At 36.4% G+C, this 144,179-nt stretch overlaps 1 protein-coding gene across 1 annotated transcript; it reads left to right on the top strand.

Annotated features, from left to right (window-relative positions):
- The first annotated feature begins 42,115 nt into the window (after positions 1 to 42,115).
- Positions 42,116 to 124,313, top strand: LOC150084946 (putative methylmalonate-semialdehyde/malonate-semialdehyde dehydrogenase [acylating], mitochondrial). The gene is made up of 15 exons (XM_090375662.1): positions 42,116 to 42,188; positions 57,163 to 57,210; positions 62,479 to 62,553; positions 74,999 to 75,160; positions 80,853 to 80,931; positions 84,265 to 84,419; positions 89,402 to 89,549; positions 95,394 to 95,458; positions 100,940 to 100,996; positions 103,236 to 103,295; positions 104,791 to 104,920; positions 107,377 to 107,558; positions 110,250 to 110,429; positions 115,084 to 115,182; positions 123,935 to 124,313. Exons 1-15 carry the CDS (start codon positions 42,150 to 42,152, stop codon positions 124,034 to 124,036), a joined length of 1,581 nt encoding a protein of 526 aa, XP_090231788.1. The 5' UTR covers positions 42,116 to 42,149; the 3' UTR covers positions 124,037 to 124,313.
- The last annotated feature ends 19,866 nt before the right edge of the window (positions 124,314 to 144,179 follow it).

The following is a 144,179-nucleotide window of genomic DNA, read 5'->3' as shown; positions in this document are numbered from 1 at the left end:
ACCCATCTATTAAATTCAAATGTTTGTCTAGTCCTGCTTGGAATTTATTTAAGCTGTCGACTTCCACAACGATAGATGGAAGTTTGTTCCAGCAATCAACCACCCGCTGGCTAAAGGCAAATTACCGCACATCTGTTCTACAACTGTCTTTCCTCAGTTTGAAGCTATAACTATGTCCCATCAGCAGTGGCGGATTAAGGATATTGGGGCCTCTAGGCAAATTATATTTGGGCCCCCCCCAAAAAAATAATAATATTAAAAATAAATAAATAAATAAATAAAAGTTAGGTGACAAATAAATGAAATTTTGTACTTTTGAATTTTTTGCTTAAATTTTCGCTTAAATTAATCAAGATTTTTATGTTTACTGAAAACAATCTATTTTAGAACGCTACATGCTTAGGGCCCCAAAGCCTGGGGCCCTAAGCATGTGCCTCATTGCCTTAATGGGTAATCCGCCACTGCCCCTCAGGTTTGTAATCTGAGCAAGAGGAAGAATCCCATCAGCATTGAGCCTGCTCAATCCATTCAAGACCTTATACAGCTCAATCAGATCACCTCGCTGGTGCCTAGTCTCCAGACGCTGCAATTTGCAGAACTTAAGCCTTTCTTCATAAGAACACCCCTTTGTTCCATTCACCAGTCTTGTTGCCCTTCTCTGTATTCGTCCCAACAGCTCTACATCCTTCCTAAAATGAGGCTTCGAGATCTGTACGCAGTACTCAAGGTGTGGCCTGACCATTGCCTTATATAAGGGTATAATTACCTCCTTATCCTTGCTAGAAAAATTCCTGTTGTCTTTGACACGACACCATGAGTTACTCTTGCAGACCATCTGCACTGCTCAGAAAACTATCTGACTGCACAAATACCCCCAGGTCCTTTTCATTATCTACCACCCTGAGTGTAGTACCACACAGTTAAAATGTTACTGTGGGGTTACTGCTGCTTATATGCAGTACTTTACATTTATCAATGTTAAACTTCAATTGCCACATCTCAGCCCATCTACTTAAATTTTCGCGTTATTCGGACACAGTTTTCAGAAAACAACAAGACTGGAACAACAGAGAGACAAACCTGTCAAAAGTTGATTGTTACATTTCTGAAATTACAATTTTCCGGTAAGAATGATGCCCGGAAGTCATACTGTTGGCCAAATATTGTTGTGGACATATAAATACCATTGTCTTTGCTCCATTTTTTAACGGAGGTGTTGACCACTTAACGTGTTCATACCTACCCATGGCGGGGTGGGTGGGAAGGTCAAATCTCCTGGTTTGTATATTAGACTAATCTCTGTTTGCTCACTGATCTTTTCTCATAGAGCGTTTAATGGTACCTTTACATGTATATTATCACTCTCCAAAGTATTCGGACCCTTAATGACACAGGTCCATCTCATCCAAGCAGCAGCTGCAAGGAAGTGTCAAGGAAGCATCGCAGATGTGAGTTGTGTAGGGGTTTTAAAAAGATTTGTTTATCGGATGCCATATCATTCTTTTTATCTACTAATAATCGTAAAACTTATAGCACGAATCCAACAGTTAGCAAGTCAATTATATATTCATTACTGCATACATAAAGGTGTACGATGATAGCAAATCCAAAAGGCTCCTAGATGCAAGGGTCTCCTCGTGGCTTTGTGTAGATAACCACTTCGCGATGAAGACTTAAAATATTTACGATAATTAACTTGAGTGGATAACCCAAGATGACTCAACGGGGGTTCGGAAAATCCAGATAATGTGGAACGATCATGTCCTGCGTTAAGATTGAGTTTTGTCTGGAAGAGAAGGATGTTACCAAATTTTCTGCCCAGGACATAGTTCTCTTCTTAATCATGGGAACTCAGTTCTCCTTTATTTATGGGATGATAGTGGGACTATAGAGGAAGAACGAACTCTTCCCCCTCGAAGGGATTAAAGCCAAATATGCGCCCGCCACTTCCGTAATTTTTGGAAAGTAATCTCAGTTCTACTTTATTAAATTGCAACCGTCATCGAAGCTAAGAAAGAAGCTATTTCTGCCTTTAATTTCCTGAATACGACGTCCGTTCTTTTGACAAATGGTGTCCGAATACTTTTGAAAGTGTAGTGTACATTGAGAAATATGTATAAATAGGTCACCTTGGTTTAAAATAATACGATTTTTTAACCTAGAAAAATGTAAAAATATTCACATTAGATAATTTATATTTTTAAATTTTAATTTTATCCTTTTTAAAATAATTTTTAGTTTTAGTCTATTAAATTTAGCCACTTTTAAGTGAGATTAAGTTATCCAACTAAATTTAATTTTCTGCAAAATCTCGTAAGTTTTTCTGAGTGTAACATGCAAGAGTACGCTTAACGCAGTTAATTCAGTGTTTTACTATTGATTTATTAATTAATAATTATTAAATGTTTAAATGTTTTAAATTATTAAATGTGTTACTAATAATTTACTAACTTAATTCAGTGTTTTACTAATGAAGTAGAATACTGCTTCCATTGATGTAAATAAATTTTTATTTCTTGAAACTTATTAACATGTAAAAATATATTTTGGACTGATTACGCTTAATCAGTTCAAAAAGTCCTTTAAAAATTCCTACAGTGACCGTAGGAATTTTTAAAGGACTTTTCAAGCGGTGATCAAGTTTGTCGGTCTTGAACGGAACTGCAGGGTTTTTCCTCCCGGAAACTCGGGTTTTTCATCCCGCAAACAGAAAACCGACCTCAGAACACACGTAATCTCTACGCACAGTATGACTTTATTTCTTTTTGTTTTGTTTATTCACTCATTTAGCAATCAATTGCGACAGGTGAGGTTTTCCTCCGGGATTGCTCCGGTTTTTCCTCACTTACAGGACACCATCTGAAACTTTACACCTGAAACATACGTTTTGGATAGATAAGGATTGTTTGGCTTCTCTTTTTCGACACAGGAACGGAATCTGCTTGTTTTCTACTGATTGCACATCTACAGAATATCTGCAAGTCAATTTGCTAGAGAGAAGTGGCCATCAGAGCTTGTGGGTACGAGAATGAACAAATCGCCACGTATTATAAGTCAATTAAAGAAGTCATATTTTCAATCATTTGATTCCTATGTATATAATAAACATGATTATGGTTTGGATTTTTGTTTGTTTGTGTTACATAGATGTAGTTGACAACACCGATTACAGATTTTGGAATACGTATGTCATCCCTCCGAATCCCCTTTCTGCCGAAAATAATCGGTAGATCTGACCCTTTTATCTATCCCAAGAGCGACTATTTTTTACATTATATTTTATACAACTTCAATTTGAGAGTAACGATGACAGCAATAGCATTCGAGGAACAAGACCATACTTATTAGTACTGTGCCTAAAACTCAAATAAAAAATTAAAATTTATAATTTATTTGGTTAAATTTTTGTCCATGCGATAATATGGGCAGGACTGTTCCGAAAAATTCATTTGCTGTTGGATGGGTTGAAGCCGCCATCCACCTGTTCGTATTATCTCCAAATTCGTTGATGATTGCCTCAACAACACGCGATGACCAACACCAAAATTGTCCTTTTGATATTGGTTTTCTATAATGTCCCTAATGATCATTATTACAAACGTTGTTGTTATTTGGTTTTTAGGAGCATTAGCAACTAAGGTCATATTGCTCCGGGATATGTGGTGGTCATTCCCTGACCTTTCCGCATCCTCCGTATTTGGTGGTGACGGGCTCGAACCCCGGTCTAATCAAGAAGCGTGTGCTAAGCACTGCTGCGCCTTCCCACCTGGCTACGGAGGCACCTTCATTATTACAGGTTAGCAGTCAGTTATCAGGTGTAGTCCTTCATACATGATCAGGTGTAGTCCCCTAATGAAATACCCGATCATGTATCAATATTTACTGTTAGCTAACATCAAGTTTTATTTTTATATTTGCTCTACCCCTTTTTTGGACTTATAATCAAAATTGCCCACCCATATCTGATGCTGGCTATTACTCCTTATTCTAATTTAATCATTTTTTGCTTTACAGTTTCCTTCTGTCTAATTTGCTTTGATAAAAGTGTAAACTAAGAGGTCAAAAATGTTTTGTTTTTTTCACCCCCCCCCCTTTACGGCCAAACCAGGCCACGGCTGGTTTGGCCGTAAAGGGGGGGGGCTCATTTTCAGTAATGAGAGTAGCGTTAACGCGGCACTGGTGGATCATTGGATGTTATCTGTCCCAAGAGTTGGCCAGTTGTGGAACTTACTGATCGACTGTTGTACTTTTTCCCGAATTTCCTATTCTGCCATCTCTCATATTTCTTTGGTTTTCTTCCGCTCTAGGTCTATCCAGGGCGGGGAGCATGGCCGTTATGGCTAACTTCGCTAATCCATAAGTTGTCCCAGAACTCTTCGACTGCCTTCTAGTTGAAGGTCTGTTGCCTTCCTTCTGGTTGGACGTCCGTTGCCTTCCTTCTCCTCGTGTTCGATTTTCATATAGAAGGCTCTCCTGGTTTTCATAAAATATCGTGTTGTCTATTTGCCTCATTCTCCCCCTTGTTTAATGCCAAGGGTTTCTGCTGCAGGGTGTCAAGATATTCTTCAGTCCTCTGATTATAGGTCTCGTGTTTGCTGTTGATGTTGTCTTTCTTGAGGATGGTTTCACTTTTCTGATCAGTTTCTTACCTGGTTCACTTTTCTGATTAGCTTCTTATCAGCTTCTTCAGCTTCTTACCTGGTCCAATTGATCTTGTTCAGGTCAACTGAACTAAGCCAACGGACCCAGTGCCAATGGACTCGTAGGCACTGGGTTCGTTGGCCTGTCTTCACTCATCTCTTCTTCTATCTTCTGTTGTATCTTTCTTTCCCGGGATGGTTGTTCCTTGTCTTTGCGCTTTGTGTTGTGATGGTCTCTGATTTCTCTTCCATTCATTCTAGTTGCTTCTACAGCACAGTAAATGACTGTGTGGATGGTTTTTAGTGTTACTTCTTGGTTGTCGGATAATCCGATATTATTCGCTGATTGAAGTAGTCTGTGACTTTCCAGAGGATTCTTTTGGGTTTGTGATTCGGTATGGTGCGTGTCTTTGTGGGGTACATTCCCTCAAATTCTGCTAGGGCTTTCTTCCTCTCCTCTTCTATTCTGGATAATGCGGCCTCGGCCTTTCCACTGTAGCAGGTCCTGGTTGTAGTTCTTGTGCTACTTGCTGTTCCACCTCCAGTTCTGGTTCGGTTGGGTCCGTATTCGTTGTCCTTGGTAGTTGGTCCTCCACATCATGCTTGATTTTTCCAAGTTTGCAGGAGATATCAGGTTCTTTGTGACGATGTTCCGTCTCTGGTCTGCTATTTGCTTTTCAGTGATCCGAACAATCGGGAATCATTCCAACCACTTGGTGTGTAGTTTCGGCCTATACAGTACCACATCTGTCTGTAGTTTCGTTAGTTCGTAGTATGCTCGCATGATGAACGTATTCATTTCGATGCTCCGCTTCATGCGTCAGCTTCTTCTATCCTGGGCTGTCACTAGTGGAGTTCTTCAGGAAGCAATTCCAGTTGTTTGGGCTGAATGGTCTTGCCCTTCAGTTATGGTAGCTATATGGGAGACAGCACCACTGTTGTCCGCGAGAAATTGTCTCCGACTTTTCTAGCTGATCTCTCTGCCAATGCGAGTGACTGACTTTATCCTGCACCACACTCGATGCAGCATGCTCAATATTTCTTCTTCTCATCTTCACCCTGTTATGGAGGTGGATCAGTTTAGCTTCGGCTTTTGAATCCAGCGGTGGGCGATAGTTATTAAGAGCGACACAATATCGCGCCACTAGCTTCCTCATCCAACAAATCTATCTTGGGAAGGTAGGTCAGATGAAGCGACTTTCGCAATTTTACCAGCGATTTATTATTATTAGGAAAGCATTTTATCCTTTTATGGGAATTAAAGGTTATTCTTATTATTTGTTTATTAATCATTAAGAGACACTTCAGGATGATATTAGAAGCCATTGCTCACATACAGGATCAACCTATGAAATGAGCCAATTGTTTTACATCAGCTTCATCTTCATTTGTGTGTCTGTTCTTTGGTGGGCAGGTACTCTGGTGTTGCAATGATGACAACCCATTTGCGAAGTATAAGTCCACAACATGAGTGTTGCCTGATGGTGTGGAGTAATTTAAATTACGGTATAGTTTAGGGCTAAAGCCTCAAGTTATGTAATGCCCACCCACTGACTAGGAGCCAATAAGCTCCGAAATGGTACCATATGGGTGATGGTATTCGCTGACAATAAGTAACAATAGTCCTCTCCTATGGTGAAGCTTTACTTATTCTAGGTAGTGCAATATTATGGCAACTCTTTGTGAAGTAATCATTAAGTATATCTCATAATATGAGATATACTTAATGATGCCAATTTATAACTACTTAAGTAGTTGGCTATGTACTGAAATGATGCAATTGCACATTAGATAAACTCTTTGCATAACCTGAGCTTTAGCCCTAAACCATATTTGGGTAAAACTATTTCTTATTTTTGTCATTATAATTAAACCGCATTTTGAGAATGCATTATCTGGTAACGTCTCTTGTTGAACTTTGCTCCCAACGATATTGCCACACCTCTACTAATCTACTTCTAAATAACAAAACGTTATATAAACGCTGTATATATATATATATATATATAGCATTTAAATCTAAAAAAAATACTCTTCCAATTACTTGTAAAGCATTTATTGGAACGGTCTTGAAGCCAACGTCATTACCCTCTGTATGGATAATAACTTTTGTCTAAACTTAACAATATTTGTATGCTTAAAACATACAGAGACTGCATATACCACGAATGGGAAAAATACCGCCTTATAATATAAACCTAAAACCCTTTTCCCAAGGTCCCAATCAGCTTTTGTTACTCTAATAATTGTTGATGTAAATTTTTTTTATCGTATTACTTATATAATCAAGATGTGGGAAAAATGACAATTTGTCATCTAGTAAAATTCCTAAGTATTTAATTTGAGATCTCAAAGGTATTTGCTCTCCATTAATTATTAATTTCGGTGGCCTTCCATAATCTAACTTGCCTTTCAGCAACATCATTACTGTCTTGCTATCTGAGATCTTAAGTTTATTTACACCTGCCCACATACTCAGATCTTTTACTACAACTCCTCTCCTCTGCTCTAATACCTAGATTTACTCTCCGAATATGCTACTAAATCACCTGCACATGCAACCAACTTACAATGCACAATCTCTTTCTCCAGCCACTGATTGAACACCAATTCCAAAACATCGGATCGAGCACCAATTCTTGCGGACAGATTCCTCTATTAATAGCTCTACCAAATTTTAAATGTTGTGAATATACTTGAACTCTCTTAGAACTTCAATAACTTCTTAATGTGTGATACAATAATTGAGTACAATTTATGTTTCTTAATGAGCATAAAATGATCTCGTAAAATGCACACCTTGTCAAACGCACCTTCAAAATCTACAAATAGTGCCAAAACATATTTCCTTTTTAATTGTTAACTACACTGGTGTGCAAAACGTAAGGACTAACACTATTTCTAAAGGTTACAACCACAAAATCAAACGAAACAGCCTGTGGCGATTTGCATAATTGTGTGGCCGTTCAGTAAAAGGTTGATGCACATGCAAAAATTTGAATCGTGATGAGAGGGGTCACATAAGCAGATAAAAGCAGCAGTTCAGCAGTTATGCAAATTGCTGAATGGTGAGCACGATGGTTACAGACGTTCGATTGGTTTCAGACAGTGCTACAGACAACGAAATGGCCAGTAGACAACACCTGGATGACTTTACCCGGGGTCGAATAATTTGGAAGCTCGAGGAAGGTCGAACTGCGAGGAGTATGGCTGCAGAGTTCGGTATTGCCCATAGCATCGTCTCACGCGCGTGGTCGGCATTCAGAGCGACAGGTACAGCTGTTCGAAGGACCAGTGGTGGTGGTACACGAAAAACAACGCCCAATGATGACCGCTATATACTCCTACAGGCCAAGAGGGACCGACACCAGACAGCGGGATCCATTACAAACCAACTGCACAGGACGCAGGATATGGCAGTTTACTGTGACCAGGTGACTCCACAAAAGTGGACTGTTTACCCGACGGCCAGTACGCTGTGTCCCTTTAACACCTGCCCATCGGAGACACCGTTTACAGTGGTGCATCCAAGAATCACAAGGACTGGACAGAAACGCAATGGGGTAAGGTACTCTCTACTGATGAGAGTAGATTCAGACCGACCTGGCTAGCTGGGTGGGTAAAGTGCCTGCCTGGCAACCCAAAGGTCGCGGATTCGAATCCCGCCTCGGGCTTGGATCAATGTACTGCAAAAACCTTGGGAGGTGCATTATGGCCACAGAAGCCGTTGCGCCAACAACTACCAAAAAAAAAAAAAAAAAAAAAAAATAGATTCAGTCTGAGCAGCGATTCTGGACGTCAGCTGATCTGACGAGAGGTTGGCACCCGGTATCACCCCGCAAACATGACAGAAAGGGATCGATATGGCGGTCGAGGTGTTCTTGTCTGGGGAGGCATTATCTTGGATGGATGTACACAACTCCAGATACTGGAAGGCGGTACTGTAACCGGTGCAAGCTACTGTAGTGAGGTAATCCTTCCCCATGTGCATCTGTTCCCAGGTGCCATTGGCCCCGAGTTCGTGTTTATGGATGATAGCGCCACACCCCATCGCACTGCAGCTGTTGGTATCCTTTTGTAAAGTGAGGATATCGTTCGTATGGATTGGCGTGCAAGTTCCTGCGATTTAAATCCCATCAAACACATATGGGACGCTCTGAGGAGACGCCTAGTGGCACGTCGACATCACCAAAAAATGTTCACTGGCTGAAGATGGCGCTGACAGAGGAATGGATGATGTTACCGCAAGAATTTATCAACAACATTGTTGATATGTTCGTATGTTGATATGTATGGATTGGCGGTGCAAAGCCTGCATCGACATTAGGGGTGGCCATATCTCCTACTGAGGACCACCTCTTCCATTTGTTCCATCTTTGGCAGTGATGCATCTGTATCATGGCAGCCAGTGCTATGTTGTCATTTTTGAATAAAATCCCTCTGTACCGTTTCGTTTCCGTTGTTGTGTCCGTGTTGTTTCCTTCATCTTTTTTGTACCTCACGAGGTTCCTTTGGTATGCTTTTCCCATATCCACACCACTCCTGTGAGAAGCTACAGGTGAAAACCTGACCGGTCCTGAAGTTTTGCACAGCAGTGTATAACACACTAATGTATTTATAGCATTTTCGGTTGAAAGACCTTTTCTAAATCCAGACTGACCTAAACACTCCACTTTAGACTTGATAAATACATGTTCTAATCTTAAAAGTAACAACTTCTCAAACTTTTTTCCCAAATTATCCATTAGCGAAACAGGTCTATTTCACTAACAAATTTAACAGGTTTATGTATAAGCTTTAGAAGGGCAATTTTCCAGAACCCTGGAAAACTACCCTCCAACATACACTTATTATACAAAACTATTAATATCTCAGGATAACATCCATTCATTTTAGCCATGCCTGAAGTTTTATTTTCATTTAATATTAGAACATATTAATAAATATTGAGTAGTGAACAATTGTATATCGTTACTTCTCACATAACTTCAATGATCAACCCTAATTTTCCTTTATTCCTCAGTATCATCATCCAAATATCACACAAAAACAACTCGTCTGTGATAGTTTTAATGGTTGAATGCCAGTCACAAGTTTCTATATTATTTTAATTAATCGTATTAATAACATTTTAATGTGCAATTTGTCTCTTGACAATTTAAACAAAAGTCCCCAGGGATATGTATTCCCTGTTGTTAGTACACAAAATCCCTCAATGCAGTTAACTTATGTTCACATATTTCTTCCTGATATTGCCTCCCTTCAATTTTGTACAATTCTTTTGAATTTTTTTGCAAAGGTCTTATTTAGTCGGCTTGCATTACACAGTAAATCTATTTACAAAATGACTGCCCTCGAGGGTAGCACAGTTGGTAGCATTACCAATCCCCACACGCCCAGGCCTGCTTTTCTCTGTATTCTCCGGAGGCTCTAGGATGCCATGTGCGACCCCCGCTACGATGAGAGTGTCGAAGAGTTGTTTGTCCGTCCTTTCCCGTTCTTCATCTGCCATGTTTGTTCAAATTCGGATTATCGACATGATGCTGATAATCAAGATTTAGAAGTTACCCTTCAGTTCGTTATCAGAATTGCAGTGGAATGATGTGTTACATTCCTGGTTATGTCAAGTTGTTGCCAAGCAGCAAATGGGGCGATATTCTGAGCTTTCCCACAGTTCAGATGTTGCCCAAAGGACAAAATTGCTCTAGGTGCACAGTTCAACATTTATTCTGGGTATTAGGACAAAATTTACATCAGTTGGGACATGCCTTTCCAATATGGGTTGCCAGGTACATCGTGGTAAAAGAATCCGCAAAACTTGTCTTTCTTGGGACCTTTTCATGGTCCCTCTTCATAGTATCAAATTCTTTAGGTATGTTTCTTGAGAAAAATATACAAAGTGTATTCAGCATGTTCAGTGACGGGGTGCAGTGGTAGGCTTGAACCAGCAGAGAGCGATGCATAAAGTCGGGAGCGACAAATTATAATTTATATTTTTGGCGCATCTCACTTCTCTGTGAAGAAATTGGTTTTGATTATTCTCGGCTTCCAGAGTATGACGTTGAGGTCCATTGTATATAGTATAACCTTAAAATAAAGTTCTAGTGGGTAGCACCGTCTTCTCCAAATCGACTATAAAACTCCCGGGTTCGAGTCCCGCTAATGACGCAAGGAACTTTCATGGGCTTTTTTTCATGTGTGGCTGAGTTAGTAGATCTCAGATGAGGATAACAAGGTTTATTCTTCCCGAAACGAAGGTTTTTCGTTCCTGCAAAACAGGGATACGTTACATGAAAAGGCCTTTGTTGCGATCATTTTTCCTTCAGGGAGGAAACAATTTTATTTCAAACGCGACCAGACTAAAATACTTTTCAAGGTACCTCTCCGATAAACTATTTATTTCATTTCTCCTCATATTTAAATTGTGCAGATGGCTTAAAATAAAAGCGCCCAGAAATGTTTCACCTTTGTTGTAGGATAATATCCATAAAAACAGCAGAATAGTCATTTATTTGGTATAAATGGACTGCGAAGAATTTAAAAAAGATTTTTCTTGGTCTCTTAGTCTTTCTTGGTCTTTCCACAAATTATCTTGCTGTTGCACTACGATTGAAAGCCACTTCCCTTTTGAAGAGTGTTATTGCCCTTTATTCGAAATAATGTGTTATCATTTCACCAATGCATATTTTATCATAGTTACGCCCCTGCAACATTGACCTTCATCTTTAATCTTGTAACTTGATCTATAAAAGGCATTGAAAAGCAGCTGTCTCTAAAGAAGTTAAGTTCCACTTTATGCACAGTCACTACTAATTTGCTTTCATGGTCCTTTCTTCCCCCATCTCCGTCACATGTTACAAGTAAGAGTAATACCCAAATTTAAATCCAATAAATTTAGATCAATATTCATGCATTTATGTGCTTTGGGCCCCATACTACCCAAATCCAGCATTGCTGATCTCTAGAACGTTAAGTTACAAACATAAAATCTGAGATTCTAAAAAAAATATGTAATTTAAAGAACTCTGTGTCAACTCTTTTGTAGAAGAATATTATAAAACTCGGTTATACTCAGTTCTACGAGATACACTTCAATTTTTGTCAGCCATAATCAAAAGATTTTGAGTGCCTGAACCAGAGGCCAGTCCTGCACACCCCAGGGGCTAACATCTGGTGAGTATCTGCTTGGCACACGAAGGGTCCTGAGCTGGATATCATCATTCTTCTTTTTCTTGGTGATTCTCTCTCTCTCTCTCACGTGGTAATTCGGAAATATTTTTTTTTTTTGGCTGGTGCAGCATTAGCCTCAGGCTTCCTTGCACGATATGGCTAATAATAATAATAATATTAAGTTCGGGCTTTTAGTAGTGGTCTCCTGAGATATTTAAACAAGCGTTCGTGGGTAGCACAGATGGTATTATCATCGTCCTCTCCACACACAGTTGAAAAGACCTGAGGTTGAGTCCAGTGAATGACGCGACGAATTTTATGGCTTATTTTCACAGCGTGGCGAGTTAGTCGGTCTCAGGCGCGGGTAGCATGGTTAAAATCGGGTTTTACATCCGGCAAACAGCAAGTAGACTAAAGGACGCACGCAATTTACAGACATATATACGGCATAATATGGGCCCCCGTAGGTAGCACAGTTGGTTGAATCGCCGTCTTTCCCACACCTGGTGGAAAAGACCTAATTTCGAGTCCCGTCGATGACGGGAAGAATTTTTATGGGCCTTTTTCACAGTGTGACTGAGTTAGTTGATCTCAGGCGAGAGTAGCATGGTTTTTTCTCCCAGAAATCGGGTTTTTCGTCCAGAAAGCAGAAAATCGACCTCGGAACACACTCAATTTACTGACAATATACATGGAGCAACATGGCCTTAGTCGCGGATGCTCTTAAAACCCTACTACAACTACAGTGCAATATGGCCCATTCTGAAGAAATTCTTCCTATTTTTCTTAGCATCCTTTTCTAAAGATTAGGGTGGTAAAAAATTAAAACGATCTCGGGGTAATTGTGCAGTCAGATATGAACTTTCGGAGCAGTGCAGACAGGCTGCCAGAGCAGGTCATGCGGTATTGTCAATGATATACTGGAATTTTGCTAGTAGTTGAAAGGAGGTGATTATTTCTTCGTATAAGGCAATGGTCAGGCCACGCCTTGAGTACTGCGTACAGTTCTGGAGGCCTCATTTTAGGAAGGATGTAGAGTTGCTTAAGCAAGTACAGAGAAGGGGAACGAGGGGGTGCTCTTACGAAGAAAGGCTTAAGGCCTGCAAATTGCAGAGTCTGGAAAATAGGTACCTGTGAGGTGATCTGATTGAGGTGTATAAGGCCTTGAATGGGTTGAGCTGACTCAATTCTGATTGGATTCTTCCTCTTGCTCAGTTTACGAACCTGAAGGGGCATAAATTCAAGTTGAGGAGAGACAGTTATAGAATAGATGTGCAGGAATTGCCTTTAGCCAGCGGGTAGTTGATTGCTGGAACAAACTTCCATCTGTTGTTGTGGAAGTTTATAGCTTAAATAAATTCAAGAAGTAAATGAAGAAACATTTGGAGGGGCAGGATGTGTGAAATGTTTTTTTTTTTTTTTTTTTTAGGCTGATGCTCCATAAACCTGATTCTTGTATCACATGCCTCTTCTACTACTACTACTACTACTTTTACACTAGTGTGCAAAAATTAAGGACCTAGAGATGAGAAGCCACAGGTTTTCACCTGTAGCTTCTCGAATGAGTGGCCTGGATATGGGAAAAGCATACCAAAGGAACCTCGTGAGGTAAAGAAATGATGAAGGAAACAACATCGGAAACGAAACGGTACAGAGGGACTTTATTCAAAAATGGCAACATAGCACTGGCTGCCATGATACAGATGCATCGCTGCCAAAGATGGAACAAAAGGGAAGAGATTGTCCTCAGTAGGAGATATGGCCACTCCTAATGTCGATGCAGGCTTTGCAGTGCCTTCCACACTCAGAACAATGTTGTTAAGTTCTTGAGGTAACATCGTCCATTCCTCTGTCAGCGCCATGTTCAGTTAGTGAACATTTTCTGGTGGTTGTGGACGTGCCGCTAAGCGTCTCCCCGAAGCGTACCATATGTGTTCAATGGGATTTAGATCGCAGGAACGGGCACGTCAATCCATACGAACAGTGTCCTCACTTTACAAAAGCATATCAACAGCTGCAGAGCGATGAGGTGAGGCGTTATCATCCATAAACAAAAACTCGGGGCCAATGCCACCTCGGAGCAGACGCACGTGGGGAAGGATTACCTCAGTACAGTAGCGTGCACCAGTTACAGTACCGCCTTCCCATATCTGGAATTGTGTTCGTCCATCCAAGATAACGCCTCCTAGACGAGAACACCTCGACCGCCATATTTATGCCTTTCAGTGATGTTTGCGGGGTGATAACGTGTACCAACCTCTTGCCAGATCAGCTGACGTCCAGAATCGCTGGTGAGACTGAATCTGCTCTCATCAGTAAAGAGTACCTTACCCCATTGCGCTGCTGTCCAGTCCTTGTGATTCTTGGATGCACCACTGTAAACGGTGTCTCCGATGGGCAGGTGTTAAAGGGACACAGCGTACTGGCCGTCGGGCAAACAGTCCATCTTTGTAGAGTCACGTGGTCACAGTAAACCGCGATATCCTGCGTCCTGTGCGGCTGGTTTGCAATGGATCCCGCTGTCTGGTGTCGGTCCCTCTTGGCTTGTAGGAGTATAGAGCGGTCATCACTGGACGTTGTTCTTCGTGGACGACCACCACTGGTCCTTCGAACAGCTGTAGCTGTCGCTCTGAAGGCCGACCACGCACGTGAGACGATGCTATGGGCAATACCGAACTCTGCAGCCACACTCCTAGTTCGACCTTCCTCGAGCTTCCAGATTATTCGACCCCGGGTAAAGTAATCCAGATGTTGTCTACTGGCCATTTCGCTGTCTGTAGCACTGTATGAAACCAATCGAACGTCTGTAACAATCGTGCACACCATTCGGCAATTTGCATAACTGCTTAACTGCTGCTTTTATCTGCTTATGTGAGCCCTCTCATCACGATTAAAATTTTTGCATGTGCATCAACCTTTTACTGAACGGCCACAATTATGCAAATCGCCACAGGCTGTTTCGTTTGATTTTGTGGTTGTAACCTTTAGAAATAGTGTTAGTCCTTAAGTTTTGCACACCAGTGTAGTTAACAATTAAAAAGGAAATATGTTTTGGCACTATTTGTAGATTTTGAAGGTGCGTTTGACAAGGTGTGCATTTTACGAGATCATTTTATGCTCATTAAGAAACATAAATTGTACTCAATTATTGTATCACACATTAAGAAGTTATTGAAGTTCTAAGAGAGTTCAAGTATATTCACAACATTTAAAATTTGGTAGAGCTATTAATAGAGGAATCTGTCCGCACGAATTGGTGCTCGATCCGGTGTTTTGGAATTGGTGTTAAATGAGTGGCTGGAGAAAGAGATTCTGCATTGTAAGTTGGTTGCATGTGCAGGTGATTTAGTAGTATATACTGAGAGTAAATCTAGGTATTAGAGCAGAGGAGGGGAGTTTTAGTAAAAGATCTGAGTATGTGGGCAGGTGTAAATAAACTTAAGATCTCAGATAGTAAGACAGTAATGATGTTGCTGAAAGGCAAGTTAGATTATGGAAGGCCACCGAAATTAATAATTAATGGACAGCAAATACCTTTGAGATCTCAAATTAAATACTTACGAATTTTACTAGATGACAAATTGTCATTTTTCCCACATCTTGATTATATAAGTAATACGATAAAAAAAATTTACATCAGCAATTATTACAGAAACAAAAGCTGATTGGGGCCTTGGGAAAAGGGTTTTAGGTTTATATTATAAGGCGGTATTTCTCCCATTCGTGGTATATGCGGTCTCTGTATGTTTTAAGCATACAAATATTGTTACGTTTAGACAAAAGTTATTATCCATACAGAGGGTAATGACGTTGGCTTCAAGACCGTTCCAATAAATGCTTTACAGGTAATTGGAAGAGTATTGCCTTTAGATTTAAATGCTATATATATACAGCGTTTATATAACGTTTTGTTATTTAGAAGTAGATTAGTAGAGGTGTGGCAATATCGTTGGGAGCAAAGTTCAACAAGAGACGTTACCAGATAATGCATTCTCAAAATGCGGTTTAATTATAATGACAAAAATAAGAAATAGTTTTACCCAAATATGGTTTAGGTCTAAAGCTCAGGTTATGCAAAGAGTTTATCTAATGTGCAATTGCATCATTTCAGTACATAGCCAACTACTTAAGTAGTTATAAATTGGCATCATTAAGTATATCTCATATTATGAGATATACTTAATGATTACTTCACAAAGAGTTGCCATAATATTGCACTACCTAGAATAAGTAAAGCTTCACCATAGGAGAAGACTATTGTTACTTATTCTCAGCGAATACCATCACCCATATGGTACCATTTCGGAGCTTATTGGCTCCTAGTCAGTGGGTGGGCATTACATAACTTGAGGCTTTAGCCCTAAAGTATACCGTAATTTAAATTACTCCACACCATCAGGCAACACTCATGTTGTGGACTTATACTTCGCAAATGGGTTGTCATCATTGCAACACCAGGGTACCTGCCCACCAAAGAACAGACACACAAATGAAGATGAAGCTGATGTAAAACAATTCGCTCATTTCATAGGTTGATCCCATATGTGAGCAATGGCTTCTTATATCATCCTGAAATGTCTCTTAATGATTAATAAACAAATAATAAGAATAACCTTTAATTCCCATAAAAGGATAAAATGCTTTCCTAATAATAATAAATCGCGGGTAAAATTGCGAAAGTCGCTTCATCTGACCTACCTTCCCAAGATAGATTTGTTGGATGAGGAAGCTAGTGGCGCGATATTGTGTCGCTCTTAATAACTATCGCCCACCGCTGGATTCAAAAGCCGAAGCTAAACAGATCCACCTCCATAACTGGGTGAAGATGAGAAGAAGAAATATTGAGCATGCTGCATCGAGTGTGGCGCAGGATAAAGTCAGTCACTCGCATTGGCAGAGATATCAGCTAGAAACGTCGGAGACAGTTTCCGGCAGACAACAGTGATGCTGTCTCCCATATAGCTACCATAACCGAAGGGGCAAGACCATTTAGCCCAAACAACTGGAATTGCTTCCTGAAGAACTCCACTAGTGACAGCCCAGGGTGGAAGAAGCTGACGCTTGAAGCGGAGCATCGAAATGAATACGTTCATCATGCGAGCATACTACGTTAACTAACGAAACTACAGACAGACGTGATAATGTATAGGCCGGAACTACACACCAAGTGGTTGGAATGATTCCCGACTGTTCGGATCACTGAAGAGCGAATAGCAAACCAGAGACGGAACATCGTCACAAAGAACCTGATATCTCCTTCAAACTTGGAAAAATCAAGCAGGATGTGAAGGACCAACTACAAAGGACAACGAATACGGACACAACCGAACCAGAACTGGAGGTGGAACAGCAAGTAGCACAAGAACTACAACCAGGACCTGCTACAGTGGAAAGGCCGAGGTCGCATTATCCAGAATAGAAGAGGCGTGGAAGAAAGCCCTAGCAGAATTTGAGGGAATGTACCCCACAAAGACCTACACCATACCGAATCAGAAAACCAAAAGAATCCTCTGGAAAGTCACAAACCACTTCAATCAGCGAATAATATCGCATTATCCGAACACCAACAAGTAACACTAAAAACCATACACACAGTCATTTACTGTGCTGCTCTAGAAGCAACCAGGATGAACGGAAGAAAAACCAGAGACCATCACAACAGAAAGCGCAAAAACAAGGAACAACCATCCCGGGAAAGAAAGATACTACAGAAGATAGAAGAAGAGATGAGTGAAGACAGGCCAACGAACCCAGTGCCTACGAGTCCATTGGCACTGGGTCCGTTGGTCTAATTCAGTTGACCTGAACCAGATCAATTGGACCAGGTAAGAAGCTGATCAGAAAAGTGAAGCAAGTAAGAAACTGATCAGAAAAGAGAAGACCATCCTCAAGAAAGACAACATCAACAGCAAACACGAGACCTATAATCAGAAGATCGAAGAATATCTTGACACATTCCAGCAGAAACCCTTGGCATTAAGCAAGAGGGAGAATGAGACAAACAGACAAGAGGATATTTGATGAAAACAAGAGAGAACTTCAATAGGAAAATCGGACACGAGAAGGAAGGCAACAGATTTTCAACTAGGAAGCAGTCGAAGAGTTCTGGGATAACTTGTGGAGTAGCGAAGTTAGCTATAACGTCCATGCTCCCTGCCCTGGACAGATAGCATCCAATGATCCACCAGTGCCGCGTTAACGCTGCGGCAAAACTGGCCGTGGCTGAAGGCTTCAAAAGGGGGGGGGGCTCATTTTCAATGTACTTTATTTTTCAAGTCAAAAAAACAAAACATTTTTGACCTCTTAGTTTACACTTTTATCAAAGCAAATTAGACAGAAGGAAACTGTAAAGCAAAAAATGATTAAATTAGAATAAGGAGTAATAGCCAGCATTAGATATGGGTGGGCAATTTTGATTATAAGTCCAAAAAAGGGGTAGAGCAAATATAAAAATAAAACTTGATGTTAGCTAACAGTAAATATTGATACATGATCGGGTATTTCATTAGGGGACTACACCTGATCATGTATGAAGGACTACACCTGATAACTGGACTGCTAACCTGTAATAATGAAGGTGCCTCCGTAGCCAGGTGGGAAGGAGCAGCAGTGCTTAGCACACGCTTCTTGATTAAACCGGGGTTCGAGCCCGTCACCACCAAATACGGAGGATGCGGAAAGGTCAGGGAATGACCACCACATATCCCGGAGCAATATGACCTTAGTTGCTAATGCTCCTAAAAACCAAATAACAACAACGTTTGTAATAATGATCATTAGGGACATTATAGAAAACCAATATCAAAAGGACAATTTTGGTGTTGGTCATCAGCGTGTTGTTGAGGCAATCATCAACGAATTTGGAGATAATACGAACAGGTGGATGGCGGCTTCAACCCATCCAACAGCAAATGAATTTTTCGGAACAGTCCTGCCCATATTATCGCATGGACAAAAATTTAACCAAATAAATTATAAATTTTAATTTTTTATTTGAGTTTTAGGCACAGTACTAATAAGTATGGTCTTGTTCCTCGAATGCTATTGCTGTCATCGTTACTCTCAAATTTAAGTTGTATAAAATATAATGTAAAAAATAGTCGCTCTTGGGATAGATAAAAGGGTCAGATCTACCGAATATTTTCGGCAGAAAGGGGATTCGGAGGGATGACATACGTATTCCAAAATCTGTAATCGGTGTTGTCAGCTACATCTATGTTACACAAACAAACAAAAATCCAAACCATAATCATGTTTATTATATACATAGGAATCAAATGATTGAAAATATGACTTCTTTAATTGACTTATAATACGTGGCGATTTGTTCATTCTCGTACACCCAAGCTCTGATGGCCACTTCTCTCTAGCAAATTGACTTGCAGATATTCTGTAGATGTGCAATCAGTAGAAAACAAGCAGATTCGGTTCCTGTGTCGAAAAAGAGAAGCCAAACAATCCTTATCTATCCAAAACGTATGTTTCAGGTGTAAAGTTTCAGATGGTGTCCTGTAAGTGAGGAAAAACCGGAGCAATCCCGGAGGAAAACCTCACCTGTCGCAATTGATTGCTAAATGAGTGAATAAACAAAACAAAAAGAAATAAAGTCATACTGTGCGTAGAGATTACGTGTGTTCTGAGGTCGGTTTTCTGTTTGCGGGATGAAAAACCCGAGTTTCCGGGAGGAAAAACCCTGCAGTTCCGTTCAAGACCGACAAACTTGATCACCGCTTGAAAAGTCCTTTAAAAATTCCTACGGTCACTGTAGGAATTTTTAAAGGACTTTTTGAACTGACTAAGCGTAATCAGTCCAAAATATATTTTTACATGTTAATAAGTTTCAAGAAATAAAAATTTATTTACATCAATGGAAGCAGTATTCTACTTCATTAGTAAAACACTGAATTAAGTTAGTAAATTATTAGTAACACATTTAATAATTTAAAACATTTAAACGTTTAATAATTATTAATTAATAAATCAATAGTAAAACACTGAATTAACTAAGTTAAGCGTACTCTTGCAGGTTACACTCAGAAAAACTTACGAGATTTTGCAGAAAATTAAATTTAGTTCAATAATTTAATCTCACTTAAAAGTGGCTAAATTTAATAGACTAAAACTAAAAATTATTTTAAAAAGGATAAAATTAAAATTTAAAAATATAAATTATCTAATGTGAATAAATTTACATTTTTCTAGGTTAAAAAATCGTATTATTTTAAACCAAGGTGACCTATTTATACATATTTCTCAATGTACACTACACTTTCAAAAGTATTCGGACATTTGTCAAAAGAACGGATGTAGTATTCAGGAAATTAAAGGCAGAAATAGCTTCTTTCTTAGCTTCGATGACGGTTGCAATTTAATAAAGTAGAACTGAGATTACTTTCCAAAAATTACGGAAGTGGCGGGCGCATATTTGGCTTTAATCCCTTCGAGGGGGAGGAGTTCGTTCTTCCTCTATAGTCCCACTATCATCCCATAAATAAAGGAGAACTGAGTTCCCATGATTAAGAAGAGAACTATGTCCTGGGCAGAAAATTTGGTAACATCCTTCTCTTCCAGACAAAACTCAATCTTAACGCAGGACATGATCGTTCCACATTATCTGGATTTTCCGAACCCCCGTTGAGTCATCTTGGGTTATCCACTCAAGTTAATTATCGTAAATATTTTAAGTCTTCATCGCGAAGTGGTTATCTACACAAAGCCACGAGGAGACCCTTGCATCTAGGAGCCTTTTGGACTTGCTATCATCGTACACCTTTATGTATGCAGTAATGAATATATAATTGACTTGCTAACTGTTGGATTCGTGCTATAAAATACTGGTGTTAAGAGTTATTCATAAAGTATATAAAACAAGAAAAATAATTTTATTTTTTTGTGCGAATAAAAAAATTCCAGTTCATTTTTAAAAATAAATTCAGCAATTGCCGAATGGCTGTGGTTTGAAGTGATGACTGAGGAAGATGCCTTATATCGGGGGGTTCTGTTCTCGACCAATTTTGTTAACTTCCCACTGAAAAAAAAAAAAAAAAAAAAAGGAAAGCACTGCCATAAAAATAAATCATAAATAATGTCAATGCGTGGTATTTTTCCTATAAGTTTTACGATTATTAGTAGATAAAAAGAATGATATGGCATCCGATAAACAAATCTTTTTAAAACCCCTACACAACTCACATCTGCGATGCTTCCTTGACACTTTTGCAGCTGCTGCTTGGATGAGATGGACCTGTGTCATTAAGGGTCCGAATACTTTGGAGAGTAACAATAATCATCTAAAGGTACCATTAAACGCTCTATGAGAAAAGATCAGTGAGCAAACAGAGATTAGCCTAATATACAAACCAGGAGATTTGACCTTCCCACCCACCCCGCCATGGGTAGGTATGAACACGTTAAGTGGTCAACACCTCCGTTAAAAAAATGGAGCAAAGACAGTGGTATTTATATGTCCACAACAATATTTGGCCAACAGTATGACTTCCGGGCATCATTCTTACCGGAAAATTGTAATTTCAGAAATGTAACAATCAACTTTTGACAGGTTTGTCTCTCTGTTGTTCCATTCTTGTTGTTTTGTGAAAACTGTTTCCAATAACGCGAAAATTAGAGTAGATGGGCTGAGATGTGGCAATTGAAGTTTAACATTGATAAATGTAAAGTACTGCATATAAGCAGCAGTAACCCCAGAGTAACATATTAACTGTGTGGTACTACACTCAGGGTTGTAGATAATGAAAGGGACTGGGGGGTATTTGTGAAGTCAGATAGTTTTCTGAGTAGTGCAGACAGTCTGCAAAATAACTCATGGTTTCGTGTCAATGATAACAGGAATTTTTCTAGCAAGGATAAGGAGGTGATAATCCCCTTATATAAGGCAATGGTCAGGCCACACCTGAGTACTGCGTACAGATTTGGAAGCCTCATTTTAGGAAGGATGTAGAGCTGTTGGGACAAATACAGAGAAGGGCAACAAGACTGGCGAAGGGAACAAAGGGGGTGCTCTTATGAAGAAAGGCTTAAGTTATGCGAATTGCAGCTTCTGGAGCCAAGGCACCTGCGAGGCGATCTGATTGAGCAGGCTCAGTGCTGATGGGATTCTTCCTCTTGCTCAGATTACAAACCTAAGTGGACATAGTTGTATAGATTCAAACTGAGGAAAGACAGTTGTAGAATAGATGTGCGGTTATTATTATTTCGTATGGCAAAAAATGAGGTTACATTTGTAACAATGTCAAAAAATAAATAAATAAATTACAATAAGCCTAAAAACAATATTTACAGAAAAAAAATTATAAGTAACATTTGATGAATTAAAATGTAATGTCCAGTTTATTCGGCCACTTAATAGCATCATCAGTAACACTGTGTAGATCTTGGATGGAGCCTTCAAATCTCCTCTTTGGGCACTCCGAGATGACATGCTGGATGGTCTGGGGCACGTTGTCACAGTCGCAGAATGGGTTTTCAGTTTTTCCCCACTTATGCAGCCAAAACTTGCATCTTCCGTGATTTGTTCGGATTCTGTTCAGGGATGTCCATTCCTTTCTTGGTAAGTTGAAACCTGGAACAGCTCTGCATGGATCACTGACTAAGCCCAGGTGGTCGGGATTTGAAGTAGTCCAGTCTTCGCGCCAGGTCTGGTCAGCATTAAAATGTGACTTGATAAGTTTCTCGCCTAGCTTCCATGAGGGGTTCCTAGACTTCAATCTCTCCGGCTTCTGGGGGTTGCAATCCTGATGTATGGGCAAGTGAGGATTTCTTTGACATTTCTGCCATTCTTTCAGCAAGGCTATTTCTCTTCTTATATGAGGGGGATAGATGTTAGATAACACTGGTAGCCATTTTAAAGGTGTCGATTTAATGGTGCCTGATATTGTCCTCATTGTGTCATTCAGTTGGATATCAACTTTTACAGAGTGTGCACTATTAAGCCATACGGGGCAGCAATATTCTGCAACTGAGTAGACTAGGGCAAGGGCTGATGTTCGTAGCACCGTTGCGTTTGCTCCCCAGCCTGTTCCACTGAGTTTATGCAAGATGTTATTCCTAGTTTTTATCTTTGCTGCAATATTACAAAGGTGTTGTTTATACGTCAGTGTTCGTTCCATTATAATTCCCAGATATTTTGGGAAAGGGTTGTGTTTCAGTCGTTGACCTTTATATTCCACTTGTGGCATATAGTTAGCCCTATGATTATCCAGATGAAAACAGCTAACTTCGGTTTTATTTAAATTAGGTTTAAGTCGCCGTGTGTGAAAATATTTATTCAGGTTATGAAGATCCTTTGTAAGTACAATTTCGGCTGCATTGAAGTCAGTAGACTGGGCAGTCAGGGCTATGTCATCTGCGTACATGAATTTCCTAGAAGCAGTTGTTGGAAGATCTGCAGTATAGATATTAAATAATAATGGGGCTAGAACTGATCCTTGTGGTAAACCATCATTTAATATATAGGGCTTGCTCACTCTGCCGTTTAAGTGTACTTCAAACACTCTGTTGCATAACATATTGTTAAGTAGGATCGAGAGGGGCTTACAAGGAATAATCTTCAAAAATTTCAGAATCATTCCTTGTCGCCATACTGTGTCATAAGCTGATGTCAAGTCCACAAAGACTGCAATGGTCTTCTTCTTATCTTGGAATCCGTTCTCGATATGGCTGGTAAGTGCCAGTACCTGATCGCAGCAGCTTCGGCCTGGTCGGAATCCGGCATGTTCAATTGGTATGTGTTGGAAGGTTGTGGATGAAATTCTATTGTAAACCATTCTTTCAATTAATTTATAACATATATTTAAAAGTGCAATTGGGCGATAATCTTCAGGGCAAGATCCACTTTTCCCAGGCTTTAGGATGGCAACTATTTTAGTTCTCTTAAACAAAGACGGGAACCTACCATTCTGCAAGATGTCATTAAAAAATTTAACTAGCCAATTCAGAGCTCTTGGACCACAATGTTTCAGGAACTCTGGATATATTCCGTCCACTCCGGCTCCTTTGCCTGGTTTTATTTCCTTCAGAGCTGTTGAAATCTCTGCAATTGTGAATTCTCCTGAGAATTGGGAGGTTGGTTCAGCCAAGGATAGTCTAGTTCTTAATTCCTTCTTAAGTTTTTTGACTTCAACTTTGTTAGCATCGGTTGGTCTCTTGGAAATGTTGACAATTCTCTTGGCTACTTTTCCTAGGGATACTTCTGAGCTCTTATTAATATATTTGGGAGTACTACTTCCGAGTTTCCTCAGAAGTGTCCATGCTTTTCTGCTTGAGTGTTGGAAATTCATACCTGCTGTCATTATGTTTTATTTTTCTTTCCTAGCAGAGTCTAAGCATTGCAATAGTTCATCAGCAATTTCTGTTCTATTGCTAAGTTGGTATTCTTCATATAGCTCATCACATCTTCTGTTCCAGCCAGGAATGTATTCTTTCCTATATCCTCTGGGAATATGTTTCTTTGCTATGGAGCATATTAAACCAACAAATCGCTTATAATTGTCGGTTTTTGATGGGATCCATTGAATATTGTGATCCACTTCATTAGTGAAGGCTTCCCAGTGAGCTTTTCCAAAGTTCCAGCGAGGTACAGGCTTTGATCTTACTATTGGAACTTCGGTGCAAATTTTTACAAGAATTGGTCTATGCTGACTACGAGGAAAATTATTCAAAACTTTCCTGCTACACTGCAAAGGTCTTCCGCACTCATCTCTTGAGACAAAACAGAGGCCTGGGTTGGTATCTTTGTTCCATCTGCCTGAGTGAAAGGAACCTTTCTTTTTTGCATCATACATTAAGAAAACATCCTCGACTTCAGACCAGGCCATCACACCAAGGCCATCTGCATTAGTGTCAGCATAGCCCTAAAGAGTACTCCTACTGTTGAAATCTCCCATAATAATTGATGGATGATGCACATTCTGGATAGCTTCTTTACACCAAGGTCGAGATGGTGGTTTATAGATATTTATTATTTCCAGGCCCATCACCCCAACCCTGGTAGTGAAAATGTCATTAGTGCTTATGTCCAAAATTTCTATTTGGTCAATTTTATTTCGGATATGCGTAGTGGTACCATAGCTTTTATGGAAAGTAGCCGCGACAAGGCTGTATCCTGGTAATTTACATCTAGAGTAAAGTTGGTTTTGATCTTCACAGTGTGTTTCTTGTAGCAACACAACATCTACATGGTAGTCGTTAAGCACTTTTAAGAGGTAGTCACTTTTTGATCGGCTTATACCCTCAATATTAAGTTGAAGAATATTCAGAGGGTGTCCTATGTTCTTTGTTGTTGTTTGGTTCTGAAAGGAGCCATTTAGATTAGGATAATGTTCCATGTTCTAAGTATTAATATAATGCATCCTCTAATTGCTGGGATATCCAAAAGCAGAGTTCGAGGTCCAGCAGCCAACGCAGTTGCTCACTTAGCACCACCCGGGAGACATGTTTAGGGCAATTTAAGGTTATTCCTATGGACGTGTAGCAACGTTTGTCTCCCAGATGTGCGGTAATTTGCCTTTACCCAGCAGATGGTTGATTGCTGGAACAAACTTCCATTTGTCTTTGTAGAAATCGACAGCTTAAATAAATTCAAAGCAGAACTAGACAAACATTTGAAGTTAATGGATGGGTGAAATGGGGACGGTTTTTTTTTTTTTTTTTTTGCTAATGCTGTATAAGCTTGCTTTCTTGCATCATAGGCCTCTACCAGTGCTAAAAACCTTGGTATTTAAATGGTGCTAATTTCTCTAAGTTCAGTTGTTGGCGTATTGAATCGCACACCAGACTACAATATGCGCACTGATGTCTAAGATAGGAATATAAAATCTGAGATATCAAGAAAAGGAACAAGTTAGTTAAATGTACACAGTGAGTTACATTTCAGGCCAGTTCGATTTCTTTTTATAATTAATTGAATTTTTTTTCTGTTTCTGTGATTAATAAAAGTGAATATAGTTATCCCTTAATAGTTATCCCTTACTAAGATTTTATACTTTAAATTACTAAGATTTTATACTTTATAAATTACTATATAGAACACTTAATAAAACTATTTTATTAAGTGTTTTATTAAGTTTATGAAGTAACCCCAGAGAAACGTACCAACTGTGTGGTACTACACTTAAGGTGGTAGAAAATGAAAAAGACCTGGGAGTAATTGTGCAGTCAGATATGAAGTTTTCTGAGCAGTGCAGACAGGCTGCTAGGGCGGGTTATGGGGTTTGGTCAATGATATATAGGAATTTTGCTAGCAGGGAAAAGGAGGTGATTGTCCCTCTGTATAAGGCAATGGTCAGGCCACGCCTTGAGTACTGCGTACAGGTCTGGAGGCCTCATTTTAGGAAGGATGTAGATTTGCTTGAGCGTGTACAGAGAAGGGCAACACGATTGGTGAGGGGAATGAAGGGATTCTCTTACCAAGAGAGGCTTAAGTTCTGCAAATTGCAGTGGCTGGAGACTAGACACCTGCGCGGTGATCTGATTGAGGTCTATAAGGCCTTGAATGGGTTGAGCACGCTGAATTCTGATGGGATCCTTCCACTTGTTCAGATTACCAACCTACGGGGACATAAGTTCAAATTAAGAAAGGACAGATGTAGAATAGATGTGCGGAAATTTTCCTTTAGCCAGCGGGTGGTTAATTGCTGGAACAAACTTCCATCTGTCGTTGTGGAAGTTGATAGGTTAAATAAATTTAAGGAGGAACTGGACAGGCATTTGGAGGGAATGGTGTGATTTTTTTTTTTTTTTTTTTTTTGGCTGATGCTGCATAAGCTCCTACACTTGCTTTCTTGCATCATGTGCCACTACTACTACTACTACTACTACTACTACTATTTTCGTTCTCTAAACTTCGCCTTTCAGTTTAACTGCAACTGTATAATATTTATTACTCTTCTCTTCTGTACTTTGAAGTCTCTTTTCTGTCTGTATATATATGTTTGTCAATGATAACAGGAATTTTTCTAGCAAGGATAAGGAGGTGATTTTAGGGGATAATCAGCTCCTTATCCTTGCTAGAAAAATTCCTGTTATCATTGACACGACACCATGAGTTAATCTTGCAGACTGTCTGCACTAGTCAGAAAACTATCTGACTTCACAAATACCCCCCAGTCCCTTTCATTATCTACAACCCTGAGTGTAGTACCACACAGTTAATATGTTACTCTGGGGTTACTGCTGCTTATATGCAGTACTTTACATTTATCAATGTTAAACTTCAATTGCCACATCTCAGCCCATCTACTCTAATTTTCGCGTTATTGGAAACAGTTTTCACAAAACAACAAGAATGGAACAACAGAGAGACAAACCTGTCAAAAGTTGATTGTTACATTTCTGAAATTACAATTTTCCGGTAAGAATGATGCCCGGAAGTCATACTGTTGGCCAAATATTGTTGTGGACATATAAATACCACTGTCTTTGCTCCATTTTTTTAACGGAGGTGTTGACCACTTAACGTGTTCATACCTACCCATGGCGGGGTGGGTGGGAAGGTCAAATCTCCTGGTTTGTATATTAGGCTAATCTCTGTTTGCTCACTGATCTTTTCTCATAGAGCGTTTAATGGTACCTTTAGATGATTATTGTTACTCTCCAAAGTATTCGGACCCTTAATGACACAGGTCCATCTCATCCAAGCAGCAGCTGCAAAAGTGTCAAGGAAGCATCGCAGATGTGAGTTGTGTAGGGGTTTTAAAAAGATTTGTTTATCGGATGCCATATCATTCTTTTTATCTACTAATAATCGTAAAACTTATAGGAAAAATACCACGCATTGACATTATTTATGATTTATTTTTATGGCAGTGCTTTCCTTTTTTTTTTTTTTTTTTTTTCAGTGGGAAGTTAACAAAATTGGTCGAGAACAGAACCCCCCGATATAAGGCATCTTCCTCAGTCATCACTTCAAACCACAGCCATTCGGCAATTGCTGAATTTATTTTTAAAAATGAACTGGAATTTTTTTATTCGCACAAAAAAATAAAATTATTTTTCTTGTTTTATATACTTTATGAATAACTCTTAACACCAGTATTTTATAGCACGAATCCAACAGTTAGCAAGTCAATTATATATTCATTACTGCATACATAAAGGTGTACGATGATAGCAAGTCCAAAAGGCTCCTAGATGCAAGGGTCTCCTCGTGGCTTTGTGTAGATAACCACTTCGCGATGAAGACTTAAAATATTTACGATAATTAACTTGAGTGGATAACCCAAGATGACTCAACGGGGGTTCGGAAAATCCAGATAATGTGGAACGATCATGTCCTGCGTTAAGATTGAGTTTTGTCTGGAAGAGAAGGATGTTACCAAATTTTCTGCCCAGGACATAGTTCTCTTCTTAATCATGGGAACTCAGTTCTCCTTTATTTATGGGATGATAGTAGGACTATAGAGGAAGAACGAACTCCTTCCCCTAGAAGGGATTAAAGCCAAATATGCGCCCGCCACTTCCGTAATTTTTGGAAAGTAATCTCAGTTCTACTTTATTAAATTGCAACCGTCATCGAAGCTAAGAAAGAAGCTATTTCTGCCTTTAATTTCCTGAATACTACATCCGTTCTTTTGACAAATGTCCGAATACTTTTGAAAGTGTAGTGTACATTGAGAAATATGTATAAATAGGTCACCTTGGTTTAAAATAATACGATTTTTTAACCTAGAAAAATGTAAATTTATTCACATTAGATAATTTATATTTTTAAATTTTAATTTTATCCTTTTTAAAATAATTTTTAGTTTTAGTCTATTAAATTTAGCCACTTTTAAGTGAGATTAAATTATTGAACTAAATTTAATTTTCTGCAAAATCTCGTAAGTTTTTCTGAGTGTAACCTGCAAGAGTACGCTTAACTTAGTTAATTTAGTGTTTTACTATTGATTTATTAATTAATAATTATTAAACGTTTAAATGTTTTAAATTATTAAATGTGTTACTAATAATTTATTAACTTAATTCAGTGTTTTACTAATGAAGTAGAATACTGCTTCCATTGATGTAAATAAATTTTTATTTCTTGAAACTTATTAACATGTAAAAATATATTTTGGACTGATTACGCTTAGTCAGTTCAAAAAGTCCTTTAAAAATTCCTACAGTGACCGTAGGAATTTTTAAAGGACTTTTCAAGCGGTGATCAAGTTTGTCGGTCTTGAACGGAACTGCAGGGTTTTTCCTCCCGGAAACTCGGGTTTTTCATCCCGCAAACAGAAAACCGACCTCAGAACACACGTAATCTCTACGCACAGTATGACTTTATTTCTTTTTGTTTTGTTTATTCACTCATTTAGCAATCAATTGCGACAGGTGAGGTTTTCCTCCGGGATTGCTCCGGTTTTTCCTCACTTACAGGACACCATCTGAAACTTTTCACCTGAAACATACGTTTTGGATAGATAAGGATTGTTTGGCTTCTCTTTTTCGACACAGGAACCGAATCTGCTTGTTTTCTACTGATTGCACATCTACAGAATATCTGCAAGTCAATTTGCTAGAGAGAAGTGGCCATCAGAGCTTGGGTGTACGAGAATGAACAAATCGCCACGTATTATAAATCAATTAAAGAAATCATATTTTCAATCATTTGATTCCTATGTATATAATAAACATGATTATGTTTTGGATTTTTGTTTGTTTGTGTTACATAGATGTAGCTGACAACACCGATTACAGATTTTGGAATACGTATGTCATCCCTCCGAATCCCCTTTCTGCCGAAAATATTCGATAGATCTGACCCTTTTATCTATCCCAAGAGCGACTATTTTTTACATTATATTTTATACAACTTAAATTTTAGAGTAACGATGACAGCAATAGCATTCGAGGAACAAGACCATACTTATTAGTACTGTGCCTAAAACTCAAATAAAAAATTAAAATTTATAAATTTATGATTTATTTGGTTAAATTTTTGTCCATGCGATAATATGGGCAGGACTGTTCAGAAAAATTCATTTGCTGTTGGATGGGTGAAGCCCCCATCCACCTGTTCGTATTATCTCCAAATTCGTTGATGATTGCCTTGTTGAGGTTGATCCCATATGTGAGCCATTGCTCACATATGGGATCAACCTATGAAATAAGCGAATTGTTTTACATCAGTGTACTTTATTTTTCAAGTCAAAAAAACAAAACATTTTTGACCTTTTAGTTTACACTTTTATCAAAGCAAATTAGAGAGAAGGAAACTGTAAAGCAGAAAATGATTAAGTAAATATGATTAAATTAGAATAAGGAGTGATAGCCAGCATCAAATATGGGTGGGCAATTTTTATTATAAGTCCAAAAAGGGGTAGAGCAAATATCAAATTAAAATTTGATGTTAGCTAACAGTAAATATTGATACATGATCGGGTATTTCATTAGGGGACTACGCCTGATCATGTATGAAGGACTACACCTGATAACTGGACTGCTAACCTGTAATAATGATCATTAGGGACATTATAGAAAAATCAATATCAAAAGGACAATTTTGGTGTTACTTCTTGGTTGTCGGGTAATACGATATTATTCGGTGATTGAAGTGGTTTGTGACTTGCAAGAGGATTCTTTTGCGTTTCTGATTCGGTATGGTGCGGGTTTTTGTCTGGTACATTCCCTCAAATTCTGCTAGGGCTTTCTCCCACTCGTCTTCTATTCTGGATAATGCGACCTCGGCCTTTCCACTGTAGCAGGTCCTGGTTGTAGTTCTTCTGCTACTTGCTGTTCCACCTCCAGTTCTGGTTCGGTTGTGTCCGTATTCGTTGTCCTTTGTAGTTGGTCCTTTACATCATGCTTGATTTTTCCAAGTTTGCAGGAGATATCAGGTTCTTTGTGACGATGTTCCGTCTCTGGTTTGCTATTCGCTCTTCAGTGATCCGAACAGTCGGGAATCATTCCAGCCACTTGGTGTGTAGTTCCGGCCTATACATTATCACGTCTGTCTGTAGTTTCGTTAGTTAACGTAGTATGCTCGCATGATGAACGTATTCATTTCGATGCTACGCTTCAAGCGTCAGCTTCTTCCACCCTGGGCTGTCACTAGTGGAGTTCTTCAGGAAGCAATTCCAGTTGTTTGGGCTAAATGGTCTTGCCCCTTTGGTTATGGTAGCTATATGGGAGACAGCACCACTGTTGTCCGCGAGAAATTGTCTCCGACTTTTCTAGCTGATCTCTCTGCCAATGCGAGTGACTGACTTTATCCTGCACCACACTCGATGCAGCATGCTCAATATTTCTTCTTCTCATCTTCTCAGTTATGGAGGTGGATCAGTTTAGTTTGGCGTTTGAATCCAGTGGTGGGCGATAGTTATTGAGAGCAACACAATATCGTGCCACTAGCTTCCTGTGCCAAAAAATCTATCTTGGGAAGGTAGGTCAGATGAAGCGACTTTCGCAATTTTACCCGCGATTTATTATTATTAGGAAAGCATTTTATCCTTTTATGGGAATTAAAGGTTATTCTTATTATTTGTTTATTAATCATTAAGAGACACTTCAGGATGATATTAGAAGCCATTGCTCACATATAGGATCAACCTATGAAATGAGCGAATTGTTTTACATCAGCTTCATCTTCATTTGTGTGTCTGTTCTTTGGTGGGCAGGTACTCTGGTGTTGCAATGATGACAACCCATTTGCGAAGTATAAGTCCACAACATGAGTGTTGCCTGATGGTGTGGAGTAATTTAAATTACGGTATAGTTTAGGGCAAAAGCCTCAAGTTATGTAATGCCCACCCACTGACTAGGAGGCAATAAGCTCCGAAATGGTACCATATGGGTGATGGTATTCGCTGAGAATAAGTAACAATAGTCTTCTCCTATGGTGAAGCGTTACTTATTCTAGGTAGTGCAATATTATGGCAACTCTTTGTGAAGTAATCATTAAGTATATCTCATAATATGAGATATACTTAATGATGCCAATTTATAACTACTTAAGTAGTTGGCTATGTACTGAAATGATGCAATTGCACATTAGATAAACTCTTTGCATAACCTGAGCTTTAGCCCTAAACCATATTTGGGTAAAACTATTTCTTATTTTTGTCATTATAATTAAACCGCATTTTGGGAATACATAATCTGGTAACTTCTCTTGTTGAACTTTGCTCCCAACGATATTGCCACACCTCTACTAATCTACTTCTAAATAACAAAACGATATATAAACGCTGTATATATAGCATATAAATCTAAAGGCAATACTCCTCCAATTACCTGTAAAGCATTTGTTGGAACGGTCTTGAATGCTCTTATAGAAGCCAACGTCATTACCCTCTGTATGGATAATAACTTTTGTCTAAACGTAACAATATTAGTATGCTTAAAACATACAGAGACCGCATATACTACGAATGGGAGAAATACCGCCTTAAAATATAAACCTAAAACCCTTTTCCCAAGGTCCCAATCAGCTTTTGTTACTCTAATAATTGCTGATGTAAATTTTTTTTATCGTATTACTTATATAATTAAGATGTGGGAAAAATGACAATTTGTCATCTAGTAAAATTCCTAAGTATTTAATTTGAGATCTCAAAGGTATTTGCTCTCCATTAATTATTAATTTCGGTGGCCTACCATAATCTAACTTGCCTTTCAGCAACATCATTACTGTCTTACTATCTGAGATACTCAGCTCTTTTTCTACAACTCCCCTTCTCTACTCTAATACCTAGATTTACTCTCAATATATACTACTAAATCACCTGCATATGCAACAAGCGTTGCATTCGTTGTTGTGTCCGTGTTGTGTCCTTCATCATTTCATTACCTTGCGAGGTTCCTTTGGTATGGTTTTCCCTTATCCAGGCCACTGGATATGGGACACCAGTGTATAACCCACTAATGTATTTATAGCATTTTCGGTTGAAAGACCTTTTATAAATCCAGACTGACCTAAACACTCCACTTTAGACTTAATAAATACATGTTCTATTCTTAAAAGTAACAACTTCTCAAACTTTTTTCCTAAATTATCCATCAGCGAAATAGGTCTATTTCACTAACAAATTTAACAGGTTTATGTATAAGCTTTAGAAGTGCAATTTTCCAGAACCCTGGAAAACTACCCTCCAACATACACTTATTATACAAAACTACTAATATCTCAGGATAAGATCCATTCATTTTAGCCATGCCTGAAGTTTTATTTTCATTTAATATTAGAACATATTAATAAATATTGAGTAGTGAACAACTGTATATCGTTACTTCTTACATAACTTCAATTATCAACCCTAATTTTCCTTTATTCCTCAGTACCATCATCCAAATATCACACAAAAACAATTCATCTGTGATAGTTTTAATGGTTGAATGCCAGTCACAAGTTTCTATATTAATTGAATTAATCGTATTAATAACATTTTAATGTGCAATTTGTCTCTTGACAATTTAAACAAAAGTCCCCAGGGATATGTATTCCCTGTTGTTAGTACACAAAATCCCTCCATGCAGTTAACTTATGTTCACATATTTCTTCCTGATGTTGCCTCCCTTCAATTTTGTACAATTCTTTAGAATTTTTTTGCAAAGGTCTTATTTAGTCGGCTTGTATTACACAGTAAATCTATTTACAAAATGACTGCCCTCGAGGTTAGCACAGTTGGTAGGATTACAAATCCCCACACGCCCAGGCCCAGGCCTGCTTTCCTCTGTATTCTCCGGAGGCTCTAGGATGCCATGTGTGACTCCCGTTAGTGAATCCTGCTAATGACGCAAGGAACTTTTATGGGCTTTTTTTCATGTGTGGCTGAGTTAGTAGATCTCAGATGAGGATAACGAGGTTTATCCTTCCGGTAACAAAGGTTTTTCGTTCCAGCAAAACAGGGATATGTTACATGTAGGATTATTTTATGGCCTATAAAATGCACCTAGCATCTACTCTACTAAAATTGTTGCTGTGCTTGTTGGAGGGTTTAAATGTCTAAAGCCGGCCCAATAGCACGAAGTGAAGCTTAGCGAAAGTGAAAATTGCCATCAGCTCCTGAAATTAGCTATAGGATTTCGCATTTTGGAATGGCAGTGATCCATCGTTCATTGCCGTAAATTTGCTGCAGAAAACTGAACTTGCACATGAAACGAAAAAAAAAAGTTACTTGAATAGCATCGCCATCAATCGCTTCTGTATTTAAGGTGTGTGTTGGCTTTTATTGGGAACAAGCTGTTGCTCTATTAGGAACGTATCTTTTATTACGATCATATAATTCTTTTCTTCATCTGAATCGGCTCTTAACTCTTTTTTCCTACTGGACCACCTATGAAAAGGCCTTTGTTGCGATCATTTTTCCTTCAGGGAGGAAACAATTTTATTTCAAACGCGACCAGACTAAAAGACTTTTCAAGGTACCTCTCCGATAAACTATTTATTTCATTTCTCCTCATATTTAAATTGTGCAGATGGCTTAAAATAAAAGCGCCCAGAAATGTTTCACCTTTGTTGTAGGATAATATCCATATAAACAGCAGAATAGTCATTTATTTGGTATAAATGGACTGCGACGAATTCAAAAAAGTTTTTTCTTGGTCTCTTATGCAGCGTGATTTCCACAAATTATCTTGCTGTTGCACTACGATTGAAAGCCACTTCCCTTTTGAAGAGTGTTATTGCCCTTTATTCGAAATAATGTGTCATCATTTTACCAATGCATATTTTATCATAGTTACGCCCCTGCAACATTGACCTTTATCTTTAATCTTGTAACTTGATCTATAAAAGGCATTGAAAAGCAGCTGTCACTAAAGAAGTTAAGTTCCACTTTATGCACAGTCACTACTAATTTGCTTTCATGGTCCTTTCTTCCCCCATCTCCGTCACATGTTACACACAAGTAAGAGTAATACCTAAATTTAAATCCAATAAATTTAGATCAATATTCATGCATTTATGTGCTTTTAGCCCCATACTACCCAAATCCAGCATTACTGGTCTCTATAACGTTAAGTTACAAACATAAAATCTGAGATTCTAAAAAAAATATGTAATTTAAAGAGCTCTGTGTCAACTATTTTGTAGAAGAATATTATAAAACTCGGTTATACTGTGTTCTAAGAGATACACTTCAATTTTTGTCAGTCATAATCAAAATATTATGAGTGCCTAAAACTGAGGCCAGTCCTGCCCAGTTCGAGCTTTTATTAGGGAATATGATCTCCTGAGATATTTAAACAAGCGTTCGTGGGTAGCACAGATGGTATTATCACCGACCTCTCCACACACGGTTGAAAAGACCTGAGGTTGAGTCCAGTGAATGACCCGACGAATTTTATGGCTTATTTTCACAGCGTGGCGAGTTAGCCGGTCTCAGGCGCGGGTAGCATGGTTAAAATCTGGTTTTACATCCGGCAAACAGCAAGTAGACTAAAGAACGCACGCAATTTAGAGACATATGTACGGCATAATATAGGCCCTTATAGGTAGCACAGTTGGTTGAATCGACGTCTTTCCCACACCTGGTGGAAAAGACCTAAGTTCGAGTCCCGTCCATGACAGGAAGTATTTTTATGGGCCTTTTTCACAGTGTGACTGAGTTAGTTGATCTCAGGCGAGGGTTGTATGGTTTTTTCTCCCAGAAATCGGGTTTTTCATCCAGCAAGCAGAATATCGACCTTGGAACACACTCAATTTACTGTACTGACAATATACATGCTACAACTGCGGTGCAATATGGCCTCTTCTGAAGAAATTCTTGCTATTTTTCTTAGCATCCTTTTCTAAAGATTAGGGTGGTAGAAAATGAAAACAATCTGTGGGTAGTTGTGGAGTCAGATATGAACTTTCGGAGCAGTGCAGAAAGGCTGCCAGAGCAGGTCATGCGGTATTGTAAATAATATACTGGAATTTTGCTAGTAGGGGAAAGGAGGTGATTATCTCTTCGTATAAGGCAATGGTCAGGCCACGCCTTGAGTACTGCGTACAGTTCTGGAGGCCGCATTTTAGGAAGGATCTAGAGTTGCTTAAGCAAGTACAGAGAGGGGGAACGAGGCGGTGCTCTTACGAAGAAAGGCTTAAGTTCTGCAAATTGCAGAGTCTGGAAAATAGGTACCTGTGAGGTGATCTGATTGAGATGTATAAGGCCTTGAATGGGTTGAGCAGGCTCAATTCTGATTTTCTTCCTCTTGCTCAGTTTACGAACCTCAAGGGACATAAATTCAAGTTGATGAGAGACAGTTATAGAATAAATGTGCAGGAATTGCCTTTAGCCAGCGTGTAGTTGATTGCTGGAACAAACTTCCATTTGTTGTTGTGGAAGTTTATAGCTTAAATAAATTCAAGGAGGAACTGGAGAAACATTTGGAGGGGCCGGATGTGCTAAATGTTTTTTTTTTTTTTTAGACTGATGCTCCATAAGTCTGCTTTCTTGCATCACATGCGTCTACTACTATTGAAACTTTAAAAAACGTTTTATAACTTCTTTTAAGAGATCAACTCACTCGGCTTGTTACCGTGTTCACAAGAAATACAAAAGTGAAACGTACTTTTTGTGAACCGTTTTATGAACAAAAGTTCATAAAACGGTTTTTGAAGTTTAAATTGTATGTGAATTAATGTATATTCATTTATTTCGTGGTTTTTAGGTTTTTGCGACAATTGTTTTTCAATTCTCATGATGGCATGTGATGTTGGTTGGTTTTTTGGGGATTGGTGGCCGCCGTATTAACGTAATTCTTTCCGATTCACTTGGCGTGAGATGAGAATTGAAGGCATGATGGTTTTTAATTAATACCTATTTTAATTTGATTTATTTATGACCATGCACGTGGGGTAGGTTCATATTATAATCATTCGCGATTGAGTGTTGAGAGATTAACAGTATTAACTCTTATAATTTATAATTTTTATCACCTTAAATTATAAGAGTTAATCTCTTATAATTTAAGGTGATAACAATTAGGAATTACCTTGTTGCTGCTACTTTTCTCAGTCGTGGTATAGTTTACTTCCTGTAATTGCACAGAATAAAGAAGGTCTCATATTAATAGCAGCTAAATGACTCATGAACCGGTGCCATACCACCATTTTGCTTATTGGAGGCTTGAAGCGGTAAAACCATGTTTAGTCTCCAGAGCAAAACTCCATCAACCCTTATCTCTTCCATCCTGAAGCATGATTGATCTGTTTTGAAGTTATGATAACGATGATGGCGAGATACAATCTTCAATAAATTTCGAGGGTATAGCTGGTGTTCGTAGGCTGGCAACTAGACAGTCCACCAGACCGAACCTAATAGTAACTCTCTAGGGTCTGCGCGGCTAGCACAGTGGTATCGTCACCGTCCTCCCCAAATCGGGTGCAAAAGGCTCGGGTTCGAATTCCATCGATGACACGAGGAACTTTAATGGGCTTTTTTTCACTCCGTGGCTGAGTCATTCGGTCTCAGGCGTAGATAACAAGGTATTTACCCCCAGAAACTGGGGTTTTTTCATTCAGCAAAACAGGCAAATCGACCAGAGAACACACGCAATTTACAGACACAAATACCGATTTATGTAATCAATTACGTAATCAATAACCCTAATATAATTTCATATTTCATACATGTCCCTCCCCTACTTTTCTATTCTACTGAAAACATCATGAATAGTCAAACTAGTAGAACAAACTTATATGTGAAAAGATATAAACCTCCCAAACACTTCCTCGTTCATTTCAGAAATATACGTGGTCTCAGTTCCAATCTCAACGATGTCCATTTCCACTTATATAGTCTGCCCAGCCCCATTTTTTCTGACAGTCTCAATAGTCGGTTGATTCAACCACTGCTAATTTAAGTTGTCCTGTTTATTCACCCTATACGATTCCTTTCACTTCAATGGTAGTATTTGTGCATATGTGCGCTCCGATATTCCTTGTCAGAGACTTCATAATTTGGAATCTCTTTCGATCTTCTCTGGCTTAAAATCTCTATCTCACTTTGCAAGTTCATCTGTTGCCTGTATCGTAATTCCAATTCCACTAACCACTTGGAAATCTTTGACTTCCTTTCTTTGAAACTTGACTTTCTGCAGTCCAACTTTCATTAATATTGAGGTAATTTTCCGAGATGATTTTTAAGAGTACAATTCCAGCTGGTTGCCGACTTCTAGTCACACGGACCTAGCTGGTCAAGTTGCTGAGACTTTTAAAATTACTAATGACCTTGCACGTATTGTTCATTTACCTAGCAGAATACCAGACAGTCCTGACCCCTCAGCCTACACTCTTGATCTTTTTGTCAAAAACCCCTTCCAAGTACAAAGTCGAGATGAGTGGTCCTCTAGGCACCTCAGAGCACAACTTGAGGATGGCTTCTCCAATGGAGCCTTTCTCTCGTTGCCATTCTCAACTAGTATTGTTTGGCGTTACAAGAATGCAAAACTGGATAATCTGCGAGATTTCTATTTTTGTTTCCCTTGATTGAATTACTGTTGTTAATCTTCTGATGTCAGTGTTTGCTCAGATTAGATCAGTGAAATTATTCTTGTAGGGGTTTGCGTTGGTAGCACAGTGATATCATCGTAGTCCTCCCCACACTGGGTGGAAATGGCACAGGTTCGAATCCCGTCGATGACGCGAGGAAGTTTAGTGGATTTTTTTTCATTCCGTGGCTGAGTTATTCGGTCTCAAGGTTTTTTTTCTCCAGAAACTGGAGTTTTTTCGTCCAGCAAACAGGCAAATTGACCAGAGAACACACGCAATTTACAGACAAAATAAATATATGGGTAGATGTAATGATTTACAGGGGACCCTAATATCATAATTTTTTTATTCTTGTAGGGATGAAATCCTTTATTCCATATTAAAATCTTGTCCTTTTTTCCAATAAATGCCCTAAGGCTGTCCAAGATAAGAATGCTGCATATTGCAATTGGCTTGCATCCAAATATCCAGATCCATTTTCTGCCTAAAATATACCAAAGCTAGCAACAATTGTAAAGCAGTTATTGATCAGTCCAAACTAGATTTTGAACAGGCTAAAAGTAGAAAACTTACTTCTTGTCCAAATGCTAGTCGCGCATTCTGGTCTCTTGATAATTCTGTTGGGCGCATCTTTTGCCCATCTCTTCTTTCACCTCTGTTAAAATCCGATGATTCTATTGCCACCTCAGCTAAAGAAGAAACCAACCTGTTAGCATCCCACTGTTCTTCTAAATATGTCAGTTTTCCTCTTGTTCAAATTACAAACCTGAGTAGGCATTAATTCAAATTAAGGAAAGATAGCTGTAGAACAGATGTGCGGAAATTTGCCTTTAGCCAGCGGGTAGTTGATTACTGGAACAAACTTCTATGCTATGGTTGTGGAAATTGATAGCTTAAATAAATTCAAGGAAGAACTGGACAAACGTTTGGAGCCAATGGGTGGGTGAAATGGAAAGGTTTTTTTTTTTTTTGGCTGATACTGTACAAGCTTTCTTTCTTGCATCGTATGCCTCTAATAATCCTAATGTTAATGCTTTTAAAGATTACCCTGACTTCTAATCTTTGTTGGCGTTTTCACATCATAAATAATGCTTTCTCTGCATCTAAAAAACTGTTTTCTCTTTCGCTTTTGCGCTAGTTTTCTTCTAAACAGCTACTCACTCTGTACAAATCTCAAACCCACTCTACCATGAAATATTGTTCCTACACCTGGGGTGATCCCGAAACCTCTCTCAGGCTTCTAGATTCCATTCAAAAGAGGACAATTAGGTTAATTAATGACTCATATCTTAAAAAGTCTCCACTCTCTCTCTCATTGACTTCTGTTTCTGCTGCATACCTTATCTGCAAATACTTCCATGGGCACTGTTCTTCTGGATTGGATTCTATAGTTCCCCCTCTCTCTTCCAGACCAGTCCAAGCACCTGATACAACCAAGACAGTTAGCATCCTCTTACTGTCAAACTTCAAACTCACAGAACCATCTTTTCTTCTTCCTCATTTATTCCTTCGACTTCCGTTTCTGGAATAAACTTCGTTCACACGTATTTCCTGAAAATTAAAATCTACAGAAGTTCAAGTCTAATGTCAACAAATTTTCTTCAACTTCTTCTCAACCTTCAACTCACGCACAGTACTAAGTACTATAGATTCTAATACATTTTGTTGTTGTGGTTTTCATAACTGACATTTATAATGTCAGTTAGTCATTTGCGAAAGTGGTTATAATCATCATCGTCCTCCCAGACCACACAGAAACGGCATGGCCTCGAATCCTCTCAATGACTTGAGGAACCTTTTTCAAAACGTGGCAGAGTTAATCGATCGGTGATCGTAATTGCTTTGTTCTTTCTACCGGAAATTGAATTTCTTTTTTTAACAAACTGGAAAGCGCCCTCACAATACATGCTATTTACAGATACGATAAAATGACTCCTCGCAGCCCTAGTGTATTTAACACATACGCACCCACACACACACACACACACATGCGTATAAGCATGATGCTTATTCCCGTACTACATAATGTGCAGTGACTATAGAAACGCAGCAATATCTACTTACAGAATACATGAAATGTATTCTGTAAGTTCTCTACGTTTTGACCACAGAATACATTTCATGTATTCTGTGGTCAAAACGTAGTCATGATTTCGTTCTGATTACAATCAGAATTAAAAGCATTAATAAAGATTATAATTACAATCCGATTAATGATTGTAACCACGATTATAATCATGATTACATTGATGATTACGTTCAACGTAATCATGAATGGTCAGAACCTGAAATGTATTCAACGAAACAAAGAACACATGAAAGTTACTGGCACATTACAATGATGCCAAATGTCCCTAATTTTTAGCACTTGATGCCAAATACTCAAAAACAAGGAATCGAGCACATGGCTATGCAATTAATATATAACAATAAATTAATAATAACGCAATTAATATATAAATTACTATTCAATGAACAATAAAAAAAGAAGAAGAATGAGAAATGAATGTAACTAGAGGCTGCAGAATTGCGATGGCATTAACATAGGTGAAACTCGCTCATACATTAAAATCTCGCATGGCAGAGCACATTATGGCCATCAAGACGATCTTGAGGAATCCGCAGTTGTTACCCATGTGCAGAACATTTTACAAGTGTTTTTATGAAGACACAAATAAGATTTGTTACTCACGTTTTTTCAGATTTTTTTTTTTTTTGTTTTTGTTTTAAAAAAAGGTTTAGAGTTACTTAGAAATTTTTCATAAAGGCAATAACCAGGTGCACAAGGGTAGGTATGCTGTCTTCTGTTAAAATCAGAAGCTATTGAGTTTCCCGAATAATAACATGCAGTGGAAACAAAAACGAACCGGATATGGAAATAAACGCAAGGATTGACATGGCCAGGTAGTATTTTCTTAAAATGAGACCTGCATTTTACAATGGAAACCTGGATCTCCACCTTAGAATCCGGATGATGAGATGTTACGTTTGGTCAGTTTTATTGTATGGTGCCGAGACATGGACACTGAAAACTAATACCTCGAAAAAACTAGAAGCATTTGAAATGTGGACGTACAGAAGAATGCTAAAGATACCATGGACAGCAAGGGTGACCAATGAGAGTGTCCTGCAGAGAATTGGGAAAAACCCGGGAATTGCTGAAGAACATAGAGAAAAGAAAAACGGCGTAACTTGCACACCTGATGAACAATAAATACGCAATTCGACGGTTAATTATTAAGGGAAGAATGGAAGGAAGAAGAAAGCCTGGGAGAAGACGTACATCGTGGCTTAATAACATTAAGAATTGGACAGGACTGAACACCGAGCAACTATACAGAGCTACCAGAGACAGAGAGACATTTGTCGTGGTGGTTGCCCACCTCCGTTAGGAGATGGCACACAAAGAAGAAGAAGAATTATGCAATCCAATTTTTCTAGCTGGTTTGATAGTGCTGTGTTACTATTGTTCGGGTTTTTTTTTTTTTTTTTTTTTTTTTTGAGAACCGATCACTGAATGCATAAAATTTGCAGACACGATAGACACGATACAATGTCTATAGTATCGAGACAACAACTGAATGGCTTTAGTTGTTGTCTTTCTACAAATACCAAAATACAACTTGAAATGGAGCAGACGACGTGAATTTGTACACGGAAATGGTCCCAGTGGTTCGTAACCACTGGACTAAACATTACTATTTAAATAATTTGGAAATAACTGTTATCACTATTCCATTAGAAAAAAGAATAAATAAAAATAATGCAACTTCGTAAAAAAAAAATTACTGTTCACTTCTTTGGACCGATATCAGTCTTAAATCAATGATTTATGTGCAACCTGATTTATGCTTATAATAAACACTTAAAGGACCTCTCACGAGAGAATGTTGTTCACTTAGTTTGAGAGTAACGTAGTTGAAAACATGGCTGCTCTTGTTTGCTTAAGTCATCGAACTGTTGAAGTAAGTCATTTTTAACCGAATTTTGTATTTGGCATTTATAGCTGAGTTCATTTTATCCTCAATAGAAATTAGTAGGCGATGTAACATTTTTCAGAAACAGCTATGGTGATTGCAGTTACATAAGCGTTCGGCTTTTTTGCATACAATGTCATGGTTTACGTGGAGGTTTAAAGGTCGTGTGCCATGTGTGAAACGCAATGAGGAATACTGATAAAAACCAATTACATAATCTGGTTTAGTTCTGTGCAGTGGTGAAGTTACCAAACTTCTGGGGTCTCCCACCCTGCTGCTGGGGGGGGACAATGGCTGGAACCGTGCGGTTTTTAACATACAGGGGATCCATTCGCAAATGTTGTGGGGGGGGGGAGCAGAATTTATTGTTTCGGTACTGTTTCCGTGCTGAATATTTCTACTCTGAATTCACATTCTCATATAAATAAAATTGAAATCGATGTATGAGAAGGAACAGTGCTTAAACTCTTCCTTCTAAATATACCGATTTTATTCTGTAAACCACAAGATTTACAGTTCCCTTTCCCATCCTGAGCTTTATAAAATCCCTTGGTAAGCCAGGTCTGAGTGTACGTGGTATAGGACTACTCAATAATAAAAGCTGTGTTGAAAGTAACCACTGTATACCCATTTTTTTTAGAAACCTTTTGATATATCTGTAAGTGTTCCCACCTGATTTATATGCAAATTTCTGCACATCTATTCTTTTAATTATCCAAGCAATTATCTTTTTTAAATTTATGTTCCTTTATGTATGTGTCAGCTTTTAAAGAGTTAAGATGCTATTAGCATTTGGTGTATTCAATCCTTTTAAAGCTTTAAACAATTCAATTAGGTCACCAAGCAGATGCCTAGTTTTCAGACACTGCAATTTCGAGAATACTGTCTTTCTTGGTTAGGATATTCTTTCTTGATCCCAACTAATTTTATTTTGTGTTTCTCTGCACATTTTCCCACAGATCTATATCATTCCCAAAATGAGGTTTCCTGATCTATATAATTTTGAAACCTCAGAAATGATATGGTGTTACTTAACCATTGCTTTTTGTACTAAGAGAACTTTGTTGGGTTATGCAATCACTCCTAGGTCTCTTTATCATTATCAGCTACTTGAGTTTGGTGCTGCTTAAGTGGTATATTATTTTGGGATTACTGTTATCGAAATGCATTACTAATGCTAAATGATGCAAGGAAGCAGATGCTTTCTGCATCAGCCAAAAAAAAATAAAATTTAAATAAAATGATAAAACGAAAGAGAATATTCACACCATTCCTATTACTACAATAATCATCCAGTTCTGCTTTGAATTTAGCCAAATTCATTGCCCGTACCTTGTTGGGAGGCAACATATTCCAGTGTTTGGCAACCCACTATGCATAAATAAGCGAACTTCGTGAGATCCAGTTTATATATTTTATATTTTCCCCCTGATTCTTGTCTTACCTATGAGACAGAACAAACCTTCCTCATTTGTTTTGCTGAAACCTTTTAGCATGTTATGCACCTCAGTCAGATCTCCCCTTAGATGTTTGGTTGTCAGACTTTGCAGTCCACACCTAAATTAGGGGCATCCAACCTTTTTTGGTTAGGGACCAAAACAGATAAAATACTGAAGGTCGTGGGCTGCATGGGTTGTCACGCAAGTGGCTTGAGGGCCTCAAGACCAGTTCCTTACAATGAATTATGCATTTTTAGAAATAATGTTAATTTTTGTTATCTGCATTTGTATGTAGTTTTTTTTTATATTTAATAATTAAATATGAAAATCTACCAATTATACATAATACTAATAACTGTTACTGCACTATTATTATTATATGGTTATAATAACACTGTTAAATTCTGAGAAAAGTGCATAAAACATGAGAAAGCAATATAGAAAAATCAAATATTATTAATAATGGATATTTTCAAAAGTCAGTGTGAGACTATATTCTGTGACATGCTAGTTTTAAACTCAGGGGATGTATATCAAGAAAGATGTTGCAGTAGTTAAAGGTAAAGGCATAGGTTTTAATTTCAGAAAATGGGACTATGATAGTTTAAGGCTCTACATGTCATCCATTAATTGAGTGGCTTGCAGAGGGAGAGTGAATACATTAAAATTATGGAATGCCTTTAAAGCAGTAATCATAGAAACTACAAATGCATATATAACATTAAGAAGATATAGCATGAGGAGGATGCTGAGACAGATAAATATGGAGCTGACTGGTCTAACAGAGCAGAAAAAGCAAGCATGGGAAAGTTACAGAGCAACAAAAAGTACTGAAGCCTACAACAGCTACAAGTTAATCTGTAATAGCACCACATATAAGGTTAGGGAGGCTAAGGCTGAGTATGAGAAAGCACTGGATAAGAGATAAAAGAAGATTTTCATGTATGCGAATAAGAAGAAAATGAATCGTGAATGGCTACATAGTTCTGCTCTGATTTGTTTCAGGTATGTATGAGTCATGTGTTGGATGTGTTCTCACTAAGTGCAGGTTTTTCCTTTTCACCAAGGTGTGTTGAGGGTTCTATTGTATGAGAGGTGAAGGAATTGTATTCTGATAAAATTGAAGGCTTGCTAAGAATTAAGAAACATGTTATTGAAGGTGTTAATTTTATGTTAACCATGGAAGTTTCCATGGTTTTAAGAATGTAAAGTTGTGTGATTGCAGATAGCAATTACCAACTTGAATATGTTCAGGGGAGCGAATCTTCCTTCCTCTGCCAGGCCTGTGATGGGTCCTCAGACAGGGTGGAGTGATGGATTCTTGCTTCTAATGACTAAAGTTAGTGAATCTGACTGTTTGATTAAGTTGTCTGATGGGACATCATTTGTATAGTTTCCTAGATAGGGCAACCCTTATACACTCAGATTTTATCTGACAACAACCACTTGTCTTCTGTTTTTAGTTATTTAAAATCAGCTAACCTTTATACATTTATTTAAAATTTACCATTTTATTGCTATATTCTTATTGTTATATTTTATAGATTTTTTTATGCCTTTATTGTAATATATATATATATATATATATATATATAGTGTGACATAATGACCTATATATATATATAGTGTGACATAATGACCTAATTTTTTAGGTCACTTAAATTTTAATTCTGTACTTTTACGACCTGGTTTTGGTGCACTATAGCCTCAGTAGCTAATGCGCCAATAAAACCCAAACCAAACCAAACTAGATAGGCAACCTCCTCCTCCTTGTGATGGGGATGGAAACTCATGGGGGGGTAGAGACGCTTTCCAAGGCTAAAGGTCATTCTTTCTATATTTTGTTATGAATCAGTTTGACCAGCTGTTGTATTGTTTATAAAACTAACCATGAGTGGTTACTGATGCAATCACAGCAAAGAATAAGTTGCACATGGATGAGAGCCCAGGTGGCAACATGGTCAGAGGTTTTGACAAAAGTATAGTAGCACCACATATAAGGTTAGGGAGGCCAAGGTTGAGTAAGAACAAACTCTGGCTAAGAGAGCAAAGAATGGGGACAAGGAGTTTTTCATGTATGTTAATACAAAGAAGAAGAAAATGAATAAGATCAGGCCGTTGTGTACTGGATGTGGGAAAGTCTTAGATAACCTATGTGACGTTGCTGATGAATTGAATAGGTACTTCGCATTGGTCTTTACTAACGAAAGACCCTTCTTGCTGAGAAGAGGCTGTGTGAGAGGCCAAGCCATATGGAATTAGTGATTTCAAAATTGCGGATGATTGTTTATAGAAAAACTTGCATGCCTAAAGGCTCTTAAGACTCCTCCTGGAGTTGATGGCATTTACCTGGTAATTTTGAAGGAGGTGGCCAAAGCGTGTTGAACCATTGAGGTTAATTATGAGGGCGTTATTGCACTTGGGAGAGATTCCTTTGGATTATAGAAGTGTCAACATATCACCAATATATAAAGGTGGTTCTAAGAGTGAAGTCAGTAATTATAGAATATTAAAGATTGTGTAAAAATTTTAAGCAGCATTTTTACAAATATTGTGTAAAACTATATTATACAAAGATTTCTATTGTAAAATATTTTAGAAATTTGTTTATAAAATGTGTACTTTGTATAAATAAATATTTGAGAAGCAGTTGCAATCAAACTGCATAATATATTGCAAATATTATTATAATATATGCAAATATATCCGATATTGCAAATATAGGAACAACAATAGACCCTTTAGCTTTACAGTAATTTTAAATTAATAAATTTTTTTCATTATTAAACAAATTAGAATCCTAAAAAAGTATATATGACATTTGATATTTCTGAGTAATAATTATAATAATCAGTTTATTGACCCAGATGTTTTTACAAAAGTTACATAACATACATTATATTTCTAATAACTATTATCAGTCTTAAATTAATAATTTTTAATAAATCTAAAGCCAGAAACAGATTGACAATACTTAAGGTGCAATCATCTGATTAAACGGCCTCCGTAGCCGAGTGGGCAGGAGCGGGAGTGCAGTAGCACACGCTCTTTGAGTAGACCGGGGTTCAAGCCCCTGACTGCTGAATACGGTCGATCTGCCAACCCGCACTGGACCAGCGTGGCAGATTATGGTCCATTTCCCTCAGCATGAATTGTTGAGGAGGCTTCCACCCTGCAGTGGGTTGATAATGGCTGCACTTTACTTTACATCTGATTAATGTATAGCCCCAAGTTCAATGCTAGTCATTGCCGCAATTTAATGAAAGTGTAAGAAAGATAGTCTCAAAAACCTACCATATTTCCAGCAAAAAAACCAATATGACATAAATTTTAAAAAAATATATATGACTTAATTCAAATGGCTAAAATTTGTGTGAATTTAGACAGAAAAGGCATTAATACAGTAAAAGTTCCTTAGAGCTTTGCACCAATTCCACCCCTTGGATACCATGAAGAATGCTTTGTAACAATTTAGCATAAAACTTTAATGAATCGTATCAGACTTTGATTTATGATGGCTAATAAACTTCAGTTACTTGTTCCACCAACTAAAGACATAGGCCCCCCAACAATTTTGGGATCTAATCCCTTAACAAGAGGGTGGCTATCTTTTTTGTTTTGGCTGCTATTGTTCAGTGTACACCTCACACACCTGGTAACAGCACTTCTGTCTCTGTGGACTGGAGGTGTGCCAATGTATCCCCAGTTCACAGACGGGGATTAAAAGGTAACATGAGCAAACAGACCTGTTAGCTTAACATCTTTTCAAGGGAAAATAATTGAGTCACTGGTTGAAGAAGTAATGCAGGATCATCTAGACAGGAATGCATTTATACTGCAATCACAGCATGGATTTGTTAAGGAGCAGTCTTGTCTGACCAATCTTATTGGATACTGTAATGCACTGACCAAGGAACTGGATGAAAAAAGTAATTTTGACATCTTATTCTCGGATTTAAGGAAGGCTTTTGATACTGTTATATTTAAGACTGCTGTGCATACTGGAGCAATGTGGCATTAAGTGCAAGTTACTGCTATGGATAAAGGAATGGTTGAGTTGGAAAAGACAGAGTGGTTACCAATGGGCAGTGCCCTTCATGGACTAATGTTATTTGTGGAGTCCCCCAGGGTTCAGTGCTGAGCCCATTGTTGTTTTTAATATTTCTTAATGATATTGATGAAGGTATATCCAGCTTAATGTCTAAGTTTACAGATGATACAAAGGTTGGCAAGGTAGTTAATGACAGTAATCAGGGTGAACTAATGCAACAAGATCCAGGAAAATTAGGTTTATGGGCTGAGAAATGACAGTTGAAGTTTAACATTGCCATATGCAACGTACTGCATATGGGTAGCAGTAATTGCAGATTAACACAAACTGTGTGGTACTACACAGTTTGTGTTAATCTGTGTAGAAATGGAAAATAAAAAAAGACCTTGGGGTGATTGCACAGTCAGATATGAAATTCTCTGAGCAGTGTAGACAGGTACCAGGACAGCTCACGTAGTTTTGTCATTTATGTCAAGAAACTTTGCTAGCAGGGATAAGGTGGTGATTATCCCTTTGTACAAGGCCATGGTTAGGCCCCATCTTGAGTACTGTATAAAGGTCTGGAGGCATCACTTTAGGAAGGATGCAGAACTGCTGGAATGGGTGTGGAGAAGGGCAACCAGATTGGTGAGGGGGGGGAAGGGTGCTCCTGCCAAAAAAGGCTTCAGTTCTGTAAATTGCAGTGTCTATAGACTAGGCATCTGCGGGGTGATCTGATTGAGGCATTTAAGGTCTTGAATGGATCGAGTAAGCTAAATGTTTATGGCATTCTTCCTCTTGCAGAGACTACACACATAAGGGATATAAATTCAAGTTGAGGAAGGATGGTTGCAGGATAGATGTGCAGAAATTTGCTTTCACGAGGGTTGATTGTTCGAACCAACTTCTATCTGTTATTGTGGATGTTGGTGGTTTGAATAAATTCAAGGAAGAGCTAGACAAATGGTGCCTCCGTAGCCAGGAGCAGCAGTGCATAGCACACGCTTCTTGATTAGACCGAGGTTGAAGCCCGTGACCACCAAATACGGAGGATGTGGAAAGGTCAGGAAATTACCACCGCATATCCCCGGAGCAATATGGCCTTAGTTGCTAATGCTCCTAAAAACCAAATAACAAACAGTTAGACAAATGTTTTGAATGTATGGATGGGTGAAGTGTGTAGGTTTTTTTTTGGCCGATGATTTATAATAATAATAATTTATTTTTCCCTATTTTATGTTACACCTTTTGGGAGATAACAGCAAAAAAGGAGGGTGAACACATAAGCTAATGGCTTTTTAAGGGTGTTTCCTTAGAAAAATGACATGAATAACAATAAAAATATTCAGTTCTGAAATTGTACAGGTGATGTTCTATATACCAGGGGCTCACATCTGGTGAGTATGGGCTTGGCACACCCAGGGTCTCAAGCTGGATATCATCATTCTTCTCTTTCTTGGTGATTCCTTTCTAGTTCTCTCTCTCTCTCTCTCTCTCTCTCTCTCTGAAGTAACTCGGAAATAATAATAAGACATAAATTTGAATTTTTTTGCATATTTCTTTACAGAAGACTTTGTAAACCAGCTCTACTTATAATTGCATTGTGAACATTTTTACAATTAAACGATGAAAGAAAAATGATGAGATGTCTGCACATAAATTTACAAACTATTTGACTGCTTCTTTTAACATTTATACATTATTGGTAATGATTTCCTCTGAGTTTTTAAAATCCAGGAGTTGAATGGAAGGTAATTTGAATCAGACATCTCTGGTGATATGTTCAATTAGTAGTTTCTTGAATTGGCTTAGCGAAGTGGCATTTTTGATTTTTGCAAGATCATTTTTGATTTTTGCAGTAATCAGGGTGAACTAATGCAACAAGATCCAGGAAAATTAGGTTTATGGGCTGAGAAATGACAGTTGAAGTTTAACATTGCCATATGCAACGTACTGCATATGGGTAGCAGTAATTGCAGATTAACACAAACTGTGTGGTACTACACAGTTTGTGTTAATCTGTGTAGAAATGGAAAATAAAAAAAGACCTTGGGGTGATTGCACAGTCATTCAACTGTCATTTCCGGGTTTTAGCACCTCTGTATTTTATATTTTTCTGACCTATGGCTTTTCTGAAAAGCGAAACTTTCAGGTTTGCTTCATTTCTTAGATTGTATGATATTTCTTCTTCTGGTTATGAAAAAGGATCTGAAGAGAGGGGGGAAAGTCTGGTGTCTTCAAAACATTGTAAACAAAGATCGCCTCAGATTTCTGCAATAGCTGGTAGATGCTTATGAGTCTCACTTCCTTGTATCTCGAACTAACCAATGTGTTCCAGGGAAAGCCCAAAATTGAACAAACACATCAATTGAGAATGGAGTTGGTGCTAGTGACAAAGTTTTCTTTCATATGGTTATCATTTGTTTTACCCAACTTAGCTTATCGTCTAGCCAGATTCATTCACCCTTTCAAGTTGTTTTAATTTGTACATTACTTTAAAATCTATATTTAGTGGTTTATTTTTTGTTCTAAACACCATATATTTTGATTTTTCGTATCAACTGATTCTTTTGAAGCCAACTATGCATTACAGAGAGCAAGGCAGAAATTTTGAGTTGAAGCTGATTAGGGTCTTTATCTGTGATCAGAATGGAAATATCATCAGCATATGCGATTATGTGGGAAGATGGAAGAAGAGAGAGAAATTCATTAATATAGAGAACAAATAGATAGGTCCAAGAAGTGAGCCTTGAGGCACTCCCCCCGGGAGAAATAACAAATGCCGGAGTATGACTGATTTGTTCTTACATCAAATGGCTGATCAGTAAGGTAGTCTTCAAGGAGAAGGTTAATTTTAACTCTCAAGCCAAGATTGTTGAGTTTGTTGAGTTGAATATTATGATTTATGCAATCAAAAGCTTTAATAAGTCCAGGAACAGTGCTATTGCATAGTGACCATTTTCAAGACTATCTATCAATGATCCTTGAGCAGATGTCAACAATTGCCAGATCAGTGGATCTTTTGAACAATAAGCATACTGTCATTGATGGATGAGCTGATTTATTTCAAAAGAAACCCATGAGTCTGCTATGAAGAATTCTTTCAAATAATTTTACAAAAACTGAGAGGAGAACTATTGGGCGAAAGTTGTTGATAGAGTTTCAGTGGTTTCCCTTTGGAACAATGATTTCTTTTTGAATTGAGAAGGGAATTTACCAGACTGAAAGGAGATGTTGAATATATACTTCAGTGGTATAAGAATTGAGCTGAGGACCTTTCTCAGCAGAGAAGGAGATATTTCATCAAAACCATGGGGTTCCCTTTTCTTTCAGTTAATGTCCTGCTTCTAAAATCTCTTGATCCGAGAGAGGAGCGAGAAAAAAGAGTTTCTGATTGAGAATTTGGCAGATTCTCTCACTTCACTTTCTATGGAGTCAAGTTCATCTTGAAAGAGAGATATTCACACTTGAGATAAAGTGGTTACAGAAGACTAGCTTTTTTCTGGTCATCTGAAATGAGTAACTCATTCTCAACCACATCGCAAATGTAGCTTCATGATTCATTTTCCTTCCTGGTAAAAGCTTGTTCAAAACTGTCCATTTTTTCTTGCTTGTTATGATACCTTCAGGTTGTCACAGACATTCTCTCAGATATGCCAGACAAGCTGTACTTGCTACCTGTGAGTCTAAAACGCTAATGGAACTGATATTTGGGTAACACTCAAGTCAAGTGGACCCAATTTCGGCGAAGTCCGGACGGTCTGTGACAGCCAAATCCTCTGCTTGCACCTTCGTGATGGTAGGACTGTTAGTAATCCTGGGTACAACCTCCATGCACAAGTACATGGTGGGTGACCATCCAGGTGTGAACCAACGTAATCAGGGGTCGAGGTGTGGTGCCCACACCACATGGAGGAATGCCGTCTCTCTATGTTACCAGGCAGTACTAGGTGGTAGATGACTCTCATCAACCGGTGCAATACCACCACTTTGCTTATTGGAGGCTTGAAGTGGTGGAACCCATGTTTAGTCTCTAGAGCTAAGTTCGGTCAACCCTTCCCCATCTCATCTATCATGCAGTATGATTGATGACTTTTGAGGTTATGATGAACATCGTGGTGAGATCCAATATCCCTTACATTTCGAGGGTACAGCTCTAAAACGGTGTTCGCAGGCCGGCCGCTAGTTAGTACACCGGACCGAACCTATTGGTAACTCTCTAGGAGGCTTCTGGATCAGCTAGTGTATAATCTTGCTACCTCTACTCCTCCAGATAGTGACTGGAGGGAGTCCGAGTAGTGTGTATGCAGGGAGCATTGTCGAGGCCACGTTATATCAAGGATCTGGGTATATTCTTACCATGTGTACGCCATATCCAAAAATTTCATTACTTCATACAGCATGTCCCACCCACTTTTTCTTACTATTGAATAAACTATGAATTGTCAAACTAATAGAGCAAGCTTATCTGCGAAAAGATCTAAACCTCCCAAGCACTTCCTAATTCATTTCACAAATATATGTGGTCTCAATTCTAATCTCAACGATGTCCATTTCCACTTGCTGTCTGCCAAACCCCATGTACTTTTTCTGACAGAATCTCAGTTATCGATTGATTCAACTACTGCTCATCTCAGATGCCCAAATTATTCGCTGTATGATTCCTTTCGCCTCAAAGGTGGTACTTGTGCATGTGTCCGTTCTGATATTCCCTGTCGGAGACTTGGCAATTTGGAATCTCCTCTCTTTGATCTTCTCTGGCTTAAAATCTCTCTACCTCATTGTGTCAAATTCATCTGTTGTCTCTACTGTTCTCCCAACTCCACTAATCACTTGGAGCTCTAACTTCCTCTCTTTGCAACTTGACTTTCTCCAGTCCAACGTTCCTAACAGTGAGGTAATTTTCCTTGGTGATTTTAATGTTCACAACTCCAGCTGGCTTCCGTTTTCTAGTCACACTGACCCAGCAGGTCGAGATGCTGAGGCTTTTGCAATTACTAATGACCTAGCACAGATTGTTCGTTTACCTACAAGAATACCGGACAATCCTAATCATACAGCCAATACGCTTGATCTTTTTCTCACAAACAACCTTTCTAAGTACACGGTTGAAGTGAGAGGTCCTTTAGGCACTTCAGATCACAACTTGGTGATTGTCTCTTCTCCAATGGAACCTTTATCTCATGGCTATTCCCAACCTCGTGTTGTTTGGCATTACAAGAATGCAAAATGGGATGACCTGCGAGATTTCTTTTCTTCTTTTCCTCGGTCGGATTACTGTTTCAAAACTTCTGATGTCAACATTTCCTCAGATCGTGTCAGTGAAATTATTCTTGCAGTAATGGAATCCTTTATCCCACACTCCACTTTAAAATCTCGTCCTTTATCTAAACCTTGGTTTTCCAATAAATGTGCTAAGGCTGTTCAAGAGAAGAATGTTGCATATCTTAATTGGCTTGTTTCTAATTCTTCAGTTTTATTTTCTGCCTACACCAAAGCTCGCAACAATTGTAAAGCAGTTATTAATCAGTCCAAACTAGAGTTTGAACAGGCTAAGAGTAGAAAACTTGCTTCTTGCCCTAATGGTAGCCGAGCGTTCTGTTCTCTTGCCAAAGCTATTGGCCGCAACTTTTGCCCATCTCTGCTCCCACCTCTGTCCAAACCAGATGGTTCTGTTGTCACTTCAGCCAAGGATAAAGCTGACAAGCTAGCATCCCATTTTTCTTCCAGCTCATGTATTAATGATCTTGGAAAAACACCTCCCACCATTCCCAACACACTCTATTCAATGCCTCCTGTGGTCTTCCATCAAAAGGATATTGATGAATCTTGATGCTAAGAAAGCTCCAGGTCCTGATGGTTTCTCCACTTGTTCCCAAAACCTGTGCTCCTGAACTTACTCCTATTCTTTGCCGCCTTTTTTCACTTTCTTATTCCAAAGGTGTTTTTCCTTCTGCTTGGAAATTTGCTCATATCCAGCCAGTTCCTAAAAAGGGTGACAAGTCCCTGTCATCCAATTATTGTCCCATTGCAATTACTTCTACTCTTTCTAAAGTAATGGAGAAATCAATTAACTGCCAACTCTTAAACTACCTAGAAACCTTCCGTTTGATCAACGATCGCCAGAATGGATTCCGTCAGTGTCGATCCACTGGTGATATTCTGGCTTATGTTACCCATTTATGGACTAATTCAATGGAAAGGTTTGGTGAAACACAAGTAGTTGCTCTTCACATATCAAAGGCTTTTGATAGTGTTTGGCATAAATGTCTTCTAAACAAGCTTCCATCTTATGGTTTGCCAACTGCTTTTAGTAATTGGTTATCCAGTTTTCTCTCTGATTGCTCACTGAGGGTGATGGTAGATGGCTCTCTGTCTTCTAACTTCTCCACTAATGCTAGTGTCCCCAAAGGTTCAGTTATTTCCCCCACTCTTTTCCTCTTGTATATAAATGACCTTCTTCCATTGACTGGAAACCCTATCCATAGTTTTGCCGATGATAGCACATTGCATTCCACTTTCCATTTTGAGAAACCTTGTCCTGCTCAATCAGCATCAATTTCTCAAACATCTGCTACCAATTCCTTAAATGCTGATCTTCAGGTAATTCTCCAGTGGGGCAAAGACAATTTAGTTGATTTCAACCCTTCTAAAACTCAGTCTTGTCTTATATCTCGCAAAAAGGATTCTTCTGCTCCTATGCTTATCTTTAGTGATACTCAGATTTCTAGGCAAAATGATGATATCTCTTTTGGGAATTACCCTGACTTCTAATTTTTTTTTTTTGGTACAAGCACATTACAAATATTGCTTCCTCTGCATCTAAAAAACTTGATTTTCTCTTTCGCTCTCGGTGTTAGTTTTCTTCCGAACAGCTGCTCGCTCTGTATAAATCGCAAATCTGCCCTGCCATGGAATATTGTTCCCACATCTGGGGTAGTACCCCAAAAACCTCTCTCAGGCTTCTTGATTCCATTCAGAAGAGGGTAGTTAGGTTAATTAATGATTCATCTCTAACAGAGTCTCTCCACTCGCTTTCTCATAGACATACTGTTTTTGCTGCATGCCTCTTCTACAGATACTTCCATGGGCACTGTTCTTCTGAATTGGCTTCTATAATTCCCGCTCTCTCTTTCAAAACAGTCCGAACACGTGCCACCACCAGCCAACATCCATTTACTGTCCAACTTCAAACCCACAGAACCAACTTTTCATCTTCCTCATTTATTCATTTGACTGCCGTTTTCTGGAACAGCCTTCCTTCATATGTATTTCCTGAAAATTACAATCTACAGAAGTTAAGTCCAATGTCAACAAATATCTTCTTTCGTCTTCTCAACCTCCAACCCAAGCACGGTACTAAGTACTATAGGTTCTAATACCTCTCGTGTTTGGGGTTCACATAAAAAATAAATAAATAACTGTAAATATTGTTAAGAAATATTCTAATTCGTCAGCCATTTCTGCTGTGCTTTCTATGGACCTTCCACTGCTACCAATTAAGGAGCCTAGTTGATTTGCTCTTCTTTTTTTTATTCACATACAGGGTGTTTCAGTTAAACGTTTCAGAACTTCTAAGAGGGGTAGGGTACATCCTGACAACTCGAAATCATATAGCAATGTGGGGTCGGAAATGCTTTCCAGAAGCGGTGTTGTACACAGAAGCACCATAAAGAAAAGAGACCGTAAGTGAGAAATCGTTTTAATAATACATGAAAAGAAGCAAAAGGTACATGGATTAAAGTAAGTGTTCGAAGTTTCTTCCACGGGCTACAATGCACGCCTCACATCTCCGACGCATGGACATCCGAACATTCTGGAATACTCCAGGCGAATTTCGAATTTCTTCGGCAGCTACTGCGATTCTTGCAACCAGCTCCTCAGCATTGTCAACAGGGGTGTCATAAACTAGCGATTTCATATGACCCAGAAATAAAAATCAAGACATGATAGGTCGGGTGACCGAGCAGGCCAACGCACGGGACCACCACGTCCGATCCACTGTTGACCAAATGTGACATCCAGGTAGTTACGAACATCTCCGCTATAATGGGCAGGGGCTCCATCGTGTTGGAACCACATTGTCTGTTGCGTCGATGCAGAAATCTGTTCATCTCTCAAAAGTTGTGGCAATACTTGTTGCAGAAAGATCAAGTAGATAAGTCCGGTTAGACCTATCTACTTGATAATCCATGTACCTTTTGCTTCTTTTCATGTATTATTAAAACGATTTCTCACTTACGGTCTCTTTTCTTTATGGTGCTTCTGTGTACAACAACGCTTCAGGAAAGCATTTCCGACCCCACATTGCTATATGATTTCGAGTTGTCAGGATGTACCCTACCCCTCTTAGAAGTTCTGAAACGTTTAACTGAAACACCCTGTATGAGAACTGCCTGCCCCCTTAGCTCCCTTTGCTAGTGTTTTCTTGTAATCAGCTTTTACCTGCCTTACCAAATCAGTGGCTTTGTTACAAGTTTTACATAAAACTTGGAACCATGTGATTGTCTGACCCATGCTTGTTTATTTTGCTCGATTAAACTCTTAATTTCACTAGTCACTCATTTTGGCATCTTACGTTTATGGAACTTCACTACTGGTATGAATACATTTGTGGCTTCAAGGATAAATCCTTTGAATATTCTCCATAGCATGTTTTTATTTGACACATCATTTGTATCTCTCCATTATTTGAACATAAGAAATATTTATTCCATTATAATCCCATCTCTTGAAATTGAAATCCTCACCTATTCCTTTGGTCACATAAGTTTCTTTACATAAAACCTATATTATGGTATTGTGGTCACTGCCTGCTGTTGTTTCCCCCTCCCCACTCAAGTCTTTAATACAGTTAAATTCTTTAGTATCAAGGGTCTAGGATAGGAAATTAGAGGATCTTCTCAGAATCTAGGCTATTAGAGATCCTAGTGCTCTCTTTACTCATATGTGAATAAAAAAAAAAAAGGTTAAGTACTCATAATGAGACAATTATACTTGTTAGCCCATATGAAAAATCCTAGTTAGATCACTACAGGTACTAATGCAAAATTTCCTCAGGACATCTTCTGTCATACATATGTATATTAGAGTAGGGGACTCACATCATAGTTTGTGTTTTTCATTCAAGTCTGGTATCAGTTTTATTTTAATCCTGAGAAAATACCCATTTTCACTTTTTTTTTTTCCTTTCTTGAGATGATAGTATATCGTTTTATTTAATTCTAGTTTGGACATATATTCCAAGTTTATTGATGTTTTGGAAAGACCATGATGGTTATGATTGTCATCAGCCTGGATTATATCTTTCTCTATCCTTTTTTTTATATGATTTTGCATTATAGTTTTATAGTTCCAGTTTTTACCTAATTTTTATGTCAGTTGCACTTTACATAATTAATTTAATTTATATATCCTACCTCATTATAAGATTTTTAATCAATGTATTTATCTAAAATGTGCTGAGTGTGGTTATTTTTTCATCTTATTACAGAAGTTTCTAGCTGTTGCCACTTTGAGCAGAAGTTATGCATCATCTACAGTAAGTATATTTATTCTTATAACACTTATTGAAAATGCTTAGTTTTATTTTTATAGAATTAAGGAATTATAAAGTATATTTTTAAACATTATAGATCAGGTAAAAGTCCTTTAACTTAATATGTGATAAGCTGAAAAATAATTACATGGTTGTTAAACCACTTAAGTAATTTAAAGTGGTGTAACAGCAGAAATAAATTATTAAAAAATGGATCACTGCAAACATTGTTCAAAGAGCATTCCTGTTGTCTGTTAATTCTTCAACTACATTTTCCTTCATTTGACAGTTCAGAAATGTTTTGTCTGAAGTTTTCCCAGCCATATATGAAATAGCTCATATGGAAATGCCAATGCAATGCCAGCAGATTTACCCTGAATCTTAGATGGTTAGTGATCCTGTTGATGGGCTGAGTCAAATTAAGAATATGAGAGGATGAGAAAAGTGATTTGGGTATTATGTTGCATATAGATATGTTGTTCTAGTGATGATTTATCAAATGTTTGCTTGTAGAAATAGAGACATCATGATCCCACAGTATAGAGGAAATTGTGGGACTACACTTGGAATACTGTAACCAGGTTTGGAGGCCATATTTTCTTGACAGTTCAAAGACAAGCAATGTGACTTTAAAAAGGGCACCAACATGAGGAAATTCTTTGAATACGTATGCTCCACAGCTTTGTAAATAGGTGCTTTAGAAGGAATCTGATTAGGGTCTATAAGGCACTTAGAGAGGGTAAAAAAATGAGTTAAGTGAAATTTTCACTGTATCAAATGATGCCAGAACCAGGGTGTATAAATTAAAATTGAGAAGTTATAGAATTGAATGCAGGAATTTCTTTTAACCATCAGATTGTTAATTAATTACTGGAATAAATTGTACCCATTAATAGTTGATGCCAGTGGGTTGGGAAAAATTCAGTATTTAGCTGGATTGATACCTGTGTGAAGAGCAAAATTTTTTTTTTTTTTTTTTTTTTTTGTGTAGAGCTAATACTTAACCTTATTAAGTATAAATGAATATTTTCAAAGCAGTCTTTGAAACTATTCATTTGGAATGGTTTTCTACTCATTATTAACATACTAATATAATTATTAGTATTAATAAATTCAGATCAATGCAAGGAAGCCATACTTATTCAACATCGCCCTTAAAAATTCACCTGATTTTTTATCTGAGTTTGTCTAGTCCTTCCTTAAATTTTCTTTTAATGCTTTACTTCTACAGCATTAGCTTACATTTTATTTCATCAGTTAGTATCCCTTTGGTTAAAAGAGAATTTTTCTTATATCCAATTTACAATGCTATTATCAGCATCAAGACTTTCTTTTTGTAATAAATTCAGTATGAATTGTCAACACTTAAGATCTGTAACCTTCAACGTTTATCCCATATTGCATTTGAACCTCATGATATTGCATTATAATTATAATAAGCTTGTCACTTTAGATTCTCCTCTCCCATTGCTGTGAACAAGAGGAATGATAGCTTATTTAACAGTCTGATATGTGCATCATGCTTTTCATATTTTATTGCTTAATTCTTAATAAAACAACATTTAATAACAACATTGACAAACATTTAATAACAAATGCAATCAACTCAAGGCACTTAATAAACTTAAAGTAAAATTTCTAGGGTATGCGCATTATGGCATATTTATATTAAATTTGTAATTTATATATATACTTTATATACTTTATCTTTTCTATTTTTTGCTTTTCTTGTATTCCAGTATCACTGAAAATTATTTTAAGAGCCACTATTTGTTCAGATAACTTCAGCTGCACTTTTCTGACACAGTAATAGTAACTTTTGTATTAGTAATACAGAAGTAGCCATTTCTGTTTTATTTTAATTAATTTATTTTAAAATCAATATTAAAAGCTTCCTCATTCATTTCAAAAATATATATGGTCTCAATTTTAACCTCAACAATGCCCATTTCTATTCACAATTTAGTTAGTCTTACTCACTTTTTCTGACAGAATTTGAGTTATTAGTTTCCTCAACCACCACTCATCTAATTTTTTATAATTATCCATGCTATGATTACTTTCGCTTTAAAGGGTATTTGTGCATGTGTTTTCTCTGATTTTTTTTTTTGTCAGAAGCATCCTAATCTGGAATTTCCTCATTTTGTGATATCATTTGGCTCAAAATCTTTTTTATCCCATTTTGTCAAATTTATTTGATGCCTCTCTTGCTCTCCAAACTTAACATGTAATTCACACTTCTGTCTACAAGACATCCAATGTATATGTATAATCAATTTCCATGCATGCAAAGAACTGCAGGGTAAGTATCAGTTGTGCACTTGCATTAGTAGTGAGAAGGTGCCGAATTTTCTATAGATAATATCACAGAACATTTTGCAGTACTTTATGGTCCATGGAATGAGGCATATCTAATTGTTGTGCTGGAGCATATGCACTTCATGCGGTATTTTCTTCAATTGCAAGTGATGTTTTCAGTGACATGTGCAGAATGGGTTTCCTTCTACATTGCATAGCAAGACACTCAGAATATTCAAATTTTCTGGTCATTTTCCATTAACCATTAGCTCAAATCTTTCATTAGCCAAAACTCCTTTAGCACTGTTATTGTTCTGGTTAAATAGTTTCATTTGAAACCTAATCTTTCACAGAAACAACCATTCATTTGGATTGCTCTCTGTGCTACTAGCTACATTCATGAATTACTCTTTTCACTTGTGCTTTGCCTCATTTGCATTCAGATTTGCAGGCAGTTGTGTATCATGATGCATTCTTACTTTTTACTCACTGATTTTGGTTCCTTTCACATTAAGATGATTTACCCTGCACCTTGACCTGGACTCAGCTGCATTTCTCCTCCTCGTCATCTGTATTATGCATATTCCAAATTTCACTGTTCTCTAACAAATTGTTCCAACTATATACCCATCAGTGTGGGTGAACTTAAATTATATTCACCCTGTGCATGTACATACATACACTTTCTTTCTGTATTTATACACACCAACATACTTTACATTGCATATAAGTATGATTATTTCTTATTTCCCCTTTGTGCAGTCATGTTGACCAACATTTAATAAAGTCAAAAAAAGTACCACTTAATTAAATGCATGTGTAATATAAAAATGTTTGTGTAACTTCTAAAATGAAATGCTTTTCAAAAAAAAAAGGGACTGTTTGATCTTTCCTTTTTCATATTTGATATAACAGGATACCATATTCAGTGGGACATCTAGTCACATCACCTCAGGCTGTGGTGCCTCCGTAGCCAGGTGGGCAGGAGCAGCAGTGCGTAGCACACGCTTCTTGATTAGACCAGGGTTCGAGCCCGTGACCACCAAATACAGAGGATGCAGAAAGTTCAGGGAATGACCACTGCATATCCCCGGAGCAATATGGCCTTAGTTGCTAATGCTCCTAAAAACCAAATAACAAACAAACAAACCAACCAACCTCAGGCTGTGGTTATACAAAAATTGATTCAGCATCTTAGATTTTCCCTTTCTTTCCTGGTCATGCTAGATTTACTGGGATGCAATTGCATCAGGGTCCCAAGGTTGTGAGCAGCTGCAAACCAACATACTGTAAGGAGTAAATTTTTTAGCTTTTAATATTTGTGTGCCACATTGTGTCCCAGACTGCCTAAATCTGACATTGCCCCTGGTTCATGTATATAGAAATTCTACAATATTAACAATAAATAGGTATAAATATGAAGCATTTTGCTGTGGTCAGTGCTTTAAATGTGGCAGATGTGTAAATGCCACATTTTTCTCATACTTTTTTTTGCAGGTATTTATCTTTTGTTTTGTTTTAACCATTTTTGATGCTATTTGGTATGTGCTATTATGTTTTCTTTCTTCTAATTTATAGAAACTAGTTTATTTTATTTGACACAACACATCAGAAAGAGTATTACAGAATAACTTGCCTTTTTGTTTCTACTTTTGTGAGTCATTACTCAGCATTTAGTTGTAATTATGAAAAGATTTGTTAGAGAGTGAAGTGTACAGTTGGAAAAGTGCATTACTTTTTAAAATTCTGTTGGAATTACTTTCCACAATGAAAATTGTAAAGTAAGTTTTAACATAATTTATGGGGATGGAAAAGAAATGGAAAGTTATGAACTTAAAAAAATTAAATTTTAAATGCCTCTGAGAGCAAAGTGAATTTGTAGGGGTAAATGGCTCTTTGTTGGTGTCCCCCACACTTTTTCTCTTTGAAGTGGTAGGTGAGGAGAGAGAGAGTATTCCCTCTAGTGACTTATTTCAGGTCAGAAATGGTTATTTTCATGCAGATCAATCTCTTTACATGCAATCAGAGACATAATACACAATAAACTTTTGGTACCATATGAAATGGCACACTACGACCATAATATTCAATGTATGCCAAGGACCCTCCCACAAAAAAAAAAAAAACAGCCAATAAGTCATCTTCACAATTTTTAAGAATAAGGACAGAATAAAAATGCTGTTCTCTGTGACAGCACTGCACAGAAAAGAAATTTAATGCAGCTATTCATTATAACATTTATATGCAAGATTTTTTTTTTTTCATGATCCTATTCTTTAATTATGATAAAAACTATTATTATAATGGTTGAGATTAGAAGTGAATATAATAGAATTTCTGAATTCCTTGTTTTCTTTAACATTTTTCTCACATTCTTTAATGTGCAATTTGGCCATAATAAGTATTTTTTGATTTTTCTCAGATCTCTTTATAGCTGACTTACATTGTAATATATATATATAAATGGACATATATAATTAATTATATATAATATATATATATATATAAATATACATATGTAAATTTTTAAAGTTAAATTTGATACCCTGATGGTTTTGTATTATACAGCTTGCCTTTTAGGCAAGATAAGTATTAAATATTAACTCCATTATTGTGAGGAAGGGATAGGCTGCTAATTTCGTAATCAGTTATTTTTTTGTTTGCACTATTATGTATTTGAAACTGCATGTTACTGAATATGTATAAGAGTTTGATTTAGTTTCATGTTTTGTTTACTTCATTAAAAGTAAACAAAAAGATTTGCAAACTTTGTTACCTACTTTAACTGCTGAAAGGTATTTAAGTGCATATTTGATTTTATATTGCTCCTTTTCATTCATTCTCTCTTAAATGTCAGATATTTTAGAAGGAATGATAATGTATCTGATTGAATTTTTTTAAAATTGCATTTGCATGTACTATTAATATTTTCTTATAATAAATATTACAGTAAACTCTATTTTAATCTTTAAGCCCACAACAAAGCTGTTTATCAATGGCCAGTTTCTCAATTCATCTACAATGGACTGGATCGATGTTCACAATCCAGTAAGTAGCTTATGTGCCTGTGTATTTTTTTATTGTCATTATTTACTGTATTTTTTTTTTCTTATAGGTACTGTCTTATAAACTGAGAAATGTTAGTTGCAAACTGTTAACTAAAATTTAAAGTAAAAACAGAATTTTTTTTGCACATTTAGAAATATTTCATGTAATAATAAAATTAACATCAGAGTCATTTTTTAAAAATAGCATTCCCTCAGAGCCACTATTTGTTCTGAGTCATCAAAATTAAACCTTATCAGGATATGTTCACCTGTGAGTTCACCACCTGTGACAGTTGACTATATCCTCTTTCAGTGCTTTATTCTCTTTTGCAGGTTCTGTCATATGTTGCATCTGGCCTTGCAAAGCAGTTTGGAATGATGTTATCTCACAGTTTTATCATAATTAACATGAAACAAAAGGAGGTCCATAAAAATGTTATTTTATAGAAAAATTTGTGGTAATAACAGTAATTTTAACTGTAATTTAGATTGATGAGTGAGAAGTTTGTAATTTGTTTGCAAACCTACTGACTGTTCTAGTTTTGCTGGAAATTTTTTATCTGTGTGTCTTTTCCAGTTTTCTGTAAATTTACTTTTCTTCCATACTTTATTCAACTTTATCCCCCCACCCCCCAAATATTTATGTTCTTGTTTTATTTTCCAGTGGTCAGCAGGTTCTGTGTGATTTATTCATTTGTAAATGGTTAATTTTCTTAATTGTTTACTTTTAAAAGTACAGTTGGAAGCACATAGCTTGGCTGGATTGATTCCTTTTTTGTGATTATTGCTGTTGCTTTCTATGTGTGTATTGGGTACCTGACACTGTAAGGAAAAAAATTCCTATCATTATTAGATGAAAAAAAGTTATTTTTCATTCAGAGTGTTTGTTATCACTTAATATGCTGAAATACTAAATCATACATTTTCAGGTGATACTTTGTGTACATGAACAGTTGCGTTAGCAATAATGATATTTAAAAAAGAGAGAGAGAGAGAGTATGCCTGTAAAACTCATAAGACTGTTTCTTTAATATTCAAAAATGGTAAAATTCAAAAAAATTGCATATGAATTTCATTTTTTAAAGTTTGCTTGTATTAAGTTGAAGTTATGTGATGTGCATGTATCACATTAGTTTGGATGAGCTATAATAATATTAACCCATCAGCGGGTACTCATTTGCTTCACACAGTCAAAATGGTTCATACCTTAAGGTGTTAGTTTTTAAAACCTTCTATTTGGACGCTAACATACATTTCAATATATTACAAACAGAAATGTGAACAATCCTTTTTTTTTTTTTTTATAAAATATATATATCAGATATAGTGTTGGCACTCGAGGTGAGCGGACGCACTTCATCAGGGCTCCTCAGTTAAGTGGATTGGATTAATGTTGATTATTGCTTTGAAATATTTGATTTATTTAGATATTGTTGGATTATTTTGTTATAGGTTTTCCTGTAACAGTTTGAGTTTTATAATATTATAGATATCATTTTTTAAAGTTAATTTTCATTGATATTTAGCTAATTTTATAATGGTAATTACGAGATCTGCCTTAAACACGTCACAGGGTATCGTGACTCACATGGAAATAGCCGATGGCGATTTACGGGTGAGTCATGATTTAATCTGTTGCGGAACCTGTGGAATATTTTCCAATGTCGACCTGGTGACTAATCATAGCTCACCTGGGGATTCTTTTCTTTGTGATCGATGTAAGGAGTGCACAGATCTTAAATTACAATTTGGTGCACTGATGGAACAATTTGAGTCACTTGAGGGTGCTTGCCCTCAAGAATAATGCATCTGGGAGCTCGTCAGGGACTCAAGACTCCAGCAATCTACCAAGTGATGCCCACCCAATTCGGGCCTCAAAACAGAAAAACCAAGTGCAAACTACTCTGGTTCAAAAGGACTTTGTTTTATGAGGCTCCATTGTCAGTGAAACGGGGAATATTTTTTGTAATAAGGATAGGTGGAGTAGAACCAGGGTATGTCTGCTGGGAGCAGCTATTAATGATGTCACCAACAGATTGTCAGATTTTAAGGGGGGTAAAGAGAATATTATTATTCATGTGGGGACTAATGACATTAAACATACACGATCTGATGATTTGTTGGAAAAATACAGGACCATGCTGAGGAAATGCCACAAGCTAGGCCACAATGTCTGTGTCTGTAATTCTGCCCAGACACAATAGGAGAGATTATATGTTAAAAGCCTTGTGGATTAACTCAAGACTTGAAGGACTCTGCAAGTCTTTAGGGGAGAAATTTCTATCAGCATGGCCCACACTTGTAGGTAGAAGGAATTTGTTTTGTAGAGACGGGATACACTTAAAGGTGGTGCAAGAGTTTTGCCAGTATTATTGAGGATACCTTTAAAGGTTCAGGGAAACTGCTAGTTAGGGGGAAATATGGGTAATACTGACATGTGTTTATCTGATAATATTGGTCAAAGTAACTCTTGCACATACCTCAAGAGTTCTTATCTGTTACCCCAACTGGACATATTATCTAGATGTTCTCGAGGCAGAAACATTTCAAGTAAGCAGGTAGCTAATGCCAGGGAAGAGAACCTAAAAAACTTCAAGGGTTGGGTTAGGGTTGTTAAATATACAAGAACAGTAAGTCTTAATTGTTTATATAGTAATGTTAGAAGTGTCGTCAATAAAATGAGTGAATTCGAACTGCTGGTTAAAACAAGTAACGCGGACATAATAGGGCTTACGGATCTGCAATAAGGCCTCTGAGGTTGGGATTATTCATACTACCAATTTTAAACACACACACCAACCGTTTATGACTGGTTGAATAATGAAATAAAATAAAATAAAATGATAGAAAAGACTGTAAAATAATATTTACAAAAAACTTTTAGTCATTTACAAAAAACTAAACTATAACAAAAGTAAAATAAGTAAATACGTTAAAATGCATTAAAATATAAATATAAAAGCGATAAAAAGACGATAAAAAACATTCTGGGACCGCAAGTGGCTGGAAAGTCTGTGGATTGGATCCTCTGGTAACAATAGTATAAACAGAGACAGGGGAGTTAGGCTTCACCCCCCTTTTTGAGGCGGTGGTTTTGACAAGAGACAAACGTTTTAATTTTCCACGTGTCCAGTCCACTTCCGGTTCCGGTACAAGTGAAAGGAATGCTGAGTATGCGCCTGGTCATCCACGTGTGCCGTGAACCTGGTATTTAAGGATGTGTCATTTAAGTCTCACTATTACTGAGGAAGGAGGAAGACACCTCCGAAAGCTCTAGTGTTTTTTATCGTCTTTTTATCGCTTTTATATGTATATTTTAATGCATTTTAACGTATTTACTTATTTTACTTTTGTTATAGTTTAGTTTTTTGTAAATGACTAAAAGTTTTTTGTAAATATTATTTTACAGTCTTTTCTATCATTTTATTTTATTTTATTTCATTATTCAACCAGTCATAAACGGTTGGTGTGTGTGTTTAAAATTGGTAGGGCTTATGGAGACGTGGTGCCACCCGGAAATTGGGGGATAATGAGTTTCAGTACGGCTTGTATAACGTATTTAGGAAGGATAGGGTAGATAGAAGGGGTTGTGGGGTTAATGCTTCTTAACAGAAGCAGCCTGAGTGTTGATGATAGCTTTCCTGGATTCAGACATTTCACATGCTAGTATAGAATCTGTATGGTGTAACATAGTTGGAAACAAAGGTATAATGTGAGTAGGAGTAATCTACAGACCAGGTGATTGTGAAGATTATGATGAAAGCCTTTACATGCAATTGGAATGGGCAAATAAGTGTCAATGTCTTATTATGGATAATTTCAATTTGCCTCTAATTGATTGGAGTAAATGGGAAGGAAACTTGACATGGGGAGCAAAATTTTTAAATCAACTAGATGACTGTTATTTGTATCAACATGTCAAGGAAAGTACTAGAGAAAAGAATATCCTAGCCCTCATCATCACCCATGAATCAGATGACATAACAGGGCCGACAGTAGAGGAACCAGTAGCAGGAAGTGATCACGGAGTTCTATGGTGGATGATGATGAGAGAGGTAGCAATAGTAAAAAGCAAAGGAATGGGTTTTAATTTCAGAAAAGGAAATTACAATGCCTTAAGGTACTACATGGCCTCTATTAACTGGGTAAATATTGCACAGAGAATGAATTCAATTGAACTGTGGTATGCTTTTAAAACATTAATCACAGATGCCTTGAATGCGTATTTACCATTAAAAAAATACTCCACGAGGAGGGTTCCAAGTTGGATGAAGCTGGAAAAAGGTGGCATGGAAAGGTTACAGAGCAATAAAAAGTTCTGAAGCCTATAACAGCTACAAGATGATCTGTAATAGAGCCACAGAAAAGGTTCAACAGGCAAAGACAGTTTATGAGAAATCACTAGCAAACAGAGCAAAGAGGGGGGATAAGAAATTCTTCACATATATAAATGCCAAGAAGAGCAGGACAAACCAGATCGGACCTTTACGTAAGGGAAAGGGGATAGTATTAAATACACCAGCTGCCGTTGCAGATGAACTCAACAGTTATTTTGCCTCAATATTTACAAATGAAAAACCTTTTGTGGCAATGGGAAATTGTGGGAGCGAAGTTGAAAAATATGTAATTAATGATATTGAAATTTCGCAAGATTAGTTAATGAAAAAACTTTTGAGCCTACAGGCTAGTAAGGCTGCTGGAGTTGATGGAATATACCCTATAATCTTAAGGGAGGCAGCAAGTGAGTGCATTGAACCATTGAGGCTAATTATGCGAGCATCACTAGACTCTGGGGAGATTCCGTTGGATTGGAAAAGTGCCAGTGTATCTCCCATACATAAGGGTGGCTGTAAGAGTGAAGTGGGAAATTATCAACCTGTCAGTCTGACTTCAGTGGTAGGGAAAATCATGGAGGCAATGATCAAGGGTGGAATTCAGGATCATTTGGATGGAATTGAAATTCTCAAGGATACTCAGCATGGTTTTGTAGAGGGAAAATCATGTTTAACAAATCTGGTTCGCTATTTTGAAAGGGTCACTCACGAGCTGGATTTAGGGAATAATTTCAACATTGTTTGTTTATATTTCAGCAAAGCTTCTGACTCAGTCCCACATGAGCGGTTGCTTTATAAGCTGGAACAGGTTGGAATCACTGGGAAAATCCTTAGATGGATAGAAGGATGGCTTCAGGGCAGGAGGCAGAGGATTGTGATAAATGGCTATTCCTCAGATTGGGTTGGTGTAAGAAGTGGGGTTTCCCAAGGATCAGTATTAGGACCACTGTTGTTTTTAATTTTCATAAACAATATCGATGAAGGGATAGAGGGCGTGATGTCTAAATTTGCAGATGATGTTAAAATTGGTAGAGTAGTTAATGATCACTGTCAAGCTAAGCTTCTTCAGAGAGACCTAGGTAGACTTCAGGAATGGTCAGAAAAATGGCAGCTATGCTTTAATCCAACAAAGTGTAAGGTAATTACACCTAGGAAACAGTAATCCCAAAATAACTTATTCACTTGGTGGAGTTCAACTAAACCCAGTACTGGAGGAAAGGGACTTGGGTGTTACAATACGGTTAGACATGAAATTCTCTGAGCATTGTAAACAGGTTGCAAGGAAGACCCATGGTGTCCTACTGATGATCTATCGAACTTTTGCAAGTAGAGATAGGGACGTGATAATCCCATTATATAAGGCTTTTGTAAGACCACACTTGGAATACTGTGTTCTAGTATGGAGACCGCACCTAAAGAAAGACGTCGAGCTTCTTGAAAGGGTGCAAAGACAGGTAACTCATCTGGTGAGATCGGCAAAAGGGCATCCTTAAGAAGAAAGACTTCGAATATGTGGGTTGCAGAGTTTGGAAACTAAGCACCTTAGAGGAGATTTGATTGAGGTGTTTAAGGCTCTGAGAGGCATCAGTAAAATGAATGAGGATGAAATTTTCAAGATTATAAATGATGCTAGAACTAGGGAACATAAATTCAAGTTATGTAGGGAAATGTTTAGATTGAACTGCAGGAAGTTTTATTTTAGCTAGTGAGTTATAAATTACTGGAATAAGTTGCCTACGTGTGTGGTAGAGGCTGACATTTGGGGAAATTCAAAGGTGATCTGAATAGTACCTTTGGGTGAGGGAAACACATAGGATGATAGATGTAATTTCCTTTTCTTTTATTAATTATTATTATTTATTTTTATTTTATCATTGTTTTATTTGGGGTTTTTCTCTTTTTTTTTTTTTTTCTGGCTGATGCAGCATAAGCCATAGGCTTTCTTGCACAAATACAGCCAATACTAATAATACTGTCTTTTTAAATAATATTTTAAAATAGCACCATTGGGCATATGTGTTTATTTTATTGGATGAACTGAACTTATTTCTTAGTTATTTATTTTTTGGTCGAATTCACCTTCCTTCTTTGGGTGTGGTGTAATTTGTTGCTGTGGAAAGAAGCAGCTGTCATCTGCTAAGATTACAGGAGAGCAGCACTTGTGAAAATGAAACTAACATGTCCTTTAGTATTGAAGCTCATATTGTTTATGTATGCCAGCATGTGTAAACAATTCAAGCTGCTCCTAAAATGTGACAGTAGTATATTGCTAGAATTGGACAAAAAAACCCACTGATTTTAAATTCATATTTTTAAATATTGCATACATTAAGTTTAATGAAAAAGTGTTATTTTAATTGTTTATGGTAAAACTTCTTCAATAAGAAAACAATGATGCAGATTGAAAAGAAGCACAATAATTGAGAAATACTAAAATTTTCACTTTTATTTTATTATTTTTTTAACAAAACAATTACTGCCATAGCACTCTGCAGAGGTGTGTACCCTCTGGACTGTTAATTAATTTCTTTACGTATGGATTTATATTAAATAAATATAATTTAATCATTTTAATTTTATTTTACTTACATATACTTAAATAGTATAGGTAAGTAAAATATTAAATTATTTCTTTAATATAATTAATGCAAAACCTGATGATTAGGCCCAATTTGCACTAAAGTGTATCTTTCAATTTTCATTAAAATGATTTTTGCAAAAAGTGTAGTATATGCTTTCTTCCAGTTTCTTCCGGCTGCAAGCCTAATCTGGATTAAAAATTTTCTGGTTTTCAATTTCTAAAAGTTAGTAGGTACATGTTTGTCATGGACATGAATGCTAACCAAGCACCAGTAAATAAATTAATAAAACATTTATTTACAAAAATGTACATAAATGTTTTAAGATATGTGAACCATAAATAATAAGAGCTATGTATGATTCTTCAGTCATTCTCAAGAACTTAAAATTAAAAGTATACACAAATGTAAAACAGTTAAAAATATACTGACAGTTTTCAAAAACTAAATGCCATATTTGTGAACAAATTGATTTCAAGTGTGATGTCTTCTTTATAACAAGGCTGTATCCAAATGGCTGAGTGATTGAGTCATATGGTTCCCAGTAAAACCAAATGACATGTACATGAATCAGCATGTGAGGATGCATTTATTGACTAGGCATGACAATATCATGGTGATTTAAACCCTCTGGCCAGCCTTTAATGCCAGCTTATGTTATTTGTAAAATTATGGGTTTGAGTTATTAATATTATTTTGGATGTGGAATACTTCAAGCCAGTTCTAACAGTAAAAATCACTGGAACCATTATAGTTTAAAATTTCTGGATGTTTTTCAGATTTTGAAAGAGTAGCCTTTTGTAATGTAGTTGTATGATTATTCAGTCATTCATCTAATCATTTCTGGGTCTCTGATGTAGTGCCTTCCACAATCTGAGCAGTGTATTTTTGGCAGGATCCCCCATCAGATTTGATCCCTTTAAATTTCAAATTGTAGAAATTCCAGTAATTTTTATTGTCAGCATTGGCTCAAGGCCTACCACAGGATATAACATTAAACCAAATGGTGGATAAGAATCCACCCATTTTGAATTGGCAGTTTTGCAGACTGACATTCTTTAGCATTACTGTAGGAGGGTTTTCATAACCATAGGAATATTGTACCTATTCAGCGAGCACCTTTCCATATCCTGTTTCTTATGTCTGTTGTCTATTGGTTTGCTTAGAAACATGTGATTCCCAATCACTTAGCCATGTACAAATGCAGCCATTCTGTAAAGAAGATCACTTGGAGTCAGTTTGGTTTATGACAGTATCATATATATAAGGTCTGTTCAAAAAGTATCCAGACTGCATAAGCATACTTACTTGGTGGGTGACTTAATTCCCCTTCAAAACAGTGCCCTTCTGATATTTAGCACAGTGATTTTCCCACTCTTGAAAGCAGATCTGGAGAGCAGATTTTGAAATCACTGAAATTTTTTTATTCCACCCTCAGGGCTTTTTAATAGTCCTAATAATTTATTTTGAAAGTGGCTTCACAGTTCACACACAAAGCCTTCTTGTCTATAGATATGCTATTTTGACACATCTATAGGCAAGAAGGCTTCTTCCAAAGGAAAAAAGTGCACATAATGATACTGATAATACATGGCATGACAGTCCATTTTCAGCAAATTTGTTTGTCACCTGATATAAGTTCTTAACAACATAATGTTGGGAAAAAGTTCACAAGTGTACAACACAGTGTCTATTGGGATTCTAAGTTTAGTTGTTCATCATTGCTCATCAGGCTCATAAATCCCACATCTCTTCACTGCATACACCATAGTGGCTTAAACGTCCCCCCCCATAAAGTTTTCATTATGTATTTATCACTTTACTATCATTTGCTTTATTATATGCATACAAGTGATGATTTTAATGATTTAAAAACTCAACTGTTCACTTAAACAGTGATTTAACTTGATAAAAATCACTCAGAAGTGCCTGTCTTGCAAACTGTGAACACTTGACTGTTGAATCACTATCTTAACATCAAGCATGGGTACTTCTGGTTACTTGTACATTCTTCTGTCTGATATTTTTAAACTGAAATAGTTCATATGTTATCTAAAATAGCAAAGAGAATTAAGACATATAAATGATGGCAACTTTTGACTGACTTTGTGAACTTAGTGCTTAACTCATTTTTGGAAATTTTTGTGTGCACTTTATATATCTCAATAATATTGTATATAAGTGTTGTCTTGCATATCAAAAAATTGCATACCACAGAGCACTTAAATATTTATTTAAGATCATCACAAGTAGCCCATAATTTCATTTCATTACCATTCCTTTAGCTCGTGAGGGGAAGCAATGCTAATTATAGCCATGATCAATATTAGTATTAGCAGTGATGAAGTCGTGTTATTACTGTTTAAAATCACAGTGATTATTGGTTAATCATCACAGGTAAACTTGTGATCAGAAAATATATCTAATGTCTAAAAAGATCTAATGCCCTAAGTTCCATTAACATTTTTGCTGCTGCTGCCTACAGCTGCTATTTTTCTAACACCATGTAGAGGAAGCCTGTATTAGTTTCACACTGATGGGAGTGGACTAAAGATGAATATAGCTAAAACAAAAGTAATGATGAACAAGTATACCACAGAAAGGAAAATAATGATTGAAGGAGCAGTAATTGAAAAGGTGGAGTCATATACTTATCTGGGACAAGTTATTAGCTGTAATAATAATAAATGGCTGGAAGTCAAGAGAAGAATAAATTTTTGATGGATAGCATTCAGGAAATATAGTCACATACTGAAGAGCAATATCCCAGTTTGTCTGAAACATAAAATAATGAACCAATGTATACTCCCCACCATGACTTATGGAAGTGAAACTTGGGCACTCACCAAAAGAATGGAAGAGAAGCTGAGAACTACACAGCGAAGAATGGAACGAATTATATTGGGAATCAGACTGTTAGATAAGAAGAGAAACACATGGATTAGGCAGCAAACTCAAGTAAAGGACATTCTTATCAAAACTAAAGAACTAAAATGGTCTTGGGCAGGACACATATCTCGAAGACACAATGACAGATGGACTAAGAAAATAACAGAATGGTACCCAAGAGGAGCTAGAAGAAAACCTGGAAGACAAAGGTGGAGATGAATAGATGAAATTCATGAGTTTGTGGGTAGTAAATGGATGGCCAGTGCTCAAAAACAGAAGGAACTGGAAAGTTGCTGGAGAGGCCTTCATCCTGCAGTGGATTGAAAATGGATGATGATGATGGGAGTGAGATTTTTTTTTTTTTTTTTTTCATACACTATGGTCAAGTTATTACTGTCTGGCATGTGTTGCTAGACAAAAACTCAGGCCTTCCATTCAGCAAACCAGATATTTTATCTAACTGGGCAAAAAACCATTTGACATGTATATGCATCAAGTGGCAGTGAGCATGTTCACTGCCTCTTGAACATGTTTTTATTCCTCTGATAAATTAACGTTGTTAATATTACTGTGCATTTTATATACGAAAATGAGGATAAAATGCAACTGTAGTTTTTTTGCAACTACAGTTGCATTTTATCAAAAGAAGAAAAAAAGTGATTGTAATCTTTAATCATAAAAGTACTGCACTGGATTCACAGTAAAGCACTCACTGCTATGCAAAGAAAGTAGTGGTGTAAGTTTTTATATACTGTTATATGCTATTAGTATTAATGGTGGCAGATGGTGCAAGAAAACAAGCTTATAGAGCATCAGCAAAAAAAAAAAAAAAATTCCCACTTCACTTGTCCATCCCCTCTAGTAATTTTTCTAGTTCTTTCTCAGATTTATTCAAACTATGAAAGTTTGTTTCAACAATCAACTACCCACCGATTGAAGGCATACTTCCACATATCAATCGTGCGACCATACTTCATCAATTTTAATTTATGCCTCCTCATATGTGTGTAGTCTGAGCCAAAGGAAGAATGCCATCAACATTTAACTTACTCAATCCATTCAAGTCCTTTACCTCAATCAGATTTCCCCACAGGTGCCAAGTCTACAGATGCTACAATTTGCAAAACTGAAGCCTTTCTTGGTAAGAACACCCTTTTGTTCCCTTCCAATCTGGTTGTCCTTCTCTGCACCAGTTCCAGCAGATTACATCCTTCCTAAAGTAAGGCCTTCAGACCTGTATACAGTACTCAAGCTGTGGCCTGACCATTGCTTTATGCAATGGGATAATTACCTCCTTATTCCTGTTTGCAAAATTTCTGTATCTCATTGATAAAACCCATTGAACTGTCTTGGCAGCCTGTCTGCATTGCTCATAGAATTTCATATCTGACTTCACAATCACCCCAAGGTCTTTTTTATTTTCCACTACTCACAAGTGTAGTTCCACACAGTTGATATGTTAATCTGAAATTGCTGCTACCCATATGCAGTACCTTGATTATTTCAATGTTAAACTTCAACTGACATTTCTCAGCCTATCGACTTAATTTTCCTAGATCTTGTTGCAGTAGTTCACCCTGATTACTGTCCTTAACCATCTTGCCAACCTTTGTATCATCTGGAAACTTATACAACATTAAGCTGGATGTACCTTCATCAATATCATTAATAAATATTGAAAACAACAATGGGCCTAACACTGAACCCTGGGGGACTCCACTAATAACATTAATCTATGAAGAGCAGTGTTAATTAATAGTCCATCAATAACAACTCTGTCTTCTCTGACTCAACCATCCTTTTATCCATAGCAGCAACTTGCCCTTAATGCCACATTCCTCTAATTTGTATAGCAATCTTTTCTGTACAAATTTTCACTATCCTGAAATCCAAATATATAATATCAAAATTGTTTTTTGCATCCAGTTCCTTTCTTACTGCATCATAGTATTCAATCAGGTTGGTCAGACAAGATTTCTCCTTAACAAATCTATGCTCTGACTGCAATATAATTGCATTCCTGTCTGGATGGTCCTGCATTATTTCTTTAGCCAGTGATTCCATTATTTTTTCTAGAACAGAAGTTATGCTAACAGGCCTGTAAATACTCATATCACCTTTTGATCCCTCCTTTGTGAATTGAGGTATGTTCGCACATCTCCAGTCCATACGGTACATTTCTGAATCAAAAGATGCTGTTATAATTATAGCTAAGGGTTTGCTTACCTCCTTTGCTACTTCACATAATATAATTGGATAGATCCCATTTAACCCAGATGCCTTTTTTATGTTCAGCTTCGATTTCTCTTCCACTCTCCCTTCAGTATCTGGTTGCTATTATTATCTGTTACACCCAGAATTGGGAGGCATTCCCCCCCCATATTATAGTAGCATTTAGGTTAGTTAGTGACCTAAAAATTATTGCTATAGAAAAGTCCTAGCAGATCAGTAAATTGACTTTCACTTAATTTACATTGTTTTGAGTTTTTTTTTTTTTTTTTTTTGGCTATATCAACTACTTGGTCAGAATGTACTATTCACTTAATTATTTTTATTTTATATATTTTCATTTATTTTAGTGATCCACTTTTAAGTGTTTATTCTTATCTGTATTCCCTTAATGGGAATATATTAAACCTTATAGGCAACAAATGAAGTTGTTACAAAAGTGCCAAAGGCCACCCAACTTGAAATGGTAGCAGCTGTAGATTCCGCAAAGGCAGCATTCAAGTCTTGGTCACGCACATCCATTATGACACGGCAGCAGACCATGTTTAAATATCAACATCTTATCAAAGAGAATATGGTAAGTGTTTCTGACTCAATTTTTTTTAACGAATTTTAAAATTTTCCATATTTTATCAAGAGGCTTGGAGATCTAATAAGCACTTGAATTTTATACTGACTTGTTGAGCTGCTTTTGATACAGCAATATCTAATTTTTTCCGAGCCTAATTTTCAACTACTAATGAAGAGAAATTTTTGATTTATTGTATAATCTTTTAGATAAGAGAATACTGCTAATAAATCATGTCAGTCCTCAACTGATAAGCAGGATTAAAGTTAGGTTTCTACAAGGTCACATTTTGCTTCCCTTCCATTCACCTTCTTTTCACAGCCCTGTTAGCAGTTTCTCAACAGTCTTGCCTACAGTTTGCCTGTTAATTTTTATCAGCGATCGATAAAAATTAACAGGCAAACTGGATTTCTGAGCCTAGCATCGCAGACTCACTGTCATTGATTCTACCAGAGCTCTTTCTAATTTATTTAGAAGTATTAGGACTAGTTATTAAATCATCAGACTTTTTCACATTCATGCTGAATGATTATATTGTCAGCCTAACCCCTCAAATAGTTTGTATTAATTTAACCTAGGTCACACAACTGAATTTCTGAGTCTTATTATTACTACAAAATTGAATTTTCAGGCAGTATTTCAGCTTATTTTATGGCAGATTGCTTTTGAGGTCTTTGGGTGCTCAAATAAATTTTTCTCTGCCTTGTAAACTTAAACTCGATTAATAAATATAGTAAGAGTATCATCTGTTCAATTTCCTGTATGCTTCCATGTTTTGTATAGCGACCACACTCTTAAATATCAGTGCTAATGACCTTATACTGCATAATAGCATGTTTGAATACTTGTGTGACTAGTGATAATAAGCTTTAAATAGTGGTATAGGTGGATTAATATACCAGTTAGCTCCCCATTTGCTTTTTTAAAAACTTCAATCATAATATCAGCAGAGACCTTGATGTGCTTAGTATCAATAAAGCTTATTCTAAATTTACAATCTTTAATGCCCTCTATTAACAATGCCATATAAGATAAGGTGTTTATTGTGACTAGCCTGACTTGTATTTGTTTCTTTATTCTTTCTGTGTGAAATACTTTATTTCTTCAGTATTATTAAGCATTTATTTTAAACATGAGTTATTATTATTATTGGTCTCTAGCTTGGTTATTTCATAGTATGTTCACATGATGAATGTATTCATTTCGATGCTCCACTTCATGTTTGCCGTTTTCTGGATGGTCACTAGTGCAGTTAACAGGTGGTCGACAGGCATGAGTTGAACACTGTAGAGAACTCATTGAGGCTACTGAAACAAACCCAACTTCCTGAATTTGATTGTTACAGGTGACGAGGTATCGTGTTTTCAGTACAACCCCACAAAGAAGCAACAAAGTGGGGAGTGGAAGTCGGCAAATTCTCCCAAAGCCAAAAAGATTCATCAAGAAAGATCAAAAATCAAACCCATGCTCATATCACTTCCTACAATAGCAAAGGAATTGTGCATAAAGATTCATGCCCAGTGGCCAAAGTGTCACTGCTGTCTGCTATCTGAACATTTTGAAATGTTTGTTGCAGAGAATCTGTCATGTGCAGCCTTGGTATGGAGAATATGGCAGTTGGTTCCTCTTGCACCACAAAGTACTAAGCCACAAGGATCTCATTGTTTTGGAGTTTTTGGGTAGCAAAAAAGTCTACTTACTGTGACATCCACTGTATTCACTAGACTTAGTGCCATGCAACTTCTTTTTGTTTCTGAAGCTCAAGGCACTACTGAAAGGCTGGTACATTCATGATGTTCACACTGTTCAAAGAGCTGTGACAAGAATATTGAACAGTATACCAGTCATGGCCTTCAACCATTCATTCCAGTTGGTTCATGATCATTGCATGCAGTGTGTGGATGTGGGAAGAAGTTACTTTTAATGAACCGAGGTTAGTTTACTGACATGTGGGATCATTATTTTTTTTATAGCATCAGTCTTGTTTTCCAGTTGCCACACCGTGTATGTGGTGAAAACTCCATTCTGCACATCACCATTAAAAAAAAAAAAAAAAGTTGGCTACTGAGATGCTAGTTTATTGAATTTTTTTGATAATCAGTGCCAAATCATTGAGTTTTTATTGTATTTTAGGAAATTCAAAGGAAACTCATAATGATAAGAATGTAGAATCGTGAACTGGAGATTATGCCATTGCCACGAAATTTTGTTTGCAAACTACCGGTTGGGAAAAATTGGCCTAGCCTATAATTTCTTTGCTGACACTGACTTTCAAAAATGTTACTTGTGGTTGGATTTTCTACTCTGAAGTACAAATACTTCCTGAGTTGCTCCATATATCCTATGATTATTTTGATTCTTTTGTCCAAATCCCTTATGAATCTGGATTTGGTTAAAGTAGTTGAAGGAACAATAGAAATGAGAACTCTTTGTGAAGAAACCTAAATCCATAACCTAAAACCTAAATTTATTTTTGTTGCCCATTCATAAGGGATATCCCAATCAGAAAATAAGTTTACTAAATATAACAATGCAGTATTGCTGAGAAAAAATGGATAAAATAAAAACAGGTTGAAGTAAAAATTTCTTTAATAAACTTGGAACAATTTAAAATAAAAGTAATAAATCACAATAGCTTTCAGACAGAAGACACCCTTCTTCAGTTGTAAGCGTTATTACAAAATAGAGAATGTCATGTGCCCAGCTATGGTGGTCATGCAAGGTGGAAACCACATGATACAGGTGCAGGCAACAATTAGTTGTTGGAAGTAGAGGCTTGCAGTTGTAGCTGTAACGTTTGACTAGGCTGCAGGTGCCAATGTTTGTCATTTAGGAGGAGGTTGCTTCAGTGATGGGACAGATAAGACCTCTTCTGTTTTGGTTAAAGGAATAGCTAAAACACAAGATGTGGAGTGATTCCAACCAGTCTGCCAGTTTATATAGTGAACCATTGTACTGAATTAATTTAAAGTTTGTCTTGAAAATTAGTATTATTTTTTTATATTAAAATAATAATGATAAAATAGTATTTTTCATAACCCTTATTGAAATTATTAAATAGGGCTGTTTCATAATAATTTTTTAATCAATATTTTCTCCTTCATTATGGTTTTTGGTATATGTTGAACCTTGTTAAACAATGTTTCTGTTGTTATATACAAAGGCCATATATGAGAGCTGATTGCTAGGTATACTAACTTTGGTGTATACATATAGCAATTATTGAGAGAGAAAGAGAGACCTTTTTTATATATATATAAAAAGGAAAAAAAATCCTGAAAACAAAACTTAAATCTGAATAACTAGCATTATCTTATCTAAGTGAATAACCATATTAGCCTGTTTTCCTTTTTTTACACAATAGATATGCCATAAATATCGCATTTAAAAAATTGCAATTCAGCCAGTTCATTCATAGTTCTACTATTTTTATAGTAGAAATATGCCCTGACTCAGGCATATTAAACTGTCATCTTGCAATAGTAGGTTATGCAGTGATAACTCGTGCACCAAAGTGTATATTTTTCTGTAAAATATATCTTCTCTGGTTGGTTTTCTCATTTTGCTAGGGGGGAAAAAAAAAACACTGAGTTCCCAAAGGGGGAACCTTGTTATGCTATGCAGTCCAGTATGACCCAAATTTTTTTATTTTGTGATCCTGGTAGAAAAGACTATATTTAATACTGAGTATACCAGGCATGTGCAGTCCTCGAGCATAATCTTCTACAGGTAAAGTATTAACCCATATGAAAATAATGATAAATAGTGATACTTAAAAGATATACACCAAACCATTTTACTTAAATATAAAATTTAAGTAAAATTCCTAAGTAAAATTTATTTAAGTAAAATGAATTTTAAAAATTTTCCATATTTTATCAAGAGGCCTGGAGATCTAATAAGCACTTGAATTTTATACTGACTTGTTGAGCTGCTTTTGACACAGCAGTATCTCATCTTTTCCGAGCCTAATTTTCAACTACTAATGAAGAGAAATTTTTGATTTATTGTATAATCTTTTAGATAAGAGAATATTGCTAATAAATCATGTCCGTCCTCAACTGATAATCAGGATTAAAGTCTGGTTTCTACAAGGTCACATTTTGCTTCCCTTCCGTTCACCTTCTTTTCACAGCCCTGTTAGCAGTTTCTCAACAGTCTTGCCTACAGTTTGCCTGTTAATTTTTATCAGCGATCGATAAAAATTAACAGGCAAACTGGATTTCTGAGCCTAGCTCAGAAATCCAGTTTGCCTTTAAGTTCTCAAAAATCTTTTTTCCACTGTTGAGTAGTCTGTATCCAAGGTCGCACTATGCATTATTGTTGGGCCAATTTACTTTAAATCGTAGGCCAATTTCTTGTTCCAGTCCATTACCGATTGGTATTTTGCACACACACACACACACACACACACACACACACACACACACACACACACACACACACACACACACACACACACGGCGTGTCCGTAGCCAGGTGGGCAGGAGCAGCAGTCCATAGCACATGCTTCTTGATTAGACCAGGGTTCGAGCCTGTGCCCACCAAATACGGAGGATGTGGAAAGGTCAGGGAATGACCACTGCATATCCCTGGAGCAATATGGCCTTAGTTGCTAATGCTCCTAAAAACCAAATAACAACACACACACACACCAGAATAAATGTCGTGGTTTCCATGACTGCCAGATATTATGTGTAATCAATGTATTACTCTTTAATATTCGTATTCAGTATAAGCTAGTACTGAAGATTCCAAAGTATTCCTGAATACTTCATCTAATTGGAGTAATTTGCCTCACTTTGACAGTGAAGAATTATCGAATGAAGCCTTAGTTGAACTAGAATATCACAGAGCACAAGAAGAGGATCAGTAAGGAGGAGGCAGAAGCAAGAACTACAAATAATGATAAATTCTGCTCCGGGGAACTATACATTGAGAAGAAACTGGCTTGGCAGCCCATCTTTGGAGAGATTTTTAATGTCAATGGTGAAGAAGATGCCGTAAGAAATGAGAGCGAGCGAGCGCGAGCACCAGTCCAAAATCATACCACAGATGAAATAAGTTAAGACCCAGTTGAACTAAGGATATTTTTATAGTATATCCACAGTACAGTATTAAGAAAACACTGTTTTCATTCTATAAAACTTGAGTTAAATAAGACAAAGATTAGTCGAGCCTACGTGATAGGAGTGATAGATGTGTCTGAATGAAAATCTTTAAATTATTCTAAAGGGTGTGTAGATTGTTGGTTTTTTTTGCTTACTTTCTTCCCTACAGATATTGTTTTTGATGCATACCTTTATATGTAGATATTTCCATTGCCTTCGTCTAAATTGGCACATGTATTCTGCATATGCCAATTTAGACAAAATATTCTTTTAAATCAGTGAAAACAGTTATCTTTTGTGCTTGAAATTCAGACTCATCAAATTGCTTTTCTTTTTCATTGGTCCCTTCTATATCAGTTCTTTACAATACTCTTTCATTGTATATGGTTTAAACATTGTTTTTTTTTTTAATTTTATTATTTTTTTAAACTGGCCCTTCATGCTTGGAATTATATTTAAAAAGTCAAATATATACTGTTGCCAATAAATGTGTAAAAGTTTTGAATATAACAGTTGAATGAAGTATGTATATAAATATAAATAATTTTGCAAAAATTCTACTAATTATCTTTTTACAATCATTTATAAAGAAAAAGCTTGCTGAAAACATTACTCTTGAGCAAGGAAAAACATTAATAGATGCAGAAGGTGATGTTCATAGGGGACTACGTAAGTGTTTTTTAAAATTTTGTTTAAATTTGTAATTTTTGCTGTAGCACATCCTATTTTATTTGGTGCATAACAGTGGAAATATTTTAATTTTACTTGTTGATACTGGAAGTGTGCATGTATGGTGATTGTGGTAGGGGAGAAGATAATTATTGTGTAGCAGATGATGCTTAAATTGAAAAGAATTTCAGTTATTAGTGTTTTTTTTTTTTTTTTTTTATAGAGCCAGAGTTTTGAAGCCCTTTTTTTTGAATTATAGTTCTCACAAGTTGTTTGACTATAGGTATCTTTATTTCCATTGTAATCAGTTGTGTTGATTTCGTATATCCGTAGAAAAATTTTACGCATTCTGGATATCTGAACTGCTTCTTTATCCACCTGGACTATCTTTACTTCAATTGGTGCATGCTTGAAGTATCATTTCAAGTTGTTCTTTACTAATACTTGGTATTACCCAGATTTTGCCTCATGGACTGTTTCTTCTTATCTGAGCTGCTCTTTACTGGACGTTTTTTTTTTTTTTTGCAGACTTTGCTTCCATGGCTAACAGGAGGTGGGACCTGTTCATATGTCTTTTGTTTGATCTTCTGGTGTAGACCAACCCTCCTCCATGGGGCAAGGGCATGGAGGATGGCATACTCTGCTGTCTATTGGAATAAGGGGCTGATCACTCAACACAAACAACACCTAAAATGACACTATGGTACACATATACCATCACATTGATGTCTGCATTATACTCACACCATGACACTAACTGGATACTTCATTGTCACAATTTTGTATTCCGGTATTCAGAAAGGAAAAGCCAGATCAGTATCAAACATTCAGCATATGTTCTTTGGTTCTTTAGAAGCATTTAAGTTCAATTGCAATTTCATAGCTTCCACACTGTCCAGTCAAAACATTGACCCCCCTGTGTTTTAGTAATTGGCCATTCCTTCCCACTTGGTGGCACACTTATCTCGGTGAGAACAGTAAATGTGATACTACAGGTTCATGGCATCCATATGAAGTACTTGATTGATGTAGACAAGGGACATGATTTGATGGACTTTGAAAAATGGATGATTGTCGGGTGGCAGTATTATGGAAACTGCAAATCTTGCTGGCTGTTCACAGTGTTGTTAAGGTGTTCCAAGGGTGGATAGAGAAGTGGGTGGCTATGCCTTATTGACAGTCCTGGTGAATTTAGGTTGCCCCACCTTGTGCAAGCTGATAGACAGAAAATGGTGGAACAGCTAATCATTGGACTTTAACCAAGGGACAACCAGTGGTGTTTACGAGACCACAATCCAGTGAACCTTTGGAGTAGGTAGCTAGTCAAGGTATCCCTGCTTACAGTCACTCATTGCCAACAGTGCCTAAAGTTTGCAGGTGCCTCCATAGCCAGGTGGGCAGGAGCAGCAGTGCATAGCAGTGCTTCTTGATTAGACCGGGGTTTGAGCCCGTGGCCACCAAATATGGAGAACGCGGAAAGGTCAGGGAATGACCACCGCATATCCCCAGAGCAATATGGCCTTAGTTGCTAATGCTCCTAAAAACCAAATAACAAACAAACAAAGTCAGTGATGCTGCTCAGATGGAGCTCTCATATGAGCAGCATCATTGACGACTGGGAAAAAATGTTGCCTTTTGCCTTTTCTGATGAATCACATTTTCTGCTGTGCTGTGTGGATAGAGGATATGACAACAAACTGTAGAGAATAATCACTTTGATGTTCTGGCTTGTCAGAAACAGACAGGTGGCAGCAGTGTTTTGGTATGGAGGGTGTGTTTTCTTTGGAATCTTTTGGAGCTCTCATATCCCTAGACTGCACTCTGAATGCTGACCAAGTACACCCCTTCACAGTGACTGCCTTCTCAGATAGCACAGTTCTGTTCCAGCAGAATAATGCACCCTGCTACATTGCCGGTATTGTTCGAGAGTTGTTTGCCAAACATGAAAGTGACTTCCAAGTACTACTGTGGCCACTGAATTTGCTAGATATGAATCCCATAGCACATTTCTGAGATTATGTTGATCAGCATATCTGGTATTACGTTCTTAGCGTTTTTTCACCAACCTTTCATGGAGTAAAATAAAATTAAAATAAAACAAAACAAATCTTGATAACTATATTTACAATAACCTGTATTTACAAAATTAATATACGTATTACAATATTAAAAGTATTAAAACACAAGATTAAAATGCATTAAAATATACTAAGTTAAAAGCGATAAAATCCCGTAGCTTTCAAAGGCTCCAGCCTTCTTCTTCAGCAGTACTCTCTATTATTCAGTACACCTTTAAATATCTTTATTTTATTTTAATTTTATTTTACTCCATGAAAGGTTGGTGAAAAAACGCTAAGAACGTAATATGAATATACCCAACCTCAGAGGCCTATTTGAGGAGCATATCTGGTGTTTGGATTCTCCAGTACTGACTATTGCGTCCCATAGATTCACATCTATGGAATGCAATCCTGGAGAATCCAAACACCAGATATGCCTCCTATAATCTTCAGAGGCCTTATAGATCCATGCCTTGCTTTGTGGAAGTACTGGCACATACCCACTATTAGCTAGATGGTCATAATGTTTTCACTGAACAGTGTGTATGTGTATATATATGTAAATGAAAGTAGGTTCCAGGCATTATTCAAGAAGGAAGAGTCTGCATTTCACTGCTGTTTATTTTAAACTCTTCATAACATGTTTAAACAATAGTAGCAAATTTACAAAAATATCAGTGCTGTTCCTCACTGCTCTTCCTCAATCTTTATTTTACAGTATGTTTTAAATCATTAAATTTCCTTGTGAGACTTTGAATTTCGTGAGAGTGCCGATACTCTCAAACAGCACTCTTAGCACTGCTTTTCCAGGTGTAATAGAGCTTCACGAACTGGACTCATTTCTTTGTTGTTAACATCCTGATTTTGTGTGCAATAGCAAGTGGTTCTCATATTTATATTCTGATTATTAAGTGATATATATATATATATATATATATATATATATATATATATATCACTTAGATGTTTAACCTCCAGAGTTGATTTATATAGTCTTTGTATATAAAGGCATAATATGGCCTTAGCAGCACTTGTGCCATTAAACAACATACCGACAACAACATCTTTGTATATAAATAATTTAAATAAGGGGTGAAAGTTGAAGAACACAGATAATTACTTTTATTGTTCAAAAGATAAACAAAGAATAGATATAACATTGAAATTTTTGCATAGATGTACAAAAGATTATACTTACAGAGTAGTAAGTAGGGACTGTTTAGTTTAGGGTCGCATGCTGATGATTACAACCAAATCTGTTTCTTTATTTCAGAGGTGGTGGAACATGCATGCAGTGTTACTTCCCTTCAGTTAGGTGAAACTTTGCCCTTAGTTGCTAAAGATATGGATACAGTTTCTTATCGAACACCTCTAGGTGTCTGTGCTGGTATAACCCCTTTTAATTTCCCTGCTATGATTCCTCTGTGGGTAAGTTCCCTTCATTACCTCTGAACAGAATTATTTGGTCTCTTTTTATCATTAAATAATAATAACTTTAAATGTATCGTAGAAATGCTTTCTCTGCATTTCTACAAATACAAGATGCATGGTCAGCAATTTCATTTGATTTTTTTCCCACATTCGCATCTACACATATATATGATATTTCTCATTTCTTCTTTCTGCCTGTTCAATATGATCTTAAGTATTATCAGAACTGATTGTTTCTTTTTCTATAAAATAACTATTTACATCATTTTTAACTTGACTGTAGTAACAGGTCACCTGACAGATGACTGTAGCTTCCTAAATATAGTCAAATGGTTTTCACACAGAAATTGTGTGTGAAAATCTATCAGGTGACTTATCACCATCTTGCAACTGTTTAGTTTTTGTTTGTAATATGGCATGGTACAACAAGCAGCGACACTATTTGCTTGAAGTTTTCCTTCTTCCACTAGTTCAATAGAAAAATGGGATAATGAAACCTGATATTCTCTCAAGATGGCTATTATACTGTAGGAAACAGGATACACTATTTAAAATTTTTCATCTTGTGACATATTTGAAATAAATCTGAAAACAGAAGTAACTAATAGTGTTGAATATATATAATAAATTTTATTATTTTTTTAAATTTTAATAATATTTATCTCTATAATATTGGTATAGATACACCATAGTTTACCCATAAATTTGAACTACATTTGTAGTGTAACAGCATCATTTTAATTGTATCTCATATTGTGGCTGCCTTCACAAGATAGCAGGTATTGCACTACTTCGAATAAATAACGCTTCTCTAGTAGAGAAGACTACTGGTATTTATTTTTAGTGGATACCACCGCCCAGACGGTCCGCTTCGAAGCTAGTTGGCTTTGTCATCGGTGGGTGGGCAGGTACCCTGGTAATGCAACATGCCACCCAGTTGTGAAGTTATTTCCACAATATGAGAGATGCCAAATGGTGAACAAATAATAATGTATTTGAAGATGAAATGCACAAGGCATAATTTCATATGGGTTTAGGTCAGGGTTTCCCAAACTTTTTCAAGTGCAGACCAGTGTTTGCAGATTTTTTTTTTTATTTCACGGCCCACCTATAGCTATAAATTAATGTATTTTCAATAATTATACTTGTAGGTTCAGGAAATAATGACTACCATTAGGACATTTAAGATACCAGTAATAATGCAATTAAGTATTCATTAACATCAGTAAATATAAATAAAAGATAGGTAATTCATTTTTGTTTATTATCAAAAGTTTACATAAAATTGACATTTTAGGAAAGGAAATTTTCTTATAGTTTCATGTAGGTATATTTCAAATAAGTCGTTTGCAGATTGGTATTTTCTTTTCACTTTGGGAAACCCTGTTTTAGGTAATTAACTACAGGTGATCCCCGGTATCTGAGTATTCATTATCTGAGTTCCCGCAGTTACAAGGATTTGAAAATTAAAGAATTAGTTTTTTTTTCCCTTGAGAAAATTGACCAAGCACTTGAATATTTTTTGTAAGAATGATCTTCTTTATGATCGTGCAACAAAAGTTAAGTGCGAAGTTAAAGACGTAACTAAATGCTAAAACACAATTTTATCTAAAAAAATACAGCAAAAAAACACAAACTCCAGATTCATTTTTTATTCGTACAACTGAAAAATAGTGTAACTTCAATAAACTTTACTTAACCTTACATTGTGCAGACATATTAAAATAAAAAATGTCAAATAAAATAATTTTCTCATTTTTCAGTTCCTTCATCCATTTTTACTATGTACAAGTACATAATAAACATTACTATATAATATCGGTATAGATACACCATAGACAACTCTTAAAGAAAAACTACAGTAGTAGTGTGAAAGACATCATTTCATCTCTATCCCATATTGTGCTCATCCTTCACAAGTTACCATATATTGCACTACCTGGAATAAGTAATGCTTCACTTAGAGAAGAATGTTGTTGCTTATTCTCGGTGGGCACTGCTTGCAAAATGGTATGGGATAAGATACTCTGTTATTGACATACTATCCCTGTTAGACTTAGGAAAGCAAAAAGGTGTAGGAAAGTGATAGTAGGAGAGGAAGAGGAAGAAATGCCCGAAAGAAGAAAGTTACTCCCACTCACTGACTGAACTAAATCACTCTCAAATCCCCTGAATAGGCATCACATCTCCATCCTTCATGAGTTATCATGTATTGCACTATCTCGAATAAGTAATGCTTCACTTAATGAAAAGCCAATTAGCTTTGAAACGGTGACATCTGGGTGGGTGCCCACCGAGAATAAGTAACAACAGTTTTCTGTACTAGTGAAGCGTTACTTATTCAAGGTAGTGCAATACATGGGCAACTCATTGTGAAGGATGAGCACAAAATGAGATACAGATGAAATTATGTCTTTCACACTACTACCATATTTTTCTTTAAGAGTTGTCTGTGGTGTATCTATACCGATATTATATAAATATAGAATCTTAAAATATTATTCTTAGTTGCATTTAGTTTTATTTAAATAATAAACATTACGAAAATTTGGTCCCCTGTATATAATATCGGTGTAGATACACCATAGTTTACCCATAAATTTGAACTACGTTTGTAGTGTAACAACATCATTTTTATTAATTACCTAAACCCATATGAAATTATGCCTTGTGCATTTCGTCTTCAAATAATAATATTTATATACATATTCAGCAGAATATGTGCATGTGTTCTTGTTTGAAATTTTGTGAACTTAATGGTATTTTAAGCTGGAAAATGGAAGCAGTTAAGAGACATGTTTCTATTTTATGTCTAAAATACTTGTTTGTAGTTTTCAGCAGAATTATTATTTTTTTCTGAAAAAAAAAAAAAAAAAAAGGTGTAAATTAACATGTTTTTAATTTTTTATTAAACCTTAAAAAGTGCATCAATAAGTACTGTACTTGATTGAGAAAAGATGAAATATTGTCATAATTCAGCAAAGAACTCAAAACATTTTCCAGAAATTAAAAAGCAAGTTGTTCACCTGTGAAGTGACCCACCACCACTGTGTTAAATTTAACAGATATTCATTTTTTTCCTCTAATTTTGTATTATTTTCTAATTTTTGAATTGCTTATACACCATTCTAGTAATGTCAAAGTAATTTATCAGATTTTTCTGCTCTGAATATCTGAATATTAGTGTATATAATAGCTGTTTATAATACTTTGACTAAAAAATAAACTTTTTTTTAAATAAAAATTTGGAAAAATTTTAATGGTAGGGCTATAATTAAAAAATTTATAATTTATATGAGATGCATTCACATTATAAGGTCTCCAAATTTATTTCTCATAAAATGCACAGGATATAGAAATGAAACAGAAATCATTTTTCAACATAATCACTTAAAACAGGCCTGGCCAACCCACTGGCCACATGTAGCCTGCCACATTATTTTTTGCAACCCACCAGATGATTTTTATACTACTGACTACATCAGTGGAAAATAATTCACTAGCTGCACTAGGCTCAATTAATGAGAAATATAATACTAGACTAGCTGTACTTCCCCAAATCCCCACCACTCTTTCCCTTCTTCGATCTAAATAAAGAGTAAATTTGTACAAATAAAGATTTATTTATAAAATATTTAAAGATTTATTTGTAAAAATAAAATTTGTACAAATAGAGTAAAGAAGAAACAAATTGAAAATAATGAAATGATTTCTAAGAAGTGAAACAGAGAGAGAATTGAAGATATAAAAAAAGAAGCCAAATAGCTCTTTTTCATAAAATATTATATATCTTCAGAAAGAAGTAATAGATGAAATCATTAGAATAGATCAACAGAAATGTCATAATCATTCTGAAATGCGAACTAATAGGAAAAATTTTCTTCTGAAAAGAAAATGAAATTGTAATAGAAACTCGATCTGATTCCTTAGGAAATTCAGAGAGAATGCATTATCAAAAATTTAGACAACTAACAGAGGCATTTGCTGCATTTAAGCCCATTTAAGCAATGCATGTCATTTTTTCAGAGATAACTGAAAAAAGCTACAATAGACCAGATTTCAGATGTGTACAGGACAAATCATCTTAAACAGGAGGGAGCTTTGTTTTTATGATTTGTGAGGCTAAAAGTTTTTAAATCATGGTAAATTTTGCTAATGAATATTGATTTCTGAAAATGAGGGTGTGTGTGTGTGTGTGTTCCTTTGGATAAATTTGTTTTCTCATGGAATACTATGAGAAATTGAAGTCAGTTTTAATGGAAATATTCCATGAGGAAAACATCTCTTTTAAACATGTTTTAAAACATGGGATTTATTTTATTTTTTAAGTGAGAACATGTTCTCAATTGATTTTCAGTTTTCATTATCTAAATAAAAAGTTTTATTTTTTATTGCTACCTCTGCATACCTATTAACACATCTGTTTTAGAAGTAATGACATCTATATTATATAGGAGAAATGATAAAAATTTATTTTCCCACAGCATTAGTTTTTCACCATTCTCATCAAAAGAGCAGGTAATGAGAGGGCAGGTTGCATAAGTGTTAAAGAAATTGGAACTTGTGTTTTTGAGACCAGTTCATTTTTATTTATCTAAAGATGTCTTTTTCTTAATATAAAAATAAAATCTATTTTTAACCTACAAACACTGTCAGACACATCTTAAAGTGGTATCAGCCATTGGAAGTAATAAAATTGGTTCTTTGCACAGGTATTTTGTGATGTAAATTGTGGTTTGACAAAAGACATGGACAGCATTAGGTAATGAACATTTTTATGGAGGAGAGAAAGGGAAGGGAGCCAGGAAAACCCACTGTTAAAGCTTAATTCTGTCTCTAATAATGGCATTTTCTTAAAGCAAAATTATCTGATTGAAATTCTGAGTTCTACAAATTTTAAGTTTTTACCAATAAATAAATACTTAAAATGGTGAAATTATGCCAACTCCTAAGCATTCTTAAAAATGATTTTATTTTAGATGTTTCCCCTGGCCTTGGTATGTGGAAATACTTTTGTATTGAAACCATCAGAGAGAGATCCTGGTGCCTCAATGATTTTAATGGAATTGTTAAAGGAAGCTGGTGTTCCTGATGGAGTTGTTAATGTTATCCATGGCCAACATGAAGGTGATTTATATTTTTATTGTAGATATAAAAATGACAAGATTTTGGATTTATTTTTTTTATATTAAAAGCAGCAAATACTTTATTATCCAATTTTTCTTGTTAATTTTTTTCATTTATATATTTCATAATTATGCTGTTTATAAATGAAAGAAAAACTTCATAAATTTTTGATATATATGTTTTCTCCAGTGTATTGTTGTAATTTATTATTATTTGCATTGCATTAATCAATATTAATAATATTTTTTAAATTCAATTAATAAATTTGATATGATTTTAATATGATATATTTTAATGCAGTTAATATTTAATCATGTTAAATATTAATGCAGTTAAATGTTAATTGCAGTCATATTTTTTCTGTGCATTTTTAGAATTTTGAAAATTCTAAAATGCACAGAAGTTAGCATTAGCAAAGGCACATGATGCAAGAACACAAGCTTATATAAAGTCAACAAAAAAAAAAAAAAAAAAAAAAAAAACACATACCCTTCTCATTTCATCCATCCACTCGCTTCTGCCTTGAATCTATTTAAGCTATCATCTTCTACAACAGCGGATGGAAGTTTGTTCCAGCAATCAACAACCTGCTGGCTAAAGGCAAACTTCCACAACACATCTATCCTACAACTGTCTTTTTTTCAATTTGAATTTATAATAAGGTCCTTTTCACTCTCTACCACTGTCAGTGTAGTACCACGCAGTTGATATGTTACTCTGGGGTTACTGCTTCCCATATGCAGTACTTTACATTTGTCAATGTTAAACTTCAGTTGTCACCTCTAAGCCCATCTGTTCAACTTTTCTAGATCCTGTTGCAGCAGCATACTGTCATTAGTGTCATTAACAACCCTGCCGACCTTTGTATATCGTCTGCAAACTTGGACATTAAGCATGATATACCATCATCAATATTAATGAATACAGAAAACAACAATGGACCCGACACTGAACCCTGGGGGACTCCACTAATAACATTAGTCCACGAAGAGCAGTGTCAATTGATTACCACTCTGTCTTCTCCCACTCAACCATCCCTTTATTCATAGGAGTAATTTGCCCCAAATGCCACACTGTTCCAATTTGTGCAGCATTCTTCCATGTACAACAGTATCAAAAGCCTTTCTAAGATCCAAATATATGATATCAAAATTATACTTTGCATCCAGTTCCTTTGTGACTACATCATAGTATCCAATCAAATTGGTCAAACAAGACAACTTAACAAACCCATGCTCTGTCCGAGCTATAACTGAAGTCTTGTCTAGATGATCCTGCAATGCTTCTTTAACCAGTGCTTCCATTAATTTCCCTAGAACACAGGTTAAACTAACAGGTCTGTAATTACCTGTGTCTCCAATTCTTTGTGGATTGGTGTCACATTTGCACATCTCCAGTCCATGGTTACCTCCCCTGAGTCTAAGGAAGCTGTCATAATTATGGCTAAGGTTTTGCTTACTTCCTTTGCCGCCTCCTTTAATATAACTGAATAGATTCCATCCACCCCAGGTGCCTTTCTTATGTTTATCTTCAACAATTTCTCCTCCACTTTTCTTTGATTTATTACGAGATTATCTAGCTTATTGCCAGAGTTTAATACACCTGGCATTCCCCACCTTGAATAGCTCCTCATGTGTGAATGTAGATGCAAAATATTAATTTAGTTTGTTAGCTACCTAAGCAGGATCATCAAGTTGAACTATCGATATCAAGTGGACCAGTCTGATTCATCCGCTTCCTTCTAGAGTTTACATAAGTAAAGAACTCTTTGATGTTTTTCTTTGCATCCTTTGTCAAATATTTCTCGTAATCTGCCTTTGCCTGCCTAACCTCCTTTGTGACATGGTTACAGACCAGCTTATATCTATCATAGGTTTCTGCGTCACCTGTTAAATTTATATGTATCCCATGCATTTTTCTTCTCTGCCAGATTTCTAATTAGTTCATCTGACATCCATTTAGGCCTAAATCTTGAACAATATTTCTTAGTTGATATGAAAAGCCTATAGCTTCCAAGATTTTTTTTTTAGTGCTTCCCATTTTGAATTTGCTGTTGGTAACATCATCAGTTGGTCCCACCGTATAGAATTTAAATACTGTCTCAGACCACCGTAGTCACCTTTACGAAAGCAATAACCCTTCCCTTTACCCCTGATGGTAGTTACCTCTTTGAGTAAATCCCACTTCAGCACACTGTGATCACTGCCACCTAGTGGTTCATTTATCTGCAGATTCTTAATGCATGAAGAATCACTACTGATAATCAGATCACGAGTATTACTCCCTCTAGTTGTTTCCCGAACATGCTGCTGTAGAAAACAATCATCCAATAAATCCACAAATGCCTCGCTAGTATGTGAGTGACCAATCCACAAATTTCGCACAATATCTGTCAAATTAAAATCTCCCATTATATAGTGGGCCAGTAAAATCCCCCTGATTTACTGGCCCACTCTGTTTCTCTGTACAGTTGTTTATTATGCTCATCAGAGTCATTAGGTCTATACACTCCTACTCTCAATTTTGCTTTCCCAGTGCGTATATCACACCAAACTGACTTGACACTGAATCATTAGGCCTATAACACACTCCTACTCTCAAGTTTGCTGTTTGCTTTCCCAATGCTTATGTCACACCAAACTGACTTGACACTGCACTGTCCAGCCATGTCGATTGGCTGTACTTCCTTGGATTTTGTGTTTCTTAACCAATAGCATAACTCCTCCTCCTCCCTTCCTATCCTGTCTGTACACATTGTACCCCCCAAATTCCAGTTCTGCATTCCTTATATCTGTGTGAGACCATGGCTCTGTATTCCCAACAATATCTGCCTTTGAAGTTTTGACCAACACCTCAAATTCATCAAATTTATTTACCAAACTTCTAGCATTGGTGTACACACAAGTATACATGCACCTGTTCCTATTCTTAGCAACCCTTACATAGCCCATGTACACTGGTGTGCAATACTTAAGGACCAACACTATTTATAAAAGGTTACAACCACAAAATTAAACGAAACAGCCTGTGGTGATTTGCATAACTGTGACCATTCAGTAGAAAGCTGGTGCACATGCAAAAATTTGAATCGTGATGAGACGGCGCACATAAACAAATAAAAGCAGCAAGATAAAAAGTCTCACACAAACAGATAAAAGCATAAAAAGCAGTTCAGTAGTTATTTGCAAATTACTGAACGGTGAGCACGATTGTTATAGATGTTCGATTGGTTTCATACAGTGGCTACAGACAACAAAATGGCCAGTAGACAACATCTGGATGACTTTACCCGGGGTCGAATAATTGGGATGCTCGAGGAAGGTCGTAGTGTGAGGAGTGTGACTGCAGGTTTCAGTATCGCCCATAGCATCATCCTACTTGCATGGTCGGCCTTCAGAACGGCAGGTACAGCTATTCGAAGAACCAGTGGTAGTCGTCCACTACAAATAATTCCAGTGATGACCACTAATACTCCTACAGGCCAAGAAGGACTGACACCAGACAGCAGGATCCATTGCAAACTAGCTGCACAGGATATTGCGGTTTACTGTGGCCATGCAACTCCACAAAGGTGGACTGTTTGCCCGACGGCCAGTACACTGTGTCCCTTTAACACCTGCCCATCAGAGACACTGTTTACAGTGGTGCATTGACCTGTACTTGTTAAGTAATTCTGCCAGTCTCCTACTCTTAATATCATTATTGCCATGTACAACAATATCACCCTTTGTGCCCTTAAAGGATGATATCTGCTTACATACCAACTTTTCATACCAACGTCATCAATCTTTGACCCTGCTCCTGTTCCACCTATCCTTTTTACACAATGTTTCCTGTTTCCATGACATAGTCACTGACAACTACTAGTTCTTGTGGGACCAGTACATTCTGCCTTGGGGGTTGCCACTGTGTTGCGTGATGTTCAAGTGTAAGCTCTGGCGTTGATGTAGACAGCTGAGAGCTTGATGGGCCCCTCAATTTAAATCCTTTGAAAGCATCCACCCTGTCCTTTAAGCTCACATATAGGCCCATAACAATGCTGAGTTGGTGCCTGATTTCCTCGCACTCCTTACATCGCATGCACACAAAAACATTCTCCTTGGCAATATCATGTCCCATTCCTGATTGTTCCACAAACATCAAACAAGCAATGCATTTTAAAAGGCTGTGATTCAGAGTACAACCCCCCAGTTCTCCCCTGAGCCACAGCACTTCCATTAGTTTGAGCCTTTTGCTTTGCTGCTCTGGTCTGAGTCATGATTTCTATTCAATTTCAGATAAAATTCCAACACAAAATATAACCCTAAACTTATATCCCAATGCAGTTATAACACTATATATATGTATTTCAGTATTGAATATTATCTCCGAGTTACATCATACGATTTTCTTATCTTCTGTCAAGTTATATATATTAATTTATAATGTTACGTTTGTAAAAATTAGGTCGTTATATGTATTTAGTTAAAGTACAATTTAATTGACAGTGAAATTTAATAAGATTATTAAATTTTATACTGATTAATTGATACTACTATACTTGCTATCCAGTTTTACATTAAACTTTATGCTATCTAGTTCGGAGTATATGTTGTATTGTATAACAATGGCGGCAAGTTAGGAATGGTAAATCTACAGACACGAGATATCAATTACTTTCAAAATTGCTCTATTTAAATTCAAAATAAGCCACGGAGCTTGACTAGGTCTATAAGCTACACATAGAAAATAATTTAATATAACAATTAAGTCAATAAAACGCTAAATATAATTGAAAATACTGTGTTCGCAGGAGCTGCAAAACTTGTCCAACATGGATTAGATACCCTTACCAATACTAAGTAATAACCTACAAAATCTATATCTAAGTTCAAATTAAACTAAAGTGTTGTTACTAGGAATATAAAGCACGTCTAGAAAATAAATTAATATGCCAATTTAAGTCAATAAAATAGCAAAAATTTAAGAAACCTCCTCTATTTTGAAGATGATTGGATGGTTTGTGTTTATTATTGTCAGTGCAGGCATAATTAAGCAAGTGATAGTGGTAGAATAGCTGCATCATTATTTGAAATATTCTCTTCATATCAGAATGCACATACTTTCTGTTTACTCAGGTCAGCAAAGGGATTGGCAGAGATAAACTACAATAACAAGGTGAAATGTGAAATTCACAGAGAGAGAATGCATTATCAAAAATTTAGACAACAGACAGAGGCATCTGCTGCAGTGGTCATGATGAATATCCAAATTTTTCTTAATAGAATACTGCTAAACAATAAATGAGACACTGTAACTATTCTTATTTCAGAGTTGGTCAGTTAACTGAAGAATATTTTCATGTACATAATGTACTTCGTTTTAAGGATGAGTGTACTATACTGGCTGGTCTCTTACTGCTTGTTGCCATAATAGGGACATTGTACGTTGTTTCTGAAATAATAGGTTGGCACTGGTTTGAAGCTTTATGCTTTAAAACATAATCTCATTACACTTTCATATTGCTATTATAATTATTTAGCCCAATTTGTTTGATGGGAAGACGTACTCTTTAGGATTTGTTAATCATAATAAACCTCATTGGTAAATTACCAATGAAGTGGTGATGACTATAGTATAGTTGTTGCTATGTACTATCTTCCACTTGGAATGAGAGGAGGAGAATATATTGAAACTACTGTGAGTTGAGATGTATGGTTAGATATTAATATTTCCAGTCTTTCAACACTTATTTATACTTAGATATCCCTACAGTTCATAATTTTCAAAGAAACAAAAGAATAAAGAATTAAAATGCAAAGGGTAAATGAATGTTTCCATATCTTTTCTTTTTCCTTTTTGTAGCTGTTACATTTATATGTGATAATCCTGACATCAAAGCAATATCTTTTGTTGGATCTGATCAGGCCGTAAGTTAAAATTTTTGTATGATTTCTTGATTCTAAAATTCTTAAAGAGCCATAATTACTTTATTTAAATTAAGTTTTAAAAATCCTCAAAAATCGTTGTTTCATGTAAAATTCTGTTATAGTATATTTAGCAACAATTTCCCTCTCCATATAATTTTCTTATCACTTTACCATGGCTTTTAAGGAGAAATTTAAGTGGAATATTTTTTATGATTGTCATACATTGTCCCATTTGTTGATTATTAGTAAGCTTTTTGTCACTGTATGTAGGAATTTTTAACCTGTTAAAGGGGAATTAGCCTATTAATTAGGGTTATCAATTCTATTGTCAGCTGTAGGCTTGAGTTAAGGTGGGGGTTAAACTCCTAGACCCATCTCTTGGGTATGGCCTTGCTTTTGTCCATTATCCTCTCCAAGAGATAAATACCATACAGCTGGCAAAAAAATTTTCCTGCTGCTTCACCAATGCATGCAGTTTTTGTGGCTTTCCCCTTAAACATTTTTATTCAGTAGTCTGATACATGTTTGATAGTTTACCCTGAAGATGTGATATGAAAACATGAATCTTGATTTAATTTAAAAAAAAAAAAAAAAACGAATGAGGCACAATGCAGAACAATAAAAAAAAATTGTTTTGTATAACATTCCTGAAATGTTTACATCTGTGTTTTAGCTAGTTTCACCATAAATTTTGTTGAAAAACCCATTTTTATTACCTGATGTATGTTATCTTCTGTTGTATATTTCTGCTCATTATAGAGTTTTGTTGAATTGATAATGCAACAAAATAGATGACTTGCTCACTTCTTAGCTGTAGGTGGTAGATGACTTTCATCAACCGATGAAATACCACCACTTTGCTTATTGGAGGCTTGAAGTGGTGAAACCCATGTTTAGTCTCTAGAGCAAAGTTTCCGGCACCCCCCCTCCCCCATACTTCTCCTTCAACCCACGCACAGTACTAAGTACTATAGGTTTTGATACCTTTCATGTTTGGGGTTTTCATAAAAAAAAAAAAAAAAAAACTCTTTATGGTTATTTGCCTTCATTAACTTTTCATTTCTATGAACACAATAGCAGATGTCAGCAAATGCTATTTTGCAAAACATGAAATTGATAAAAAAAAACCTCTTCATAAATTCCAAAGGATTAGTTCTTCCAAATTCCAAAGGATTAGTTTAAAATTGATCCTTTGACAGGATCATCTGCCTTTTGTGCGTGTGTGTTAATTGGCAAAATAACAGAAAAAAATGACCATTCACCCTGAGAAATTTTGGATGGAGGTAAGAATTTCAAGTTAATAGACTTGGCAAGCAGCTAAGAGCTCCAGATACCCTCCATAAAAAAGAAAAAATATATATATAAAATTTGTGTTGTTGCTTATATAAAGAAGGTTTAGTGCACTTTTCCTGAGTAGTTTTTGACAATTTTATTAACATTTACAATGCTACTTGCATTGAAAAGATATCTGAAGTCTTTTAGAGAATAGAGAAGAGAAGGAAGGACTGCCTATTACTCAAATGAAACTTAAGGCAGTGGCTATATAATCTGAACCATTTGGCATAATTCAAATGCAGATGTCAGTGCCATATATTTGGCTTTGCTTTGGCCTATCATTGAACTACAAAAACTGTCAGGTAAAGGAGGAAGATTCATCATGCTTGTAGGAAGCAGATATTTATTTCTTTGTGGAGTCTGGAAATAATTATTTCAGCTCCAAAACATTGATGATGCATTTTTACCCAAACCTACCATAAAACATAAATTCAGAGACTACAGAATTGATGACATTGCCAATATAGCCAGTCATACTGTATTTCATCTCCCAACTTATCATAGCAAACTAAATCCTGTCGAAATTTCATAGAGTAATGGTTTCAGTATACTTGCAATAACCATTAATTCAAGATAGGAGAAAGAATTAGAACATTTAATATCTAAAGGAACTGCATGATTAACCAATTAAAACTGGGACCTGGGAGTTACAATACAGTCAGACACGAAGTTCTCTCAGTAGACAGATTGCCAGGAAGGCCCGTGGTGTCCTATTGATAATTTATCGAACATTCTCTATTAGAGATAAGGACATCATAATCCCATTATATAAGCCTATTGTTAGACCACACTCAGAATACTGTGTTCAAATGTGGAGTAAAAAAAAAAAAAAGTAAAGTGCAGCCACTATCAACCCACTGCAGGATGGAAGCCTCCTCAACAATTCATGTTGAGGGAAATGGACCATAATCTGCCACGCTGGTCCAGTGCGGGTTGGCAGATCGACCGTATTCAGCAGTCAGGGGCTTGAACCCCGGTCTACTCAAAGAGCGTGTGCTACTGCACTCCCGCTCCTGCCCACTCGGCTACGGAGGCCTTCAAATGTGGAGACTGCACCTAAAAAAAAAAAAAGACATCGAGCTTCTTGAAAGGGTCTAGAGACAGGTAACTCACCTGGTGAGATCGGCAGAAGGACATCCTTATGAGACAAGACTTCGAATATGTGGGTTGCACACTTGGAAACTAGGCACCGTATAGGTGACTTGATTGAGGTGTTTAAGGCTCTGAGAGGCAATAGTAAAATGAACGAGGTTATAAATGATTCTAGAACTAGGGACCATAAATTCAAGTTATGGGAGGAAGAGATGTTTAGACTGGATTGCAGGAAGTTTTATTTTAGCCAGAGAGTTATAAATTACTGGAATACGTTACATACATGGTTGGTAGAGGCTGACAGTGTGGGGAAATTCAAAGGTCAGCTGGATAATTACCTACAGGAGGAGGGAAATGCATAGGCTGGCTATTTCCTTTTCTCTAATTATTATTTATTTTATTTGATTTTATTATTATTATTTTTTATTTTTTATTATTATTTTTTTTTACTGTTGCAGCATAAGCCTTAGGCTTCCTTGCACCATGTGGCTAATACTAATAATTATGTAGTATGAAAGATAAAGAAAAAATATTATAGGGGCTGGATGGCAGTATTGAAGTAGCAATGGAGTGTAAGTCATTTGTTATTGGTGTTATGTGTGCTGCCAGAATTCAAAGTAGAATTAAATGGTTTTGCTTTTTTCTTTTTTTTTTTTTTAAGAGCAAAACAATCCTTTTCAGGGGACTAAATTCACAACAGTTCTTTAATAAGTTAAAAAGAGCAGTATAAACAAATGACAAATAATACTTCCAATATTTGAATGATCACTGGGATTAACAAATTTGGTATGAGATAAAATAATTATGCTTTATTTTTTATTTTATTTATTTATTATGCTTACAATGTAATAAATAAAATTAATGAAACATTATCCATGCAATCCAAAATAAAAGTGGAAATTTTTAATACATCATTTGAGTGGTGTAGATTGAAAGTTATGGTGAATCATAATTTGAACTGAAATATTTCCATCAGCATTTGTCATAAATTGATAGGAAGTGTTTCAGAAAGATTACATACCATATTTTAAGTCAAAGGAGACATTACACCATAATGAAATCTGATCTGTAAATCATTCTTGTCTTCACTTGATGACTCAGTACTTTTGGTAATACAAAGGGTACTAGGAAAGTTTTGCAATATGACGCAACAATGAATAACAGGAAGCTGCTTTTTGCTGCATGTTGAGACATGTTCATACGTGCATAGTAGCCGCCGCGCCAAGTCGATGGGCTCAGTTATTCATTAGTAGTGAGAGTGTAAAGTGCTTGCGATGGCATCGTGGTCACGAAATGAGATAAGGACAGTTTTGCGGTATAATTTCGTGCGTGGTTTAACCATAGACCAGTGCTTAGAAGAAATGACTCTTGCACTAGATGATGATTGTCCACATCGTACAACGATATTCAGGTGGTATAGAGAATTCCAAAGGGAAAATTTCACTCTGGAGGATTCTGAGAGGCCGGGAAGGCCACGAACGTAAGTTACGGAGGAAAACGTTACTGCTTTGAGGAAAATGCTTGATGAAAACAGGCGAGTGACCTACCAACAGATAGAGGATACTTTGGGCCTAAATGCACCAGCAATTCGTTCGATTCTGCAAGATCATTTGCACGTGAAGAAACTTTGTTCTCTCTGGGTGCCGCATCAACTGACTGAAGAGCAGATGACACGACGTGTGACTTGGTGCCGGGAGATGTTAAAAAAGTTTGATAAGGGACAATCTCGGTATGTGAACAACATCGTGACAGGTGACGAGACTTGGCTGTACTATTACGATCTGCCGACCAAGGCTCAAAACAAAGTTTGGCTCTTTGATGATGACGACACACCCGTAATTGTCAGAAAATCCCGATCTGTAAAGAAGAAAATGATAGCTGTATTTTTCAAATCGAGTGGAATTGTGGAACGTGTCGTTTTGGACACGCAGAAGACAGTCATAGCTAAGTGGTATACTGAACAATGCCTGCCTAAAGTCATTGGATCTATGAAGAACCTGTGGCCAAAGTCAAGAATGGACACCTGGTACCTCCATCACGAAAATGCTCCAGCTCACCGTGCCAAAGCCTGCACCGAATATTTGACCACGACAGGACTGAAACTTCTCGAGCACCCTCCCTACAGTCCAGACCTTGCTCCCTGCGACTTTGCACTGTTCCCGCATGTGAAAATGAAGCTAAAAGGGAGGCGGTTTTCCAGTGATGAGGACCTTCTACGGGCTTGGGACAACGAGTGTGCTTTACTCCCTAGTGAAACTTGGCAGAACTGGTTTAAAGATTGGTTTCGGAGGATGGAGAGGTGTATTGAATGTACAGGAAATTACTTTGATAAAATTAAATAAACAAAGCTGTATTGCAAAACTTTCCTAGTACCCTTTGTACAGTCTTGTGTGGTCATGAAAAGTACTGTTTTCTCCAGATGATTTCTCTTTTATATGATTAAGCTGTTATATTAATTCTAATCCTAAACAGAAAATTTTCGGCTCTGAATTCTGAACCTTTAAATTTAATATTACAGCTGTTTAAGATTAAAATGGTTAACTTTATCAATGCTTTTTTTTTTTTAACCCTTTGCTAAATTATGCAATCTCAGATTTTTCAATTAAACAATCTCAGACTGTTTTCCACTAGAAAACTCAATATTTTGCCTTCCAAAAATAGAAAAAATTTGAGAGCACATTAAATCTACAAACTACATTTTGGTGTGCACAGAGTACGTTGATGCATCATGAATTGAATTGCCTCTACCAATGTGAATTCCACCCAACAATTTTATCATTGTATTTTAAAGCAGTTTAAATTGCAATTCTAAATCAGTTATTTGTTCTGATTTATTTTTTATCCTTTCAAAGATTTGGAGAAAAAGTCACGTATTGTTATGTATTATTCTCTTTCATATCCTGAAATAAAAATTAACTTAAATAATGAAATAAATTGTCTAGCATCTTTAGCTCTAAACTGTTATGCTGTACAGAATGCTCATAAAAATGCTAACTGCTTTGGTACACAATGAAAATGTACTGATGCATTAAACACCACCCCTTTTTTTTTCAGGGTAAGTATATTTATGAAAGAGGCTCAAAGAAAGGCAAACGAGTGCAGAGTAATATGGTAAGTTTTATTTATTTTTTTAAAATTTATTTTAACAATAATCTGTACATATTTTACTTCAGTGTGGTACAAAATATCTAGAAATTATCCTCAAATTTCTAAAATTTAAAAAATGCAATTTTTATAAATTGGACCATATTCCATATTTTCTGAATTACTTCTTAAAACCAAATATGCTTAAAGAGAGAGTAAAAACTTGCGATTTAAAACCCTTGAGAAGCTTCTGAGAATCCAATAATTGAAATTAAACCTCCAGCTACGTTGTTACTATACAAAAAGCTTCTCAATAGGGCACCTCCGTATCCAGGTGGACAGGAGCAGCAGTGCGTCGCACATGCTTCTTGATTAGACCAGGGTTTGAGCCCGTGACCACCAAATACGGAGGATGCAGAAAGGTTGGGGGAATGACCACCACATATCCCTGGAGCAATATGGCCTTAGTTGCTAATGCTCCTAAAAACCAAATAACAAACAAACAGCTTCTCAATAGTTTTGAGTTTCCAAGCGTGTTTTTTTTTTTTTTTTTTACAACTTACTGATGGGTACTATTAAAATTTCCCTATTCATCTGTGGTTAATAAAAGGTGCTAGTCTATGCTGTATAAAATATGTGGAATGCACAAAACAAAATGTTAGATGTATTGTACATTAAACTTATTTTCTTTGTGTGTGTAATGCAAAGCTAAATTTGATCTGATCAGATTTTAGTAAGATGCCAAAGAAGTAGATGTAAGGTTTAAGAAGACATATTTAAGATGTGCCATGTACAGTTCACGCTGCTTATTGTAATCCAGATAATGTTATCACTTAATAGAAAAGGCCTCCATAGCTGAGTGGTCAGGAGCGGGAGTGCAGTAGTACACTCTCTTTGAGTAGACCGGGGTTCAAGCCCCTGACTGCTGAATACGGTCGATCTGCCAACCCGCTCTGGACCAGCATGGTAGATTATGGTCCATTTCCCTAAGCATGAATTGTTGAGGAGGCTTCCATCCTGCAGTGGGTTGATAATGGCTGCACTTTACTTTATTTTACATAGAAAAAAACACCATTTATTGTAATCAGGCTTTGGTTTATTATTGCTTTTTTGCCTTAACGTGGCTTATGCATGTTCAGTGGAAGTGATTATGTAACATCCTGATTTGTTCTTGAACTCTAATGTGTGGCTACTGATTTTTCTTCATACAGTTTGTATAGCTGTTAATATCGTTACTCCATGAAAGAAAGTACTCTATCTGTACTCCTACCAATCTGGCTTTTTTACAGTAGAACAGTGGATTATTCATATTTTATTTCTTGGAGATTAAATGTTGTTGTTGTTGTTGTTATTTGGTTTTTAGGAGCATTAGCAACTAAGGGGGGGGTGATGACATTTGAAAAATGTGCCATTTTCAGCAGCCATTCAAAGTGAGTGACTTTTCCTAACAAAACAAAATATATATCAAACTGAAAGCAGTTTACTCTGCCAGTTGGTTGGTACAATGTTGTGCATCATTTTCTGAACAACCTGAAAGGATGTGGGATTCTTTAAAAAAAAGTCTAGCACTTAGTGTGAAAACCTGAACATAGTTCTTCAATCAGATATGCTACATATCCATTAATTGCAGTCATTACTCCTTGGCATTTTGAAGAAGTGTGATGTGTAGCTTTGTTAGACCAATGGTTGTTATATCTTCCATTCTCCTTTTCAGAGTTGATTACTATAGCAGACTAAATCAGAAGGATGATTCTTATTTAATCTGTGAGTCCATATCTGATTATATAGGTCAAAGTAACATTTGCATACATTCTAAGAATCCTTGTTTGTTGCCTCAGCAGTCAACATTGGCAAGATCTGCCAATGGTAGCAATGTTTCAAATGAATTGAAAGCTATGCTAGGGAAACAAGCTGAAATAATTTCAAGGAGTGGTGGTGTTGAGTTCACTATGGTATATATAATATATTTAGGAAGGATAGAAGAAAGTAATGGTGGAGGTTATGCTTGTTGTTGAGAGAAACATGACCTCACTGAGAGGTTGACTCTAAACTATCTACTTACATTTTTATATTTTAATACAGTTACATTATCATTGAATCTGTTTGACCTAAGACTAGTTTTATACAAACAGAATAAACTAAGCCTTAATCTGTACAAGTTATAAAAATTTGTTTGAAAGATGCATTATCAAATTTTAAAAATAGAAGATCTGTTATTATGTAATGTCAATCTGAAATATCATAATATTTTTGATTTGTTATGCAGGGAGCAAAAAATCATGGGGTTATTATGCCTGATGCTAACAAAGAACATACTTTGAATCAAGTAAGTACAGAAGTCAAAAATTAAGTAATTATAATACTTATTATAACAATTATAAACCAGTAATTATAACACTTGTTGGAATAAGTGTTATAATTACTGTCATACTTCTTAGAATTAATTTAGAGGAGGAAATTATTAAAACTATACCACAAAAGTATTGCATAACTTTTCATATTTGTCTTTAGCACATTATACGCTGAGTGGCCACTTTATTAGGTACAGCTGCCTAATAGCAAGTAGGTTCTCCTTCAGCACAGCATGAATTCTTCATGACATGAACTCAAGTGAGGTATTGAGAGCGATACTGGTTGATGTTGACTCAACTGCTATTACATATTGGATGGTTGTAGATCAGTACTCCAAAGACCTCATTTCACCTCACCCCACAGCTGCTCAATTGGATTGAATCTGGTGACTGGAGAGGCCACTGCAGTAGGCTGAATTCACTCTTCTGCTCTTGGAACCTGTTCTGCACACAATTCTAGATAATGTGACATGGCACGTTATCTTTTAGGAAGAACCTATTCGCAGATGGATACACTATAGCCACGAAGGGATGCATCTGGTCAGAAAGAATATTCGTATTTGAAAGCAATATTTTGATACTTGTGGCATCCAAATATTGCTGCATTGGTATCAGCAGTCCTATTGTGTTTGCATTTTTAACACTTGCCAGAGTACATTTAGGACTTGTGCTGGTCTTCCCACCAGCATGGTACAGCAAGAACTGTGATTCATCAGGCCCTGATAGGAGTGAAACCCATTTATCAGCTATGTTATGCCATCACTGAAAGGTATGATGAGCTACGCATCTGAAATGCCTCTTTGATTATTGCTGTCATAGTGGGTTATTTGACTGACTGTAGCCTTTCTTGTTACCTTGCACAATTCTTTGTCAACCTCCATTGACCTTTCACATCAACATGCAGCTTTCAGGATATTCATACCAGTGCATTTGTTGCTGACTACCATGCTAACTACCAAACTGCTTCCGTAGCCGAGTGGTCAAGAGCAGGAGTGCAGTAGCACACACTCTGAGTAGACTGGGGTTCAAGCCCTTGACTGCTAAATATGGTCGATCTGCCAACCCTCATTGGACCAGCGTGGCAGATTATGGTCCGTTTCCCTCGACGTGAATCATTGCGGAGGCTTCCATCCTGCATTGGATTGATAATGGCTGCAGTTCGGTTCACCATGCCATGTTCAACATCACTTAAATCTGTCATCTTACCCATTCTCATGCTGTTTTCACACAAAACAGTATTTTGTGAAGGTTTTCAATTATTCTTCATCCTAGCCTCAGAACATTACTAAAAATTGATTTCTGTCAGTTGCTTATTACCTAAATTAATCCTTAAACTTCAAACTTTGGTGCTTGGTAGCTTTTATAACATATGTTTTGGAAACAGTATTAATGTAAATAGTTTGGAAAATAATATTTTTAATACTCATAAAAATTCCTATTTTTACAAAAATTAATTTTTGTTCTTTTAAGTTAGTAGGTGCAGCTTTTGGTGCAGCAGGCCAAAGGTGTATGGCACTGTCTACTGCTGTATTTGTTGGAGAATCTCAGAAATGGATTCCAGATTTAATTGAAAGAGCAAAGAAGCTGAAAGTTAATGCTGGTTGGTTCTTGTTTTTTATGAAATAATTTTAAAATGAAAGCTTTTAGATATATATGAATATCTTTTGAAAATAATTAATAACTGAACCAAACTTAAAAACTGTTAATTTTGTCATTTTACAGTGAGCTCTCAATTTTACAATCATTATTTTATATTTATTTAATTAATTTTTTGTGATTTTGTTTTTATCAGTCTTGCAAATTCTGTAAGAATAAGTGTTAAATTTTCATGAAATATTTTTTTTTTCCCTTCATAGTTATTTCTATATTCTCAATCTTGCATTAATTTATAATATTTTATCAACATTAAAGTAAAAAAAATGATAAATCACTTTGATTTTCATTGTTATTCATCTACATGCACAGATTACAAAAGGTATTTTATCGAAAACTACCACAGTACTGTACTTTGCTTAAATTATTATAAAAACTTATTAACTTCATACAGTCTTGCCTTCAACCTTCATACCTTATTTTTTATATATGCATGCCAAATAGATTTTTCATAAAGTACTTTTAATGAATTTTAATATAACATGCTAATTTAAATATTCCTCTTTGCACTTAATGATTCATTAGTTCCAAAATTCTTTCAGAATTTTTCATAATTGCTTTGCAAAAGAAGTAAAATGATTATTCAAAAGGAAAAATTAATGCAGTTAAAAACATTAAGATACTACAAGCCCCTTGATAGCTTCCACAGAAATTTTATCAAACAATGATGAGAATATTAGCCCTGCTTTTTTTTTTTTTTTTTTTTTTTTTGTCCCAGTGCCAGAGCCCTTGTACAACCAATAAATTAGTAAGCCATACTCAGCTGTAAATGTTTATATTGAGGGAAACAATTGAAGAATGGTTTATTTTATTTTTGATGATTCTAACAAGAAGAGAAAATACTGCATCCAATATCAGGTCCTTGAGGCTTTCACAGACATTCTTTCAGGTATGTCAAGCTTGGCTTGCCACCTGAGAGTCAAACGCTGATGGAACTGATATTCAGGTGACAGTCAGGTCAAGTGGACCTAATTTCAGCGAAGTCCGATTGGTCTGTAACAGCCAAATGCTCTGCTTGCACCTTCACAATGGTGGGACTGTAGGTCCTGAAATATGGCACCTAGTATACTGGAGGTTTCCACCCAGGTGGAAACCAATGTAAACAGGGGACGAGGCATGGCACACATGCCACACTGAGGAATGCTGCCCCTGTTATCAGGCAATACTAGGTAATAGATGACTCTCATCAACCAGTGCAATACCACCACTTCTGCGTATTGGAGGCGTGAATTGGTGGAACTCATGGTTAATCTTCAGAGCAAAGCTCCAGAAAGCCATCCATCTCTTCCATCATGCATTATGATTAATATCTTTTGAAGTTATGACGGACATCATGGTGAGATCCAATCTTCCTTGCATTTCAAGGGTACAGCTCTAAAACAGTGTTCACAGGCCAGCCACTAGATAGTTCACCAGAACGAACTTATTGGTAGCTCTTTAGGAGGCCTCCGTATCAGCTAGTGCATAATCTCAATGCCTCTACTCTGCCAGATAGTAACTGGAGGGAGTCTAAAAAATGTGTATGCGAATAACATTGTCGAGACCACATTATGTAAAGAAGCTGGCTTGCTATATTCTTGCTGTGTGTATGCCATATCCAAAAATTATTACTTCATATAGTATGTCCTCTCCACCTTTTCTTACTGCCGAATACATCGTGAATTGTAACTCTAACTGAAGAAACTTATCTGCAAAAAGATTTAAACCCAAATACTTTCTCGTTCATTTCACAAGTAAACATGTTCTCAGTTCCAATCTCAGTGATGTTCATTTCCACTTAGTCTGCCAAACCCCATGTACTTTTTCTGACAGAATACAATTATCAATTGATTCCACCATCACTCGTCTCAGTTTTCTGAATAATTTGCTGTATGATTCCTTTCATTTCAAAGGTGGTACTCATGCCTTCCTCCATAACACAGCGGTGCCTCCGTAGCCAGGTGGGCAGGAGCAGCAGTGCATAGCACATGCTTCTTGATCAGACCGGGGTTCAAGCCCGTGACTACCAAATACGGAGAATGCGGAAAGGTCAGGGAATGACCACTGCATATCCCCAGAGCAATATGGCCTTAGTTACTATTGCTCCTAAAAACCAAATAACAACAACAGCCATAACACAGCCATTTCTAGTCTTGCCAAGCTTGCACCACTGTTCAGTGTTCCATGGTGCTTTTAACAGTTAAGTGTACCTACCTTAATTGCTAACATGGTGCCATTATTTGTCTGAGCTGAATTTTAAGTACTCTCTTTAACCTCATAGCTGATTATCCATATTTTTAAAAATGTTAGAAGTGGTATCAAGAAGTCTGGTAAAATAATAAATAGCACTCCAAGCTGATTTAGTTAGAAATATTTAAGGATTAATATCATGTACATAATTTTGTTTTTTATATGTTTTTGTAGGTCATATTCCAAATACTGATTTAGGACCTGTGATTTCACCTGAAGCTAAAAAGAGGATATCTGACCTTGTACAGAGTGGTATTAATGAAGGTGCCAGAATCATCCTTGATGGTCGGGACATTGTTGTTCCTGGATATGAGAAAGGAAACTTTGTTGGCCCAACTATCTTAACTGATGTTAAGGTTGGCATTATTTATTTGAAATAAACTAAAATTAAAACTGTATACACTGGAATTTAGTTTTACTTGTCTTATTTTGTATTTTGAAGTATTTTGCATTAAGCATGTTAACTCCCAACTTATATCCTTAACCTTTTTGATGCAAAGTTCGGCAGAAAATTTTTTTTATTGCATATGGTACAAAATTGAAGTTTAATTTATAACTGTCAAAAAACATATTACTTCACTTTGATGATTGTTCATGTACTCAAAAAAACTGCATACTTTAATACTAGCCAAATAGTGTCAGTTATATGCCAGAAAAAAGTTAAAATATTTGTTTACAGAGGTGAAGTCAGTGTTGATTTTAGTATAATTAGATTTTTCTGAATCAGGTGGCTTATCAAGGGAACTTAAATAATACTTTCAAGCAAAGTTTTTACAAGTTTTAAATAGTACTAAAGCAGTACTATTTAAACAAACAAGTTTTTTAAAAAGTAATAAATTATAGCATGAACTAGTGTCACCAGCTGCCAGTGCAATGATCTGAAGGGTGCAGACTCATCCATTTATTAAAATAAACTTTCTGTAGGTTTTATTTTTCTCATTTTTATTTGTAAGGGAGATAGTTCTTTTAGTAACTCGGCCATGAATGTTGAAATGTCTGGTCCCAGCTTTGAATCTGTGTTATGTGAAGCTAGCTTTACATAGTGAATTGAAGTAGGGAGAGGGGTTTTGTTTTTCATATCCTGCTCAGGCCTCTCACTCATACTTAAAATACAGCAATACCTCGCACAGTGCAGTTAATGCTTTGGAAAAAACGACTGCACTGACCTAATCATCACTAAACGGGGAGTAGTTTCAATGGGAAAAATAGTGATATGTGGGTATCATGAGGATTTTTTTATAGTAGAAATAATTATGCATGATTAGTTAGAAAAATAATAAATACAAATAGTAATGAGGTAGACTAAGAATGAAATTAATTGATAGACTTTATTTTGAAAAAAGGAAAATGACAATTTTATTTTGAAAAAATGAAAGCTAGAAAATTTTACTGATTAAAGAAAAAATCTATCTCTATCTAATCTAAGTTGCACCATTTTGTTTTTTTTTTTCTTTCTTTGTGGAGTTCTTGGTAACATTGAATGGCATTTTCTAATGCTCATTGGGCATTAATGCTACACTCTATGCGCGCCTCCGTAGCCAGGTGGGAAGGAGCGGCAGTGCGTAGCACATGCTTCTTGATTAGACCGGGGTTTGAGCCCGTCACCACCAAATATGGAGGATGCGGAAAGGTCAGGGAATGACCACCGCATATCCCCGGAGCAATATGGCCTTAGTTGCTAATGCCCCTAAAAACCAAATAACAACAACAGCTACACTCTACCTCTGGATCATGATTCATAATTAAGTCTGAAGCAGTTTCCACTGCCCTAAACATTTTTTCAAGTTCTTGTAAGGGAACTTCTTTTTCTTGCACTTTACTATCTCCTTCATTGCAATCTGGATTTTTTTCTGCTTCCTCATATGCCCTTTCTTGGCCTAAGTTAAGGAGAGTATCATTATCAAGAGCTTAAGAAAAATGTGTCAATGCACTCTCGAACATTTGCCATTTCCAAAGACACAAATCCAAGATTGTGTCCAATTTTGACGATATCTTTGGAAACATACTGATCTAGAATAAGCAAGTGATGCAAATTTTTGGAGATCCTAGAAAATTTAAGAAAAATGTCAGCCATATATGACCGCATTATCAATTGCAGTCACTGATTATAAACAGAATCATCAGTCACAGATTATAAACTGCACTATAGTGAATCCCGTACTGACTGAAGCTGCATTGTGCGAGGTATTACTGTATACGCTAAGATGCAAAAGTACAAATGCAACCACACTTTATTATTATTATTATTTATTTTTATGCATTTTTAAAAATTACTGAATAGCATTGCAGTAAACATCTGTGATTATACACTTGTATAGTAAAATATGTACTTATCTTTTAATTAAGAATTTTTAATAAATACTACATGAAAAATTTGTTTATACATGCTTAAAATTGTCTTCTGAGTTTCTCTGAGAAAATTACAGATATAATGATATAACCACTTCTTTATGGAAAATATAAATAAAAATCTCCAGACAACTTTGTGTCTTATTTTTTTGAATTTAGTGTATAAAAGGAAGAGAAAGTGCATATATTAATTAGATTTCTTGCAACTAATGCCAAAAAAAGTTTCAGTTGCTATTACAATTATCACATGGGATATTTACAACTAGAAAGATTGTGTTTACAGATGTAGAGCTAGACATTTTCATCTTTTGGCTAAATTTCAAAACCGTGCCCCTTTACAGAGAGAGAGAGAGAGAGATCTTACAAAAACCCTTAAGTAGCAATTTACTTCTTCAGTTGCTGCTTAATGGTTAAGTTTATTTATTATAGTAAGGGAATTATAATTTTCCTTCAGGAAATAATAAAAGCAGGAAAATGGTATTATTTTCATTAATACAACTTGTAATACTAGAGAACAGTAATTATCAGTGTTTTTCAAATAGCTGAACTTTGCATCTCTCCCTCATATTGTTTTTTATAAGGAAAGAAAGTTTGAGGTAATATATCTAAACATATTTAGCAAGATATTACTTTGATTTTTTTCTAGATTTAAGAATATTTTTAAATGATTTAATCCTTTTTTTTTTTTTTTTTCATAGCCAAGCATGAAATGTTACCAAGAAGAAATATTTGGTCCAGTATTATTAACTTTATGTGTAGACACAATGGATGATGCCATTTCTATTATCAATGCCAATCCATATGGAAATGGCACAGCTGTATTTACTACAAATGGTGCTACTGCACATAAGTTTACACAGGATATAGATGTTGGACAAGTAAGCTTCATTTTGTACTCCAGGAAACCGTGTGTGTGTGTGTGTGTGTGTGTGTGATCATTCTGATTATACAAGTTGATCTGTTATCCAGGTTTTTACATAATAGATTCTATTTTGTATATGTTGTTAACCTCCTATAGTGAATGTTCTTAAATATTCATGTTGACATGCCTTTTGGTAAGGGATAGCCTGCTGGTAGCTCACTAGTTGAATTGTGTGCCTGAAGGAATTTTGTCACATAAGCAGTAGCATATTACATTGCATCCATGGTTAAGTAGGTAAAAAAAGAGGTGGGGAAATAAAAAGCCCATTGTGCTGTTGATAATACTTTTTTATATTAAAATTTTAATACACTGCAAGTTCTACCACAGCTTTCACAGAATGATTTACATAATCCTCATTTTTCTATATGCATAGTGATTAGAAATTATATATACAGATTCAGAAACTTATTTAAATAAGCCATATTCAGTAGAGAAACATTTAACACAAATCCTTTACACAGTGCACCACAACATGATCAGAAAAAAAAACCACTCGGTTTATTCCTAAAATATTTTCAGATGTATTTTCTCAGATCACATGAGAAATTTCAACATTTCCAAAGTTTTAGAAAATTTAATATACTTAATTAAAATTTTTATAATAAAACTTCACTTATTTCAAGTGAAGCATCTTAATTCCTTATCCTAATGTGGAGTGAGGTGCTAATTTATTCTTAATTTCTACATATTCTTCTCATTAACACATTAATATATTTAGTTGAACGTTTCTTGTATATTAGTAACAGGACAAGTAATTGTGATATTTTTATGTCAGTATTATATTTTATTTCAATATTTTTTGTCAGTCTGCTTTAATTACTCCTCACAATCCTCTATTGGCAAAGAAGGAACAAGTCCAGACATTTCTTTACTGTTCATAACTACTATGACATAGGCTTCCACTAAGAGTGAATCATATATTCACTCTTAGTGGAATTGATCTGAACTTGTTCTCCAAATATCCATCTTTATTATGACTCATGAATCAAGGATGACTATAGACATGTCATTTTTTGTATATAATATTCTAGTTTTAGTAAGAAGCCATTCAAAAATGAAGATATGAGGTTTATTTGATAGTTAGAGATAACTGAAAACAATCAACACTTGTCATTTCAGATATTACAGAAATGCAATTTAGACCCTTCTGGTAATATACAGTGTTAGTTGCTGTCTTATAACGAATTTCAATAGCCCTTGTCCTTTTAGCTCATTGGCAGTAGTATGCCAGTCCTTATGATAGTACTCCTCTAGTTTGTATAGTTTTTGTTGTTCATCCTATCTGTACAAGTGTGTGTCCGCAGATCAGTTTGCTTATTATGTGGGCTGAAAAATCCAGAATAACTTGTCTCATTGGGGGGTTGATCCTATGGATCAACTAACTGCCACTCTGATTGATGAGGCTGAAGTCGTGAAGATTCTTCTTGTCCACAACCAGACCACTCCAAATGAGTAACAAGTGGTAAAACCCTGTACTATCATGGAGGGTAGTACAGGGAAACCACGGGTAACAGTAGATTTTTCTTAAATTTTGAGATTAAAATATTAATTTTCAAAGGCATTATTATATTATTAGTATTATCATTAATAAATAATTCAGCTTAATTCTTAACAAATCTAGTGGTATATCCAATTTTTTTTAGTCTTTAAATTCCTTGGCAGTTGATGTTAAGTCTGTCCTAAATATCTGAAATCTAACTGACCCTATATTAATATGACAAACTAAGTTATCTACATGCTGTCATCCATACAAGATTTTTTGGTTTCCTTTTAATTTTCGTTTCCTGACATTTATTTTTTATAAATTGTATCTGTATGTGATATATTCCTTTTAATTTTCATTACTGAAGCTTTATAAAACCTGTGCATTTTATATATACAATACAACCCCATGAATACATCATTCTGAAATCCTGAATTCTCAAAAATCTGGCACTTTTAAAATAAACTTATTTCTGCCATTTTAAATCATGCACAACCACAGGAAACTTTGCCATAACTTCTTAAAGTACAGTCAGTTCTGCTATAACGTGGTACACGTGTTCCTAAAAATCTCCATGTTATGGTATTTCACACATGGCTTATGGGAAAAATAGGGATAGCAGCAGAGTACTCAAAATAAATGTTCAGTCTGGTAAGTAAAACACTAAAAAAAAGTTAGAAACCCAATAAAATTGCTAACACAGATTTGAACATCTTAAATTTCTAATAAATAAATATATATTTCATATAGCACTTTACCTTGACAAGGTATGAAGTTTGTTTGATTGATATTTCTGTTCACTGACTTTTTTTTTTTTTTAAATTTAAAACAGTAAAAAAGATAAGTAATCAATAATGACGAACATGGGATGCACAAGTGAGACAAGTTTATTAAGCTTAAAAAATAAGAATGAAGAGAAGATTCTGAAAATTTGTTTTTTATACGATTGAAGATTTAATGGGAGGGGAAACACATTTCACCATAATAACGTAAATATTTCTATAGTATTATGTATTATAGTATTATAGCACTAGTTGGTGATCTGTGCATTTTACTACCTATTAAGGGAACCATGAACCATAGTTCCCTTAATAGGTAGTAAAATGCACAGATCACCAACTAGCCAGTGTTGTCAGGTTTATGAGGTTTTGCTATGCTTGTGATCTCTTCTCCACCCTTTCCATTATGTTGCTCTAGTTTATTGGTTTCTTCCACTTGTATCCTGTTGTTTGGAATACAGTGAGCTAAATATGTTCACCAAAATTAAAATCATAGTAGCAGTTTATAACTGAACTTTAAAAATTATATTTAACATTTATAAATAAAATCGGTTCAGCTCGAAAGTTTTCCTAAGTTCTAACTAAGCAAGGAAGGGCTTGTTGTTTGAAGATTGTGAAAAATTGCACATGGACTGGTCTAATTGTAGGCCAGTCTTGAATGAAACTTTAAAACATTAAAATAGAATACTATAAATAAAGCCAGTTAGAAATATTCCACAACCAGTTCAGATATCAGCCCATCCCTAATCATGAGTGATATTTTCTGTAAATTTCATATTACAGTGTGAGTATTTTAGCTAAGAATGTTGAAGTTGGGATGACCAAGTTCATACTTGAACAGTCTGTTAGATGAACTTACCATTTCTGTCTGAAGTTACAGTACTGTATCTCCAGATCTGGAAAGTGGGGGTGGATTAGGTGGTATATTGGGGAATGTGACTGAATTCACTTTTATGTTCCTCAAACTATTCATGAACAGATCTAGCATGATGAATAGCTGCATTATTATCTTGAAAGTGACCATCTCCTTTGGAGTTAAAAACTGCAGAGAGTATGCGATGCAGTTTTTAACTCCAACGTAAATATGCACCAATCTTTTATCATCCTGTCAGACGTATTGGTAGACCCAATCCACAGCTTGTCATGAGAATGTTCCCGTGCAATGATACAAACTCCTACAGCTTGTACAGTAAGAGCAACATATGATGTTTTCATCTTTTCTTGCTGTTTTCTCTATATTCCAAACCTGCCATCTGCACAAATGAGCATAAATTAGGATCCATCAGACCACAGTACCAACACAATACTGATTTTCAATCCTCTACTCCAATTAAGCCAATTCAAACACTTTTCGAGCAAGCATTTTTTTCTAATTTGTGGCTGAAATTTTTGGTCCATGAGTAGATGCTGCTGATCCCAGTCTTGGTTGAAAGTATTCCATAATTCCTCAACAATTCACTTGACAGTTCCATATATAAATTTCTGTAGTCTCCTCACCCCATGCTCTCCTGTAGCATTACCTTTTTACTACAGTTGCACTTTCTGGAAGTAGATGCAACGCCCATTTCCAAACCTTCATGTACATTCTGGATAGTGTAGCCTTGAACAGTCTTGTGATTTGTAGAATTCTTGCTATTATAGTCACAGTTTCTCATGAACTGAGTCCATTTCGGAGTTAGAGCAAACATTTTTCTCATCTCAGTATCAGGATTTGTTTGTGGATAAAAGTATTTAAGACAGTTTAGATAATTATATTATTTGGTTCCCTGATTTTAATACTGTGTTTCATTAATGCTGTGCCAGTGCAAATGAGGTTGGGTTCTTTTTTTTTTTTTTTTTTTTTTTAAGAGTGCAAGTTTAAAATAAAATAATTGTCTTAATGTAATGGATTATCTGTATTTTTTTGTTATTTCTAATTTCTCTTCCTTCTATTAGCCAGGAAGCTGAATTGGAAGTTGAATAGTGCATTTATAGTTCTCAAATGATCTTTAAATTGCATAATATATGAAATTACAAATAAAACTGAAAAACATACACAGCGCTATGTAACTTAAAAATTTGTTTAATGCAGTTGAGATATCTCCAACTATATATGCAGTTGGTCAGTGAAGAAAACTGAGCCTCTACAAGTTCAGTTAAAGCTGAAATATATTTGCAAGATAATAACTAATGCCATAACATAAATTAACTGTCATTTTCACCTAGTATCAAACATGCTTGGTGGAAATGACAGCTGTAGTTGGTTAGATAGGTAACACGTGTTGATTTGTATATCTGCATAAAAATAATAATGCTAAATAAAATATTTTTCTGAAAGTGTTTTCTTAATTATATTATTTTCACAATAGATTGGAGTCAATGTTCCAATTCCTGTCCCACTTCCAATGTTCTCATTCACTGGATCACGTGGATCTTTCCTTGGAGATGCAAACTTTTATGGAAAGAGTGTATGTTTTGAATTTATTTTGTTGAATGTTAAAATTTTTTATCAGCTTTTAAAATATTCTTTACACACATCCACTGCTTCTATTAAGTTTATATGCATTAGCAAATTTTTAAGCAATGTGAAATGTGTTTTCTAAATTTTTAGCATTACCATTAGTAGAGACATATGATGCAAGAAGGCAAGCTTATACAGCATCAGTCAAAAAAAACCTCATTTCACCCATCCATTCGCTCCAAATGTTTGTCTAGTTCTGCCTTGAATTTATTTAAGCTGTTACTTTTACAACAACAGATGGAAGTTTGTTCCAGCAATCAACCACACACTGGCTAAAGGCAAACTTCCACACATCAATTCTACAACTGTTTTTCCTCAGTTTGAATTTATGTCCCCTCAGGTGATTAATCTGGGCAAGAGGCAGAATCACAACAGCACTGAGCTTGCTCAAACCATTCAAGGCCTTATACACCTTGCAGGTACCTAGTCACCAGACACTGTAAGCAACCCTTTGTTCCATTCACTAATCTTGTTGCCCTTCTCTGTACTCATTCCAGCAGCTCTACATTCTTTCTAAAATGAGGCCTGACCATTGCCTTATACAAGGGGATAAGCACCTCTTTATCCCTGCTAGAAAAATTCCTGTATATCATTGACAAGACACCATGAGCTACTTTTGCAAACTGTCTACACTGCTCAGAAAACTTCATATCTGACTGCACAATTACCCCAGGTTCTTTTCATTCTCTACCACCTTGAGTGTAGTACCGCACAGTTGATACACTACTCTGCGGTTACTGCTACCCATGTGCAGTACCTTAAATTTGTTAATGTTTAAACTTCAGTTGCCTCCCCTCAGCCCATCCGCTCAAACTTCTTGTAGCATACTGTCATTAGTGTCATTAACAACCCTGCCGACCTTTGTATCATCTGCAAGCTTAGACATTAAGCCTCATATACCTTCATCAATATTATTAATAAATACATAAAACAACAATGGACCCAACACTGAACCTTGGTTTGTTTGTTTGTTATTTGGTTTTTAGGAGCATTAGCAACTAAAGCCATATTGCTCTGGGAATATGCGGTGGTCATTCCCTGACCTTTCCGCATCCTCCGTATTTGGTGGTGACGAGCTCGAACCCCAGTCTAATCAAGAAGCATGTGCTACACACTGCTGCTCCTTCCCACCTGGCTACGGAGGCACCATTGAACCCTAGAGGACTCCACATAAGTCCACAAAGAGCAGTGTCCATTAATTGCCATTCCCTGTCTTCTCTCACTCAACCATTCCTTTATCCATAGCAGCATTTTGCCCTTAATGCCATACAGCTCTCCAATGTGCACTGTAGTCTTCCATGTACAACAGTATCAGGAGCTTTCCTAAGATCCAAGTATATGATATCAAAATTATTTTTTTTTTGCATCCATTTCCTTTGTGACTACATTATAGTATCCAATCAAATTGGTCAGACAAGACCTCCCCTTAACAAACCCATGCTGTGTCCAAACTATAACTGAAGTGTTGTCTAGATGATCCTGTAGTGCTTCTTTAACTAGTGCCTTCATTAATTTCCTTGAACAGAAGTTAAACTAACAGGTCTATAATTACTTGTGTTGCCCTTTGATGCTTCTTTGTGAATTGAAGTCACATTTACACATATCCAGTCCATGAGTACCTCCCCTGAGTCCAAGGGTTTGCTAAGGGTTTGCTTTACTTCCTTTGCTGCCTCTTTTAATATAACTGGATAGATCCCATCCACCCCAGGTGCCTTTTTTATGTTTATCTTCAACAATTTCTCCTCCACTTTACTCTCAGTTATTACAAGATTCTCTAGCTTACTGACAGAGTTGAATACACCTCTGGCATTCCCCTCGCTGAACAACTCCTCATGTGTAAATGTAGATTTAAAATACTCATTCAGTTTGTTAGCTACCTGAGCAGGATCATCAACAGTTGAACCATCGATATCAAGTGGACCAATCTGATTTATTCCCTTCTTTCTAGAGTTTACATAAGTAAAGAATTCTTTGCTGTTTTTCTTTGCATCCATTACCAAATATTTCTCATTATCTGCCTTTGCCTGCCTAACCTCCTTTGTGACTTGATTACAGACCAGCTTATATCTATCATAGGCTTCTGTGTCACCTGTTAATTTATATGTATCCCAGGCATTTTTATTCTCTGTCACATGTCTAATTAGTTCATCTGCATCCATTTAGGTCAAAATTTTGAACAATATTTCTTAGTTGGTATGAAAAGCCTAGTAGCTTCCAAGATTAATTCTTTGAATGCTTCCCATTTAGAATTTGCTGTTGGTAACATTATCAATTGATCCCACTGTATAGACTTTAAAAACTGTCTCAGACCTCTGTAGTCACCTTTACAAAAGCAAAAACCCTTCCCCTTTACCCCTGATGGTAGTTACCTCTTTGAGTAAATCCAACATCAGCACACTGTGATCACTGCCACCTCCTAGTGGCTCCTTTATCTGCAGATTCTTAATATGTATAGAATCACTACTAATAATCAAATCAAGAGTATTACTCCCTCTGGTTGCCTCCCGAACCTGCTGCTGTAGAAAACAATCATCCAATAAATCTACATAAGCCTTGCTAGTGTAAAATGACCAACCCACAAGTTCCAGTCAATATCTGGGAAATTAAAATCCCCTATTATAAGGCAATCTGATTTACTGGCCCACTCTATTTCTTTGTACAGCTATTCACTATACTCATCAGAGTCATTAGGCCTATAGCACACTCCTACTCTCAATTTTCCTTTCCCAGTGCTTGTCACACCAAACTGACTCAGCACTGCACTGTCCACCCATGTCAGCTGGATGCAGTGTCAACTAATAGCATAACCCCTCCTCCCTTCCTATCCTGTCTATCCTTCTTGTACACATTGTACTCCCAAATTCCAATTCTGCATTGCTTATATGTGTGACACCATGTCTCTGATATCCCAACCATTTATTTTTATTTATTTATTTATTTTTTTGGTGTCAAAACATCAAATGATGTTTTGACCAGCACCTCAAATTCATCAAATTTATTTACTACACTTCTAGCACTGGAGTACACAAAAGTATACATCCACCTGTTCTTAGCTACCTTAACACAGTCCATGTATTTACTTGTTCCACAATGACTCCCAGCAGTCTCTGAAATCCTCGGCACCTTGTTTTCCAGTATGCTGCTCATTCCATTAGAAGCAGTGAAAGAATCTCTTTTAGCTTATGGTAGTTGATTGTGAAGAAAATATTGCATTTCAGTAATATGCAAAATTTTCTTCCCAATTAACGTCAGATCAAATTTATCAGAAATGGAAAAGGTGATGTAAAATCATTGACATAATTGATGACATGGCATGCAATCTATACAAAAGCACAATATGGAAAGGCTAAGTTGGCAGAAAACACTTCAGCATGTTCTTTTAACATAGTTCATTGCTGAAATAGCCTTTTCATGCTTGAATAGTCTGCCATAGCCGAGTGCTCCATTGAAAGTGTGCATAAGTACATGTGCCTTGAGTGACCGGGGTTCAAGCCCGTGACTGCTAAATATGGTGCTGTTTCTCGTATTATCTCTATCTTGTGATCTCCTCTGACCTTGTGGTTGTCTCGGAGTATAAACAGAAAAATTTATTTATAAAATTTAATCAGATTGTTATGATGCATTTTCTTCATGTGTGAAATTCTGAGGGTAGTTAATTGTACAAATGTAGAGGGAGAATAAGCTAGCCAGACTTAAAAAAAAAAAAAAAAAAAAAAAAAAAATGCAACTGCTGCATTTATGCATTATGTTCCATTAATCATTTCCAAACACCAGTTTCCTTCTGTTCTATTTATTTCCTAGACATTTTATATATTTCGTTGCCATTGTGCAATGTATAAAATCATTGATTTTACAAGACATTTGATACTAGTTCACAGCATAGTACGTCACAGCATGGTAGTGCGTATTTAGTTTTTAAGGTGATTCGATTTCTGAAATCATATTGCACAATTTTACCTCATAATAAAAAATATTGGACAATCACAAAATCCATACCAGAGGCAAAATTCACACCTGTGAATCACTGTTGTGTGGAATACCAGTTAACATTTTGTCTTAATGCTGGCTACTATCATTTGTCACTCTACAGAGATCACAGAGATCGGAGTTACTGTATTATCTAATAAAAATAATGAATTACCTTTAAATACTTAGGCTATGTGCAAAACTTTCAAAAAACCAGAATTTTTAAAAATCGGCCTTGTGCTGAATCTTGAGAATGCCAGATTTATGAGGTACTACTGAATTTCCAAACTGTTTTTTTTTTAACTTTTATATATTTCCGCAATATATCCACCGTAACTAAATCATTAAATACTGCTTCAAATATTTTGATCCTAATGTTTGCCTAGATCATATCACCGAAATTATTTTTATGGATTAAATTCCTGCAAGAATATTCTCCATTCTCTAAATTCTTAGTTTTACAAAAAATGTACTAAAACTCTTCAGGATAAGAATATTGTATATCACAATTGCTTGTGTCCCATTCTCTAACTTCATTTTTTGTCTACACTAAAGCTTGAACAGGCTTGTAAAATACATTATTAATAAATCTGTATTCAATTATGAGAATTCTAGGAATAGGAAACTTATTTCATGTCTTACTTATGTCATGTCAAGCCTTACGGTCTCTTGCCAAAACCATTTTCCACAATTTTTGCTCCACTGTACTTTCACCACTATCACATCTTGATGGTACTCTTCCTCTTATTATAAAGCTGGCTTATTAGCATCTTACTTTTCCCATAATTCTCATATTGATAATCTTGATAAATCCCCACCACCACCTTGCCAAACACATCCCATTCAGTGCCTTCCTTGATTTTCCAACAGAGATTAGAAGAATCCTGAACAATTTTTGCTGCCAAGGAGTCTCCACTTCCTGATGGTATTTTTCCACTATATGCTCTCTCTTATTCTGCTGATTTTCCTTCTACTTGGAAATTTGCTCATATTCAGCCAATCCTGAAAGAGTGACAAATCCCTCCTTTCCAATTATTATCATATTATGCTTACCTCAGCTCTTTCGAAATTAATGAGGCTATGAATCAGCTGCCAACTGTTTTGAAATTTTCCATCTGATTAATAGTCGTCAATGTGAATTCTATCAGTATCAATCTTTTGGTGATGTTTTGGCTTGTATAACTTGTGAACAGATTCCATGGAAAAGTTTGGAGAAACTGAAGAACTTGCCTTCACCATCTCTAAGACTTTTTTTCATGATTTCGTAAAGGTCTTCTGAAAGAACTTCCATTCATAATCTGCTTCCCAATTTTTGCTGTTGGTTAGTCAGTTTTCTCTCTTAACACTCACTACATGTGATGGCAGATAAATTTTCTATTTGTACTCTAGTATGGCCACATAGGGTCAGAGGAGTTTACAGCAGCACTGTATTTAGTTATATAAGCTAGAACCATAGCAACTGCAATGCATGTACAACTACACTCATGTTTGACCACTTGGATGCTACAGGGTCTCTGTCTTCTAACGTCTCAGCTAGCGCCCCCGTAACCAGGTGGGAAGGAGCAGCAGTGCGTAGCACACGCTTCTTGATTAGACCGGGGTTCGAGCCCGTCACCACCAAATACGGAGGATGCGGAAAGGTCAGGGAATGACCACCGCATATCCCGGAGCAATATGGCCTTAGTTGCTAATGCTCCTAAAAACCAAACAACAAACAAACGTCTCAGCTAATACTGGTGTTCTCCTTTCACCCACTGTTTTCTTACCATATATATCTTCTCCCAATAATTGCATTCAAAATTTTGCTTATCATAATACACTACATCCCATTTTTCAGTTGTACAAATCCTGTTCTGCACAAACATCTACCTCTCCATCACTGCCATTTCCTTAAAAGCACATCTCCAAGTAATTCTTCAAACCTTCTGAAATCCAGCCTACCATGCTGCTGATGCCATGATAATCTTAAAAACACCCATTTCTACATAGGATCCCATGTCTTTATTGGAGATAATTCTGATTTCAAACTTTTTACGACATAAGCATATCACAAAGTTGTCTTACTGTGGAATATTGTTCCTAAATCTGTGGTGGTGTCCACAAAACCTCTTTAAAATTCCTAGTCTATTCAAAAGAGAGCAGGTGGGTTAATTATTCTTCATTTACAAACTCACTCCATGCCCTCACACATTCAGTTTCTTCTGCATGCTTTTTCTACAGTTATTTTGAAGGGCGCAGTTTTTATAAATTACCATCTGTAATTTTCTGTCTTTGAAGTCAGAGTGAAAACACATATCAGCTAGTCAGCATCCATTCAGAAATCTACTCCAAATTTACCAATTAACTTTTCCTCTTCTTTATTCGTTCTTTATTTTTGGGAACAACTTTCTTATATATTTATTTCCTGAAAATTACAATGTACAGAAAAGTCCGATGTTGACGTCAGCAAGTATTTTCTGCCTTTCCCTTTGTGGTACTTCTGTAATGTAGGTTCTAGTAATCATTCTTGTTTGGAGTTATCATTAAACACATGCACTGGGATCCAAAATAAATAAGAAAGAAGTAAAGTAAGGTAATAAGCAGGTATGAAAATACTTTTACTTCAGATTTAATAATAAACAATTCATATTAAGTGATAATAATAAATTCACATTAAACTTTCAAAAAACACGAACCTAAAAACCCTTAATTTTCTATCTAAAGTTTGTGTAATGATTTTACAGTAATTGTTCAGATTAATGTCCTCACACTTGAATACAGGGTTCAACTCATCAAATTAGCGTTTACTGAACATGAACATGTTTCCACAGTGATGTTTCACAGTCATATTTGTCGTAGTTCTTTGATATTTGGAACTTCTGCTTTATGGAAGTTTGATTTCGTTGTGGAAATTCCATTTTGCACCAGGCTCTTTAAATGATCCCACAGGAATTAGTCGCCGACCGGGCTAGCCAGGTGGGTAAAGTGCTTGCCTGGCAACCCAAAGGTTGCGGGTTTGATTCCTGCCTCGGGCTTGGATTAAAGTACTGCAAAAACCTTGGGAGGTGCATTATGGCCATGGAAGCCTATGCGCCAACAACTACCAAAAAAAAAAAAAAAAAAAAAAAAAAAACAGGAATTAGTCAGGCAGAGGGGAAAACCATGGCTTCCCTTACCTATCTATCTGAGTGAACAGCCACTTGATTTAGGTACTTGTCACTTGTTAAGAGAGTTCGGGGTTCAAATTTGATCTGTGGCTGGAAATTCCTCCAGCAATTTCCAGCCAGAGATCAAATGACGTCTTACTTTATGCGGTGCTGGGGTCTTCCCCTTCCACTAAAACTCCATTTAGTTATACTCTTGTGTTGCAGTACAAAACTATGTGAAAGCTAGAGAATGTAAGTTAATTGCGTAGTCTGTGTAGCATAATACTGGATTGTGTTGATCTGTTGTTCCTCCAGTCATTTAGCTGTGAGGACCCCTTATTGCCCATCCAGCACCTCAGGGAGATAGACTGGGCATAGGGTGAAGATAAAATCTGTGGACAGGGCAACCCCTTTGCATGTTGCCTGAGCTTGCCAGTGAGGGTTCTTTAAAAAAAAAAACCTGGAAGTTTTTTTTTATTAGAGTGCAAAGGTAATAGTTCAAGTTTCATGTATACTGCAGTTTGAGTTTTATATATAATGCATAATGAATGCCATATGAATTAGCACACTGAAGAAAGTAACTGAAGTACCAAAAACAACCAATGAATCTCTTACTTCAAACTTTTTAATTTTTTCTGATTCTACTGTAATCAAAAGGAACACAACTAAGGATTTCAAATTTTTGCAGTGCTATTAATATATGATAAGTTTTTTTTATATATATATAATTTTCATTTATAACAATTTGGTTTAATGTTATCCTTATGAAAGAGTTGAAGAGGAAGACTGTAAAATGTGTTCCTTCTGATTAAAGTGCAGTTCAATGTAAAAGACAATAATTGTAAGCTGTTACTTATTCACCCTTCACATACATATTTCACATAAATTATGTGAACATTGTATGTGCAAAAGAATAAATTTATTTCTTAATGAGAAGTAAAAGTAATTTGATATTATTAGTTACTTTTACATACTACATACATGAAATTTTACTAATTTTTAATGTCTAAATGGTTAAACTTTTTTCTTTTTTTTTTTTTGTTTGATCACTTATATCTCAAGTTTGTCTATTTATATATGAACTTTTAAATTCTGACTAAGGCGCATTTAGGGCTAGAGCCTCAAGCTGCGAACAAATTTGGACTGTGTATCTATAAGGTATCTATGAGGCTCTAGCCCTAAATGCGCCTTAGTCTAAATACATCATACACCATCAGGCATCTCTCATATTGTGGAGTTATACTTCATAACTGTTTTTGCCATCATTGCATCACGTGGGTACCTACCCACTCACCGAAGAAGGGCCAAATAGCCCTGAAACGGTGCCGTCTGGGTGGTGGTACCTATCTGAGAATAAGTAACATTAGTCTTCTCCTTAGGTGAAGCGTTACTTATTCGAAGTAGTGCAATATCATGGCAACTCGTTGTTCACAATATGAGATATAACCTAAAACGATGCCGCCTTAAAAATTTTCTGTTTATTCAGAAATGGCTGTGTATTATGATGCTAAAGCACTTTATAGATACACTTTTAAATTCTGTTAATTTATGCATTTTAAGTTTCATGATTATTGGTTGACATTATCTTTTTTTTTTTTTTTTTTATAGGGAATTAACTTTTACACTCAAGTAAAAACTGTTACACAGCTTTGGAGAGAGCAGGACGTAACCCATTCTCGAGCTGCCACAGCTATGCCCGTTATGAAATGAATTTCCTTAGAAGCTTTGCATGTAATATCATTGGTGTGATTGAAATCACATAATGTATTATAGATAATACAATGTAAATGTCACAACTTCTCAAAGGACACCAACTTGTTCGCTTCGTGAAAAAATCACATTCAGTAATGCTGTGAGGATGAATACTCCACTCAGCACACTTCAAAAACTTCATAAAATGTACTAATTGAGTCTTCCATGTACAGAAAATGATTGCATAAATTGTTGAAAAGTTGCAGACTTTTCAACAATTCATGGTTTTTCAAATAGCTGTCACTACACAACAGCTGTGAAGCTAAATAAATTGTTTCTTCTTTGTGGAAGATGTATGCATAGCTAAAATATTGCAATAAAGTATTTTTTTTATTATTTGCCATATCTCTTTTCTAAGGAAGATTTTCAAATTCTGCTTTCTCTGAGATTTGGAATAGTTCGTAATTCAGTTTTCTAGAATCGTTTTCAGGTACATATATTACTGGAGTCTTATTGATACAATTAGTAGTTTAGTATTCAATACATGCTAGAAATTAACCGAAGTTAATTGTATCTCTCACACACACACACACACACACACACACACACACACACACACACACACACACACACACACACACCAGTTACACGACTGAATTTGATCATTTTAAATAGATGCAATATTATTAACGTTCACATGGAGTACGCAGCCATCATTACCGGAACAATGCGAGTAATTTTATTTTAAATATCATTTGTTCACATTAGTCTGAATAATAATTCAGGATACTGTTATTCCCAAAATTACTTCTCAAAAGAAAAAGTAACAGGATGAAATGGAAATGAAAACTGAACAGTTTCATTTTTCATCTTTATGTTAATAAAGGAGTGCTCAGCTATATCAGAATTCCCTATTTTTGTTCTGATGATGATGGGATCAAGCAGTTAATCTAGAAACAGCCTAAAACAATTAATTTAACAAATTATATTGGATATGGAATAGTGTATGCTTGACATCTGCAAAAAACGTTTTATCATAGCAAGTCATCTTGCCCTATTCCTATAACTTATATCAGGAGTGCAGAAAAGTTCAAATGAGAACTTAGGTAGTATATAGGAAAATATGTTACAAATGCATTCCGGCGCCTCCGTAGCCAGGTGGGAAGGAGCAGCAGTGCATAGCACACGCTTCTTGATTAGACCAGGGTTCGAGCCCGTCACCACCAAATACGGAGAATGCGGAAAGGTCAGGGAATGACCACCGCATATCCCGGAGCAATATGGCCTTAGTTGCTAATGCTCCTAAAAACCAAATAACAAACAAACAAACAAATGCATTCATATACCAAATCTTCAATTTGAAAGTGAATGAGAAAAAAGCAATGACTTTTATGCATGAAGTGAGAACCAAGAACATTTCATTTTTTGCGCATCTCCCGTATCGTTCATTAATTCCTCTAACATATGGCAACAAACATAATATCCAATGTTTCGGGTACAGTGTTTATGGATAGCCCTATATAATGATGTATTAAAAAGAAATAACTGCTTGGTTTCTAGTGGTCCAATTTTAATAATATTTGGGATGGCCTGACAAATCTTTCTAAAAGAGCCAAATATAAAATGTCCATGAAAATCCACTGGAAGATGTCCATCCATCCACCTTGCATTATTACATGCAGGTGGATGGATGGACACGTTGAAGACAACAGGTGTGCTATGCTTATATACTGATGCACCTAAAACTAATCATAATGTTATTCTAATTCATAATCATTTATTCGTAAATGCATTATGCATTATTTTCACTTTTTAAAAAAAAATTTATGTAAATATTTTATTACAAGTCAGCTTGTAATTTCATGCTAATTCAAAATTAGCAAAAACAATTTCCTCGTTTATTTTATTTTATTTGTTTGCAGACTGGCAAGTATGGATTAAAAATTGCACACATATTCATTATCTTCTAAATAATTTAGTGATGAATCATTCTAAAAAATTAGATTAGTTGTCTATTAAATAGTCTGCCATTCAATTCTGAATCAAAATATTTTTCCTAGAGATGTGCATTGTAGAAATACATATTTCCTGAATTTAAATTAAGTTTAAAAAATTTTACAATACTATAAAAAATTTAAAAAATATGCCAAAATGTAATCTTTGGAGTTGCACTCATATCCCTCTAAATTTCATGTGGGACTCTCGTGGGTAGCACAGTTGGTAGGATCACCGTCCTCCCCACACCAGATTGAAAAGACCTGAGTTTGAATCCCATTGATGACATGAGAAATTTTTACGGGTCTTTCGTAATGTGGCTGAGTTAGTTGGTCTCAAGCAAGAGTAGCATGGTTTTTCAACCAGCAAACAGAAAATCAACCTCAAAACACTAAATTTACAAACGATATACATGGAGCAATATGGCCTTAGTCACTGATGCTCCTAAAACCCTACTACAACAACAACCTCCATGTGGATACTTTGTTTGGGTACTAAAGGTACTCACAGTATTTGAAACAAATTCTTTCAAGCTGGCAGTCAATCAGTATATAAACATAACCTTTTTGAATTCATGTTTACTGTCTGATATGGACCAAATCTGCAGTATGTGAAAGGCCCTCCAAGGACACTGATTTTATTTTGATTATTATCTTAACAAAATTAAAATAGGTTCCATTATTAACCATGTTGGAAGAAGTAGGATGGATAGATTCCATTAGTTTCAAATAAATAAATTTAATTCATATTCTGTGTGACTTGGACCACGGGCAATTTTACAACTTTATTGGTAACTGCCTTGTTGCAGCTGATATAATCAGTTCAACAAATGGACTGCAATGTTTTTGTGGCAGCATATGGACTCGCTCTTTCAGTATGCATTCCACTGTTACCATAGAAGTTTGAATAGAAGTTCTTGTCATTACTTACTTTTCTTTTCTGGCATTTAAGTAAATCATGTTGTGCTATAAGTCAGTAATCCACAATTAAAGTTCCCAAAACTTTTAAACAGGAATCCAGTGCACAAATTTACAAAAATGAGATATGCTGAACAATTCCTGCAAATGAGGTTTTATTTGAAAAAATAAATCCAGTAAAAAAGTGTGCAATGCAAGTGTATTAGGTATTTCTTAAGTGTTTTTTATAGGCACTATAAGCAGCGTAGGATGTTGTTCAAGTTATAATTCAAAGGAATATGATTTAAATGATTTTGTCTGTAAAATCCTGTAGAAATTTGTATTGTACAGTATTTCATTTTATGTTTTTTAGTGTGCATGTGTGTAGTACAGGTGATATAATCAGTATAACACAGTAGTTAGGTTCCCACAAAATCTCATGTAGTGTGAAACCGTGTTATACGGGACTAAGAACCAGTACAAAAAGGGGGGGGGGTTACGTTCCAAAAGCTAACAAAAATACATAATTTTATAACTATCGGAAACTTAATTTTTATTAAAAATATAATAACTGATCAAACATCTTGCAAACTGTGATACATATGTCAGATATTGTACATTCATTTAATTTTCTGCCTAATCACTGCTGCTAAGCACAATCCAACGAGAAAGTTTTCTCTGTTGCAGAATATCTTCACCTTCTGAACTTGCTTCTGCAGCATTTAGATTTCGTGTATCTTCTGCTCTCTTTAAAAAATCAGTTTGTTTGCTTTTGCTTGATAGATATTTGTAAATTGCATGGTATGGAGCTAAGCATTTTTGAAGCTTCCTTTTGAAATTTGTGATCCTCTCAGTCAAAGGCTCTTCATTCAGAAAATAAGATTCTAATTGCTCGGCTAAGTTTATGCCTTCCCTTATGCTTTTTAGTGTAAAATTTGGAATTTTCATCTATGCTGTCATCTTCTGAATTGATTTGGTTTACCTTTGATGCCATTTCCACCAAATTTGCTTTGCCAGCCTGTTTTCTACCAGTAATTCTTAAATATCTTCAGTAATTATATCATCAAACCATCCCCCTCCAAGAGCCGTGCTGAGGATGAGCAAACGAGGCTCTTGCCTCAGGTTAAAAGCTGAAAGGGGTGCCAGAAGAAATATTAAATAATTGCGAATGTTTTCAATTTTATGTTTCGATTATTCCAATCTGTTTATCATTTTGCTTTTGCAAGATGAAAATCTTTATTGTGCCACCATACAGGTACTGAGCTTTGTGTGCTAGCACTATCTGGAGTTGTAACCCCACTGGTTGTCATTTTTATAATCCCAATTTTAATTTTTATTAAAACGTGTACCAGAAACGTATATTAAATAAGTCATTTATTTTTAAAGTAAACAATTTTTTTAAAAAATATTTTAGGGGAGGGAGCAATTTTTCATTCTTGCCTCAGGTACTAAAATGGCTCAGCCCTGCCCTCTCCTACCAGCTTAGCAAGTTGTACTACTGCACTGATTCCGTTTTCTGCCGGTTTGACCATATTTCCTGAATGAACTGACTCTGGCCATACATTTTTCCAACACGGTTTTAATGACAGTTTTATTTCTTTGAGCGATAAAGCTATGATTCCAATACAGTCCACAACTGAGAAATGTTTCCATGCCTCCATCACTTCAATAGATTCGGAATCAGTTTTTTCCAAAATCCATTGTAAATTTTCTGATGTAATGTGTTTTAACAGTAGATACAATGCCTTGATCTAATGGCTGAATTAAAGAAATTGTATTAGGTGGTAGGAACAGTACTTCAACATTTTCGATGACTTAAACCTTCTGAATGGCCTGGAGCATTATCCAATAGCAATAAAACTTACTTTAAGTAAAATATTTTTCCACAGCTGGCACTAAACAATTTAGAATCCATTCTTTAAATAAATCAGCAGTTACCCAAATTATGCTTAGGTTCTTTGGGCATAATTTAGAGCTGGAATTTAATTCACAACGAAGAAATCATTCCAATACGGTTCTTAAGAACAAAGTTTAGTAATGCTTCGAAGTCACTTTTTTTTTTTTTTTTTTTTGTGGTCTCAAACAAGCACAAGTTCAATAGCACAGAACCTAACACAAGGATTTCCAAACAAAATAAAATACAGCAATTTCCCAATAATTTTTTTGCATAACGACTAGTCAAGAGCGGCGATTCACAAAAAAAAAGAATATAAATGTTGAAAAATTGCATCCAATAGGGTTTTCTCCACATAAATGCTCAAAAATACCGTGCTGCTGAGATTTTCCGAAATTCTCAAACTGTGTTAAAGCGAAACCGTGGTTTATAAGTACCGTGTTGTGCGAGGATTGCCACAGTTTATCAATTGTGTTAGAGCGAAACTGTGTTGTAGAAGTGTCGTGTTATCGGGGGTTGCCTGTAATGGGTGTGTGTATAAAAGTTATAAAACTTACTGTACAGATAATACACTACAGCTTCCATGCATTAGTTGTTTTGGCACAAAATATTGTCTTGTACGTGTGTAATGCGCATAGTTTATGGGGTCCTCTAGTGGAACTTTTTCACAAATAAAACTTTGTGTAAGTTTATAACAGTAACAGTATTTGCCATATAATGCAAGGAAGCCACAAGGTTTTGCTGCAATGGCAAAAAAAAAAAAAAGTAGATAAAGTGCAGATTATATGCTTTCCTCCTCACACAGGTAAGTATCCAGTTGACCTTTGAATTTATTCAAATGTTCAACCTCAACCACCTATGAGGGCAACTTGTTCCAGTTATAAACTACTCACTGGCTACAAAAAAAACCTTCCTACAATGTACTCTAAACCTCAACCACTAATTTTAATCTATGACCCCTAGTTCTTGAATTATTTAGAACTGAGAATTCCAACTTCAATCGGGTCACCTCTGAGGTGACTGGTTGCCACGCTCTATATCCCACATAATCGGAGTCTTTCTTTGTACAGCTGTCCTGCCAATCTCACCAAGTTGCCTGTCTTTGGACCCTTTCAGGAAGTTCAGTCTTTTTTCAGATGAGGTTTCCATACTTGAACACAGTATTCTAAATGTGGTCTTAAAATTGCCTTACATAGTGGCGTTATAACCTCCCTATCTCTACAGGACAGCATGGGCGATTAATTCACTCATTATTTGATTTCTGTTTAAAGCCATCAGGAATTTCATGTGTTGTTGATATGATATGGGATTTTTTTTTTTTTTGCTCCACTTAACTAACAACCAAAATATTTTTAAAAATTCTTCCATGGGCATTGATCTGCCTTGTGTAATTCCTTACAGTTAGTTACTTTGGTACTGCATTACAAAAAAAATGGCAGTTTCCCACTGATTAGTATGACATACTCATATTTCTATTTAGATGCCACAACCCTGTTATTGTATGTTCCAGGATGCTCTGGTGAGTAGCACGATCGTTATGATCAATAATATTCCAAAACGTGGAACTGCCTTAATTTGAATCCCATCGAAACAGGAGTTTCAAATTAGATGCTTTTATACCACATATAAAGATTGCTGCTAACTGAAACAAGTGATATATGAAAGGTGCTACTGCAACTAAGCAATTAAATAAATTGAAGCTATGAAACCATTATAAAAACCAGAAATAATAAGCAAGAGCCAGTATTCACCAAGGGAAGCGCAGCAGCACGAGGCCCTCAAAGTATAAGGTGCAACTGCTGCCTGAAGGAAGGTTAGGATACCCCATTCTATACTACCCGTATAGGTGCACTATAGCCATAGCAGCTCGTGTGCCAATAAACACACAGGCACATTACCCATAAGCAAACAAACAGCAATGCTGTTTGCATTTGCAGATAAGGTCTGAATCCAAAAAGAACCCAAAGCTGGCAAAGATTCTGTAGTATTATTATTTTTTAAATGTTTATTTGCCACTCTTTCCCATCCAAGGGTGCTTTGTGCAGGGGGAAAAGGCAATTTTCTGTAGGTATCAGACTTCTGAATACTACTTCCAAAGAAAGCAAAACAATCAATAGTTAAAACAAAGGGCAAATTGGAAAGTAAGATTTCCTGAAGCTGCATTTTCAAAAGTTAGATACAGAAAAAAAATTCTGCATAATTAAAAAGTTTAGTCCATTTTTCAATATAATCATCACAAACCCTGAAGTATAAATATATCTTGCTCAACACATTCCCTTCTAGCTTGACCTACAGCCTTAACGAACTGAATTCAAAAATCACAAGACTGAGTCGATCTGGATTAGGCAGGACAGGCATCTTTGGCTTTCTTCTCAGTATGGCTGAATTAGTCGGTTGCTGACAAAGTTGTGTAACAAAAGTATCGAGTTTTTCTTCCAGCAAATCAGAAGAAAATGGTTCTTAAAGTTGGGTGGTTTTTCATCCAAGTGAATTAAAAACCCCTTCACATGTCAACTAGCAGGATACACGTAATGATATTTTGTTGAACCACCAATTTTGTAACATCCCTCACCTTGTTTATAACATCTTAAAAATAAATTCTAGAAATATTAATAAGCATGTCACCAAATAGCAGCCCACGAAGATAAATTATCGTGATGTTTACCACCACGTCAAAAGTATCATTTAGGAAGAGAAGGTATTGAGTATGCTATTTTTACCTGTTCTGTGCTTTATTGATTCGAAATGTTCTTTGTTAGTTTTTCTTTAGATGTGCCCCAAATTTTATTTTGCCTTGAGCCCATGAAGGTATAATGCACAACTGCACTTAATGACATTCCCTTAGCAATTCGTTTTCAAGAAATCTAACAGTGATGTTAAGCAAGACATACCTCAGGCATGTTTAAATATAATAGGTATACTAATTAATTTATACCTATTATATTTAAATATACTAGGTATAAATTTGGGTTCAAAATTCAGTTTCATAAACATATCATGACCCTGATAATGTTATTTATGCACTGCTAATGTTACCACATTGTTATTAACCTCATTTTCCTGCAAGAATGTTACTTAAGGTAAATCTGTAATTGGTAAATCAGAATGTATAACTATTATATTAGGGTCAGTTATTACCAATGTGTGCTATGTCTGCAAATTGTGTGTTCTCTGGTCGTTTTGCCTGGACGAAAAATCCAATTTTCTGGGGAAAAACCTTGCTATCTATGCCCGAGACCAACTAAACTACAGAGTGAAAAAAAAGCCTATAAAAGTTCCTTGCGTCATCAACAGGATTCGAACCCGGGCCATTCCCACCCATTGTGGGGAGGGCAGTGATGATACCACCGTGCCACCAGCGCAGACAATCAGGCTGTTTAAGGTCAACTTGCTGTCAACTCTAATTGTGCACTTTTATGAAAGATGAAGACCCTATAATCAAGATATAGAATTTGTTTCCTTCCGCATTCTTTTATACACTGCTTGACAAAATTAACAGAACAAAATGTTTTTCATAAATATTATATTGTAAACGGTGTCCTTGACATAGGAGTCCCGTTTTTGCCTAAAAATAGATTCTAGAAGTTATTTCATCTGGAGACAATGAGGAATGCGGCACCATCCCTCCACCATCAGAGAAGGGGACACAGTGGAGATGGTGTTTTCGTATGTAACGGCCATATTTCATGTTTTTGATAGGGGTACTGCAACTGCACAGGCTGAGAACAGATCCTCGCCCCTATGCGCCACTTTTTAAGGGTATAGGTTCAGATTTTATTTTCATGCACGACAATGCCACTGCACATAGAGTTCAAGTAGTGGAGGAATATCTTGAAACTGAAGATATCCAACGACTCCCAATCGAACATGTGTGGGATACCCTTGGGCATCATTGCACGTCGACAACCAACTCCTCGGTCCTTTGGTGAGCTAAGGTCTGTGTTGGTGGAAGAATGGGACTTGTTGCCACAGAATCTTATAGACACCCTTATATCAAGCATGGTTCACCGCTGCCAGGCCTGTTTGGCCATTGGGGGTGATAATTCGCCGTAGCTGCCCATATTTTCGAGCATTCTGTATCGACTTCTGTGATGTGACCTTGCAACCCATAAAAATGTCCCTTACACCTGTCCGAAGTTTTTCGCTGTCTCCTTATTTCATCGTTATTCTATGGTACGCTACCATACCAAATTGTGTCCCGATTCAACCCAAGCTGCAAGAATGACACCATGTTTTCTACATGTTCTGTTAATTCTGTCGAGCAATGTAGTTGTGTGAAGGATTCTTTGATGAAGCATTCAGCTTCAGCAACTTTAGCAGCAGCAAATGAAGTTTGTGAGAGAGCAGTCTATTCTTTGTTCTGCAGGTCGCTTCTCCCTTCCTTTAAATAATCAAAACTATTTATGAACAATCTTTGCAGATAATATTTCTGTGTATTTTTATTGATCTCTTCTAACACTTCTTTTAGGTGTATCTAAACAATTGGCCATTTATAATATGTTCTGAAGAGTCACATCTGAAGGGATGTCAACTAGATCAGTTTCATCAAATTTGCAAAGTAGTATTCCATAAAGGTTCAAAATTACATTTCTATACACAACTTTTAAATTATAGCAATGGAGACTTTATATTCCAATATCTCCTTGTACGCAACATAAAATTCAAAAGATAAAACAAATGAAGCCACGTTTCCCCTTAAGAAAATACCATTTTACAACTGAACGGAGAGCTCAATCCAAACAAAAAACCTTGCTCGATGTTAACAATATCCATAATTAGATCTCATTAGGCATCAAGCAGGTTGGATTAAAAAGGATATCACCCCATTAGGCCAATCAGAAATACGTACTTCAAATCAACACACTTGCCCAGTGCAAAATTTCCAACTATCACAGCATTTCATTAACATAAACACCATCCAGGCCATCATAAATTCATCTTAGTTACATTAGTTGGAAAGAGTTTGATACCCAGAGGTATCCTGAGGACAAGTCTAGAATCAAGATTACACGATAGCCATACCATCATTATTCACCTTAGCTCTTTTGTCCTATCTCCACTAGTACACGAGTGGACAAAATACAGGATGAATAAAAAGTTACTTGACACTTTCAGAACTGAATATCGTTAAATATTTCATTCATAGTGTCCTAATTTTTTTCTTGCAACGATTAGACAAAGAATTCTTATGGTGAACCTTTTCTGCTGCTGCTGCTGTTGTTGGGTTTTAGGATCATCGGCGACTAAGGCTATGTTGCTTAGTATATAATGTTTGTAAATTGCGTGTTCTGAGGTCGATTTTCTGTTTTCTGGACGAAAAACCCGAGTTTCTGGGAGAAAAAACCATGCTACCCTCGCGTGAGACTGATTAACTCAGCCACGTTGTGAAAAAGACCCATAAAATTCCTCCCATCATCGATGGGAATTGAACTCAGGTCTTTTCTACCCGGTGTGGGGAGGGCGGCGATCCTACCAACTGTGCTACCCAACGAGGGCACCATTCTGCAACTTCCTAATGACTCTTTTTCCGTAGAGAATTCTCAAAACATTCTGATTCTGATCTACAATCAAAAGCAATAGTTAACTTAATAATAATATCTAGTTCAATGCTAATTTAATTAGCAGATTAATCAATTTCGTTATTAATTTAATTAATTTTCGCTACTTTAAAAAAATAAACAAACAATCGGACAATTCCAGAAAAATGGGATGCCTGTCAACCCAATTCTGCTATTGCCGATGCTGACATGGTAAATTCAGTTATCTTTCCCGTTGATCACAGAAACTTAAGTTCTGCTCTTTTAAAACGCATCCCTTTTACAACGCACACATAGCATGACAAGTTCGCTATCTTTATTGAATTTTAATGAATCACTAGCGGACTTATTTTATTGAACAGTGGGCCCTTTCAATTAATCCTGAGTGCGCTTCTGTGTTCAAGTATCTGCGCGTGCATTTTATCTTGGCTAACGAAGCATTCGGATGGAGTCCATTTTATGGAGTTCACAATCTCAAGAAGATTATCAATTTCCGGACAATAAGAGGCAGCTACTCTTATAAACGTAATGCACTTAGAAACTTCCCTTCTCTTCTACTCCCCCTTCCCTCTTTCCCCCTGTCTCGGTCTCTCCAGTCAGCGAACCGCAGGTAGTAAGAACAACTCCGCAGGAAATGCCATTCCAACTTACTTTATCGTCTGGACAGATAGCTCAAACATAAAATGCGGTAATAAAAGTGATCATCTCACCACTCTTGACGCATGCAGTGACCGTACAAGCGCTAGTGATGAACGGAAGCTATTCCGGATTTCCTGAGCGATGGCATTGTATAAAACGAGAGCCGTAGGAGACATGTTAGAAAAGCAGAAGATGGAAAAGAGGAAGCGCAGATATCGGATCAGTTTGCTTTTGGCTCGCTTTCCTGCTGATAAAGTACTTTGTCTCGTGTAAGCAAAAACCCATAAGAGAAACTCGGGAGGTTGCTTGGCACATATTTGTCTAACTTGACCGATAAAATATGACATTGGATTATGGCAAATGGATTATGAAATCTTCGGTAGTGCTCAACAAGTTAAACTTGCTCGTTGTGCAAGGCCTGACCCAGCGACTTAGACCAAACTTTCTGAAACTATAGTTGGAAGTTGGATAAGTTCATTAATATTTTCTCCCCCTCTTCTGTTTTATTTTTCAGAAGTCCACAAAAGGGAGCAAATGGTGTGCCGCATTCCGAAATAACTTAACTACCTTAGTTTCGACGAACCAGACTCGTCATCCTCTCATAGATATGCAAATTAGCTCCCATCAGGAAGGAGAAGTGAGGAAATGCTACCCCCGCTCCCCCTAACGACCGAAGCTCTCTACTCGCACGTGTCATTATGCTCAATACATCATGCCATTGCGACATCAGTGACACTACCCGGGAAAAGCCGTCACGCAACATGTGATTGAAGACGTGAAGGTCAAAGTGCACTTCTCGCCAAGCTTTATGTTTTCAGTGAATTTCCAACCTCTCTCTATTACTTAGGGTAAAGGGAAGGGGTGGGGGAACAGATTGGAGGTTGTACTACTGATGACTGCCTAGATCTTACGGCCAGGCAATTAGAGGGAAAAAAATTAAGCAAATGTTTGTGTTTTATAGTTATGTATCACCATCAGCAGAATATAAGAAAGTAATCATTTCGTACTGGGGTGCAATGGGTGCAAAACGGCTGACGACAGCTCTGAGTATGAGACGTGCAGATGGGCTCGACAGAACGCGCTTTTTTTCTTTTTGCAGAGAATTTTAAAACGTCTTTCATGGCCAATTCAGGTGTCTCTTTGAAGAGCATCAAAATATTTCGGATTTTCAGTAGCTGCAAATAGAAACGTTGACCTTCTCTTGCGAGGGCCACACCAAAATTAAACCACAGGAACGGTTGTGGGCCTGGGATAGCGTACGAGGGCACCGGTACGCACATTGCGAACATATTTATTTATTTTATTTGTATTTCACTCTCACAATAGAGGGATTGTCTAAGCACGCGTGAAGCACGTGCTTAGACAGTCCCTGCAACACACCGGTGTCATGATACTTGCTAAATTTTCCATATACAGTAATACAATTCGGACACACTGGTACAAGTGGCAAGCATGAAGATTTATAGAGTTGTAATGCATAAAGTGGTACATTTAAGGGAAAAAATTGCCAAAAGAAATTACATACTAAGTGGAACGAACCTTCTGTAAAAGCTCAAAGGGTTTCTATGGCCGCCTTTGATTTGGTTATTTAGAATTTTCTAAGAGACATCTAAGACTATGAGGCAACACACACAACTTACAGTGTCTGTAAATTGTGGGTATTCTATGATCTCTTTCTTTGTTTCGCGGGATGAAAAATCCTAGCTGCTAGGAGGAACACACATGCAACTCATAACCAGTAAACAAAATGTTAACTTTGGCCGGCGACAGAAAGCGAACCTAGGCCTTTTCGCACGATATGAAAGTGCAGCTGTCTATTGCATTACAAAGAATTCATACAGCAACAAACTTAAATCAAAACTGGAGGATGGTTGTTGTAAGGTTTTAGACGCATCAGCAACTTAAGCCACATTGCCATGCTACCCTCGCCCGAGTCCGGCTAATTCAGTCACGTTATAAAAATGACCCATAAAAATTCCTCGCGTCATTGATGATATTCGAACTCAGGTCTTTTCCACCTGGTGTCGGGGGGGGGGGAAGTGATTACAGTATACCAACTGTGCTACCACGAGGATCGAAATTAACGAATATAGATTTATATAACCTGCAATCGCTTTGATTATACAGTATTAGGCAAGGATTTAAAAACATAAGTAATCACCTAATCATCCCGGTATTCCACCAAACGGTCGTGTGGGCACTATAGAGAAAGAGAAATCTTTGAATGTTTCAGTAACACATACAAAAAAACAATCCCAATCATTTGTCAAATCCTTATTTTAATTATTCAAAACAACCTACTTCCACAACAGCGGATGGAAGATTATTCCAAGAATCAGCAATCTCTGGCTGAAAGCAAATTTTCGCATAGCTATCTGCAACGACCCTTTTTCAATTTAAATTGATGTCCCTGTGTGAGTCGTCCGAGAAAGAGTAAAGATGCCAACAGTATTTAGCTTACTAAACCCATTTAAATCTTTAAACACTTCAATCTGAACTCCTCAGAGGTACCTAATTTTCAAAAACTGCAATTCACAGAACTGAAGTCTTTCTTGGTAAGAGTACCCTTTTGTCTCCCTGACTAACATTGTTGCTCTTCTCTGCACTCTTTCCTGTGGGGGGTGTTTGTTTGAGGATGATTATTCTGGGGGATAATACTTTTTTTTTTTATTTTTTTATTATTTTTTATTTATTTATTACTTATTAATAAATTTCTTTAATAATAAATCACGTTATCCTTCCAGACCCACCTCTTTTAACTTTGTATTCCTTAATTAAATTTCCCCCTTAATTTACCTCCCCTCCACGTTAACACCTGACTTGTATATTGCACAGAAGATCACAGATTCTGGGGGAATAATAGTTCGTGTATGTCTCCTCTGGACTGGCTGAGTATTCAGAATGACTCAATACTACACATGATAAACATATACAAATTTGTTTATTTCACAGTATATACATTAAAGAATTGTATCATACAACATCAATTGGTATAATGTTAATAACTGGCATTATATGTGTGTTAAGATGTAAAATTAATAGCAAATGATATAATATGTCTCTTCGTGTCTTTCTGCCTTTTTTCCTTCTGGTTTAGGTTACATCTCATAACATTATTTTTATTTTCTAACAGTTAAACTTCCCAACTGGAATTACCTCAGTGGGCTTAACACCTCTATGTCCTAGATTATAAATCCCCGCTGTAATCGTTCATTAATTTATCCCTTCCAAAATAATTCAATCATATTATCTTGTAACGTTTCAAGTACATAGAACACCTTTACATCTTAACTTAGAACATACCAGTCTCAAGTACATGTATCTAAATCTTCCTTGCTTTAACTTATCCTTGAGATGAAGTACATACATCTATGAACCCTTTTCTCCCTTTTATACTAATCAATACCAAATCTACTATCAACTAAATAAACATTTTTCTAAAGTCCTTCTCTTCAAATCTACTATCAACTAAATAAACATTTTTCTAAAGTCCTTCTCTTCAAATCTAGCTTAAAATTATTATCTCGTACTTACATATTAACTTAGGGAATCACTCATTACACTACCTTTTCTCAGTTCAGGGGCGACTCATCATCAACAGCATAGGGCATCATCAGGCTCCAACTGGAATTTTTCATCGGCAAAGTACTGCTGTTCATCTACAGGGATTCTCCTACGTTCAGGAACTCGCTCTTCTTTCCATACGGCTATTAAATAAGTTGCTCCGGCCTGCTTTTTGGGCGTCTGATCAGTTCGACGAAACTGGGAAGCATAATAGGATTATCAGGACTCTTCTTACTGCTTTATTAAGAAGCCTGGCTATGTAGCTCTTCCTTATCGTTCTATGGTGAGGCTTTTCGATCCTTTTTACTCAGCTCCAGCATAGGTGTTTCCATCTTTCAAGGATTATCTCCTTCCTATTTCAACAACTCTTAAACAGCATCTCCCACAACTCATTACTCTGGCCGCTACTTTCTGGCGATTCTCCCGGCACTTCTCGGGATTTCTTTCCAGCCGCACATCACTCAGGCATCTCCACGGGAACTCTCCAAACTTCCACACTGCCAAAACTCACAACTCTCCCACAAAAACCCTCTTTCTCTCCCAATAAAAACTCTTCTCTTCCCTGTCTTGCATCTGCCTTTTGTTTCAGCCGCTCATTCTATTTTAATCCAATCGTCGTTCGTTCTCCATCATCTCATTATTCTCATTCGCTCTCTCCCACTTCTTCCGTTTTTTCTTGGCCCTCCCTCTACTGGGGTAACTTCCTGTTTACGAAATTTTCATCAACTTCGATGAACTACAGGGCGTCTAGAAATTTCTAGATATTTCCTTGTGATCATTCCCGATTCACTTACCGCCATTAGTCCACTCTGTTTCTTCTCTACCGCTCCTTGAAATTAGTAAGTGCTCAAGGAGTCGGTCTGTTTCAAATAGCGGCAGCCATTTCTACATAGTGTATATCGCATCCAGGGTTTTCTTCACCCTCCTAGTTCTTAAAATCTTCCTCACCACAAGGGGGAATCGGTTCCCTTGTTCTTTCTTCCAAAGAGCTGCTCACTTTCTGTTTATGCGACCATGAACTGGCCTTGCGGTGCTCCCTTTGTACTAGTGTTCCAGTGCTCCCATTGTCTTGTGTACCGTCCTGCTACCCCCCGTTGTTACGTTAATCCTCCCCTACTTGACTGTATGGTACAGAGCGATCGAAATCTGGTTGAAAATCATCCTATGTAAATAATATTATTTACTATTTACATCTTTTTTTTCTTGTTATGTTATAATATTTATAACATAACATTCGCTAGGATAAGTGTAAGAATTTTGTTCTTACATTCCTTCCGCCTCCCTCTAAAATTTATATCCCCATTATAAATTTTTTACAGGTTCCCTGCTTGTGCGTCTTCTTCCATGGCCTACTTATTAACAACAACTGTATATTCCCTTTTGATCTGTCTCCAAGCAAGTACATGCCAACACCTTTAATTGCCCTTCTAGATTATCCTAAATACTATAATATACATGTACACTACTTAAGTGTATATTTTGGGCTTCACTAAAACTATTCCCATCCCATGTTCTCATTAAATGCTGCTCCTAGACACATTTGTTGTAGCCTGTTTGTCTCTTTCAACTTGAGGGCCCTTTTCCCATAGGAAGTTTCAGTTATGTGGTTCCATGGCCATTCGATTCTTTTCTGCTCTGTTGATTCATTTACCAAGTTGTCATTCTTTTCACCTCCACTTTCTTCCACTTTATTTAACATTTCGCTATCTTCATGTTTCTCTTTATCTTTCTCCTTTACTTCTAATGTTCCTACGTGTAGTGTTTTGGTTCTATTCCGCCGTCTGGGTCCCTTCTTTCGCCCTTTCACATCAATTTTTTCAGTCTCTTTCCACTTCTTTTCTTTCTTTTCAATTTCCGAGCTTGATCTCTTATCGTTTCTCTCACCTACCGGACTTCCATAATTCATCTCTCTCATTTCTGGCCTATCCTTGCACTCTATTGGACCAAATATGAAGTTTCTTGAGCGCCAAGGATAAAATCGACCTGTCTTGATCTTCCATGACTTTCTGGGATCAGTATTCCCATACTTGACTCCCTGATCCACCATCTGAGTCCAGCAGAATCTGGCTATATGCCCATATCTGCTACACCTATAACACTTCACTTGCCTTGGATGATTCCATTTATGTTCTAGGGTGGCCAAAACTATTGGTTCTTTATTCATAAACTTACTTCTAAGTGTGTGTGGCATCGTCCTTGTGCTGCCTGATTTATTCCCCCCTTTTCCACAGGAATTATTTTTCCAGCGTCTAAGATGCAGAGCATTCATGCTTATATGCTGCCCTTGATTTGTGCCCCTGTCTTGGCAGTGTTTATTTCTGTCCCCGTGATATCTATCCCTGTACCAGCAGTTCTTAGTCCAGTGATTGCTTCGCCCGCATATATAGCATTTCTTTCCATATCTTTCTCGCCTAACTTCTTTGACTTCTCCTATACACCCCCTGCTGTATCCACCTCTTGTGATCTGCCCCGTTTGAGTGTTTTCGCCCCACTGTCTATTATCTTGATCTTGAGCGTTCTTTTTTGTGTTCAATTCTCCTAATAATCTATTTAATTTAACTTCCATCCCAGCTATCTGTCTCTCTAGTCCCTCTAGCTTATTTTCGCCCCCTTTTTCTTTAGTACTGCTTGGTTTTGTCTCTTCTCCCGTTGATACTATATTTATGTCCCTTCTAATTGCCCCCCGACTTTGGAAATCTAATTTTTGCTCCTCTACGGCTAGTTCCAGGGCCTCTGCTAATGAATTTGGTTTTCTCCTCAAAATTTCTTTTTTGTATTTATCCCTGACCCCCATCAAAAACTGCCCCATCAGGATTTTGTCAAAAGCGCTACTTTCTTTTTCCGATACTTCTGTATTTAATTTTACATTTATAAATCTTTTATGATACTCTTCTACTGTTTCCCTACTTGTTTGAGAGTAGTTATTTAATATACCTATTCCTTCTAGAAAAGAGTTTTTCCGGGAAAATAGCTTTCTTAATATCTTTTCAAATTCATCTAGGGTTTCCACCTCCATCGCTTGGGTCTCCTCTAAATATTTAGTCTGGGCCCTGCAATCCAGCTTGAATTCCGCCATCATGACTATTTCCAGTTCAGACAGGCCTTCCTTTTCTTTAATCAGTTTTAGTCTCCGTAGAAAATAGTCTATGCTTTCTGATGGCTCGCCCCTAAATGTTTTTAAAAACTTACTTAGTTTGAGTGTCCCCCTATTATCGTTCCCTACACTGGAAATAATAGTTTCTACTGATGTCTCCCGTCCATTATTATTTTCCATTTCTCTATCCCTACTGCTGTTCGCTCTCCTTGTAGCCATGACTTATCTTTGGGGGTTTAACTTAACTAACAATCTAATTCCTCTTTAATTCCAAAATTATATATATATCTTAATCAATTCACAACTATATGCACATTACCTCAAATTAATCAACCTATTATACTTACTATTCTTTTTTCTGGCTCGCCAGCTGAATTTTTTCCTCAGTTTCAGCAACTAAATTACTTTTTATTCTGTCGTTCTGAACACCAGCCTTCCGTCGTGAGGATATATCCTGGCTTTGCTCGCCAATTGTGGGGGATGGTTTGTTTGAGGATGATTATTCTGGGGGATAATACTTTTTTTTTTTATTTTTTTATTATTTTTTATTTATTTATTACTTATTAATAAATTTCTTTAATAATAAATCACGTTATCCTTCCAGACCCACCTCTTTTAACTTTGTATTCCTTAATTAAATTTCCCCCTTAATTTACCTCCCCTCCACGTTAACACCTGACTTGTATATTGCACAGAAGATCACAGATTCTGGGGGAATAATAGTTCGTGTATGTCTCCTCTGGACTGGCTGAGTATTCAGAATGACTCAATACTACACATGATAAACATATACAAATTTGTTTATTTCACAGTATATACATTAAAGAATTGTATCATACAACATCAATTGGTATAATGTTAATAACTGGCATTATATGTGTGTTAAGATGTAAAATTAATAGCAAATGATATAATATGTCTCTTCGTGTCTTTCTGCCTTTTTTCCTTCTGGTTTAGGTTACATCTCATAACATTATTTTTATTTTCTAACAGTTAAACTTCCCAACTGGAATTACCTCAGTGGGCTTAACACCTCTATGTCCTAGATTATAAATCCCCGCTGTAATCGTTCATTAATTTATCCCTTCCAAAATAATTCAATCATATTATCTTGTAACGTTTCAAGTACATAGAACACCTTTACATCTTAACTTAGAACATACCAGTCTCAAGTACATGTATCTAAATCTTCCTTGCTTTAACTTATCCTTGAGATGAAGTACATACATCTATGAACCCTTTTCTCCCTTTTATACTAATCAATACCAAATCTACTATCAACTAAATAAACATTTTTCTAAAGTCCTTCTCTTCAAATCTACTATCAACTAAATAAACATTTTTCTAAAGTCCTTCTCTTCAAATCTAGCTTAAAATTATTATCTCGTACTTACATATTAACTTAGGGAATCACTCATTACACTACCTTTTCTCAGTTCAGGGGCGACTCATCATCAACAGCATAGGGCATCATCAGGCTCCAACTGGAATTTTTCATCGGCAAAGTACTGCTGTTCATCTACAGGGATTCTCCTACGTTCAGGAACTCGCTCTTCTTTCCATACGGCTATTAAATAAGTTGCTCCGGCCTGCTTTTTGGGCGTCTGATCAGTTCGACGAAACTGGGAAGCATAATAGGATTATCAGGACTCTTCTTACTGCTTTATTAAGAAGCCTGGCTATGTAGCTCTTCCTTATCGTTCTATGGTGAGGCTTTTCGATCCTTTTTACTCAGCTCCAGCATAGGTGTTTCCATCTTTCAAGGATTATCTCCTTCCTATTTCAACAACTCTTAAACAGCATCTCCCACAACTCATTACTCTGGCCGCTACTTTCTGGCGATTCTCCCGGCACTTCTCGGGATTTCTTTCCAGCCGCACATCACTCAGGCATCTCCACGGGAACTCTCCAAACTTCCACACTGCCAAAACTCACAACTCTCCCACAAAAACCCTCTTTCTCTCCCAATAAAAACTCTTCTCTTCCCTGTCTTGCATCTGCCTTTTGTTTCAGCCGCTCATTCTATTTTAATCCAATCGTCGTTCGTTCTCCATCATCTCATTATTCTCATTCGCTCTCTCCCACTTCTTCCGTTTTTTCTTGGCCCTCCCTCTACTGGGGTAACTTCCTGTTTACGAAATTTTCATCAACTTCGATGAACTACAGGGCGTCTAGAAATTTCTAGATATTTCCTTGTGATCATTCCCGATTCACTTACCGCCATTAGTCCACTCTGTTTCTTCTCTACCGCTCCTTGAAATTAGTAAGTGCTCAAGGAGTCGGTCTGTTTCAAATAGCGGCAGCCATTTCTACATAGTGTATATCGCATCCAGGGTTTTCTTCACCCTCCTAGTTCTTAAAATCTTCCTCACCACAAGGGGGAATCGGTTCCCTTGTTCTTTCTTCCAAAGAGCTGCTCACTTTCTGTTTATGCGACCATGAACTGGCCTTGCGGTGCTCCCTTTGTACTAGTGTTCCAGTGCTCCCATTGTCTTGTGTACCGTCCTGCTACCCCCCGTTGTTACGTTAATCCTCCCCTACT

This window comes from Mastigoproctus giganteus, chromosome 6 (assembly GCF_048544385.1).
Source record: "Mastigoproctus giganteus isolate SK-2022 chromosome 6, ASM4854438v1, whole genome shotgun sequence".
Lineage (NCBI taxonomy): Eukaryota > Metazoa > Arthropoda > Arachnida > Uropygi > Thelyphonidae > Mastigoproctus > Mastigoproctus giganteus.
The sequence above is the reverse complement of the archived record's forward strand: the minus strand, read 5'-3'. Positions and strand labels throughout refer to the sequence as shown.

Bases quoted from the DNA above. Each gene is read 5' to 3' on its own strand.
- LOC150084946 (XM_090375662.1), top strand. From the start codon at position 42,150: ATGGCTGCTCTTGTTTGCTTAAGTCATCGAACTGTTGAA. The intron at 42,189-57,162 runs GTAAGTCATTTT...ATCTTATTACAG, and splicing joins TAAGTCATCGAACTGTTGAA to AAGTTTCTAGCTGTTGCCAC. The intron at 110,430-115,083 runs GTAAGCTTCATT...TTTTCACAATAG, and splicing joins AGGATATAGATGTTGGACAA to ATTGGAGTCAATGTTCCAAT.